General features: G+C 54.8%; 7 protein-coding genes across 17 annotated transcripts in view; 4 read left to right on the plus strand and 3 right to left on the minus strand.

Moving 5' to 3' along the window:
• Positions 1-870, plus strand: part of SOX18 (SRY-box transcription factor 18) — a 1,857-nt gene extending 987 nt beyond the window's left edge. The window contains exon 2 of the mRNA XM_042930083.1: positions 1-870. This exon is cut by the window's left edge and continues 369 nt beyond it. Coding sequence (XP_042786017.1) covers positions 1-470 — 470 coding nt within the window. The 3' untranslated portion in view covers positions 471-870.
• An 8,025-nt stretch (positions 871-8,895) lies between these two features.
• CA3H20orf204 (chromosome A3 C20orf204 homolog) lies at positions 8,896-13,004 on the minus strand. Its single transcript, XM_042930084.1, has 4 exons — positions 11,394-13,004; positions 9,670-9,930; positions 9,426-9,581; positions 8,896-9,281 (listed from the first exon to the last, which is right to left on the minus strand). The coding sequence occupies exons 1-4, from the start codon at positions 11,394-11,396 to the stop codon at positions 9,126-9,128; spliced, it is 576 nt and encodes a 191-aa protein (XP_042786018.1). The 5' UTR covers positions 11,397-13,004; the 3' UTR covers positions 8,896-9,125.
• An 891-nt stretch (positions 13,005-13,895) lies between these two features.
• PRPF6 (pre-mRNA processing factor 6) lies at positions 13,896-61,858 on the minus strand. The gene is made up of 21 exons (XM_042930368.1): positions 61,676-61,858; positions 59,353-59,521; positions 58,210-58,328; positions 53,698-53,776; positions 52,822-52,998; positions 52,435-52,590; positions 43,216-43,310; positions 42,592-42,748; positions 41,591-41,753; positions 36,957-37,075; positions 35,783-36,001; positions 28,809-28,931; positions 23,953-24,074; positions 22,142-22,280; positions 20,253-20,372; positions 19,519-19,695; positions 18,913-19,046; positions 18,092-18,183; positions 16,963-17,077; positions 14,807-14,933; positions 13,896-14,178 (listed from the first exon to the last, which is right to left on the minus strand). The coding sequence occupies exons 1-21, from the start codon at positions 61,744-61,746 to the stop codon at positions 14,026-14,028; spliced, it is 2,826 nt and encodes a 941-aa protein (XP_042786302.1). The 5' UTR covers positions 61,747-61,858; the 3' UTR covers positions 13,896-14,025.
• Positions 61,859-63,541: 1,683 nt separating this feature from the next.
• SAMD10 (sterile alpha motif domain containing 10) lies at positions 63,542-67,814 on the plus strand. The gene is made up of 5 exons (XM_042930085.1): positions 63,542-63,705; positions 65,689-65,870; positions 65,948-66,119; positions 66,500-66,640; positions 66,845-67,814. The coding sequence occupies exons 1-5, from the start codon at positions 63,615-63,617 to the stop codon at positions 66,865-66,867; spliced, it is 609 nt and encodes a 202-aa protein (XP_042786019.1). The 5' UTR covers positions 63,542-63,614; the 3' UTR covers positions 66,868-67,814.
• Positions 67,815-70,545: 2,731 nt separating this feature from the next.
• On the plus strand, positions 70,546-79,336 carry ZNF512B (zinc finger protein 512B). Of its 3 annotated transcripts, none has more exons than XM_042930371.1 (17): positions 70,546-70,585; positions 72,502-72,627; positions 72,917-73,059; positions 73,427-73,555; positions 73,675-74,369; positions 74,452-74,678; positions 74,795-74,866; positions 74,964-75,110; positions 75,274-75,398; positions 75,470-75,562; positions 75,769-75,867; positions 75,967-76,137; positions 76,367-76,561; positions 76,806-76,907; positions 77,210-77,272; positions 77,835-77,933; positions 78,287-79,336. In XM_042930371.1, exons 2-17 carry the CDS (start codon positions 72,504-72,506, stop codon positions 78,536-78,538), a joined length of 2,736 nt encoding a protein of 911 aa, XP_042786305.1. In that variant the 5' UTR covers positions 70,546-70,585; positions 72,502-72,503; the 3' UTR covers positions 78,539-79,336. The 3 variants fall into 3 exon arrangements, with proteins under 3 accessions (XP_042786305.1, XP_042786304.1, XP_042786303.1); XM_042930370.1 differs by lacking the exon at positions 70,546-70,585 and adding an exon at positions 71,090-71,369; XM_042930369.1 differs by lacking the exon at positions 70,546-70,585 and adding an exon at positions 71,090-71,207.
• Positions 79,337-82,019: 2,683 nt separating this feature from the next.
• UCKL1 (uridine-cytidine kinase 1 like 1) lies at positions 82,020-95,253 on the plus strand. Of its 7 annotated transcripts, none has more exons than XM_042930374.1 (15): positions 82,020-82,217; positions 88,447-88,637; positions 88,809-88,915; positions 89,037-89,207; positions 89,293-89,364; positions 90,492-90,681; positions 90,775-90,836; positions 92,807-92,826; positions 93,716-93,814; positions 93,886-93,979; positions 94,083-94,145; positions 94,247-94,369; positions 94,552-94,659; positions 94,728-94,884; positions 94,984-95,253. In XM_042930374.1, the coding sequence occupies exons 1-15, from the start codon at positions 82,105-82,107 to the stop codon at positions 95,085-95,087; spliced, it is 1,674 nt and encodes a 557-aa protein (XP_042786308.1). In that variant the 5' UTR covers positions 82,020-82,104; the 3' UTR covers positions 95,088-95,253. The 7 variants fall into 7 exon arrangements, with proteins under 7 accessions (XP_042786308.1, XP_042786312.1, XP_042786311.1 ...); XM_042930378.1 differs by lacking the exon at positions 92,807-92,826 and adding an exon at positions 91,573-91,589 and having other exon boundaries at positions 88,450-88,637; XM_042930377.1 differs by having other exon boundaries at positions 88,450-88,637.
• Positions 95,254-104,141: 8,888 nt separating this feature from the next.
• DNAJC5 (DnaJ heat shock protein family (Hsp40) member C5) lies at positions 104,142-115,775 on the minus strand. 3 transcript variants are annotated; one of them, XR_006200317.1, is made up of 6 exons: positions 114,782-115,775; positions 106,830-106,947; positions 105,799-106,012; positions 104,962-105,133; positions 104,805-104,878; positions 104,415-104,507 (listed from the first exon to the last, which is right to left on the minus strand). XR_006200317.1 is itself a non-coding variant. In XM_042930380.1 (5 exons), the coding sequence occupies exons 2-5, from the start codon at positions 106,934-106,936 to the stop codon at positions 104,404-104,406; spliced, it is 597 nt and encodes a 198-aa protein (XP_042786314.1). In that variant the 5' UTR covers positions 106,937-106,947; positions 114,782-115,774; the 3' UTR covers positions 104,142-104,403. The 3 variants fall into 3 exon arrangements, 2 of the variants coding, with proteins under 2 accessions (XP_042786314.1, XP_042786315.1); XM_042930380.1 differs by lacking the exon at positions 104,805-104,878 and having other exon boundaries at positions 104,142-104,507; positions 114,782-115,774; XM_042930381.1 differs by lacking the exons at positions 104,805-104,878; positions 114,782-115,775 and adding an exon at positions 112,701-113,326 and having other exon boundaries at positions 104,142-104,507.
• Between the last annotated feature and the right edge of the window lie 21,862 nt (positions 115,776-137,637).

Raw genomic sequence — 137,637 nt, forward strand, 5'->3', positions numbered from 1 at the left:
CGCCGCCCGCGGCGCCCGAGGACTGCGCGCTCCGAGCCTTCCGCGCGCCCTACGCGCCCGCCGAGCTGCCCCGGGACCCCGGCGGCGGCTACGGGGCGCCCGCGGCCGAGGCGCTCAGGACCGCGCCCGCTCCCGCCGCGCCGCTCGCCGGCCTCTACTACGGCGCCCTGGCCGCGCCCGCAGCCGGCCCGTTCCCCGGCCCGCTGTCGCCGCCCCCCGAGGCCCCCCCGCCCGAGGGCGCCGAGACGCTGGGGCCCAGCGCCGACCTGTGGGCCGACGTGGACCTCACCGAGTTCGACCAGTACCTCAACTGCGGCCGGACTCGGCCCGACGCCGCCGGGCTCCCGTACCACGTGGCGCTGGCCAAGCTGGGCCCGCGCGCCATGTCCTGCCCCGAGGAGAGCAGCCTGATCGCCGCGCTGTCCGACGCCAGCAGCGCCGTCTACTACAGCGCCTGCATCTCGGGTTGAGCGGCCGCCGCCGCCGTCGCCGCCGCCGCGCGTGCCCGCCCGGCATCTCTCCAGGGCGCGCGCGTTTCGGCTACTCCCGGGCGCCCTGCGAGGGTGCCTCCCACGTGCCCTGGGGCCTCTCCCGGAATCCCAGGCCTGGGACCTGTTGGCTGGCCCTGCTAGGGTTAACTCTTTGAAGCGTCTAATGCTTTCCTTGCAGTGTATTTTCTAGAATCAGGCTGTATTTTTCGCTTTGCCTTTTTTATACACGTAATACAACATATTTAATTTTTAATTAAACTTTTAAACTTTTTCTTCCAAGGGGTTTCACTGACCAAAAGCACCAATGTAGCAATATGAGGAATACCAGTATTTGTTTGCTTTAAAGGAGGAGCAGGATCTGCACACACACCCCCCCCCCCCCCCCCCCCCCGGACCAGGCGAGGCCACAATAAAGTGACTCGCTCTTTCCTCTGCACACCCGAGTCTGTGGTTGTTGGGGGAAGGGGGAATGGACCCTGGCCTTGCCGTTTCCCAGAGCCTCCTGGGAGACTGCCCCCCAGCTTGGCCCCCAAAACACCCACCTCTCCATCCTTCCAGGATGCTCCTCCCCGGACAGAGTTGGTGGGAGGCATGAGGTGCAGGCACTCCCCACCCCCGCTTCCATTCCCCTCCTCTCCCAACCCCCCTTTTTAATTCGAGCGTAATAGGGGTTGGCGATGCCCCCACACCTCCATCCATGTTTCATTATCCTCAGCTCTTTTAAAACTTTCTTCAAAGTAAATAAGTTAAATTAAAAATAAATACATAAATACAACTTCCTTCACACCTGGGGACTACTTCTCAGGACTGTGCTCCTCTCCAAAGGAGGCTGGCAGGGTGGACACCTGTATGCCCACCCCCCCCACCCCCGCCGCAGGGCCCTGTCATTCTTAAACCAGCGTCCCCGGAGTGGGACCCATGCTGCTTCCCGGTGACAGGTCAACGACCCGAGCAGGGAGGCTCAGGCCCCGATTCTGGAGCTCTCAGCCAGCCCTTCTCCCCTCCCAACAGAACTGGGCCTCCTCTTTGCACACTTCCTGGTCTCCTGGCCCCTTTCTCTGCCCCCCTCCCCGGCGAGCTGACATGCAAAAGTCAGTCCTAGCTCAGTCTCCCATGCATCTGGGAGCACGGGCTTCTGTGAGTCAAGCGGGGTCTGTACGATGCTGGGTGCAGCTGAGCCCGATTCTCACCGCACACGTGTGAGCCAGTGTGTGCAAGCACGGGTGTGTACGTGAGGCTCTGAGCATGGGTGTGAGCTGTGACACGGACCATCCATGCTCACTGTGTCCGTGTGCACATGGTGCAATAACCCCGGGGCTGGATGTGCATGTGTCAGTGTGTAAACCTAGGCGTCCACACACACGGGTCTGCTGCCTGAGTGTGTGTGGGGAGGCAAACAGGCGGTGGGGCTGTTTCTGCAGGTGTCCTGCTTCTCAGAGGCAGACTGACATCACCTCTATATTAAGTGGCATGGGCTACACACTTCACCTGGGTCCCCTATCCCTGCCTCGTCAGCAGCAAGGCCCCAAAAACTGAGACAGAGACAGAGATATAAAGGAACAGAGACAGACAAGCCGAAAAGGACAGGATTTGGACCCAGAGGTGGAGAGAGACACACACTGGGTGGGTAGAGGGGCAGAAATAGCCCACAGGACAACAAGGACACCATCTGCCCCCTCCAAGTGGACACAAGCATGGTGCATGGCAGGGATGCTGAGGCACAAAGGGAAAAGGGTGGTCCAGTTCAGCCACGTTTGTTACGGGTTCGGAGTGGGAGTGCTCAGAGGCCCCAGTGCTGAGTCCCAGACTCATGCCTGGAGAGGGGCACATGACCCAAGAGTGTACCTCATCAGCTGTCATGGCCCTCCAACTCCTGATCTGCTCTGGGCCTGCCCCCTGGTGGGGGGTCAGGTTGCCCACCCCCTCGAGCCCTGGGTCAGCTGGACCAAAGTGTGCCCCACTGCGGGGACCCATGGCAGCCAGAGTGCAGGAGTCTCTACCCCAGGTGTGGACCCTCCTATCTCCTCACTCCACCCACTGGCCAGGGCAGGTAGGAGGGAGGGAGGCCAGGGCAGGTAGGAGCCACCGTGAACAGCCCCACTAAGGGCCTCCCTGCCTGGGCTGAGGCACTGTCCATCGTCCCACCTGGGCCCCCGCCCCAGAGACACCCGTGGACACACAGAAGAAGATGCCGGACAAGCGGACACAGCCGGTTGTGTCTTTCTTTCCTGTTTCCTGGCACAGGCCGGGGCGATATTCTCCCACCCTCCGTTCTGGGCTCCTCACTCCACCCCCATGCCACCCAGAGGGCCCCTTGAGGTCAGTAGGATGGGGAGCCACAAGGGTGCTTCCGGGGGGCAGCACACAGCGTTGCCCCGTAGGGAGAAGGCAGAGCAGCTGGACCCCTAGAAGCCCCTCCCACGGTGGCAAGGCAGGAGGGCGGTGGGGGGCCCCAATTTGGAGCCAGTCCCCATCGCCAGGGGCTGGGGGACTCCAGGAGCAGGATCTGAACAAGGACATGAGAGGGCCTCCCACAGAGAGCAGCTGTTTCCAATAGCAGCTCCTCAGCTATTGCCCTCAGTGGTGGGCCAGCGCAGGAGGGTGGGGAGGGGTCTCTTCAAAGGACCCTCTGCCCAGGGCCCTGCCTGGGGAGCTATCCAAGGGGACTGGCTCTGCCCTGCCTGGACAGAACAGCTGTCTCAGGCAGAACCACAGCCTGTCCCCCCTCCCTGGCCTGGGCGGCTCCAGCCCTGGGTCAGGTTTCCCACCGTTCCCCCTCCTGGCTCCACCTACCTGCTTCCCCGAGGGTCCGAAAAGGGAAGTCCCCACCCCCAGCTCCCGCTGAGTCAGGCTGGCCAGGAACAGACCCTGGTGGCCTAGCTCCTGGCGGGAAGTTCTAGCAGCCCTGCCTGGCACAAGCCACAGCTCCCACGCCCAGGACTCAGCTGGGCCCTGGAGGGACCTGGGCCGGGGTGTTGAACCTTCCCCGGCAAGCAGCCCAGGGGAGGAGGGTCAGGGAGGGTGGGGCTGGGGGCAGGTTAGGGGCACCCTCTCCCTCTCAGGTCATCCCCTGGACACCCTTGGGAACACAACACACACACACACACACACACACACACAACTAGACAACTAGTCACATAGCCTACCAAGAGATACATCGGGGCCAAGGCTCTGCTCACTCATATGCCCGATCCCAACGAGGCCATGCTGGGCAGGCAAGGATGGACCTAAGTCACCCTCCACTTGGCCGGACAAACGCTCTCAACGACCCAAGGGTGTCAGCCCACATTCTACCAAACCTGCATAGGTTTTCTGGCAGCTAAGTCAGTGGTTTTAGTACATTCCCAGGACTGGGCGGCCACCACGCCTCTCATTTCAGTGTTTTCCCGCCTCTTCAAAAAGAAACCCTCACTTGTTAGCAGTGACTCCCCAGCCCCCAGGGAAACATCACCTACTTTCCGTGTCTGTGGGTCTGCCTGTTCTGGACATTTCACATAAATGGGATCGCACAAGAAGTGGGTTTGAGGCTGGCTTTGTTCACTGAGCATCAGCTTTCCCGGGTTCTCCCGTGTTGCAGCGTGTGAACCTCATTCCTTTGTAAGGCGGAGTACTATTCCACCGTCTGACCGGACCACGTTGTATCTGTTCACCCACCGGTGGACACTAAGATTGTTTCCACCCGCTGCGATTGCGAATAATGCCGCAGTGAACGCTGGTGTACCAAGGTTTTGCGTGGCGTGCATTTGCATTAAAATTACACAGGTTTATATCTCAAATGACCATCCGAGCAAGTAGGTTCAGCATGTTAGAGCCACGTATCCCAAGGCTCAGCCCTCCACCCAGCCACCCCCACTCCTGCCCCAGGCTGCGGAGGGGCCCCAGGGACCAGGTGTGTGGGAACTCCTGGCCCCGGACCTGGAGAGACGGAGAGACGGCGGTGTGAACGCCGAGGCTCCTCCTCCTCTCGGGCTCCCTCCTCACCTCCAGCCTCACGCGGAAGCCAGGCTGGGTGCAATGGGGCGGGCTCAGCATCGTAGGGGCTCCCCGTCCACCACCATGTTTCCTACGACCCCACGACCCCACTTGGCCCCCACGACCCAGTCCTGTCTCCGCGATCCTGCCTCCTGCCCGGCGACCCTGTCCCCGACCCTCATTCCCCAACCTGTGCCCCACGACCCAACCCTGTGCGCCGTGGCCCCGCCCCATACCCCATGACCCCGCCCCGTATCCCACGCTCCTGCCAGCCTGCGCACCCGAGAAAACAGGAAGGGGCGCGCAGCGGCGGCGCAGGGAGGAAATGCAGGAAGCGGCCGCCGGGTGCGGCGCTTATCTTGGGCCACAGCCGGGACCCCTGGCCTCACGCCCCGGCACAGGCCCGGCAGGGGACGCAGGGCGCGACCGGAGGATAGGGCCCGCTCACCTGGCGGGGAGCCCCGGCCACCTCACCCCCAAGATACGAAGGTCACAACTGGGCTGTGGAGGGAGGCAACGAGGCCAGTGACAGGGTTTGACTGAGCCAGGCTGTGGCCATCCACAGATGTGAGCAGAAGTCCCGTTAAGACACAGCCCACGGGCACCTGCGTGGCCCAGTGGAAAGAGCATGTGTCTCTTAATCCCAAGGCTGTGAGTTTGAGCCCCATGTTTGGGTGCAGAGATTACGAAAAAAATAAATGTAAACACACACACCGCACAGAGGTGACCCAGGGGCCAGTATCCAACCCCAGGATGGCCCTCCGCCACAATACATGCCCCTCAAGGTCCTGACCTCCCCCCCCCCCCCCCCCGCAAAAAAAGGGCTCACTTCCCCTAGCAAGTGTGGGATCCCTGCCGGTTCTTCAGGAGGGAGGCTGTGGACGTGGGGGTTAGTTGGGGTTGGGGGGATGGTGGTTGTTGTTTGCTCCTGTGTTTACGAAGCTGGGTCTTTTCCTAGGGAGGAGACAGGATGGGGACTGTCCCTGAGAGCCCCCCAGGGTCCTGCAGGCCACTGGCAGGGACAATGGGCCGCAGCACCTGGCACCGCCCCCCCACCCCCCGGAGTATGTGCTTTGCTTCCTGGACTGGGGGCCCTTGTTTGTTTCCACACCAACCACAGATGGATCAGGCAGCCTCCTTGCACACCTGCAGGTTGGGGGACCCCACACTCAGGCTCACATGCAAAGGCCAAGTGCCAGGCGGGGCCAGCGCACCCTTCAGGTCTGGGTGCAGGTGTTTCCTCCCAGGCTGAGTGTGGCCCCATGCCTTCTCAGCACCCAGCGCCAGATGCAGGGGCTGGCTAACTCACATCCTGTCCCACAGCCGTGGCTCCATGAGCACCGGAGCTGCATCTGTCCAGGGTCCGGGCATGGCAGGCACACGTCTTTCCCACTACCTCCCTTTGCTCAATCAGGCCGCACCGGTAAGGGAGGGGTCATGGAGGGCGGTGCTGGGCAGGGCACAGGCGATCCGTAGTAGCCCTCGGAAGGATCGGCACACTGGGCTGGTATGGCCCCGCCCCTGCCTGCAAAGCAGCAGAGGTGGGAAGAGGGGGTGGGGAGAGAGGAGCGTGTGGGCGGGGGGTGGGAAACACACAAGTGGCAAGGTCGGGATGAACTTTTTGGTTTTCAAATCCAGAGACCAGTTTGCCAGTCGCCCATGTTCCAGATGTTCTTTCAAAGGCTCCCAGTCTGGGAAGGCCGTGGGACACAGGCTACCCTTCAAAGTCAGCCTGCCCCCCCTTCTTCTGGTGCTGCACATGGGGGGTCTGGCTCCCTGGTTTCAGGAAGTTACACAACCCTGGCCAGTGCCCTGCGGCCCCATCTACCACCCTGGCACAGCCCCTCCTTCTGGGACCCAGCCCCCACCTCCCTGGAAGCAGTTGAGAAGGCTCGTGTATGGGACAGGACACCACTGGGTGCAGGACCCAACCCAACCATGCATGTGCCCCAGAAACAACGTTTTCTGCAGGGGAAGAACCAGGCTCAGGCGACACGCCCCAGACCTCGGCAAGGAGGGCAGTGCCTCATGCAGGACAGGCCAAAGGCTCTGTCCCTGCTTGCGCACCCCATCTTCACTGGTTCTGGTCCGTTCCAGCCAGCAGTTCCTGCGCAAGCCACAGAAGGGGTCCTGGTGCTGAACACAAAAGCGAACATCTTGGGTTCCGAGCAGCGGATCCCTAGCTCTCCCTCTGGTCTGTCTTGGCTGGTCACTGTGGCTGTACACCCGTCCCCAGACCAGGTCTGGTTGGGCTATCCCCATGCTGGACAAGTGAACTTCGTCCCAGAAGCCAGAAGCCCCACTTGCTGCCATCCTATGTGAGGAAAGACTCGACAGTGTGTCGAATGGTGGCCCCAAGAACGAGATGCCCACCTCCCAGAACCCGGGAGTGGGATTCTTATTTAGAAAAAGGGTCTTGGCAGATAGGACTGAGGATCTTGAGATGAGATCAGCCTGGGTTATCCAGGGGCCCTAAGCCCAGGGCAAAGATCCTCGTAAAAAAGAGAGAGCCACGTGAAGCAGCAGCAGGCTGGAGCAACGTGGCCCCAGAGCACCTGGAGCCTCCGGACGCTGCAAGCAGCCAGGATGGGTTTGTCCTGGAGGGAGGTCAGCCCTACAACACCTTGATTTCAAGCCCGTGATCATGATCTTGGACTTCTGATCTCCAGAACCGTGGGGAAAGAAACTTCTATTGTGTTCAGCCGCATGGCTTGTGATCATTTGTTACAGCAGTCGTAGGAAACCCATACAGATGGTGTCTGAGATATGGGGACGAGGGCCCAGGTCCCTGTGCCCAGAATGCTGGCCTGCCAGCAGCGTGTTGGCAGAGGCAGGACCCGGAAAGATGTGCAGGGCCTCCGCCCAGTGTGGAAGCCACTCATTCTGTCTGAGGTCTGAAGAGAAGGGGCAGCGGGCAGACAGGGTGCAGTGGGGTCTCATACCAAAGAACAACTTCGGTTCTGCCGGCTCAGGCCACAGGCCTCCTCCAGTCCCTGACTCAACGTGCTGAATTTGCCAGGAAGGACCAGAGTTAGACTCCAGGAGGGCCACCCGCAAGTGGGGAGCTCTTCCAGGCAGGGGGAGGGCAAGACACACATGCACAGACCCCAAGGGACCCCATGCACAGACACACCCCCCCGCACGCACAGGAGCGTACACGCACAGCTGTGTGCACATTCTCACGGGCAACCCCTCAGCACACCTGTGCGCGTGCTCACACACATGTATACACTACCAGATGGGCTCTGACAGGAGCGTCCAGGGAGGAAGAATGGGGTCAGAGTACAAGAGCACCTTGCCCATTCGCGTGGTCATGGGCCAGGACTCAGGGATTGTGTCCCTAGGACGCTGAGGCCTGTGCTCCCCCTCCTACCTGCCCCCTCCACCCAGGACAGCCTGACTGCTCTCCACTGCAGGAAGGGGGTGCTGACAGATGGGTGGAATGGCCCACCACACTGCAGGCGGTCCCCGCATCGCCACAACAGGGCCCCCAGGGCAGCTGCGCACTGTGGCCCGCGCACAGGGCACACACGGGGTGTAGCCACGCTCAAGGCCTGGGTCTCACCCCAGCCCTCACGCTTCCTGGCCGTGCCTCAGTCTCATCTACAAAACAGGGACAACAGGCCCTGCTGCACACGTACAGCGGGGTGCTGGGCCAGGGTCTGGTTCTCATTCTGTGCTAATGCTCACTGCCCCACCATGAAGGCCTTTCTGTATCCCCTCCCTGTCTGTTCCGCCAGGGTACCCCAGAGGCAAGGCCTGCTCTGGGGTCTCCTTGGTCCATCCACCTGTCAGAAAGGAGTACGTGAGGTGGAGGCCAACAGGCATCCTTGTTGGCCAGGCGCTCTGCGGACTGTACTTCCACTCCTCCACAGACTAGGATTGGGGAGGGGGTCACAGACACCTGGCTATCTCTGCAGCTGTGGGCAGGGGAGTTCAGGATCAGGACCCTCTCCCTGCCAAGCAAACATACGGTCCCAGAGCACAAGACAGCGGATCCCTGACCAGCCTGTCCAGGCCCACAGAGGGGGCCGTGGCCACCCCTCCCAGGGCCGCAGGAAATGGCCTGGCCCCACTTGCAGCCAGGGCCAGCGACTCTGGCTTCCCTTCAGGCCCGTTTCCTTTATCCGGTTGTTTTGCTCTGAGTTCACAAAGCTCAGCCTTCCCTTCCCCTCCATTTCCACCCCTTCCCCCATTCCAGAGAGGAGCAGGACGGAAACCGGACATTTCAGGGCCCGATAGAGCCCCTCCCCATCCACCCCCCAAGCCTAGGGGAGTCCCATCCAGCGTCCCCACTCGCCCCCTGCTGCCTGAGGCTGGGAGCGCAGCTGGAAGGGGGAGGGGTGGGGTGGGGGCCGGCCTCGTCCAGGTGTGGCGGGTAGTCCTGGTTCCCCTACCAAGCGGCCTGTTGCCCCCAGCGCCCGCTCCTGGCCCAGGCCCAGATCCAGGGGTGGTGGGCCCCACCCCAGCAGGCGAAGAGACCAGACCGCAGCACCAGCAGTTTATTGAGTCCTGGCTAGGTGCCTGGAGCATGTCCAGGGCCATGACAAGGAGGGACCTGGGCCCAGCAGTAAGCCAACAAGAGGGAGAGGAGGCACCAAATGAAGCTCGTTCCCAGGCCCCTCGGCCCCGATGGCTCTTCTCTGGCCTGCGCAGGACGCGCTAGGAGTCCTCGGAGGCTGCTGCACGCAGCGCGAAGAGCTTCTCCCAGCAGGTGGCGACGGCGTCCAGGACTCGCAGGAGGAGCCGCCTGCGGCTGCGGCTGCGGCTGCGGCGACTCCGAGGAGGGTGCCTCTTGGGCCACCGGCTCCTCCTCCGCTGTCAGGGGCAGAAAGGTCAGCGAGTGACCACGGTCTCTGCGCCCTCCCCTCCCCCTCCCCCTCCCAGACGGGGACACCGCGGGACGGTGGGAGGCTCAGGGGACCTGTGGAAGGGGAGGGACCCGGGTCTGGCCCCACACACCTGGCGCATCATCCAGCAGTGGCGCCGCATCACTGCTTCGGTGCGCAGGGCTACAGTCCACGCGGCTTTCTCCAGTGCCCCGCGGCGGTGGCCCCGGGCCACCACCCTGCGCAGGGTCCGACCCAGGGACGCAATGGACAGCAGGATATCGTGCTCCTGGGGAAGGAAGGGAGGAAACTGGGGGCTGGGGAGAGAGCTCAGCGGGGAGGCCCCGGAGGGGAACAGAGTGAGTCTCCCCCCATACCTTCTGGGCGCCGCAGGAAGCTCCCACCCGATCCCGATCCCGCCATCCGAGGACTGCAGCTCCAGTCAGGTTTTTCTGGATGAAATGGAGGTGTCGGGAGCCTGGCCCGACCTGCCTCACAGCAGCCTGCAGGTCCTCAAAGATGACCACGCGGTAGTGGCGGAGCACGTCAGGGATGCTGCAGGTGCGGAGCCCTGCCTGACCCGGTGCGAGCCCCAGCAGAGCCAGCAGGAGCGCCCAGAGTGCAGGCTTGGGAGGCACCTGGAAGGGACACGGGGTCAGGGTGGGGTGCCCAGGCCCGCAGAGGAGACCTTCCCTACAGCAACCCCTCAGGCGGTTTGCTTTGGACGGCCCCCTACCACAGCCACCAGGGACTCTCTGAACTACAGTAGAAAATGAAAGGTCACTGCGCCATTCATCACCCAAGCATGGGTCTAGCAGGACAAATCCCTTCCTGTTTCAAGTCTGAGGGAAGGACAGTAGGCCTGCGAACCAGACAGCTCAATGCTTGATGCATAGATTGGCGGGCTGGAGGATGGCCAGGGGTGAGGGTGAGGGTGAGGGTGGGGGGGAGGTGGGCTGGGAAGGCAGGCCCACTGAGCCCTGAGGGGCCAAGAGGGAGACAGAGGGCTCCAGAGCAGGAACACCTGGTGCTCTGTGTGCATGGGAACTAGGGGCTCACAAGACTGGAGGGCAGGGCTGACCCCTAGGTCCGGGGGTCCAGCGGGAAACACTACCTGCCGGTATGGCTACACCCCTGGCTATCCCCTAACTCAGCCCCACACCTCCCAGACATCAGTCCCCACCAGACAGCCAGGCTCTCTCCTCCTGATGAGCACCCCCTGATCCCCAGAACGTTGCTCACCTCTGGGTCCCCGGAGCAGGGGCAGAACTGACCCACCCCCACAGCCATGGGAAATGGGGTGCCCTTGCACCTCCAGCCCAACCAGGACAGGGGTGAGGGCTCAGAGCTCAAGGCCACACCCCTCTGAGGAGGCGGGGGGGGGGGAAGTCTTGGGGAATCCCCCAGAGGCAAGGGAGAAAGGGGCCACATTGTGCCCCACCAGGCATCCCTTTCACGAGCCTCCCCCTCCAGAAGGGGCTGGCTTGGGGAGAAACCCACCACCACCCTCCCCCTAGAAGCCCAAACATCAAAGAGAAAGACCGGCTAGTTCCCAAACAGTGACTGGAAAATTAATCATGTGAACCCAGCGAGACGCAGGACTCGACTCGGCTTCCCAGCCCTGGGAGGGGAGCCTGACCGAGCTGGAGACCTGGGGTGCAGCGCTGGCAGGAGGAGTGGGTGCCTTTAGCTGTGGCCCCTCCTCAAATCTGCCCCCAGGCATGCTGGGGGTGGGGTCAGAGGTCACAGCAAGAACAAGAGCTGTGGCTGTGGAGAGCCGTCCACACGGGGGAGATTGGCTGCCCAGCTCTAGGAAGGCCTGCCTGTCCCCCACCCCAGCCAGTGAGAACCGAGCAGCCCTGGCACCGCCAGGCAGACCCCCTCCCTTCTCCCCCCCACCCCACCCCCCCACCCCCACTGCCGGAAGAACAGGCAAGAGCACCCAGGGCCAGGCCTGCCAGGCCCTCCAGGCCAAGGTGACGGGAACCAAGGGAGGTTTCCCAGTAGGGGACAGACGCTCAAGCAGCCTCCCCTGGACTACGCTCGGTCCCAAACCCTCGGCCAGAGTGAGCCCCCTCCCCAGTGGCCCCACGCTGCTCACCATGGGCCTCTGAGGGTGAGGCCCTCCCTCACTCCTGCCAGTGGGCCTTGCACATGATCCTGGGTCCTCAGGTAGGGAGTGTGGCTGCCACTCCAAGTCCTGCTCCAAGCCTGGCCAACAGGGCTTCCCAGGACAGGACACAGCAGGGAAGGCTGGCGGCAGGCAGACAAGGCTTTTGAAGTTGGCTCCTCTGAGCAGAGGAGGGAGGGAGTGGGAGGGAGGCCCCACAACCCCAGCCCTACCCCCTCCCTCTCCCCACCTCCTATCCAATTGCTTCTTCAATTAACCTGACCCTGGAGCCCGGCAGCTGCGGGCTCTCTTCCCATCCAGCGGGTCTTGGATCGAGCCATTGGCCCAAGAAGGTCTGTACTGTCGAGGGGGGGGTGGGGTGTCCAGCGAGCACTGCTGGGCCCGCTGGGGTAGGGGAGCCAGAAGAGGCCAGGGGCCTGTCTGCACCCTCCACTGGGGCCTTCCTCAGCGGTCAGCAGGTGCTGCCTCTCCCAGGAACCCGGCTGCCAGCAGAACCAGGTGAGTTGGACCTAACTCGCCACAGCCACCAGCCCCCACACCCTGATGTCCCGGGGGGGGGTCCTGCCCCTGCTGGTCCTGGCGAGGGGCTTCCCAGGCTTCTCCTACTGCTCATCCCTCCTGGGCCGAGGGGGTCTTTCGCTGGGGGAGGTCACGGCCACTCGCCCAAACAGGCTCTCAACCCTGCAAGCACCACCTCAGAACAAGGGCAGTGTGCAGAACCCGACTTGCCTTGAGCTGGAGCTCAAGAAATCCCAGCTGGAGACAAGCTGAGGTACATCTGTCCCAGGGAGAAAAGTCGTTTAACCACCTCAAAGCAAACAACCCCCACGCAAAGGAGGAGATATCCACACTGGATGATCCAGGTGCTCTGGAACATTCCAAGGGCTCTGCAGAAGGCCGCACCCGACACCGAGTTCAGAAATGTGTCCAGGAGAAGCCACATCCAACTCAGAGCACAGAAGGCTGCCAGCAGCCCCTGTGACTACAGCCAAGTCACCGTTGCTCCCTGGGCCTCGGTTTCTAGGTCTGTACAGGAATAGGCTGGCTTTCAAGCTCCTAAAACTCCAGGAGTATCTCTTCGATGTGGTAAGTGTACCAGGCCGGATCCCTCCCGCCTCCTCCATGAGACAGAAGGAAACCCCAAAGACCCTGTGAACCTCCCTGCTCTGCTCCTCGGGCCTGGCCCACCTCAAGTGAGAAGCAGCATTTCCAGATTCACAGTCTGGGAGTAGGATCCAGGCCACGGGGGTGGTCCCTCCCCTGCTCTGGGATGGCAGTGTCCTTGTGGCTCCCAGAACATCAGAGGCGGACCCAGCAGGGCCTGACTCTCTAGGCACAGCTGCCCGTGCCTCAGGTGCTGACATCGAGGCACGTGTTCCCCAACCTTGGCTGCCTTGAGGGGGCTGAGCCGTGGGTCAGCGACTGATCCCCACAACAGTCTCCTCATCGGTGTCACCAGGAACCAAGAGGCACCAAGCAGCCTGTCTGGAATCTTCTCTAACATGAGCGTGTGGTGGGGCGCCTGGGTGGCTCGGTCGGTCAGGCATCCGACTTCGGCTCAGGTCATGATCTCACGGTCCGCGAGTTCGAGCCCCGCGTCGGGCTCTGTGCTGACAGGTCAGAGCCTGGAGCCTGTTTCAGATTCTGTGTCTCCCTCTCTCTCTGCCCCTCCCCTGTTCATGCTCTGTCTCTCTCTGTCTCAAAAATAAATAAATGTTAAAAAAAAAAAATTAAAAAAAACAAACCAACATGAGCGTGTGGGAACGGCTGCCAGCTACTCCCCTCGTCGCCATATGTAACAAGTAGCATCTCCTCTCCTTGGCCCACAGCCTCTGGACAACCCATGACCTCTGGCCAGATGTCTGCAGCCATGGCTGACACACCCCTCCGAAGAGAATCTGCTGGTTTCCAGTTGAACACACACACACAGGGGTCCAAAGTATGAGGAAGCCCGTTATCCTCACACAGCATAAACAGTGCAAATACGCTAAGTCTCCCAGGTTATGCATTTTTCAATCCAGAGATGAGGACTTACAGGTGCTTTAGAACAAAATTGATTATACATTATTGATTATAAAAATAACGCCATGAGCAAATATGAGAAAAGCTCTTACCGGTAACATTTCTTTCCGACACACACCCGAGGGGCCTCCCCGTGAGCCCCTAGCAACATACTTGGGAGCCACTTTAGGAAGTTGGGCCCGCTGCCTGCACTCGCGCAGGACGGTCACTCACCCTGGCAGGCAGACCTGGGAGATGCCCGGGGGAGCCCCAGCTGTTCCCAGAATGTGCACCGCCCCCCCCTTCCCACAGAATCTCAGGGGGTCCCACGGCTTCCCCCGCAGGGTTCAGGCTGTCTCCAAGAGCCCTAGTGAGCCCAGGACGCGGCCTGAGAGCACACGGGGGCAGCCAAAGCACCTACGGGAAGGCAGGGGAGAATGGCGCAGACAAAACCAGCAGGTCACCAACCCCGACGGGCTACCTGGAAAACCTTTAATTAAAGAGCAGGATGGGTGGCTCAGGGCCCCTTCCACCCCCTTGTCACTACCACACGCTCCTCTACGCGCTGTCCCGAGGGCCGCCCCCTACAGGCACCGGAGGGTCAGAAGGTGTTCTTGATGTGGGCTGCCACCAGCACTAGGATCTCCCCGATCTTCCTCTGCCAGTTGGCGATGTCCTTGGACACGGCACACCACAGCTCCCCGTGCCGTGGCTCCGCGTTCTCACAGCGCCTCCTCACCTCCTCCCGCTGCTCCTGGGCAAGGACCACAGGGCACTTGAGACGGGGCTCCTCCCAGGCTGCCCCTCACACGCGCCCCACCACGCTCGCCCGGCCCCACGGCCCTGGGCCTGGAGGGCAGGGGGGCACAAGTGGTGTCTGAGGTGCCCCGCTGCAGCGCTGATGGCACGCAGGTGCTGAGCCCAGCCGAGGCCAAGTGTGTGCCTCACACGAGTACCCCGAGCAGCTTCCCAGACCCCATGGGGCACGGCTTCCACTTCCCATGGGGTCTCCAGGACAGCTGCGACAACACTAAGCATTGTGTGTGTGGGGGGGGGGGGGGGTGCTGCTGCCCAGGCCCCCCCAGGCTCACGTCCAGTAGGACAGAACTCGCCCAGGCAGGACAATCATCAGGGCTTGAATCCCATCCCCATTTCTACTGTGACCCCACGCCCCAGTCACCAACCAACTCATCAGAGATGCTAACAGACCACTTAAAATCACCCAAACATCTACATTTCAGGTTAAGAGGCTAAAGGCTGTAACGAGAAAGCAGACGCAGAAGCAAATACCGTCAGGAGGGACCCCTGTGCCTCTCCCCTCCACCCACCCACTGCCCAGAGGTGGGGGTGGAGAGCAGCAGGCAGCCGCAGCAGCACCTCACCTCTGTGCCATGCTGCAGCTCAAACTTGTAGAAGAACGCCCAGGCGTCCCCCAGGTCCGAGTCGATCTTCACCGTGCGGTGGAACCACTCCCTGGCCTTGGTGATCTTCCGCTCACTCCAGAACAGCCTGTCCGCAAGCGTAAGTTCAGGGACCCAGCGTAAGTGGCCACGTCCGACGCTGCCTGAGGGGTGGTGGGGAGCCAGCTCTGGCAACATCAGGTCGATCCTCTCTCTGGCGAGCCCCTGAGCTCCCAACAGGAGAGCTGAGGAATGGGGCCTGGCTACCTGGGTATCGCTCCCACCACTAACCTGCAACTGTCCTTCAAGGGTCTAATCAGGCTGTTTCTTAAAAGAGTCCACACAGAGCAAGAATTTCAAACTCCTTTAAGTTATTAGTTTCCTCTGGGTAAAATACAGAAGATGAAAGGAAACTTTACAAAAAGTTCAGACTTTGATTAGGGAAAGTTCAGTGAAGTCAGCTCCTCAATAGATTCCTTCTGGAGCATCTGCCCCACGATGCAGTCCCTGGCAAGGGACCCAGCCAGCACGGACAAGCTGGGCCTCGGCTCAGCACCAGAACTGTGCTGAGCAGTGCCCACAGCAGACACAGACACCTGCAAACCAGGCCCACGCTGGAAGCTTCAAGCGAGGACACCAGAAACCCACTGAAGGACCTGTGCGCGCCCTCCCCCACACGCCAGGGAAGGCGGAAGGCAAGAGGGGGGAAGGACACTGGGGCAGCACTCTTTGACAGCTGAGACCCTGCGTGGCTTCCACCATCCGCCCAGTCCCAGTGTCCTCTGTGGCCACAGGCACAAAAGCAGACCGCCACACCACTGACACGCCATGCAGGGCGGCTGTGTGGGCTGGTCTCAGTTACAAAACGGAGTAATTTCATGCTCTGATAGCTTGATTGTTTTTTAAGCCCTGCGGTACTCTTAATTGCTGGGTGTTAGATAAACTATGACTTAAAGAGCACAAACTCAGATAGCAGGTTCACAGGACACCAACCTGGGAACAGCAAGGAGTGACTTATTTGCTTTAGCAAAGCCTTTTATGAGGTTTTACGGCCGCCCTATCAGAGCATCAAACAGAGCAGCCCTTCTGAGAGGCGGAAGCCCAGGGCAGAAGGGGGCCCCGGGCAGGCCCAAGCCGGGCCTCAGGAGCCGGAGGGAAGCCTCCACGTGCAGCGTCCTCAGCCTCAAAGCAGCTGGAGGGGAGGTGCCCGGGAGGACCTGAGGAAGTGGGGCCGACACCACCTGTGCATGCCTCAGGATGGGCCAGACTCCCGCTTGGGCAGCAACAGCACGCAGGGGCTCCTGGGCACATATGCCACCTCCGCAAGGGGAGGCCTGAGCAGCAGTCCCGGGAGTCCAGCCAAGGCTCCTTCTGATGCCCCCCACTGCAAATGCAGTCACCTCCCGGCCTCCTCTGAGCGTACACAGCCCCCACCCTGCTCGCAGGCCCCCCACGCGTCGGCCGTAACGTCACTTAATCTTGCCGAGGCCCCGAACTCCCTCCCACACCTCCCACACCGCGGGCCACCCCAGGGAGCCTCTGACCCAGCACCCAACGTATGAGCTGATGGTGCGAGGTCACTCGCTGACCTCCTGTTGCCCTTGAGACCATGCAACCCAAAGGAAAGATGGTCTGTGGCATGGCCATCTCCACACCTGCAGGCACGCTGATTGGGCCTGACTGATGGACCCTGGATTGTCCCCAAGGTCACCAAGGTGAAAGTGTCTGCTTTCTCACACTAACACGAGAAAAATAATTTCCTTGCTTATAGCCCTTTGAGCCGAAGGAGTCTTGCTTACTAAATTCCATGTGGACCAACGTCAGCAAGTTTGTCTCTGTCTTTCGACGTAGGACACGTGTATGTGTAAACCAAGAAGTGCCCAGACTGAGAGCAGTCCTGTCAGAAGGAGCCCAGGACAGAGGGAAGGAGGGCGGGGCTCAGAGGAAGCAGCCTATCTGTGGGTCAGGGGCAGTGCAGACCATTGGGACAGCACCTATCCGCATGGCCTCTGCCTGGAGATGTGCCTGCCTTGGGTCAAAGCAGAAGTGCTTCATTGTGGAATGCTGGTGGACAAGGACCCTAAGAGATCCCATCAGGTCCCAAAGGGTCAGCAACTTCACAAGGGCCCCTCACTCACTTGGCCACAGCCAGGAGCACGTGGGGGTCGTGCTCACACTTCTTCAGGGCGTCGACACTCTTGGTCTTCCTCTGGGGCCTTGCCTCAAGAAAAATGGCTTCAGACCACAGGACACCTAAAATTCAGACACAAGGATGCCACAACTCAGACCCCCACCTCTGCTTTCAGACACGGCCCATCCGTGCATAGGCTGCCCCGAGATGGGCCTGCCAACATTCTAACCCGGGGTGTCCTCAGACCACGGCTACGGCCTCCCACATGTCTGGGGGAGAGCCACAAAGGCTGCACTGACCACCTGCCCCACAGCAGCTCTGATGGCACAGGCCAGACAAAGTTCTGGCAGTGACTAGGTAGGCAGTACCCAAAACCTTCAAGGTTCACTCCCACTGACTCCATAATTTCATATCTAAGGATTTACTACAACAAAAAAATCAGAAATACTAATAAAGATTCAAATTGACCAATAGGTGCGTTGTAGATTTCTGGTATATATCTACACAGGCACTTTCAACTTTAAAACAAGTCCCGGGGTGCCCAGGCAGCTCAGTCGGTTAAGCGTCCGACTCTTGATTTCAGCTCAGGTCGTGATCTCACGATTTGTGGGTTCGAGCCCTACGTCGGGCTCTGCAATGACAGTGTGGAGCCTGCCTGAGATTCTCTCTCTCCCTCTTGCTCTCTGCCCCTCCCCCACTTGCTTGCGCGCGCTCTCTCTCTCTCTCTCTCTCTCTCTCTAAATAAAACAAGGGACAACACTAAACACACAGGACTTGGGTTTTGTGCAGGAACACAAGTTATGACAATACAAATAAGTCAAAAGTGACTTAAAGGTGAGTTTTAATATCCTTTTTTTTTTTTTTTTACCCCAAATCTGTTCACAGTGCATGTATGTTTAAATGCAAAGTAAGGTAACAGAAGTTAAGTTTCAGAAAAAAAGTAATGGTAGTGAACCAGAACACGAAGTCAAACCCACAACAACTGGGACTGGGGATTTAGTTCAAATGTCTGAAAGATCAGGTGCAGCTGAAACTCCGACAAACAAAACACTTTAATAGGGTGTCTGAACCCCGAGACCCACTCCCCCAGGAACTGCTGCCGCCTGGCAAGTCTGGGAAGCCGGGAAGTCCCTTACCGGAGTTGGGGCACTCCTGGAGCGCCTTGGCCATGAGCGTGTTGGCGATGTTCTTCAGCCCTGCGCGGTACTCCAGCCTGACAGACTCCAACCTCAGGAGAGAGGCCCAAAGGACAAGTCAGACCCCATCCACCGAAGCCCACTGGCAAGCCTAACAGTTCTCGCAGCTCCTGGGAAGCCACCGTGGCCAGAGCCACCTGCCCTGCCAAGCAGAGCTCGTCCACCAGAGACGCAAGGCACTCGTGCCCACCCCGCCATCAGGCCTGCCAGCAGCCACCCCAGCCGAGGCCCGGACCCTGACATCATGTAGGCACAAGCAGACATGGAGGGCGAGGCCATGCTGGTGCTCCCAGGATGGCTGGGCACCACAGCAGCGGCATCCAGGACCTGCCCAACTCTCTGGGGTCTCCTTTGGCAACAGCTACACTGCAGCCCTGCGACGCTGTTTCCTACAGACAGAATGCCATCCTCTCCTGACAACTTCCTGTTCACCCTTAAAACCCTGTCCAGATGCCACCTCCGCTGTGGGATGCACTTCCTCGGCCTCATCCATCCCTGATCCCCCATCGTTAGCTCCTGGCTCCCCTGGGCGCCTTCTACTAGAGCACAAATGAAACTGCACCCCACTATGTGCAGGCCTGCTTGTAAATGGAGCCCACCCGAGCTGGACCCTCCCAAGACAGGGACTGTGCTTCCTCCCAGCCAGCACCTGCCATCCTTCTCACGGAGCCTGAGCTGGAAACGCTGCACAAATGAGTCTGCACGAGCGACTGAGGGAGCACAGCCCCTCTGAGGGGCGAGCCTGGCTCGCCGGGACTCACCACAGGCCGGGGTTCTTCGGGTTCTTCAGGCGAGACTTCTCCAAAATGGCCCGAGCGCGGGTCAGCTGCCCAACCTTCTCCTCCAGCCGAGAAAGCAAAAGCCATAGAGGGGTGGAGTGGGGACATTTTTTCAACTGCAGCAACAAAGAAGAGAGGGATTGGCTGGTGTCAGGGAGGGGCTGTGACAGCTGTGGCAGGCTCCTGGGCCGGGAGTCAGGGATACCTGTGTCCACAGCCACCTGCCCATTTCAGGTCTGGGTGTGGGGTTTCACGTGCACAGCAGTGCTGTGCACAAGCGTATGTTTACTACGTGGCTGTGCACACATGCATGCGTGTGGGGCGCACACACGGCCGCCTGTACGTTAACTGTGCTATAACCCGCACTTGACTGAATGTGGTGCACACAGCTCTGTAGAAGGAAAAACACGGGTCTGAGTGAAGGGACCAGGGTCTGGCCCTGCCAGCACGCTACCAGCTGGGGCCCAAGTGAGTCACTGCCCGCTGGGCCTCCAATTCCTGAGCAAGGCGAGGCGTAAGGACACCCTGAGGCTAGGCATCCAGTCTACAAGAGTCAGCTCGTAGCTGCAGCCAGGGGCACCAGCTCACCCCCTGGCTGTAGGCTTCCCGAGCCTTCTCCACCAACTCCTCCTGCTCCTCGATCTGCCCCTTCATCATCCACAGCTTAGGGAAGTCCTCATAGTGCTTCAGGGCCTCCTCACACAGCTCCTGGGCAGCCACGATGTTCCCCAGCACCCACTCCAGCTTCACAGACTTCATGAACACCTGCAAGACAACCAGACACGCTGTTAAGCAGCCCCTGCTCCCGCCCTGACCACCTGTCTGGACGGCACGGCGACGTCTAGCACTGTGCCCTGGAAGGACGGCGCCTTCACAATACACGCTTTGCACTACGGCTCCCCTTAAATGCCACTCATCCTGCTGTGTTTTATGGACCTCTGTAAGCTGTTTCACATCCTTTGGAACAAGGTGGGCGTCGAACACCGCAAATACGGGGCGCCTGGGTGGCTCAGTCGGTTGAGCATCCGACTTTGACTCAGGTCACGATCTCACAGCTCATGGGTTCGAGCCCCGCGTTGGGCTCTGTGCTGACAGCTCGGAGCCTGGAGCCCGCTTCCGATTCTGTGCCTCCCTCTCTGTCCCAACCCACTCGCGTTCTGTCTCGGTCTCTCTCAAAAATAAATGAACATTAAAAACACAAATACACCTCGCAGTCAAGTATGAACCAATAAGCCAAGAGTACCACAGCTTTAGGTGGTACCTCGCACCCTCCGGACACCACAGGCCCCAGGGACCCAGTATGGCCCCAACGCCCCGCTCACCCGGGCGGTGGGTGCGCTGCTCCGCGCCTTGGCCAGTAGCCGCCGGGCACGCTCGTACTCATTGTTCTCGGATTCCAGCTTCACAGCGGCCAGCCAGATCTCCTCGCTGTTGGGGTTGGCCTGGAGGGAGAGATGGGATCAGAACAAAGTGGCCAGGGCTAGATTATACTTAATCAAGAGCAGCTAGCCTGGGCACCAGGCCGGGCCTCACTCTGCTGCAGGGCAGTCTGATTCCAGAGCTAACAGATGACAGAGCAGGGTCCGGCCCAAGAGTGCTGACCCACCTGAAAACAAGCCAGCCCATTTTCTAGGCACTCAGGCAACACCACCAGCAGCTGGAGAGCCGTCTTCTCCAGGACCCACCCTGAGCTGCAGCCAGGGGCACCGGCTCACCCCCCGGTTGCAGGCTTCCCTGAGTGGCCTCTCAAAGCCGGAACGGCTCGCTCACGTTCTACCCATGTGGATCTGCCATACCCAACCCTGTTCCCAAGCCTGGTGACAAGGGACTGGCCATCTCGGTGTGTCTGTGTGAGCAGGGAAGAATGATGCCCAGGGCATCGCTGATGGCGTGGAAGGCTCCCAAGGGCTAGGACCGGGCCACGTACCAGCCAGAACCCAGCAGACACACGGGTGCTACACTCGCGGCCTTCTGAAAGCACACTCGCCTGGCTGCATCACAGACCTCATCAACAGCCCCAGAGTGACCAGCAGGGAAAGGAGAGGGCACCTGGAGGGTGGTGCTGGGGACTGGCAGCGGTGCCCAGGCAGATGGCGGGAGAATGCTGTGATGGCTCAGACAGAAGGAGCGTCCTGAACATGTGACTGTCTTCCAACGGACAGGAAAAAGCAAAAGGCCAGATACCAGCCAGGCTCCTCTCATGGCATTTACTCAGGGAAGGACAAACTTAATTACGCTAGGCAGGGTTACAACACACTGATGTTTACACAGCACTCGACAGTTTATAAACATGGCTGCTACGAGCACTGAATAACATGAGAAGTGTTGAATCGCCATACTGCACACTTCCCAAAACTAACATAACACCGTGGGGGGGCACCTGGGGGGCTCAGTTGGTTACGTGTCCGACTTCGGTTCAGGTCATGGTCTCGCGGTTTGTGGGTCTGAGCCCCACGTTGGGCTCTGTGCTGACAGCTCGGAGCCTGGAGCCTGCTTTGGATCCTGTGTCTCCCCCTCTCTCTGCCCCTCCTACACTAATGCTCTGTCTCTCTCTGTCTCTCAATAATAAATAAACATTTAAAAAAACCAAAAAACCAAAAACCAAAAACACCGTGGGTTAGCTCTGCTGGAACGAAAGTTAAAACACATTAAGCATGCTAACTGCTAACCCCATGCCGCCCGGGTCATGACACCAGCCCAAAGAAGCCTGGCTAGGTGTAGCCGTCTGAATGTAATCCCAACCACCTAAGGGCCCAGCAGCACCAGGAGGCCCACGAGTGGCCTCTGTGCGCATCCTGTGTTCAGAGTACAGGGACGGAACAATCCAATTCTCACATGTGCTCTCCTGTGAGAAATGGCTGTATCTGGCTACTGCTCCACTCACCTGGGGAATGTCGCCTGCTTGCCCCGTGCTCTGTGTTCTGGAATATTTGGCCCATGGTTACACTGAATGGCCATGACCAAGAGGCAGGTCTGCCAGCTGGCCATTCTCCTACTCTTGGGCCCCCTCAGGACCCCAGCTGCCCGTAGAGCAGCCGAGTCTGGTGCGTCAGGACCAACTCACTTCTCCTCTCTTAGGTCAGCTCCCGTCGATGAGCAGGGGGAGGGCTCAAGGGCACATGCACGCTGCAGCCCTCGGGCCTCGACAGGCACTGAGGTGGGGGTTCAAGTGCACACGCCCCCTGGCAGCCCAGCGGACCCCTCAACCCACCTGGAAGGCCAGAGCCAGGATGCTCCTTGCCGCAGGCACATCCCCCGCCAGCCACTTGGACTTGGCGCCCATAAGCCACAGCACCTCCGCTTTGGGGCAATGGGCCACAGCCCTCTGCAGGAGTGCCTCCAAGGACTCCCTGAAAGACAGAGGGCCACAGTCACCACCAGAGCATGCAGGGTGCTCACAGCATCAGCCTGGGTGCTGAAAAGACAGTTACTGCTCCAAAGTTCGGTGCTATAAATGATTTACCAAATTTTACGATGGGGAGAGTGTGGGGAAATCTTTTCTCTTCATAAAGGTTCTAAAATCAACTACCGAGGAGGGTGCTACAAAGCATGCATTGTTAAACAGCTAAGCCTGATGGAGGAACTTCTCAAGGGACCCTTTCATAGCCATGGGTCCTGAGGGGAGTGACAACTTCACAGTCTGGGTGACAGGAGAGCTCTTTTCATCTTTAACCACAGATCTGCTGATAAAGATTATGACCCAGAATCTGTTCTCTGGCATCCAAAGAAACGGTCTTATTGGAAGAAACTTATTTTGGTCACTACCGAGCAAGAATACCGCCAGCCTGGGTATCAGGCGGGAAGCCCCCAACCCTCAGGCGGCCACCACCCCTGTTGCACCGCCTGGCACACAAGCTCTCTGGGCCTCGGCAGCAAGACGAAGACGAAGGACTCACTCTGTGTGGAGAGAAGCCCAAGAGAGTCTGCAGCATGCTTCCCAGATGACACCAGAGCCAGGACCCCAGACCCTGAGCCCCTCGTGCCATTCCATGCCACGAGTCAGCCGGACAGGAAGGGTGCCAGAGCCGGGGAGGGGGCTGCCCCACGCCCAGGGCCCAAGAGGAGCAGTGCCAGTGAGGCACGTCCACAGACCACACCCAGCAGGAGAGGCCCTGCTCCGGACTTGGGACTGTCATGGGTGAACTTGTACAGGGTGAGCCGGCACGGTCATCTCAAAGCAGCCTCAGATGAGTCCACTCCAGAACACTAAACCAGATGGTGAGAGTGGGGAGGAGACAAAAGCCTCAGCAACACACATGGGAAGACACCCTGACCAGACTGAGATTCAACAATGCCGGGAAAGGAAAGAGAAAGGGGCTGGATGCTCCCAGCAAAAGCCCTGTGGAATGAGCAAGGCCTGTCCCCCCGCCCCAGCACGGGAAGGAGCAGCAGAGAGCCTGGGTGGAGAGTGCACAACATGAGGCTGCTACCCTGGAGAGGCACCCCTTGAACACCCGAAATTGCAACACCTAATTCAATCAGCAGTTACAGCCAATAAGGCAGACCCAAAAGGTTTTTTCAATTAAAGAACACAATTAGAGAAAATTGTCAAGGACCTCCTCAGAGCACAAAAACTAGCCGAAACCCAAAGTCAGCAGAGCTTAAATGAAAACCATGCCTGCCTGGGCCCAGATGCCGCACCGCCCACACTGCTAAATCCAGTGCTGGCACAGACGTGGAGCTTTAGAGCCCTGCCTCGCCCCAGGCACCCTTGGGCCACCAGGCGTCTGCCAACGCAGCTGTAGGCACTTCTGCAGAAATGCCCTCAGCGTCTCAGTTTCTCAACTATAAAAGAGTGATAATCCTATCTGGTACAGAAGGAGCCATAAAGACAGATCTCAAAGTCTCAAGTGCAGTAGAAGATTCTGTCCCTCATTGCAGAGGACTGGATCTCAAGTTGAGGTCCTTGCCCACCTATGGGGAGGGGAGGTTTCAACTCAGCTCTGCCCAACCTGGAGTCAGAAGGCCAATGGGCACACGGAGTGGAGAGCGCCACCAGGCACCCGGGGCCCAAGCACATACCTGGTGCCATGGTTCTTCTCGAAGTACGCGGCTCTCAGCCACACACTCTTCTTGCTGGGGAACACTTGCAGGGCGTAGGCATAGATAGCTCGCGCACACTCCAGGGCATTGTGGGCCACACACTAGAGCAGAAAGATAAGGGTGAGAGTGGGCAGCCCAGCCCTGGCCTCAGAGCAGGAGGCACGACGGCCCGTCTGCTCAGAACCACACCGTGGGAAACACGCCCCGGGAGAGCGAAACCCCCGGAGGATGGGGAGTGAAACACACGGGGCCCGGCATGGGGCTGTCTGCCAGCCCGCATACACAGCAGGAGCTGGTGCAGGGGAACAGCAGCCGCCAGCCGCAGGGGAGAGCTGACCACACGCCACACACGCTGGTTCCTCTCTGAACTCGGGGTTAAGTGTATGTTCTCCCTTATAAAAGCCATGCTCGTTAGAAACCTGTAAAACACAGAGGAGCACAAAGAGAAAGAAAGCATCTATCCACCTGAATGGCTGTGAACGGGTGTGGGCTCTGATGCGGGGAACAGAAAAACTCTGGCATCTGAGACCGCGGCGATGGCCGCACAGCACCATGAGTGTGCTAGACACCATGGAATCACACGCTTCCAAGTGGCAAGAACGGCAAGCTTTATGATATGTGTATTTTACCACAATAAAAAATGTAGCTTACGGGGCACCTGGGTGGCTCAGTTGGTTAAGCATCCGACTCCTGAGTTTGGCTCAGATCATGATCTCACAGGTTCGTGAGATCAAGTCCCATGTTCAGGCTCCGCACTCACAGTGTGAAGCCCGCTTGGGGTTCTCTCTCTCCACCCCTCCCTCACAGAGAACACTGTCTCTCAAAGAGAAATAAACTTGAAAGAAAGAAAGAAAGAAAGAAAGAAAGAAAGAAAGAAAGAAAGAAAGAAAGAAAGAAAGAAGGAAAGGAAGGAAGGAAGAAAAGAAAAAAGAAAGAGAAACAGTTTTCCTTTTTTTTTTTTTAAATGTTTTATTTACTTTTGAGAGAGAGAGAGAGAGAGAGAGGGACAGAGAAAGCTAGGGAAGGGCACAGAGAGAGGGAGACACAGAATCTGAAGCAGGCTCCAGGCTCTGAGCTGTCAGCATAGAGCCTGACGCGGGACTTGAACTCATGAATCGTGAGATCATGACCTGAGCCAAAGTTAGACGCTGAACTGACTGAGCCACCCAGGTGCCCTAGCTTTCCTTTAAAAAAAAAAAAAGAAAAAAAATGCAGCTGAAAAAAAAGAAAGGAAGAACCCATCCACTCAAACAGAACTTCCATAAACACTTGCTGCTACTTTCTCTGGATGTTTTTTTTCCTTATTGAAGAATGACTTTAGGGGGGCCTGGGTGGCTCAGTCAGTTAGGCATCCGACTTCGGCTCAGGTCATGATCTCATGGTTCGTGGGTTTGAGCCCCGCGTCAGGCTCTGTGCTGACAGCTTGGAGCCTGGAGCCTGGAGCCTGCTTTGGAATCTGTGTCTCCCTCTCTCTCTGCCCCTTCCCCACTCATGCTCTGTCTCTGTCTCTCTCTCTCTCTCTCTCTCTCTCTCAAACATAAATAAGCATTGAAAAAAAAAAAAAAGAAAGAATGACTTTATTCGCTGGTTGGAATCAAGCAACACAAGAAAGCCAGTCGTTCTGTGAAAGCCATCTCTTGAGAAGGTCACGAGCCAGGGACGCTCATTGGAACGGGCTAACCCAGGGGAAAGGTCAGTGCCCCCCATACTCAACACCAGATGCTCGCGGACCACCTGAGAAACGAGCCGCCCTAAACACTCTGCACACGCAGGAAGCGTTCTCATACCAAGAAAGGGTTTTGTATTCTGAGGTAAGTGAAAAGCCACTAGGAACTGTGTCGGAAACAAAAGTTTTGCAGCAACGATCATCAAAATGTCACGGATGGAACCAGCTAGGCACCTCACAGAGCCAGCCAAGGCCACTTCCCAGACTGACAGCTGCATTCTCCAAGAGAACGGCTATAAGCCTCCTGTTGCACAAAGACCACCATGTGGAAATGGGTGTGGAGTTAAAAAACAGGGATGCAGCTTCGACCTCCTTGTTCAGACTGGGTTCCTTCTTGGTCACGTGGCCTCAATCTGACTCAAGCACCACAGAAACCAAGAAGGGCCCCGCCTCGGGCGTGTCCTGACCAGTAGTGACTGAAAAAGTGACAGAAGATGTCAAGTGAGGATTAGACCCCATACAAACTGGTCTGTACTCTTTGTGACTTTTGACCAAGGTCCTGGAGGCCGGTTACAAAGACTTTCGGGCATCCGTGGCCCCACTGGATCAAGTGACAGCCCACCAGGGGTCTCAGGTGTGGGTGAGCCAGGCAGGGCCCCGTGGGGTGGGAGTATTATGAAAACACTTCACTCTTCTCAGCACAGAGACTTGAGCTCTTACTCCATAATTGCACAGCTTTGTGAAAGACAGCCGTGTTGTTCTACTACACGTGCAAGAGACAATAAAAAAGAAAAAGAAAATCTGAAATGGTTCGTGGGCTTCTGCTCCCACAATCTGTCATCCATAGGGCAAGGTCTATCCCCCCTCCGCTCCTCCCCTCGCCAGGCCTCCTATGCTGTCAAAGCAATAAGGAAAATAAAATGAAGTGAAGTGTTTAACTCCATATGCAGAATAAAAAGGGGCTCAACAACAAAAAACTAGGATTCTTTGGCATATTTGGGAATTTCCTTTCGATACAGACACTGAGCATATTTGTTACTCTTTATACTTCTTTGTGTCTTAAATGTTACATAATGAAAAGCTTTTAACAACCATCACGGTTGGCCTGTGTCTCCACTCGCCTAAAGAACCAAGGTATATTCGGTGTGCACTAGACCATCGGCAGGCCACAGGCCCCTGGAAGTGCATGGCATGGCCAGCACCTGTGCCCTGGGTCATAGCACATGTGGCGCTCAAGAGGTTATGTGAGCTCCACACCGGTGATGCCATCAGGGGCTATAATCTCCCAGAATGGAGTAGGGATCCTTGGCCTCTCCTAACAGAAAGAAACAAATACCCACGTGAATAAGGGAAAGGTCATTACTGTAGAATTCCAACTAATAAACTCTAATAAAATACAGAAGAAACGGTGTTGAGAAAAGCACTATTTGGCACCTGGGGGGCTCAGTCAGTTAGGTGTCCGACTTCGGCTCAGGTCATGATCTCACAGTTCGTGAGTTCGAGCCCCACGATGGGCTCTGTGAGGACACTTCAGAGCCTGGAGCCTGCTTTGAATTCTGTCTCCTGGTCTCTCTGTCACTCTCCCGTTCATGCTCTGACTCTCTCTCTCAAAAATAGGAAGGAAGGAAGGAAGGAAGGAAGGAAGGAAGGAAGGAAGAAAGAAAGAAAGAAAGAAAGAAAGAAAGGAAGGCACTATTTGGCAAATACCATAGTAACTGATACAGGACAAAAACATCATTAATGGGCCTGCAAACTAGTAGGTCAAAGTTTGGCAAGAAACAGGATGTTTAATCTCAGAGTGCCTCCCCACAAGGCACTTATTAATTAGAAAGGAGAAAAAGAGTAACCTTCCAGTGGAGAAGCCTGATGGATGCCACTTGAGCTGCTCAGAGTTGAACGGGCACAGGCACCTACCAACACAACCTGCCAGGACACAACATCCCACAAAGATGCAGAACCCCAACCCCAATGTGGGGGCGCATCATGGAGACCCAAATCAGGGGGCCACAAAGTCACAAAGTCAATCAGGGGGCCAGAAGTCAGACTCCTGAAAAACGACGACAGACCAAAGCCCTCTCTAGACTATCAGGGCCACGGAAACCTGAGGCTGTGACCGGAGGCGGCCGCTGCACCAGAACCAGCTGTGTTTTTCCTTCCTGTGAAAGGGACACTTAGGGAGGCAACTGGTGGAATTTGGCCTGCAAATTACATAATGGCACTGTGTCAACATTATTTCCTCATTTTGATAGCTATGTTGTGACTGTGTAAGAAAACATCGTCTTTTAAAGAAACGCTGCAGTACTTGGAGGAAAGGGGCCATGACCTCTGCAATTTACTCGCAAATATTCAGAAGAAACAGTAAGGGGTGTGTGTGCATGTGTGTGCACGTGTGAGTGGAATGGGAAAGGCAAATGTGGTGAAACGGTCAAATTCGGAGGAATCTGGGTGAAGGGCATATAAGAAGCTTTCATACAGTTTGCAACATCTGTAAATCTAAAATTATTTCAAAATAAGCTGAAAAAAAAAAAAAGAGAGCCACCTTTAAGGCACTGAATACCTAAAATACATACTGATTTTGACCCCCATTCTCTCTTCTCTGGAAGCCTATTCCAAGGAAATAATTTCAAAGTAGGCAAAAGCTTCGTATACAAAATGCCTCCTGAAGTGCAAGTTATAAAAGAACCCAGGGGGTAGATGTGGGGAGGTAAAAAACAGCTGAGAGAGCTCTGTAGGCTCCCACTCTGCTGGCTCCTGGTCCACAGCACATAGTCAGCCCACACAGAGCACAGAGCACTGCAGATCAGGAGGTCTGCCAGGAGTGGCTCTCCAGGTAAACCTGGGTTAGGAGAAATCTGTACTCCTTACAGCTACAACTATGTTTAAGAAAGTCAGCAGATCAGGGGCCCCTGGGTGGCTCTGACTCTTGAAAATCTTGATCTCGGCTCAGGTCATGATCTTGCAAGTTTGTGGGTTCGAGCCCCACGTCGGGCTCTGTGATGACAGCATGGAGCCTGCCTGGGATTCTCTCTCCTCTCTCTCCGACCCTCCAGCTCACGCACGCTCTCTCTCAAAATAAATAATACATTTTAAAAAATCAGCAGATCAAGAAGACTTTCACACCTGCAGCTAGTTCCCCACAGGTGCTTCAGGCCCACGTAGCCGGACTTACACTGTCAGCATCTTCCATCCAGGTGTGCTTCCGATCTTCCTCCTCGATCCCAATGCCAATCACGGCACGCATGACGGCCTGGCAGGTGGCCACACTCCCAGCCTTGTCACACTCCTCAGCATCCTGCAAGAGGGACACAAAACTATAGTCCAGAGCTGCAGGTGCCTGACAGGGGCACGCTACGCCCACATGAAGAGGACGGACAGCCCCTGCACCGCAGGTCGGTGCGCACCCAAGGCGCTGATGCCCATCGAGCCCTCCTGCAGCCCACCCGGCGAGGTAACCCTCCTTTCCACCCAGCAGATGAATGCTTGACAAATACCTAAGGACTTCACAAGGCTGCATCTATGCACTCCCAAGCACTGCACAAGCAGCTCTGTGTGCACAGCACTGTGGGAGACAGCTCAGTGGCCACACGAGGCTCTGCATGGAACACACTTCCAAAGTAGTAAGAACCAACACAAGCTCACAAACATTTGCATCTGTTGGTCTAGAAGTCAGGATTCAAAATGGACAAAAGGAGGAAACACTCTAAGTGGATCCCAGGGCCTTGCAGGCCACAGCAAGAGCTCTGGGTTTTACTGCTGTGGGGCAGGCAGACACCAGAGGTTTTTTAAACTAGAGGAGGAGTTCCATAATCAGTCTCATTTTAAAAGGACAGCCCTAACCACTGTGTGGAGCATTAGCAGGGAAACACAACAGGACACACTGCCATGTCTGGGGGAAGCTGCGGTCTGGCCAAGGACTGCCACAACTGGGTGACAAGGTGCACCCGGACCAGGGACAGACGGCAAGACAGGCCACCCGGACCAGGGACAGACGGCAAGGCAGGCCACCCGGACCAGGGAGAGATGGGAAGGTAGGCTCAAACTGCTTGCCAGACGAGAGATATGAGAAAAAGGAGTCAGCAGTGACTCACGAGGCATAAATGGTGGTGCTTCATACTGAGGTGAGCAAGGCTGAGGACTAGCACATTTTGTGGGCAAACCAGGAGATGCATCCTGGACACATCAGGCCCTGGTACTGTCCCATGTCGCTGGGGGACGCAGGGCAGCAGGGGTGCAATCCAGGATGTGGGGAGCACCCAGAGCAGAGTCCACATTTGGGGGTTCCTGTCCTGTAAGTGCCATTCTTGCTTGGCAATGTGGTGAGACGAGACCCTCACAGAAGCACAGACAAGTCTCAGAAAGGGGCTGAGGGCCAAACCACCAAGCGATTTAGAAGAGAGGAGAGGGGCGCCTGGGTGGCTCAGTCGGTTAAGCGGCCGACTTCGGCTCAGGTCATGATCTCGCGGTCCGTGAGTTCGGGCCCCGCGTCGGGCTCTGTGCTGACAGCTCAGAGCCTGGAGCCTGTTTCAGATTCTGTGTCTCCCTCTCGCTGACCCTCCCCTGTTCATGCTCTGTCTCTCTCTGTCTCAAAAATAAATAAAACGTTAAAAAAAATTTTTTTATTTAAAATAAAAAAAAAAATAGAGGAGAGAAGGAGAACCAGCAAAGGAGGGGAAATGGCAGCAGCAGGACGAAAGGAAAAGCATGTGAGTACATGCAGACACGGTTCGAGGGCATGGCTGGTGGAGCCAGGCCTGTCGCAGAGGCTCCTGAGGTGTCCAGCAGGGCCCGGGGTCAGGGCTGGGACTGGGTTCCACAAAGAATGGGAAGTAGGAAGTAAGAAGGCAAGGAGAAAACCCGTTCGGCAGAGTCTGGTGCTCAGTAAATGGTGACTTTGCTCAGAGGGCAAAACCCCTCAGCCGTAGCACTCTTTGCAGGATACCACAAAGACATGTTTTATATGCTAGCCTTAAAAAGACCAGGCAAGACTCGTGTGCTTTCAGATCCCTTCAGATCCCTTCATCACATTCAAATAGAAGCAAATAGCAGCAAAACACAAATTTTGAGGAAAGCTTATTTTTTATTTAATTTTAAATGTTTACTTATTTTTGAGAGAGAAAGAGAGAAAAAGCATGAGCAGGGGAGGGGCAGAGGGGTGGACGGGAGAGAGAGGACCCCAAGCAGGCTCCAAGCTGCCAGCACAGAGCCCAACACGGGGCTCGAACACACAAACCGTGAGATCATGACCTGAGCTGAAATCAAGAGTCTGATGCTTAACCGACTGAGCCACCCAGGTGCCCCAAATTTTGAGGAAAATTTTAAAAACTTCTAGCTCGTGCTGTGTATTTCTATGCACAAAGCCAGTGTCTTAATGGAGGGTTTACAGGAAGCTGGTCTGAGAACCAGCAAGGAGACAGGACACCTACCACCCCCCTCCTGCAGTAACCCTTCCTGACAAGATGGAAACACAGGCTGGCAGAAGAAACGGGACTCACTGTGGCCAAGCCAGTGTGCCCCAAAAGGGGGGCTAGGAATGGTAATTGACGTGCGTGGGCATTTCCGGGGGCACAGGGCGCTCGCCTCCACTCTGTGCAAAACGGGGCTCCAGGGAGACCGAGAAGGCAGAGAGCTGGAGCAGGTAAGGCCTGCCAGGTGCACAGTCAGCCTCCAAAAAGCCCTGAGAGAACCAGAGAAGCTGCTGACTGAGCCGGAGCCCCCCTGCCCCCGCTCCTGAGACAACGAGAAGTCCAGACAACACCTGTGAAGCAGCCGTTGTCAAGACACTGGACACGGGTAACAAAGGGCTGTGAGGACTGAGACGCAGAAGCAGTCACGGGGAGCCCCATGTTAGCCCAGCTCATCGCCTGGAGAGTTCCAGGCCGCAGAAAAGGGAGGGGGACCCAGGTGGGAACGCTGGAGGAGGCGGTGCTGAGCCCTAGAAGATGAAGAAGCATACAGTACACAGGATCAAGCACAAGAGAAGAAAAGTGCAGTGGAGAGACAACCCTGGCGATGTGCTCTGCAGAGAGCCACCTGGGGGTCTTCACTGAGCACCAAACAAAGCATGAGTGTTTGAAAAGAACCATCCACAATGGTTAGAGCACTCCTCAGAGCTCACATGGGGCCAGGAACAGTGCCTCTTTCCATGGCCAGACTGGAAACCCCCAAGAGACACAGGTCACTGGGCACAGTGCACAGAGAGGTCTCACCTCCACAGGGGGATTAGCCCTGAACTGTCCCAAACCCACTACTGCTGGGGTCCAACCTAGCAAAGCACTGAAGCAAGGTCCAAAGGACCAAAGCACCAGCTGGTCCAGTAGGAAAGCCTAGAGGATGTGCAGGAATGCAAAACTGCCCAGCACCCAGCAAGGGAAATGCACGGTATCTGGCAACAAGTTGAACATTACCAGCCATGCAAAGAAATAAGAATATGCAACTTGTAACGAGAGGATTAACAAATCTATCAAAATTAATCCCAGATGGACAAAGACATCAGAGTTAGGAGACAAGGGCACTAAAACAGTCGTTATATTGAGTCTGTGTGTCCAAAATAGCAGCACAAGGGTGTCTGGGTGGCTCTGTTGGTTGACCGTCCAACTCTTGATTTCAGGTCAGATCATGATCAAGCCCTGCACTGGGCTCTGCACTGAATGTGGAGCCTGCTTGGGATTCTCTCTCTCCCTCTCTGCCCCTCCTCCACTCGTATATACACTCTCTCTTAAAAAAAAAAAAAGGTTGTACAGATGTGAAAGACATTTTTTAAAAGACCAAAATTAAATTCACAGAAATGAAAACTACAAGATCTGAAGTGGAAAATCCCCTAGATGAGATAAACAGCAGATCAGATGTTACAGAAGAACAAACTTTGAGGACAAAGCCATACAAGTGATCCAAAACGAAATGGAAAGAAAAGAAGAAAAGCTCTTTAAAATATAACTAAGGCACCAATGAGCTACAGAGCTAACACCACACTCCACAGGAAAACCTAGATACTTCCCCCTAAGATCAGGAGGAAGACAAAGATGTTGGTTCTCCCCACTTCTAGTCAACATTTCACTAGAGGTTCTAATCAGGGCAATTAGACAAGAAGTAAAAGGTATCCAGAAGGGGGAAGAAAAAAGAAGTAAAATCGTATAAGCAGATGGCATGATCTAGCATACCGAAAACCCTACAGAACCCATTAAATCTATTACAATTTAATAAATGATTTCAGCAAGGTCACACAAGTCACACAAGCTCAATATTCAGAAGTCTACTGTATTTCTATACACAAATAATGAACCACCTGAAAATGACACGAAAATTCCACTTACAATAGCATCAAAAGTAACAACATATTTGGAATAAAACGAAAGAAGTGCAATACTAGTACACTGACATTGCTGAAAAAGCTGAAGACCCAAATAAATGGAAAGACAGCCCATGTTCATGGGTCAGAAGACTTAATACTGTCAGGATGCCAACAGTCCCCAAGGCAATCTGCAGGTCCCATGACATCCCTATCAAAATCCCAGCTGGTCCAAGTTTCTTTTATTTTTTTAAAAAAAATTTTTTTAATGTTTTTATTTATTTTTGAGAGAGAGAGAGACAGAGCATGAGCAGGGGAGGGGCAGAGAGAGAGGGAGACACAGAATCCGAAGCAGGCTCCAGGCTCCGAGCTGTCAGCACAGAGCCCGACACGGGGCTCTAACTCACGGACTGCGAGATCATGATCTGAGCTGAAGTCAGACGCTTAACCGACTGAGCCACCCGGGCGCCCCCCAAGTTTCTCTTTTGCAGGAACTGACAAGCTGATCCTAAAATTCATATGGAAATACAAAGAATCAAGCACACCTAAAATAATCTTGTAGACGACAAAGGTCACTTCCTGATTTCAAAGCTTTCTACAAAGCTACAGCCATCCGAATACCACAGTGCTAGCATAAAGACATACAGTCCAAGGACTAGGACTGAGTTCAGAAATAAACTCTTACACCGATGACAACTGGCCATGCACGTGGAGAATGAAGTTAAAGCCTTCCCTCACACCACACCCAAAAACGAACTCAAATGGATCATAAATATAAACGTAAGAGCTACAACAGGGGCACCTGGATGGCTCAGTCGGTTAAGCATCCGACTTCAGCTTAGGTCACAGCTTCTAAGTGTGAGCCCCACATCAGGCTCTGTGAGGACAGTTCAGAGCCTGGAGTCTGCTTCAGATTCTGGGTCTCCCTCTCTCTCTGTCCCTCCCCCTCCCCCGCTCACGTGCGCGCGCACGCTCTCTCAAAAATAAATAAACGTTTAAAAAAATTTAAGTCATTAATTGTTTTAAAAAGAAAGAGAAGATAATATGTATGAAGAAACAAAGATAAAGATGACAAATGCCTTATGGGAAATAACACACGAGAGAAGACAGTAAAGTTGTATCTTAAAAGTACTGCGGAACAAGACTGTCAACCTAAATTCTATACCAAGGGAAAACAGCTTTCAAAAACAGATCAAATACAGTTTCCAGACACGTAAAAACTGGAAGAATTTACATAAGAAACTGTTACAGCCCTTCAGGCAGAAGGAAGAAGACACAAGTTGGAAACGTGGGTCTCCATGGGTCTCCACAAAGGAATGAGGCATCGAAAAGTAACAACGTGGCTAAAAACACCAAGGAAATAAAGGGGCTGAATCTCAACGGTTGAATTTTAGAGGGACATGTGAGACCTTGCAGCCAGGATTTAAAAAAAAAAAAAAAAGAAAGAAAGAAAAAAAAAAAATGCCCAAACACAGAGAGGCCACATGGCATGACACCCACACAGGGCAGAGGTACTGATCAAGAGGGGATCCCTGGGAACAGGGCAGCACCCCTCGAGGCCACCTCCTCAGGAGGGGAGAGGCCCCCGGGCGGACAACTGGAGCTATAAGCCGACCTGCGGCAGCAGGAACACAAGAAGGAGGCGGCGGGAGGCCTGAGGCCACCTTCCCACCTTGTAATGCCAAGGGCAGTAGGCGAAACAAGAGGGCCGCCTGCATAGGGCCCTTGGTGGGGAGCAGATGGGGGTAAAGAAGCACTCCCCGCCCCAGGCTGACTCCACTACAGGCAGGGCCCCCAGGAGACGGGGAGTCCTGGCCCAGAGAGCTCACGTGGTGAAAGTGGAAGGCAGGAGACGTCGCCCACCCTGGAAGCTGGGTCAGAAGATCTTCAGAGACTTCACCAGCCCCAGGCCTACTGTTCTCTTTAGATCGTATTATTTCTCCTCGAAAAGTGGTACTATTCACTAGTGTCCGTGTGCAGAAAGTTCTTCAGGGTATCCAACCCACAGGTGTCCTCAAGGTGTCAACTCTATAAAAACTAAGGAAAAGCCACACATGCCTGCTTTCCTGCCAGCGTCACGACCCTCAGTTAGCATCCACCAGCCCCTACCCTATGAGACTCCAACGTGTTTTTTTTTTTTTAAGTTTATTTATTTATTTTGAGAGAGAGAAAAAGCACATGCAAGCGGGAGAGGGGCAAGGTGGGGGCAGAGAGAGAGAGAGACAGAGAGACAGAGAATCCCAAACAGGCTCCACACTTTCACCACAGAGCCCGAGGCAGGGCTTGAACTCACAAACCATGAGATCATGACCTGAGCAGAAACCAAGAGTCAGACCTTGGTTTGACTGACTAAGCCACCCAGGCACCCCCCAACATGCATTTTTATTTTTTTTTTAATGTTTATTTATTTTTTAATTTTTTTTTTTTTTTAATGTTTATTTTTGAGACAGAGAGAGACAGAGCGTGAACGGGGGAGGGTCAGAGAGAGGGAGACACAGAATCTGAAACAGGCTTCAGGCTCTGAGCTGTCAGCACAGAGCCCGACGCGGGGCTCGAACTCACGGACCGTGAGATCATGACCTGAGCCGAAGTCGGCCGCTTAACCGACTGAGCCACCCAGGCGCCCCAATGTTTATTTATTTTTGAAAGAGAGAGAGAGCAGGGGAGGGGCAGAGAGAGAGGGGTTCAGAGGATCCGATACAGGCTCTAAGCTGTCAGCACAGAGCCCGACGCGGGGCTCGAACTCACAAACCATGAGATCATGACCTGAGCCACCTAGACGCCCCCCAACGTACATGTTTAAAGCAGACACCGAGACACAGCTGCTTACGGAGGAGAGTCCTACCTGCTGACCTCACCTGGATCCATTGTTCGCGGTTGATCTCCACACCGTTAGCCCGCAGCGAGGTGATGGCTCGGTCAATGATCTTCTCCACCATCTGCGTGTTGCCATTGGCTTCCTCCAGCTTGGCAGCCGTGATCCAGATGTGCCGGTCTGTAGGGATGTTCTCCCGGGCCTTATTTAAGACCTTGCGGGCATTTTCGTAGGTCTCCAGCCTTGCCAGAGCAAGCCAGAGCTGTGGGGAGACAACACCAGCAAACAAGAGGACAGCATTCAGTGCAACCCGCCAGGTCAAAGGTTGAGCCAACCTTAACAGGCCGCAGCACTTGCATAAACTTCTTTCTAACAGCTCTCAAGGATCCTTTAAACAGGGCCCATGAACGTATACAGCAACATTTTTCACCTGATCTGATTAACCGTGCAGTTCTGCTTCTGACTTATTTAGTGACTCTGGTGAACACGAGAAGTTGAGAGATTCTCAGTCAAACATTTCAAACACCAGTTAAATGTACACACTGTGCCAGACTCATTCCAGGTGTGGCACAGAAGATGAGCAGGACGTGACTGCGGACTTCACAAAGGACACCCGGGTGTTCAGCCTTCTGGGGTTCTCACATCCTGGCTGTTCATTCTGCAGCATTTCATCACGAAAGATGTGTATGGGCTCTATTTACTTTTACATAAATGAAGATTAATTTTGCTTGGAGAATTTCACAATACCCCTTAGGATAATTAAGGACATGTTGGATATCATAAAACCGACACTAAAAATCACTGCACAGAATGCTGTGAACCAGAATGTTTGAAACTAAAGAAACCCAACTAGTTTGAGGCAACGGACCTCTCATGCTGGGCTGAGAGAAAGACGCCATTAGTATTTTCTATCACCCTCCACTGTGCAGGACCCATTTACAAACTCTGAGCTGAATTAGAAGGACAGGCCCTTGCAAAAGAGTGCTCAAAACAGAATTCTCTGTAGGGGCCAGAGGCGAGCTAAGATTCCATTCTGCACTTCCACTAGGAGCACGAGTGACCACGGCCAGGCTGGCCATTCTGCCCAGCAGCCACGTTACGAGGTGGCCTCGCATGGTTTCACCCTGCCTTACGGCCCCAGAGATCACAGCCCCATGCTCAGCTGACGCCGCTTCCAGACGCCGCACTTGGACTCGGGCAGAGTCTGCCAGACTCACCTCCACGCTGGTGGGGCAGCACTCCACAGCTCGGCTGAGCATGATTCTAGCATCTTCAGGCTCTTCCAGTTCAACGGCCGCCTTCCACAAGCGAACCGAGTTTGGAACATGTTCAAGGGCTGAGAAAGGTCAGACAAGAAATCGGGTCACAGAAAAGCAGAAGCAGAAGCAGGATGCTTGTGTCACAAAGAGCGCTGCCACCAGCAGGGCCAAAAGATCCCTCCCTTGGTGGCCAGGATCGCGGAGCAGCCCTTTATGTGGGTCCTCTCGAGTCTGGGGCAGATACAGCCAAGCCCAGGGCAGAACATCTTCAATCACAAGCAAGACCAGGACACAGCAGACAACTGAGGGAGGCACAGGGAGCTGTGTGCCATCTCTGCTCCCACTCAGGCCTGAAAGCCAATGTTAAGAACCACAAGAAGGCAATCACCCACGTGTGAAGGGCTGGCCGGGAGGGTTGCACGTGAGTGAGTGTGCAGAAACCGGGGGAAAGAAAAGAGAAGTGGCCCTGGGATACACATCTCCCCAGGCTGGTGTGCATCTGAGGGCCAGCTGGGTGTGGGCTCCTTCTTGGCCCCTGAGGAGCGCTGTGCGCTGACGCAGACAGACTGGTTCTGCAGCAGGTGGGCTCCTTTGGTGGCCCACGGCAGCCAGCATATGGAGTGACATCAGAGAAGGGGGACGGACTCCCAGAAGAGGCTACAACTTCGTGCAGTCCAGAAACTTCCAAACCTCTGTTTAAGCAACAGAACCCTTTCTTCATACACAATTTACCAAGAAGTCCAAAACAGAAGGCAGACCAACACAGAGCCCTGCAGCGTGAGTACTAGGGGAGGGCGAGGCCAGGCCTTCCGGGAGGCCCCCCGCAGGGGTGGGCTGATGGAGAACAGCACGGCTCAGGTCACTGGCCAGGAAAGCACAGCACTTCTGAGGCAGCTCTCTGATTTCATCTGAAATCAGGGCACAGACTGGGGCCTTCTGGGGGCACCCGGATGAAGCCAGGTTTCATCACCAGCAGATGAATTGGCAGGCCTCCCTGCCAATGGAGCTGAGCCTCCCTCACCAGCAGAAGCAATTGGCAGGCCTCCTCTTCAGGGGACGTGCCGCCCCCACCCAATCCACGGGGCTGCGTACCAGCGCCACGGAGCAGGATCACAGAGGGCCATTCGGAGTTCACGGAATCCCTCCCAAGGGTGGCCTGACGATGCCCACCGCTGAGCTGAGTTCCCTCACCCGGAACCATTCCCTAGCCAGCCCCTGGATTGGGCCAACACCCTGGACCCATTCCATCGGGAGCGGCAGGGACTGGTTCTCTCTGGGTTGGAAGCGCCTTCCTGACTACAGAGCCCTTCCAGCACCACACATCCACCGTGTACTCAAGAAACCGATTTCACAGAGAAAAACGTGCAGCAAAGGGCTCAGACTGCGGGATCCCTTGGCCTTACCACATCCCCATCATTTGCAGCAAAGGCCTAGCAGAACAATGGGACACTGGTGAGCATTTCGAACATGGCTGGGAGAAACACCCCGAAGCCACAGGCCTCAACATCATGGGATGCAACCGCCTACACGGGTGCTTCTCACGCAGCCAAAACGCACAGGTCCAGGAAGAAGCAGTGACATCCAAGCAGCTCCCCAGACTACAGGTCACAACCCACTGGGAAAGCTTGGTTCCCACCTGTGAACTCTGCAGGAAGCCTCAGAGCCACAGCTCTACCACACTGAAAGAAGAGCCCTCTGAGGCCAGTGCACCACCAGCCCTGGCTGGAGAGGCAAACTCTCACCCCCAAGGGGAGACTGAGTGGCACTGTGTACTGCGGAAGGACAACCCATGACCAGAGCCCAGAGAGTGCTAAGGCCTGGCTTAGGGTTTCCACTTCCAAAGTCAGTTAATGGAAGTGTGGCAGCCCAAGAAAGCCAGACCGCTGAGGACCTAGCCACTTCAGGAGTTCACAGTTCGAGTCCCCGGTCCAGGAAAGGACCCTGACCAGGTAAGGTGCTAGCAGAGGGCACAGCAGTGGAGGAAGAAAGTCCTATCCTCCAGCCAAGTGACCAGCCAGAAACACGAGGACACACAAGTACACCCCTGCAGGCACACGTTAGCTACTTTGCCCCAGCTTCCCTTCTCCGCGTTACACTGCACATCAGTGGAAGTAAACTTCATCATTCAGTCTCTAGCATCTGGAACTTTCCAGTGGGACTGAACTCACAGGGTCGTTACCTTCCCCAAGAGATGGGTACGACGCCCAGGGCTGGTGTGTGTCCACTTCTTGGGAAGACAGTGGGAACTCCTCCACCGCTGTCTCGTCAGCAGCCCGGAGGACTAAAGCTAAAGCCAGCTGTTGCTGGCCGGTTCGGCTCTTGCCAGAGCTCTTCCCAGAGGCCAGCTACCATGTTGAGAGGCTGCAGCCAGCCGGTACACGAGGGGCAGCCCAGGTAGGAAAAGAGCAGTCTGGAACAGACATGCCCGCAAGCAGAAGATGGGATCCCACAGAGGCCAACATGATCTCCAGCCGTGGCCCTGCAGGGAGGACACTCAGGTGCCATCCCTCTGCTCACAGTGACCCGACAGTGACGGCCACTGGAGGCTGCCATGATTTATGCACCAAAATATACGGTTTCAGGGTAAAATAACTCCACTTTTATGACTGTATTAATCGCAGAGTAACATAGACCTTCACGTCTATCATAGTGAGCCGCGTTGACAGGAGGCAGCCGATAGCCTAGCCTCAGGCCCACATGTTGCCCTTATACAGACAAGGACACCAGCTCAAAAGTCTAATACCTCGCTCAAGGTCACTCAGGTGTCAGACTAGCATTCCAAGTTCAAATCCTTCCAACAACGGACTAAGAGGTCAGCTGCATTCAGCTGAGACCCAGAGCTCCCATGCCAGCAACTGAGGGCTGGAGAGGTGTCCTAAGTCACTGATGGAAGTAGCTGTCACCTTGATTCTCACCAAGAGCTAACTGAAGCAGCACCCAGCTCTGCCCCAGGCATCTGAAAAAAGAATGCTGTTCTTGGAAATACTCTGAGGCCGGGGGCAGGCCAGGACCAAGAGCAGGGATTAGGGGCAGAGGCCAGCTTAGGGACTCCATGTTCTTTCTACCTTAGCACAGCTCTCTGAGAGAAGCAGAGGCAGGAGAGCCGTTGCTGTAGAGATCCAGCACAGCTTGGAAAAGCCATCAGTCAACACTGCTCTGCAGGCCCCACCTCCATGCCCGCTCCCCTCTCCAAATCTGAAGCCAGATGGAAATGAATCCAGGTAATGTGGTGGTGAAAAAGGAGTGGCCACAAAGACATTCTGACCATTCATCATGAGTTGTGGCAGGCGAGATTCAGTAGAGCTTTCCTAAATAAATAATGCTAATTACCCACAGTTTAATATGTTTGTCATTAAAGAACTAATTTTCTGGCTAAAAAAAGACAAGCTAATTTCTATAAACCAAGACAGGTGCTAACTTTCTGCTCCTGGCCTCATTTTAAAAGACTGGCTGAGCACTTAACGGGTCATAGGGCTGCAATCAGGAACCAGACCCAAGAGAGGAAAACACGCATGAACACACACAGGCACAAGGGGGACTCTGCCCGGCCTCAATCAAACACAGAGAACAAACAGTCAGAAACTGTGTGAGAACACTCGCATGGCCTGAGGTCACACACCTCTTAACATCTCATTCAAACACCCACCTTAAAAACAAGGGCTGGGAACCTCTCACCGAACACTGCCCTCAATTCTACAAAACATACCTCGTTTTCCCCACACCACCAATTCAAGTAGAGTTATGCCACTGACACAGGTTTACTCCAGACCAGCCCTCTCATGCGCATCTGCTCTGGAACAGAGACCAGAAGCAGCATCCACTTCACAGGCTGTGCAGGGAGAAACGCTGCTCTTAACGCGAGCTCTGCAACAACGACAGTTCACCACACAGGCTCCATCTGGGCAGTGACTCCTGGGTGGGGACAGCCTCCTCGCCATACAAACCATTCACTGTGACAGGAGCCGATGGCACAAGCCACCCTGCTTGAAGCACCAGGCAAGAAGACAGGTGCTATCCCGTGACCCAGCAAGGGTTTCGTGAGACGGGAAGGACCCCATTAACACACAGCTCTGCTGTTACCACCCAGTTGGTCCAGCCTTAAAACCATGACACGCTACCTGCCACAGCGTCAGGCTCCTGCCAGTGGAGAAGATGGGCACCCCAAAGCCTGCTCTGGGCTGGCCCGGCTTGCCCCCCACAAACACCGCGACATCAAGCCCTAAGAAGCAGGTTCCGAATGAGCACCGTTCTTACAGATGGGAAAACCTGGGCCACAGCGTGACTGCTTACTGTGCTCGAGGTCACACAACGGGAAAAGGCAGGTGTGGGATATAAACCCGAGTGCCTCATCCAGAGTGGAAACTACCCCCCGATCCAAGAGGCTCCAAGAGCAGAGGCAACCCAGCCCAGAAAAAGGCCTGAAAACATCACCCATTCCCTAACCGCTTCCACCAAAAGCCTGAGCAAAGCAGTGAAGAGTCTGCTCTCCGAGTGAGAACACGGGCACCAGGAGTGGAGAAGGTGGCGCCTGCCTCACGTGGGTCACAGCCCCAGATGCATCTGCTGGTGACGGCAGCCCCAGGGAGGCTCACCTTTGCGAAGAACCCGCTTCTTGGCGCGAATGTCTGTTTCCAGCTCCGCTGCTCTGATGTAAATCCTGACAGACTGAGGGAGGTGACGGACAGCTTGGGCCACCACAGCTTTGGCCGTGTCCCCAGGCTGCAGCCTGGCTGCTTCTAGCCAGACATCTTCACTCTGTGAGGCAAAACAAAACAACAGAAGTGTCCGTGCAGGCAGTAAGCTGAGGCAGAGCAGCAGGCGACCCTGAAAGCCTCAGGAACAGGAGGGGCTGGGCTCATCAGACCCATGGCCCCAGGTTTTACAATCAAACCTAAGTCCGTCAGCTTGGCCTCAAACACGCCTGCACCGGGGGCCCCGTAATGCCAACGCTTGGGAATGTCGCTACAGCACCTCTGTGTCCAAGTCGGGGAAACACACAACACTACTAGAGACAGTCTGCCCTTTGGGATGATGAGTCAATCGACAGATGAAATGGAGACGTATCAGCATGTGGCTGTGGGATTGCCTGGGAAGTTCTAATTTATGCCTGATGTCCTGTGTTAAGGGTTCAGAGAGGGTATCTTTCACTGCCAAGGGCACCCCATCTGCACAATAAATGTATGGTGCATTAGAGGGTCTCAAAGGACTTTTTAAAGCTTGTCTAGTCTCCCCACCTTTCAAAAAAGTACTGGACTAGTCTCCTAAGAGTGAGAATTAATCTTTATGTCTCTTATATTAGGTGGGGTGGAAAAGCTGACCAATTTAGCTGTCTGGTTAAGGTTATCCTGCCATTAAACTAACCGTAGATGAGCCTTAAACTCTAAGTGAAAATAAGCAGGAAAAAGCCCTTTCACACTTTTTGCCTCCTCCCCCTGGCCTGTCCAGCTGTGTGGAGTCTCGACACCAAGAGGCAGGCAGGTTCATTCTACCTCAAGTCTACCTCTCACAGACGCCCCGTGTGCTACAGACACTGAGGGTCCCTCCGCGGCTGGCATCGTGCAGCCTTCCAGGAAAACCCTAACCCGAGCCTTACCTTGGGGCACATCTCCGTCCCCTTCATAATGAGGTTTCGTGCTACTTGCAGCTTCCCGGTGACTTCTTCCAGGCGGGCGGATGCAATCCAGGCTGGTGGGTGGTGAGGGTTTGTCTCCCGCACAGACTTGAGGAGCAGCCGTGCCTTCTTGATGTCACTGCAAGGGTAGGAAGGCACACGGGGTCAGGCCACCACATTGCCGAGGGGATGCCCAGGCCCAGAACGAAGACGCCAGTGCAGGAACTGTCAAATCTGATGTCCCAAGGGGCAAAACCCGCTCAAAGCTCTGACCAGCACCCTTCTGAGACGGCTGCGGAGCACCCGTGCAAACAGGCTGTAAGACCTCTCCAGGCGCCAGGCAGGCACTGAGCTCGAGGGTCCTCGTGTGGGACACAGTTAGCAAGGTGCCTTCTAGTTCAGCATGCCCACCAATTTTGAATATTATTTGTAACATATTTCATATCCACAACATACGTAACCGTACAGATAAAAATCAACCTATTTCACCACACGTTTTTTAGAATGTCCACGTCCTATTTCGGCTGCATACTTTTCAAATAAAATCCAAAACACTCTAGGCAACCTGAGTCCCACTCCTTCCCACCAGTTCCACAGAGCACTCACTTGATGTCCCCTCCGTGGGTCGGAATCATGGAGTTTAAATCCGTCAGATAGCCTTTGGGGTCAACCACAGTCTGCCCACTCACTGAGTCAGACACCTGCAAGGCAGGACAAGTCAAACAGGAACTGGAGGGGAGTCAAAGACGCCAAAACAAAGTACCCAGAAGCCCCAGGACCCCTCCCACAATCCTGACCACCAGTGAATACGGACACTATAAAGGTAGAAAAACAACACTAACTCAAAACAACAGTTTGTGATGATCACACACATATATATAAAACAGAGTTATTAAAAAAAAAAAAAAAAATCATAAAAGCCCCAGGGGGAAAAAATCTAGCTAAACATAAGGTCTACCTATGAATGAGTAAAACCTAGAAATTATAAAGTAAAAAGATTATTTCAATAACTTTCTTTAAATTAGCAAATAGCAGTTCATTATACAATTCTCTCTGTGAACCTTAAAATTACCATGATAAACAGTAACAACAACAACAACAACAACAAAAAAGAAATGTGGACAGAGGGTCCTAAGTGAATTCAGCAAGACAAGAGAAAGAGGAAAGTGGTCTAGACTGGAATGGAAAAGATAAGGCTCTGTTTGCAGATGACTGTGTATGTAGAAAATCCAAAGAATCAACATAAAAATTCCCAGACTTAATAAGCAATTATAGCAAGGGTGTAGGATACAAGGTTGCATACAAAAGTCAATCACTTTCCCATATATCAGCAGTGAACAAAAGGAATCTGAAATTAAAAACAAAGTATCGGGTGCCTGGGTGGCTCAGTCTATTAAGCTTCTGACTTTGGCTCTCATGGTTCCTGAGCTCCAGCGCTGCTTGGGGTGAGCACGAGCCTCGCTTCAGGTGAGCCCCACTTCTCTCTCTTTCTCTCTCTTTCTCTTTCTCTCTGCCCCTCACTCGCTTGTGCCCTCTCTCTCTCTCTCTCAAAAAAAAAAAAAAAAAAAAGCTAAAAATAATTTTTTTTAATTCCAAAAAAAAAAAAAACAAAAAAGTATCATCTACTCTCCATGTTCCTGAAAAAAAGACTTAATATCATTAAGATATCAGTTCTTCCCACCTTGATCTATAGATTCAATGCAATCCCAATCAAAATCCCAACCAGTTATTCCATGAGTATCAACACATTGATTCTAATGCTTATGTAGAAAGACAAAGGCCTGCAGTGGCTAACACAATATTGAAGCAGAAGAAAGAGGTCAGAGGGCTGATACTACCCAACTTTCAGACTCACTGCAAAGCCACAGTAACCAAGACAGTGTGTACTGTCGAAAAAATGGACAAATGGATCAGTGGTAGAGAACAGGGCCCAGGGGGCTAGTTCAGTCCGTAGAGCATGGCACTCTTGATCTCAGGGTTGTTGAGTTCAAGCCACATGTCGGGTGTGGAGCTTACTTTGGGGCAGGGGTGGGAGGCGAGCACAGAGCCCAGAAATACAGTCAACTGATCTTTGACAGAGGAGCAAAGGCAACATAATGGAGCAAGAACAGTCTCCTCAACAAATGGCACTAAACCCACTGGACATCCACATGCAAAGAAATGAATCTAGACACAGACTCTATACCCCTCACGAAAATTAATTCAAAATGGAATACAAACCTAAATATAAAACACGAAACTATAAAACTCTTACATGGTAGCATAGGAGAAAATGTAGATGATCTGGGGTTTGGTGTGGACTTTTTAGACACAACACCAAAGGCACCATCCATGAAAGCACTGATAAATTAGACTTCATTATATTAAAAAATTTCTGTCTGTGAAAGGCATTGTCTGGCACAAAAACAGACACTCAGATCAATGGAACAGAATAGAGAACCCAGAAATGGACCCACAAACGTATGGCCAACTGATCTTTGGCAAAGCAGGAAAGAATATCCAACGGAATAAAGACAGTCTCTTCAGCAAGTGGTGCTGGGAAAACTGGACAGCGACATGCAGAAGAATGAACCTGGACCATTTTCTTACACCAGACACAAAAATAAACTCAAAATGGATGAAAGACCCAAACGTAAGACAGGAAGCCATCAAAATCCTCGAGGAGAAAACAGGCAAAAACCTCTTTGATCTTGGCTGCAGCAACTTCTTACTCAACACGTCTCTGGAGGCAAGGGAAACAAAAGCAAAAATGAACTACTGGGACCTCATCAAAATAAAAAGCTTCTGCACAGCGAAGGAAACAATCAGTAAAACTAAACGGCAACCGAAGGAATGGGAGAAGATATTTGCAAATGACATATCAGATAAAGAGTTAGTATCCAAAATCTATAAAGAACTTATCAAACTCAACACCCAAAACACAAATAATCCAGTGGAGAAATGGGCAAAAGACATGAACAGACACTTCTCCAAAGAAGACATCCAGATGGCCAATGGACACATGAGAAGATGCTCAACGTCATTTATCATCAGGGAAATACAAATCAAAACCGCAATGAGATACCACCTCACCCCTGTCAGAATGACTAACATTAACAACTCAGGCGGCAACAACAGATGTTGGTGAGGATGCGGAGAAAGGGGATCTCTCTTGCACTGCTGGTGGGAATGCAAGCTGGTGCAGCCACTCTAGAAAACAGTGTGGCGGTTCCTCAAAAAATAAAAAACAGAACTACCCTACGACCCAGCAATTGCACTGCTAGGTATTTATCCAAGGGATGCAGCTGTGCTATTTTGAAGGGACAATGCACCCTAATGTTTATAGCAGCACTATTGACAACAGCCCAAGTATGGAAAGAGCCCAAATGTCCATCAATGGATGAATGGATAAAGCCATGGTGTATATATGCAATGGAGTATTACTCGGCAATCAAAAAGAATGAAATCTTGCCATTCGCAACTACGTGGATAGAACTGGAGGGTATTATGCTAAGCGAAATCAGTCAGAGAAAGACAAAAATCGTATGACTTCACTCACATGAGGACTTTAAGAGAAAAAACAGATGAACATAAGGGAGGAAAACAAAAATAATATAGAAACAGGGAGGGGGACAAAACAGAAGAGACTCACAAATATGGAGAACAAACTGAGGGTTACTGGAGGGGGTGTGGGAGGGGGGATGGGCTAAATGGGTCAGGGGCACTAAGGAATCTACTCCTGAAATCATTGTTGCACTAGATGCTAACTAACTTGGATGTAAATTTTAAAAATAAATTTAATAAAAAGGCATTGTCAAGGGAATAAAAAAACAAGCCGCAGACTGGGAACAAATACTCAAAAAGACAAATCTGATAAAGGACGTGTATCCAAAACATAGAAAGAGCAACTGAAACTCAATAATCTGAAAAGAATCCAATTAAAAACTGGGCCAAAGACCCTAACAGACCCTTCACCAAAGATACACAGATGACAAATATAAATATGAAAAGATGCTCCACATCATATGTCACCAGAGAAATGCAAATGAAAACAAGATACTGCTACACACCTCTTAGAACGAGCAATTTCCAGAACACTGACACCACACGCCGGTGAGGGTGTGGGGCGGCGGGAGCTCTCATTCGTTGCCGGCGGGCATGCCAAACGGTGCAGCCACTTTGGGAGACAGTTCGTTGGTCTCTTACAAAACTAAACATATTCTTACCATATAATCCAATAGTCACAGTCTTTGGTATTTACCCAGAGTTAAAAAATTACACGTGCACACACACAAAACTGCACACGAACGTTTACAGCAGCTTTATTCAAAACTGCCAAAACTGGGGCGCCTGGGTGGCTCAGTCGGTTAAGCGGCCGACTTCGGCTCAGGTCATGATCTCGCAGTCCGTGAGTTCGAGCCCCGCGTCGGGCTCTGTGCTGACAGCTCAGAGCCTGGAGCCTGCTTCAGATTCTGTGTCTCCCTCTCTCTGACCCTCCCCTGTTCATGCTGTGTCTCTCCCTGTCTCAAAAATAAACGTTGAAAAAAAATAAAACAAAAAAAACAAACAAAACAAAACAAAAAAAACTGCCAAAACTTAGACGCAATCAAGATGTCCTTCAGTAGATGATGGATAAAATAGGTCCAGAAAACGAGCAGTGCTCAGTGACAGAAAGAAATGAGCTGTGAAGCCATGAAAGGACATAAAGAAGCACACTTGAAATTAATGTAACATTGTGTGTCAGCCACACTTCAATTAAAAGCATTTTTTAAAAAGAAATAGCCACTAAGCATGCAAAAAGATGCCAAATCTCACCTGTACCCCAATGTTTATAGCGGCACTCTCAACAATAGCCAAATTATGGAAAGAGCCTAAATGTCCATCAACTGATGAATGGATAAAGAAATTGTGGTTTATATACACAATGGACTACTACGTGGCAATGAGAAAAAATTAAATACGGCCTTTTGTAGCAACATGGATGGAACTGGAGAGTGTGATGCTAAGTGAAATAAGCCATACAGAGAAAGACAGATACCATATGGTTTCACTCTTATGTGGATCCTGAGAAACATAACAGAAACCCATGGGGGAGGGGAAGGAAAAAAAAAAAAAAAAAAAAAAAAGAGGTTAGAGTGGGAGAGAGCCAAAGCATAAGAGACTGTTAAAAACTGAGAACAAACTGAGGGTTGATGGGGGGTGGGAGGGAGGGCAGGGTGGGTGATGGGTATTGAGGAGGGCACCTTTTGGGATGAGCACTGGGTGTTGTATGGAAACCAATTTGACAGTAAATTTCATATATTAAAAAATTAAAAAAAAAAAAAAAAAAAAGATGCCAAATCTTATTACAATTAAAGCTAACGTGAGGGGTGCCTGGGTCGCTTGGTGGCTCAGTCGGTGCGATGCCCGACACTGGCTCAGGTCATGACCTCACATGAGTCAAGCCCCACATCAAGCTTGCTGCTGTCAGCGTAGAGCCCGCTTCAGATCTTCTGTCCCCCTCCCTCTGCCCCTCCCCCGCTTGTACTCTCACTCCCAAAAATAAACAAAACATCAAAAAAATGTTTTTAAGCTAATGTGAATTTAAAAAAAATAACAGAAAGGACACGGAAGAAATTTAAATGCGTGTTACTAACTGAAAGAAGCCAATCTGAGAAAGCTACACACTGAATGGTTCCAACCATATGGCATTCTGGAAAAGGCAGAACTATGAAGACAATAAAAGGTTCAGTGATTGCTACAGGTGGAGAGGCAGGGAGGAATGAGCTGGCAGAGCTTATCAGGGGAATTTTTAAATCTCTTAAAAGGCAGTGAACCTCTTTTTAGTGATATAATAACTGACCCTTGAACAACATGGCTGAATTACATGGGTCTACAAGGATTTTCTTCAATACAGGATAATACTGTAAATGTATTTTCTCTTACGACTTTCTAAATAATGTTTTTTCTTGAGCTCCCTTTATCGTGAGGATACAGTTCATGATACATACAATGTAGAAAATAGGCATTAATCAACAGTTAGTGATCAGTAAGGCTTCCAGTCAACAATAGGCTTTAGCAGTTAAGTTTCTGGGGAGTAAAAAGTTACACACGGATTTCCAATTGAGCAGGGAGTCACTGCCTCTAACCCTTGCGTTGTTCAAGAGTCAACTATGCAATGGTGGATACACGTTATTATACGTTTGTCCGAATCCATAAAACGCACAACACCAAGAGTGAACCCTAATACCAACTACAGGTTTGGATGATGATTTGTAAATGCAGGTTCGTTAACTTTAAAGACTGGCCCGCTCAGATGGGAATGCTGGCAATAGAAGAGGCTACGCACGTGTGGCGGCAGAGGGCATATGGGAAATCTGTCTTTTTCTCGCAACTCCGGTGTGAAATCTAAAACTGCTCTTGAAAAAAAACGGGCAGCTCGTCCTCGGTGCTGTCGCTCCCCGGCATCGTGGCCGCCTTCAGACCTCAGGTGAAGCACAGCACCGTCAGAAAGGGAACCAAGAAGTTCATCCAGCACCAGTCAGACCCATATGTCAAATTAAACTCAACTGGCAGAAACCCAGAGGCACGGAAAATAGAGTGCACGGAAGGTTCAAGGGCCAGATCCTGATGGCCAGCACCGGTTACAGGAGCAACAAGAAAACAAAGCACACGCTCCCCAGTGGCTTCCGGAAGTTCCTCGTCCACGATGTCAAGGAGCTTGAAGCGTTGCTGATGTGCAACAGGTCTTACTATGCAGAGACCGCTCACAGGGTCCCTCCAGGACCACAAAACCACTGTGGAAAGCGCAGCCCCGCCGGCCATGAGACTCACCAATCTCAAGCCAGGCTGTGCAGCAAACAAAATGAACAGACAGGTTATGTGCACGTTGTATTTGTGTCAATAAAACCATAACACCAAAAAAATGGGTAAAGGACTTGAGTAGACTTTTCTCCAAGGAAAAGACATGAGAAGACATTTCTCCACATGGAAAGACACTCAACGTTCATCAGGGAAACACAAATGAAAACCACAGCGACGAGACAGTACTCCACACCTGTTACGACGGCTATTACCAGGATATCCGAAAATATCAAACGTCCAGGATGGGGAGAAACTGCAACCCTTAGGCAGAGCTGCTCAAAGAAGTAAACAAAGAGTCACCACATGATCCACCAACCCACTTCTGGGTTTACACCCAAAGGAACTCGGAAGCAGGGACTCAAACAGCTACCTGCACACCCGTGTCCGCAGCAGCATGAGTCACAATGGCCAAAAGGTGGAAGTGACCCACGCGTCTGTCGAAAGAACAGACAAAATGGGATCTATACATACACACGACGGAGTGTTTTTCAGCTTGAAAAAGAAAAGAGGTACCGACACACGCCACAGTTGGGATGAGCCTTGAGAACGTCACTCTAATGGAAATAAAGCCAGTCACAAAAGGACAGATGCTGTGTGAATCCACTCACGTGAGGGTACGTGCAAGAGTCAAGTCAAATTCGTAGAGACAGAAAGAAAAGAAGTTAATAGGGGCTGGAGGCGGAAACTGGGAAATTAGCATCGATGCGGACAGAGCTTCAGTTTGGGAAGATGAAGAAGTTCTGGAGTCGGGCGGCAGTGACAGTCACGTAACAACATGAACGCACTCAACACCACTGTCTGTACACTTAAGTATGGGGGCGCCTGGGAGGCTCAGTCGGTTCAGCGTCCGACTTCGGCTCGGGTCATGATCTCACAGTTTGTGAGTTCGAGCCCCGCATCGGGCTCTGTGCTGACGGCTCGGAGCCTGGAGCCTGCTTCGGATTCTGCGCCTCCCTCTCTCTCTGCCCCTCCCCTGCTCACTCTGTCTCTCTCTCCTTCAAAAATAAACATTAAGAAAAATCATTAAAATGGTAGGTTTTATCACATATATTTTACCACAAAAAAGTTACCATAAAGGATTTTTAAGAAATTACTCTGCATTCCATAAAAAACCCTAGAAGAGAAACAACTCCTGAAGACGCACACAACAGGGATGATGACTTACGTCAGAGCAGTGTCGAGACAAGAGGGAAACGGACAAAGCAGGCGCCAGAAGCAGCGCTGACGGCACTGCTGGGACAGGAGACGCGCGGGAGAAGATGCCGCCACGCCACCGGCAAGAACGGAAGCGAGACGGAGGCTGGCTGGCCGCAGGGGGTTTGCCTCTCCAGTCGGAGTCGGAGACGGAGACGGAGACGGTGACGGTGACGGTGACGGTGACCACAGAGGCGATGCGTGCCCCGCCCCCAGCCGGCGCAGCCAGCCTCTGCTCACAAAAGCTCTGCCTCTGCTGTGTGTGCCGGAGAGACGGCTTAGCACTTAGGTGAAAAAAACCCGCAAGTCCATTTTAAAGATACACACACAAGCTCACCAAAGCGTGGTTTGTAACAGCAAAAAAATAATAATAATAATGAAACCCCACAAAGTCCCTCAAAGATTCAATCACGATACCCATAAACAGTGAACTACTTCCCAATTTATGAAGTATAGAGTAGGTACACATCCAGGAACATAAAAACGTGTAATTTTTTAGATGTGTAAGCTGATTTGTATTGTAAAATACTTGCTCACCGGAAAAAGCTCAAGTACAGTAAAAGTTCCCTGAAAACCTGAAAGTTTCTCGCTGCATCAAACAGTCACGGTTGAGATGTTCACTACACTGTTTTGCCACTTCTAGCCACAGCCCACGTCATCCACTGGTGGTGTGAGGGTGTAGGCCCGGACGCCTCCCAAGAATGTGCAGGTGCATCCGTGTGAGGCTGCACCGTGGAAGGTCATACATGCAACACAGGCAGTCGAGCACGTGAGGGTTCTTCTTCCCACATCGTGCATTCTTGTGAATTGACAGTCCTTTCTATCATGCAAAAGTTTATCGTTGGTACGTCATCAAATTGGAAATATTTCTCTTCGTGGTTTCCGATGTGCATGTCGTAATTAGAAAGGTTTTTGCACCTCACCTGGGTTTTCTAGAGCACTGACAAATTTACTCAAGTGCAGGCAGAAAATATGCACATTTAACTTTTTTTATTGAAGCAGAATTACCATACGAAGTGTAACAGGTGTATAATGCTGAGTCGACAACTCCATACGTCACCCGGGGCTCACCACGATGCGGTCACCCACCGTACAACGCTGCCTCGACTTTCCTGACAATTCCCTACGCTGTACTTTTCACCACGGTGACTTGTTTTACAATAGGAGGTTTGTACCTCTTAAGCCCCATTTATCTATTTCACCTACCCTCCCTCCTCCCTCTGGCGACCACCAGTTTGTTCTCTGTATTGAAGAGTCCATTTTTTGGTTGGTTGTTTTTTCAATTCCACGTATAAATGAGATCATCTGGCATTTGTCTTTTTCTGTCTGACTTACTGCTTTTAGCACAGTATCTTCTGAGCCCACCCACGTTGCTGTAAATGACCAGCTCTCCCTCTTTAGTACGGCTGAGTGATACTCCACTGCGGATGTACACCCGCACTTAATTTCTGCATAAAGGTGGAAGGACCGAGCCGCACTGACAGAGAGCGCGCAGCTTGACATGAGTGCCTTCGTTCGGTCTGTCAGGCAGCCCTCTGTCACCTGCGACCACCCTCAGCTCCCCGAGAGGGAACAGGAGCGCCGCGCGGCCCGGCCTCTGCCGCTGACCGCACCACACCTGTGCATGCCCTGTAGGCAGACGCACAGGCCGCCTGGACGCAGGGTCCTGCCAGGACACTACATCGTCACAGGTCTGCGTATCCTGTGACAAAGCACTTCAAAATATGCACTTTTCACTAACTTATGTTAGTTTGACCATCAGAAAGCAATTTCTACATCGTAGGAAGATGCCACGCGACACAGACTCACCTGGCTCAGCCTCATGTCCATCAAAGTATTCCTCGCTTGGCCGATCTTCCTCATGTCCAGCTCACCTGTGCCAGGTGTCATCAATCCAGGTGTCATTCCACCTGGGTATGGGGTGTTCAGTCCACCTGGATAGGGTGTGTTAAGACCTCCAAATTGCTGGGGGAGGAGGCGGAGAGGACAAAAAACACTGGGTTGCATTTTCACGCACAAGAATCCCATCACCCTGAAATCTTTCCAGGGGAGCCTGATACACATGCAGCTGTACAGACTCAGCCACAGTTCAGCTTCTGAACCACAGAAGCACTTACTCTAACACCACCCATGGCTCCCACTACTGATCTCTCTAACGAGGCTAAAGACCTAGTCGCCTTCTCTTCAGATGCTCACAGTTTGTCGAGGATCCACTGAAGTATGGTTCTCTCCAGTCTGTAAATGTTTGGCGAAGAAACTGTCGGGAACGGGAGTCAGCTTCTCATAGCGCGGGTTCCGCTGGCGTTTGTTTCTGGCATCACCAACCTCGGGAATGCTCAGCCACTCTTCTTCTGTGACTTCTGCCAACTTCCTCTGGAGACATTCGACCCCCGAAAAACGTGAATCCTCTGGTAGACTTTCATGTGCGCATGAAAAACTATGTTCTCCCTGACCCCTGGTCCCCAAATCATCATGGTTTAGAAAGAATTTTGATGCAGAGATTATCTACTTCACTCAGAAAATTCAATGTCTTGGATCTACTCTATTTCACTCAAATGTAAATTGTTCTGTCAAAGCCCAGAGGACTGTGTGGAGAACCTTATGCACAAACAGAATTAAAGTTACTAAGAAAATAAGCTCACAAGTCCCATTTTTTTCAGCAGAGGGAGAAAGAACTTTTTCTTTGCACACATATACATAAAATTAAACACTAAAGCAGGGACCTTCTCCTATCACATGTATTTAATAAAGAGCAAGCTGGGGCACCTGGGTGGCTCAGTCAGTTGCACACTCAACTCTCGATTTGGGCTCAGGTCACGATCCCATGGTTATGGGATGGAGCCCCGTGTCGGACTCCTCACTGAGCACAGAGCCTGCTTAGGATTTTCTCTCCCCCTTTCTCTCCCCCTCGCCTGCTCATGCTCACTCGCACTCTTTCAAAATAAATAAGTAAATATTTAAAAAGATAAAAAATTAAAAAAGAGCAAAGTTAGTAAAGTCTCATCAATCCTACCCCATTCTCTGCTGGGTAACTTAGATGCATGAGAAAGTGCACGCCATCCATCCACTTACTTTCAGATCTGAGAATTGTTGTTGGATTTTGGGCCGTTCCATTCGGTACTTCTCAATTTCTTCTTTCTCTCTTTGCTCCCTAGGAAGTAAAATGTGTGCATCCATTAGAAATACTCGACATCAGGGCACCTGGGTGGCTCAGTTGGTTAAGCATCCTACTCTCGATTTCAGCTCAGGTCATGATCCCAGGATCATGAGATTGAGGCCTGCATAAGGCTCTGTGCTGGGTATGGAGTCTGATTAAGATTCTCTCTCTCCCTCTCCCTCTGCCCCTTCCCCCACGTTCGCACATGCACACTCTCTCTCAAAAAAAGAGAAATACTGGACGTCAATTCTGAAACGAAATCATTTTATTATTCTTCATTAAGTCACCAAAAGAATAATTCTACACACTCAGCAGCTAAATCAAATATACTTTAAAGTATCAATGGATACGTCCATAATTATATTGACTCAATTATTTACCAAATGAAAACAGGCAGAAATTCACTAAAATAAAAGTAAGTTGGGGGTGCCTGGATGATTCGGTTAAGCATCCAACTCTTGATTTCAGCTCAGGTCATGATCCCATGCGTGGCTCATGAGATCCAACCCCACATCAGGCTTTGCACTGACAGCACAAAGCCTGCTTAGGATTCTCTCTCTCTCTCTCTCTCTCTCTCACTGTCCCTCCCCCATGAGCTCAAGTGCACATGCTCTCTCCCCGCTCCCTCTCTCAAAATAAATAAACTTAAAAAAAAGGGGCAGGGGGCAGGTTATCTTACCCTGATAAAAATACTTGATTTTGGATATGAGTGCATTTACACCTTTAAAATTCTACAAAATCCCAAAGGTAGATCCATCCTATGAAAACTGAACCACTGTCCTAGTTGCTCACCTGACTCTCAGCCTGTCACTGCTTCCCTCCCTTCCAAGCAGTCAGTGCACCTCTAAAGACAGCTTTCTGCTCCATGTGCCAGAACTAATGGGCTGTCTCATCAATCCATGCAACTGGCCTTCAGGGACAGAGAGCTACCAGGTTCTGGTGGTCTAGGACCAGGTCTAGGCACTGAGAAGAAATCTATGGGTTACTGTAACAAAGCATCAACCAAGTTAAACAAGAGTTAATGGGACCCACGTAACTAATACTTCCTAACATTGAGATTTACGTTTTCTTCATAAGGTAAAGAGGAAAACACCGGGCATGGGAATGTGTTATGACAAATGACGCGCTTGGAAAAGACGAGCACCTCCCCATAAGCTGGAGACAGTTAGTCCTCATGGCTCCTAATGAGAAGCAACACACATAGGGGAGAAGCTGCCCCTATCAGCTTTTCTGGTCAAACTCGTTTTACCTGATTTTAATGCAGCCTCAGGATCCAATTCCCACTCCACAGGGAATAATACTGTGAGCAGGTTAAGGACACCGGAGGAGATGGGCAGCCACTCCATAACTCACGCCCTGCCACCAAACAACTGATCTCTTCAAAAAGCCAATGGCACAAAAACTTTAAAAAGGCAGGGTAAGGGGACAGACTTAAGAGACAGGAAATGAGGAGTGGTTTTGATTGTATCTTGGTTTGGAAAAGAGCAGTTCTACTATGTTCTGGAGACCAGCAGAAAAATATGTGGGTGCCTGGGTGGCTCAGTTAGTTAAGCGTCCGACTTCAGCTCAGCTCAAGATCTCACGGTTGTTGAGTTTGAGCCCCGTGTCAGGCTCTGTGCTTGCCGACAGCTTGGAGCCTGGAGCCTGCTTCGGATTCTGTGTCCCTCCCTCTCTCTGCCCCTCCCCTGCTCACACTCTGTCTCTATCAAAAATAAATAAACACTGGGGCGCCTGGGTGGCTCAGTCGGTTGAGCATCTGACTTTAGCTCAGGTAATGGTCTCGCAATTTGTGGGTTTGAGCCCCGCATCGGGCTCTGTGCTAACAAACAGCTCAGAGCCTGCAGCCTGCTTCAGATTCTGTCTGTCTGTCTGTCTCTCTCCCCACCCCCCCGCCGCTCCTCTGCTCATGCTCTCCCTCTGACTCTCAAAAATGAATAAATGTTAAAAATAATAAGTAAATGAATAAACATTAAAAAACTTTTTTCTTAAGAAAATACAGATATGGACTGGCTGTCAGGTAGTCATTGGAATAAAGCTTTGGGGTTCATGCTGCTGGGGCAATAAAGGTGCTGCACCAGTGCAGAGGATAAACTGACCCTGACACGACCCAGCAAAGACCACCAGCAGATGTGGGAGAAGCGAATGTACAAGCTGTGTAGCCAGGGCTGAGACTACATGAGGGCATCGGGTCGGCTGCACCGTCCCACTGGTTTGTATCGTAAAAAGTACTCCTAACAGAAGTTTTAAAAGTCAAGCATTTTTCCGAAACCACTTAATGAGATGACTTTCTACACGTATCCATGTCCCCCAGTTTTTTAAGTGAATTCTAGAAGACTGAAATTCAACCTTCTTTAATGTGCAAAACCACACATACTTAATTATTAGAGGTATACAAAATAACGCACGTCTATGTAATAACAAATAACAAGCGTTACAAAAAGCCCTGAGCAACTGTATTTCGCCCTTCCAAAATGAAAACTCTACACACATTATGGGAAGTTACTAAATTGCATGTGTAAGAAGCAAGGTTAACTACCACTTTCTGGACTTATGACTAAATATAACCCTCTTATCTATACTTGGTCTCACTGTCCCAATATTCTATAACGAAAACACATTCTTTCAGTAGTAAAAAAAATTACAGCTTTTTTTTTTTTTTTTTAACGTTTATTTATTTTTTTTGAGACAGAGAGAGACAGAGCATGAATGGGGGAGGATCAGAGAGAGGGAGACACAGAATCGGAAACAGGCTCCAGGCTCTGAGCTGTCAGCACAGAGCCCGACGCGGGGCTTGAACTCACGGACCGCGAGATCATGACCTGAGCTGAAGTTGGCCGCTTAACCGACTGAGCCACCCAGGCGCCCCACAGCTTTCTTATTTGTAACTTGTTTCATTTTTAAAATTTGTTTTAAAAAAAAATTTTTTTTTAACGTTTATTTATTTTTGAGACAGAGAGAGACAGAGCATGAACGGGGGAGGGGCAGAGAGAGAGGGAGACACAGAATCGGAAACAGGCTCCAGGCTCTGAGCCATCAGCCCAGAGCCTGACGCGGGGCTCGAACTCACGGACCGCGAGATCGTGACCTGAGCCGAAGTCGGACGCTTAACCGACTGAGCCACCCAGGCGCCCCTAAAATTTGTTTTACAAATCATAAAAAACTTATAAAACAATATAACTTATTATGGTTTAAAAGATTATGCATTCACTTTGTTTTAATTTCCCCAGAAACAAGGTCGGGGAATTCAGAAAGCTGCCATATCAAATGGAGACTGAAGTAACATCAACGAACAGATTTGCTAAACCAAAGTTCAGGGCAAGACACCCACCTGAGAACCCACAGAGAAACCACACCTTCTCTTGAACAGGCCCCCAAGGACAGAGTGCACCTGCTCCCTCCAGGCTCACCGTCACCTACCCCACCAGCCCAGCCTGACTCTCCACAGTCCCAATGCAGTCCCAGCGCTGTCGTGTGGACCAAGATTCTCAAGCCACAGCCCCTGCCTACAAGGACTTACATATTCATCTGTCATCTTCAGCTAACTTCCAAATTACTTAATAAATATCAACTAACATCACTACACCCCTCTCAAAGGCAGTAATCCTGACGTGTGATCAAAACAATCCCTCAAATTCTGTGGATTTCTGGAAAACAATAGAGTTCTTAAGCTCTCCACTCCAGTCCCCAGCCCTAAGACTACTCTCCAACAGCCTGGCACTTATCCAAGTGTGGCTGCCATAAATTAAGATCCAGGTGGCCTCAGAGCTGAGCAGACACATGCATTGCTCTTGCAACTTTTCTCCACATCTGAAGTAAGTCAAAGCAAATATCTCTTTTAAAGTTAGGTAAATACAGGAGCACCTGACTGGCTCAATCACTGAGCATATGACTCCTGATTTTGGGTGTGAGTTCAAACCCCACGGGTACAGAGATTAGTGCCTGGGTGGCTAGTCGGTTAAGCATCCAACTTCAGCTCAGGTCATGATCTCACAGTTTGTGGGCTCCAGCTGTGCTGACAGCAGGGAGCCTGGAGCCTGCTTTGGATTCTGTGTCTCCCTCTCTGCCCTTCCTCCACTTGCACTCTCTCTCTCTCAAAAATAAACAAACGTCAAAAAATAAATACAATACAATCTTAATGCAGCACCTGGGAGGCTCAGTTGGTGGAGCGTCCAACTTTGGCTCGGGTCATAATCTCACGGTTCATGGGTCCGAGCCCTGCATTGGGCTCTGCTCTTGACAGTTCAGAGCCTGCCAGGGATTCTCTCTCCCCCCTCTCTCTGTCATTCTCCCAATTCACGCATGCATATTCTATCTCTCAAAATAAATAAACTATTAAAATAAATAAATAGAATTAAAAGCAAGAGAAAGAAAAAAGGAAGGAGAAAGAGAGTTGGGTAAATAGTGTAAAGGGCAGAAATTTACATTACCTCCTTTCTTTTCTTCTCTCATCCATCCTTTTATCCAGAGCGGCATAAATAGCATCCGCTTCCTCGTCATCTTTTTCGTAGGGCCCACTGGAGAAGAGGCTCCCAGCATAACCATTAAACTAAGGACACAACAACATACTTAGAGGGTCAGCTTCACCCCCAACACAATCCCCACAAGCAGAAACAGAGAACACCTCTAGCTGTAAAACGTTTGTTAAACAATTTTTCTCAATCCGACAATCCCAAACTGAGGGAAAATAAAGTCAGTCATCTGTACTGCTCACAAGTATCATGGGCATGAAAGATAAAGGAGCTACCCAGATGGGAAGGGACCAAGAGACACAGCCAGTGCAGTGCAGAGTCCTGGACTGGGTGCACCAGAAAAAGACACCAGGGGAAAACGGATGGAACGCAAATGAGGCCTACGGGTTAGGCACACAGCCAACAGTGTTGTGTCAATGTTAGTTTCCTGGTTTCAATAACTGTACTAAGGTCACATGAGATGAGGAGAAGCTAGTGAAGGCATTTTCCACGCGGTTGAGCGTCCGACTTCAGCTCAGGTCATGATCTCGCGGTCTGTGGGTTCGAGCCCCATGTCGGGCTCTGTGCCGACAGCTCGGAGGCTGGAGCCTGCTTCGGATTCTGTGTCTCCCTCTCTCTCTGCCCCTCCCCTGCTCACGCCCTCTCTCTCTCTCTCTCTCTCTCTCAAAAATGAATAAACGTTAAAAAAAAAATTTTTTTTAATCATTTCAGAATTGAAATTTTTAAAATCTTTTCCTCTGAGTAAAAATGCCACCTGTTAGAACACACATGAAGAAAACCTCGACTGGCCAAATACTAACTAACTAAGAGAGTATGCACTGAAACAAAATAGAGAATCATCACCGATTCCACCTGGAATTTTAATTATTAAAAACAAGCCAAGACAAAACCCCAGGGCTAGTACATCTCTTCTGAAGAGACAACAGTGCACGTATCTTTGTCCTGCTCCCTTCCTGCCCTCTGCTGAAGGTACCCTGGGCACAGCAGAGGTGCTAGCTGTACTGGCCTCTCTGAGCCCGTCGCCAGAGATGCCAAGGGCACACGGGGTCAAGAAGCTGGTCAGCCCTTCTGGGGACTGGCTGGGAGCGCGCCACAAGTCACCTCATCGTAGTTGGTGTCATTCAGATCCTCATCGTCATCATCTGCAGCTTGGCTTTTCTTCATCTGGTCCCCGACGGTCCTCTTGCCCGGGGGCGCGTGGCGGTCATCCACAGGGTCATTTGCGTCCCGGGCGGGCCCAATGTCTGACCGGGTGGTGAAGCCAGTGGCACTGCAGGAGACCCCAAGACACCCATTTATCCAGGCGAACTTGTTCCTTTGTTCTCCCTCCAGAGCCCCCGCTTAATAACCCCTCTTTTTCTCACATCTCTGGGAAGGCACCAAAGCGCCAGGCAGTAAGGAACCAAGCACGCTGTGCTCGCCAACGTTACTAGTCTGTTCTCTTCGGGACAGAAAGCTTCTGACCTACCCTGAGGAGGTTACCAAGGCCCCACATTCTCCTTGAGAGACTCACCAGAGCATCAGACCTCCCTCTGCCCAGGTTCCCACCTCCCATTTCCAATAACCTGCTGATCGCGTCCCCCACACATCCAAGCAGGCCCTCAACCCCAACGTGACCCAACCAGAATTCCTTTTCTGTGCTTATCCTGCAGCCGCCCTGGGGTGTTTCCAAGTACCAGGCGGGCACCAGACCACCGGCCTCACCTCCGTGCCCTCTTCTCCATCCCATCAGTACCAAGTTCTACTGAGTCTACCTCTGAAACCCCTCCTCCCCAAACCTTGACTCCCATCACAGCCGGTAACCAACTTCGCTACCCCTGCCTCTAGCCTGCTCGTTTCAGCGCAGTCTGACCATGGCGCTCTGACGGCTCTGTCTCTCCTACAGGAACTCTGGCCCCTCCACCTCTGCACCTTCCACCCAACAGACCCCTTGAGAGTCCCTCAGCTTCCTCCACACCAGGCCTTTTTTCTTCACCACCCAACACACAGCGTCAGTCACACACATTTCTACATCCCTAAATCCCAATCTTCTACCAAATAGGGCTCAAATGCTACCACTCGATAGAGCATTCCCTGACCGCTGGGACCCAAGAGTTCCAAATCTGTTCCTTTTTAGGGGCACCTGCATGGCTCAGTGGTTAAGCATCGACTCTTTTTTTTTTAATGTTTATTTATATTTGAGAGAGAAACAGAGTGTGAGCAGGGAAGGGGCAGAGAGAGAGGGAGACACAGAATCCGAAGCAGGCTCCAGGCTCTGGGCTGTCAGCACAGAACCCGACATGGGGCTCGAACCCACGAACCGTGAGATCGTGACCTGAGCCGAAGTCGGACACTCAACTGACTGAGCCCCCCAGGCATCCCTGCGTTGACTGCTGATCACAGTCTGTGAGTTCAATCAAGCCCCACATCCAATGCCTCACTGACAGCGTGGAGACTACTTGGGACTCTCTCCCTCCCTCTCCTTCTGCCCTTCCCCTCATGTACATGCGCGCTCTCTGTCTCTCTCTCAAAACAAATAAACTTTAGGGAAAAAAAGGCTTAAAAAATGAATCTGTTCCTCTTTATATATTTAGTAATGCAAAGACCTCACCTCTCCTGGTAGGTCTTCTGAAGATGATGCCAGTGAGACTTGTGTGTTCCCCACTCCAACCTTAACCCCCCACAGGGCAACCTGATAGCTTCCCTAAACAAATGAATAACCAAACAAATAGAATGATGATGACTGCTCATTTTTTCAACCTCTTGTGACAGTAATCCGTGTGACAGGCGCGGGAGACCCAGTCACAAGCCTCACAGATGCCCTGCCTGCCTGAGCTGAGAGTTCCAACACCCAGTGTATGACGACCAACACCACGGGGAAAGAAGGGGGCACTGGGAGCCGCCACACAGAGGAATCTGGCCGGGAAAGGACCACTTATGCTTTCCACAAGGGTGTGGGGTCTGCCTGGCCTGGGGAGAGTAGCCGCGGTGTTCCTACGACCCGTCAAAGATTCCCGTGGTCCTCACTGCAGACCTGCTCACAGATCATCTTACAGATCCAAACACGGGCTCACCCCCAACGCATGGTCAAAGCCCAAGCCTCGCGTCGTCTAGGGAGCAAGCAGAAGTGGTCCTCAGCTCTGGTCCACCCCAAAGCATCATTCTTCTACATGGATTAAACCAAGCCCAGGGACGTCTTGCAAACAGTGTGGCCACAGATCCTAATCTGTCATCCCTCTCGAGAAATCTTCCCCGTCGCCAAGCTCCCCAAATCCGACTGATTCCCGAGGAGAAGCGTCGGGTAGTGAGGACGGTCTTGTCCGGGCCCGGGCCGGCCCCCAGCCCCTCTTCCCCAAGCGCGCGCGGCCCGCTCTGCTCGCCGGGCCCCGGGGCCCGCGCCGCCGGCTCCCTCCCCTCAAGCGCCGCGGCTCGCCCCCAGCCTTACCCCCGGCCCAGCCCCGGCACATAGCCGAGAGGAGCGGGCATGCCCAAGAACGGCTTCTTCTTCTTGTTCATGGCGCCGGTGACGACCACCGCCGGAGAGGAAGAGGGGACGGAGGCCGCGACCGCAGGCAAAAGACCACAGACGTCCCAGGCTCCTCAGCAGGAAGAGCTCCCGGACCCTGCGTCACCCGCGCCCCGGAAGCAAAGGTCGCCGGCCGCACGAAGCCCCGCCCACTCCCCCCCCCCTCCCATTCCTCGGGCGGAAGTTCCTGAAAACCGACTTCCGGCACCGGCGAAGGGGCGGGGATGTGGCAGGCGCACGCGCGGGGCGCCTGATAGTGGGGAGGCGTGCGAACCGCCCAGCTGGAGACCTCCTGGAGCGACATCATCCTGGAAAAAAACCTGCAGGACCTCAAAACTCAGCCTGGGGCATCTTTACTTACTGCGTGCTTTCGACGCATTTCCGAGGAGACCTGCCTGCATGAGCGGGACCCATGGTCCCCTCCCCGAGTCCGCCTGACCGCCGGGGACCGCTCATAATCAGGCCTAGCCATTCACCTTTCCCTTCAGAATCGTCCTGGCCCTGGGGCAGGCCTTAACACATCTGAGCGGGGCTGCACCTGACTAGTTGTGGACAGCTTGTGTGCGGTGTATGTGTCCTGATCGTGGGCATACCTGTCTGCTCGTGCCCCAGGGTGCAGGCTGCTGTTCTAGTTCTCAGCGCTCAGGTTCCCCGGGCTCCAGTTCAGGCACCGGTCCCTGTACAGGCTCCACTCCCACCCCCACCACACCTTGAACATGGCAGTGAGGGCAGAAGTGCAGCCCCTACAGGGCCAATTGGCGAAAATAAGTAAAGGCAGTAGATATGTTGGGAACAATTCGGTATGTGGGCATGCGTGGCCACAGCATGTGGATGAATTCGGTGCAGATCTCTACTTGCGTGTGTTGGTGGACATGGGTACCAGTCAGATCACCTGTGCTCGTGTTTCAGGTGGACATACATGACGACTCTGCATACGTTTCTGTATCTCCGCGTGTACCTTTGCTCATTCTGTGAGACATCCTCCAGCAGCCCACATACACCTGGGGAGAGTGCTCAGACTTGGCAGAGCAAGCGAAACTCAGTGGGTAGCCTCTGGACAGGGCAGCCCCCAGCCCACCCTAGCACTTCTCAGCGGGGTCCTGGAACAAACACATCCCTCCTGCCTGCTGCAGCCTCCTTGGAGCTTCTCTCTCCTCCCCATTCCCAGCCAACCCCCTTTTGGTGCCACATCCTGAGCACTGAGTCAGATTCTGGGGCTACAGAGGGAAGGGGAGAGACCCTGGCTGTCTTCCTGGAGTTCACATTGTGGTGGGGGTTAAGAGAGGGTCTAGGGAAGCAAGTGCCCATTTGAGGAGAGATCTCTGGATAGGTGTGGAGAATGCGTAAATAAAGGAGTGAGGCGGTAATCTGAGGTAGGAGAACGAAGGGAAGTGGTTGCAAGGCATCGGTCTGGCCTTTGACCTGGGCTCCGGTGGACAGAAGATCCCAGGAGCAGGTAGGATACTCCCCTCCTACCCCTTCCTTCCCCGCGCGAAAAGATCGCATCTTTATTTCCCTGCCTCAGAAGCCCCTTCAGACGTCTGGATCCCGTGATAGGTGCACAGAATCACTGTTCCTCGAAGCCATGCCCAGGTGCGTAAGGTCGTCCCTTACCCTGGCAGACACCCTTTGCATACGCAGACCTGCGCGCCGCCGACACACCTCGGAGCTCCCGGAGCGCGCCCAGCACTCAGGGCTCAGAGGCAGGTGCCTCGCCGCGCAGACTCGCCGGGCGCGGGGACCGGCTCGGGCGCGGGGCCGGCTGGGGCGGGGCAGCGGCGCGCGTTCCCCGCCGGCCACACGGGCCGCCTTGCGCCCGGCGAGGGGCGTGTGCACGGGCCCGGGATCCTTGGGCCCCATGTTCACGGAGCTAAGGACCAAGCTGAGCCCCCCGCGAGGCCGCGCCGGGGCTGTGCGCGCCGGCTTCGGGGAGCGCCGGGATGTGGACGGTGAGCAGGGCTTCGGGGATATCGCAGGTTGGGGGCTCGAGGACCGAGAGGAACGGGGGCGGGAACTGGCAGACTCCAAGTGGCGGCTTGGCGCGGACTGGGGGGCGCGTCCTGGCCCAACGGGGTCTCCGGTGTCTTTGTCCTGAGCTGGGGCGGCGGGGCGGGTAGCCTCAGGCCTCGGGGATCAGCGCACCCTTGGCTGGGAGGAGGTTATGGGCTGGGGCTCCTGTCCTCAGGCTCGCACCATCCTGCGGTCACCTTTTCCGTCGCGCGAGCTCCCCTTCCTTCCCCAGCTCTTGCAGTGGGGCCGAGAGGGAGCCGAGGCCACAGTCGGGCTTGGGCGCCCCCGCCCCATTTTATGCTGGAATTCTGACGTTGGGGCTAAGAGGGAGGGACGGAACGACGGGCAGACGGACGGAAAGATGGAGATCCCTCCTGGTGCTGGGCAGGAAATGGGCGGGGCTCGGCTGTACCCTGACAGGTGCAGCGCGTTCGGTGGCGTCCGACTGGTTCGCCCGGAGCTTAGCTCTGGGGCCCCGGCCCTGCACGGCTCCGCTCGCGAGGCCCTGAGACGCGAGGCCGAGCGGCACAGGCACCTGTGTCCTGCAAGGTTTATTAATCTTTTTCCACGATACTAGAAGCCACAACGGGGCAGCCACACCGCACCTGGACCTCAATTTTAGAGTCACCTGGTGTCATCCAATTCCAGAACGTTGTAAGAATGAAGGGGGGATGTTAAGTCGGAGGAATCTTAAGGGGTAGAAGGAGGGGAAGTAATGGGTTTTCCCCGATACCGAGACCTCTTGGGCACATCGCCAAACCCTGCCCTCAGTTGTGGCTGCGAGGTTGTGTCCATGGGAGGCAGGGTCTCTCATTCGACTGCTGAGAGCCAGTGGGGCAAGCGCCCTGGCCAAGAACCTGATTCTGCCTGCTGAGTTGGGGCCTGGATGCTGTAAAGATGAGGGGACCCCTGGGCCCTATATCTCCCTAGGGTTCTGTTGACTTGTGGATACCACACAGAGCCTTTGTCCACCCACCCACCCATCCATCCATCCATCCATTCATTAATCCACAGTATTTCTGGGCACCTCCTTTGTGCCCAGACCTGTGCAAGGTGTTGGGAGGAGCTCATCGGGGTGTCTGCCCTCCCATGACCTATGTCAGCATCAAGCCCAGAAATGAGAGTGAAACTGAAACTTCAAGAGTAAAATGAAGTCTGTGTGGGGAATAGAGGGTGCAAGGTGTCACTGGGCCCTCTGAGCATACGGCTGGACCCTGCACAACTGTGCTGAGCAGCCCATGCCCTCTGGAAGCCCACTACCCCCAGGAGCTGTCCTGAGCCAAGGGCTCTGCGGCAGGTGGAGGAGAGCAATCCTGGTTGTTGGCTGACCCAGAGTTCATTCAGGCCTCTTGTTGGTGGGTCAGCAGATGAGCAGAGCACAACAGGGCAGGAGCCAAGTCTCAGATGCTAGGTATGGCTGCAGAGACTGGGTGCCCTCACTGGTGAGGGGCAGGCAGCATACTCAGGGGGTTCCCACCATGCAGGCTCTCCCAGGACATAGGGGCCATTGCTCCCTCACAAGCAGGTCCTGTCTGTGTGCCCCACTCTGGTTCAGCACGTGTCAGCCCAAGGCAAGGGTAAGATCAGGCCTGACTCAGGATAGCCCCTCGCCAGGCTATAAGTCTTAGGCTCCCTGGTGGGCACATTTCCTCTCTAATCTAGGCACAGTCCTGTTCCCCAGAGTATGAACTGTGTACTCAGAAAAGGAAAGGTGTTTCTAGGTCGTCATCCTTGGGCCGGGTGGGTGCTCAAGACAGCTCTTGTGTACTTCCTTTCTGCCTTTGGGGGGTGGGGAACCTCTAACTGGGAAGGTGGCTCTCTGTGTTGGGAGGGAAGATGGGTTGGGCAGGGAGCTGGTTTGCAGAGAGAGGGTCTTCTGGCCCTGTCCCTGACCACTCTGACCAGGCACCCGTGCTCTACAGCCACGGCACACTTCAGCTTCTGCCGAACCCTCCTGGATCACACAGTGTCCACTGAGAGCATCCCTTGTCACCTGCCTCGGACGCCAGGCACCAGCCTCACGTGGCACGACTCCCGTAGCCAGAGGGCCGCTGGCGGCCGGCCAGTCAAGCTCCTGCAGCAGCCTGGCACAGAGGCCCCCCAGGTACCCACCCAGCGTACCCACCTCAGCCCCTGCCCTCCCCATCACCTCACTCCACCTGCCACCCATCTCCCCTGCAGGGCCGGCTATACTCCGACCACTATGGTCTGTACCACACAAGTCCCTCACTGGGTGGCCTGACGAGGCCTGTGGTTCTGTGGAGTCAGCAGGACGTCTGCAAGTGGCTCAAGAAGCACTGTCCCCACAACTACCTCGTCTACGTGGAGGCCTTCTCCCAGCACGCCATCACAGGTACCCTCAGTTGCTGGGGGTGTGAGGGGCATAAGGATCCCCTGGAGAGCCCCCCTCAGCCTGCCTCAGTTTCTTTTGCTATCATTTCTTCCTGTCTTCTGTTTCCTTCTAGTCAACCTCTCCTTCTGGGTTTGTCTCTTTGCAGAATCTGCCATTGCCTCCCCAGTGCATTTCTATCTTTTTCTGGCTTTTCTCTGCCCCGGCTCTGTCCGTCCTTGCCTTTCCTCTGCCTGTCCCCCTCTTTCCTCTCCTTATTTCTCTGTCTCTGCCTCTCTTTCTCTTTAAGTCTATGTCCCCCTCTTCTCCCCCCGCTTCTGCCTTGGCTCTTAATGCTCCTTGCGTGTTGACCTTGGCTTGACCCCTCCTCCCCTCTCTCCCAGGCCGGGCGCTGCTGAGGCTGAATGGGGAGAAACTGCAGCGGATGGGGCTGGCACAGGAGGCGCAGCGGCAGGAGGTGCTGCAGCAGGTGCTGCGCCTGCAGGTGCGCGAGGAGGGGCGGAGCCTGCAGCTGCTGAGCCAAGGTCAGTGGGAGGAGCCAGGGAGGCCTGAGAGTCTTGGGGGCGTGGGGGGGGCAGGGGGAGAGGCTGGGCCATGGGGCCAAGAGGAGGGTGGGTGAGTTGACCTCAGGGGGGCGGCTGTAGGACGCTGGTAAGGGCCATCCTGTGCCTGGCAGAGTGGAAGACGCCAGAGATCTCCACCCCTCCTCACCCCTACCCACCCCGTAGCCTCCTTTGGAAACATGTCCTAGCTGCTGCCTGAGGCTTGAACCCCAGACCCCAGCACTGTGACCGGAGCCTGTGGCAAGGATGACGCATAGCTGGCACACAGCCCCTCTCGGACCCTGCAGGAGGCCCCAGGGGCTGAGCCCAGCCCGATGGACAGGTGGGACCAGGATTGCCATCTCTGGCTGTGCATTCTGGGCCGTTGAGCAGGTGCGGGCTGCTTGGGTATGGCCCTTCCTTGCAGGACCTGAGCCCAAATGCACCCTCTGGTGCTGCTGGCAGCGTGTGGGGCAGCTACTTGGAGCCAGAGCAGGGTCTGGTTATCCCCCTAGACTCCCGGGGAGTCTGTTTATTTATATTCCCTTCACCCACACTGATGTCTGTGCCCCTGTTGCCTGCTGAATCACGCTTCCTTTGGGCATCCTGCCCTCCCCCAGGGCAAGAGTTCTGTCTGTCTGCCCATTTGTCCAGTTCTACACCCTCACCCAGCATCTAGAGGACAGGCGGAATAAGCTGTGGAAGCTCCCTCTGGCGAGTGCCCTCCCCTGCCCCACCCAGATAATCAGCAGCAGCCGCATCCCCAGGCACACCATGCCAAGTGCGTGCCCTCGTGATTTCTGAAACCCTCGCCACGCCCCCATCTGTTCCCAGGAACTGTGGCAAGAGAGGTCTGGGGGTTGCTCAGGCGCCCAAGACCTAACCCAGCACTATGAGCACCCTATGACGGGGATCAGGCCCAGCTGTCTCCTGGCCTTGGGTTTGGGTGTCCCCCCTCCTCCCACGGTTGCGGAGGCTGCCTCTGAGGGACAGTTGTGGGCATGTATTCTCACTGCTCCTCTCCCAAGAAAATCTGAATTCACACAAGAGACTGTCCTGAGGGCTGTGCCCCCAACCCCTGCCCACCAGAGATCCAGCCAGCACCTGAGCAACCACTCTGTGAGCCAGAGGGCCCAAGGTTTGTGATTGGTGCTGCCCAGCAGAGGGACAGTGAGGGCAGTCCTGGTAGCCCCCACCTTCTTGTTCCTCTGCCTGCCCACTCCCCTAGGGAGCCCTGAAAATCTCAGGGATTGAGGCTGAGCCTCCAGCCTCCTCTCTGTGCCCCAAGCCAGCCTCCAGATGGGAAGTGGCTTGTTGCAGGTCCCGAGTGGGATTTGGATAACTGGCCTGGTGCCCCCTATCCCACCGGCCCCAGTAGGAAGCCCCCTCGTCCTTTCTGGCCACCCTGATTGCCACAGCCCGCCTTGTGCCATCACAACGTTGTCTTCTCCAGGGGGCCCTTCCTATCACTGCCGCAGTCTTCTCCCTCCTTTGTCTTGCCCCCCACCCTGCCATGCTTGTCTTGTCTTCTTTGTTTTGCGCTTTTTTATATTCTGACAAAGACCAGAAATAAACCTGGTTCTCAACTGCCCCAGTGTGGTGTTTGGCTCAGGCCAACTGGGTGTTTGAGAGTGGGAAGAGTCCTGGATGGAGGGCCCCTGGCTGTGGGAGGAGGCAGTGCCCGGTGCCCAGTTCAGGTGTCTCCACAGGGCCACTAGGGGGCAGTGGTGTCGCATCTTGACAGCACACCTGTTTACCCCAGGGATGGGTGGGGAATCCTGGGCTCAGCCCTGTGGACTGCAGCCAGATGCACGGACACAGGTGAGTTACTTTCCTGGGGCCTCCATGACGAATGACAGCTGGGAAGCTTAACACAACAGAAACTGATTTCATCACAGTAATGCAGGCTACCAGTCTGAAAACCAGCAGGACCACAGTCCCTCCCGGAGCACAGGATAGAACCCTTCCTCACCTCTCCCAGCTTCTCGCGGCTGCTGCGGGGATCCCTGGGCACATCACTCCCATCTCAGCCCGTCGTGGTCAAATCACCTTCTGTGTCATATCTTCCTCTTACAAGGAAACTTGTCGCTGGATTTAAGGGCCACCTGGATAATCCCAGATGATCTTCTCACCTCAAGACCCTTAACTTAAGATCTGCAAAGACCTTTTCTCCAAATAAGGCCCCATTCGTGGGTTCCAGGGATTTGACATGGCAATCTTTGGAGGGCCCCCATTAAGCCCCTGACACAGGGTAATGCCCTAACATAGGAAACACATGGGTCACAACAACACCCTGACACATGTGCCCACACAGCAACCAGACACATGGTAATGCAGAGGCAGAAACTGACCACGGGAGTCTGGAGACACAGAGACAGTGATGCTGGTTTCCAGATGCACACTACACCGTGATACACAGTGACCCCCTAACAGAAACACAGGGGGCACAGGACACACAATGCCCTGACATCCAGACATTCTATAGCCTGGAGACACATCTGCTAAGATACAGATTTCCCTCCACACACGCACACACACACACCTTCCAACTGGTCACCTGGATACTAACATACAGATAGGCATGTTTTCCCCTAGTATGGGACACGTAGACATAACCCTGACATCAGACGTCTACACAGGAGACTGCCCGGCACACGTGGTCACTGAGGCACACACCTATCAACAGACGTGGACGTGCTCCATGCGTGGACATGCAGACTTACACGGGGAAAGATGAGAAACCTGGCTGGGTCTCACTCACTGACCCCTCCCCCAACCCTGGATGTCCTGTCCCCAGGGTGGGCACGGTCAACGAGGGAAGGACATTTCCTCTTCCTCCTGGGGCCACATGGACCTTTCTCTGGCTCTGATTTCCAAGGGAAGTTCTAACCCAATGAACGCTCCAGAGAGGGCCCCTACCCCTCTCTCTGGCGGCACTTTGTGCCAGCCATTAGAGAAGCAGGTCTCAAGAGTCCCCATGAGGAGAGGCAGACCCTAATCTGACCGTGTCTTTTGTGCCCTGCCCTGAATCTATTGCAGGGTAGACAGAAGGGTGGCGTGGGGGGAGGTGCCGGGGGTGGGAAAGGCTTCAGGGAAGGAGGTGTGTCTTGTAACTCCGTTTCCCAACTAGCACCTCTTCCCCTGCTTTATTCACTCCCAAATCCTGGTAGGGATGGTACCCCATTACCCCCGGCCCTGATACCAGTGTCCCCTGGGTTCTGGGGCAAGGCAGAGCAAGGCACTGGCCCTGGCCACCCCCACCCGAAGCAGACAGAGGCTGGTCCAGTGGTCAGTAACCCCACAGAGCCCATGGCCTCAAACTGCTCCCCCAGCACTGTTAGTAGCCAGGCGGTCCCCTGACTGTGGCCACAGGCAGAGGTGGGCACAGGGCCGGTTGGAAGAGATCCAGATCCTGCTTTGCAGGCCCCAGTCTCCCAGGGGCCAGGAGTTCAGGCTCCCAGAGGACGGTGGTCTCCATTGCTGCACCTTCCCAGGGCCAACACCTAGAGGCATCTGGTCGCTTCAATCCGCGTACATTGGGATCGGGGCAGTTCCCAGCGTCCCGATAGTGCCTCAGTTTACCCCACTGCCTGAAAAAACGCCTCTTGCCCTACGGGCGGCATAACGGGCCACTTTGCACTGGAGCCCCAGCGGATGGAGGCGACGGACCCAGGAGCCGGGAGAGGGGGCCGGGCCGATGGGCCCCCTTCCCCCCCAACCCGTTCCTCCCCGTCGCGGAGCGGCTGCAGGAATACCGCGAGAGTTCGCCCCCTCCCCCCCTACAGTAAAACTGTCAAAGGTGGGAGGGGCGGGAGCGCGCATGTGCGCAGCGCGGCGCGCAGCCTGCGCCGCCCGGACCCCGCGCCCCGCGCCCCGCGCCCCGGCCCCGGCCCCCCGCCTCGGCCGCCGTCCCGCAGGGCGCCGCAGGTAAGCACCCGGCCGCGCCCTGGGCCGGACCCCGGGGCAGCCCTCGCTCGGCCGCGTCCCCGACCCTGACCCCGCACGCAGGTCGTCGGGGGGGGGAACCGGGCCCGGAGCCCCCGCCCGCCGCCCCCCGCCGCGCCCCGACCCCCCCCACCCCGCCCCGTGCCGCGCCCCGCGCCCCGCGCCGGCGCCGCGCTCCTGTCTCCTCCTTCTCCAGAAAAAGTCGCCATTTTGGTTCACTGCCTTCGCCCCCCCCTCCCCCCCTGCACCCGCGATCGGCCCTTTCGGGGCCAGGCCGGGGCCCCGCACCCCGGCTGCAGGTGACAGGTGTGTGGCGAGGCCAGTCTCCAGGTGTACGTTTCCTGGCCGGGTTCATCCGCGCGCCCGGCCTGTGCCGAGGTCCCCCCGCCAGCGTTGCTTGTGGCGCCCCCTCCCCCCTGCGAGGGTCCCACCTTTGCCACCCTGCTGGGTCCTCGGACAGGGTGGAATCTCTTTTCCTCCTGTTGTTCTAGTCACAGGTCGTGGATGGAAGGAGGGTGTCTGCCCCCCTAGGCCAGCCCTGGCCCCAGGCCCCCCAACTCTGAGTTCTCCACCCAAGCCGGAGAGATTGCAAAGTGGGTTCTTGGTAGGCACCAACATCCCAGGCTGGTGGAATCATCATGGCGTTGGGATGACTGATGCTGGCATGTCTCCTTTGGAAGTTTTGGTGTGAAGACTTCAGAGAAGTTTGTTTAGGCCCGTGTAGACCCGAACCTCCCCCTGGGCCCTGGATATGGGCACCCCCTTGGTAATGAGCAGTGATTGTCCTTACCAGAGACCTCAGTCTCTGGACCCCCTCTAGGCCCTGCAGTCCCTCCCCGCTTCCTCTGATGTAAGTTCATTAGGAACTGCCAGAGGAGGGGCTGCCTGCCCACACAACACCCCCCCCCCCCCCCCACCACCCTTCCTGTGGCCTTAGGTGTCCCTGTAGGAGGATCCTGTAGGGCTGAGCTCAAGAGTCCCTCCCCAGAGCTCTCAGGGTCTGGAGTCCCCCAGCAGAACAGGCCCAGGATGTCCAGCCTCAGGCAGCGGGGTAATCCCTGTGGCCGATGGCCTGGCAGTTTCTGGAGTGGCACTGGTGGACCTGTAGGTGGGGGGGACAGATAGGCTTTTGAGGGTGGAGGTGGAGAGGAGGTCAGCCAGGTAGAGGGTGGCTGAGGGATTCCTGCTGGAGACAAGGCTGAGAAGAAAGTCAGGTAGAATGGTTCAGCTGGCATGGGGACTAGAAACAGGTGCTCCTGGGATCCTCAGTCCTTGATCTGCTCCCCCCCCCCCGCCCTCGCCAGGGGAATTTATTCAGTTGAGTAGGCTAGGGGCCTGCAGTGCCCATCTTGGCCATCTTCCATCTGTGTCCTGGAGAGAAGGGTCCAGGGGTGCATGTCCAGGTGGGGTGGCATTGCCTTTGGTCTGACTGGGGCTGTGGAGTAAGGTGTCCCAAGGTGCTGGGCCACAGCAGCTTGTGAGCTAGCAGCCATATTAGTGTCATAATTGGCCCCTGGGAGGGATGCTGTTGGTCTCTTTCTTCCTGAACGCTCCACCTCTTCAGGGGCTGCCCCCAGCTCAGTACCAGGTACGATCCATGGCACGTTTTAGGACTGTGTGTCTGGGGACAAAGGAAGTCTATGAGAGCTGATGAGGGTTTCAGGACAGTTAGGTGCTTCCAAGATGATTGTGTCTCCTGGATAATCTGGGGAGACCTCAGATGGGGAGCCCCTCCCCTAAACCAGAAGCCTCCATCACCTACCATACATGCACAGGTGGGCAGGCTCTCCTCCCCTGAGCCGGAGAGGGGCCTATCTGGGGGCAGGGTTTAAGAGTAGTCCGTTCAAGTCCTGAGTCGGGCCCGGTGAGCCTCACGGGTTTGTCTACTTGCTCTGCAGAAATGACCGATCCCTTCTGTGTTGGAGGAGGCCGCCGGCTCCCCGGATCCACCAAGAGTGGACCTGGGAAGGATGGAGGCCGGAACGAAGTCCGACTTCCTGTGCTGCATGACCCACCAAAATTGGGTAAGAGGGATCAGGCCAAGGTCAACTCCAGGTGACCACAGGCAGCTGCTACTGGTTGCGGGACTCCTTTTCAGCTCCCAGCTCCCCCAGTAGTCTAGTTCCTGGGTGCTCAGCTGGGCCGCCTGGGCCCCTGGATTCTTGTCCTAGGCTGACTACAGTCACAGTCTCCCACTCCCCATGCTTCGCTGTGGGGGAAGTGGGGCTTCCTCCAGGCCTGAGCAGCCCCCTGGGTGGCAGGTGAGGCTGTGGGGAATGCAGCTTCCAAGCCTTGGCATATCATGTGTTGCAGGGATGCCGGTGGTCCGGGGCGGGCAGACAGTGCCCAGCCAGGGCCCACTCTGCTTTGACCCGGGAAGTCCAGCCAGTGATAGGACGGAAGGGAAGAAAAAGGGGCGTCCGAAAGCCGAGAACCAGGCCCTCCGAGACATTCCTGTGAGCTCCCTGAAGGCTGGGGTGGGACTCATGCTGGGGTCTGCTTGTCAAGGCCACCACCCTGCCTTTGCTTCCTTTTCACACACCAGCCCCAAGCCCTCAGCTTGCGTCAGAGGTCGCTCCGTGCTTTCTGGCTTCACGGTGCGCCCTGGGACCCAGTGGGTCACGTTTGTGGGGTTCCTAGAACAGGTCAAGTACACCGTCGCTGCTTGGGGTGGCCTGAATCTTGCTGCAGTTCTGAGGTTGAAGGGCTCCTCGAGCCTGTCTGCCCTGCGGGCCTGGGGAGGAGACTGAGGCTGGGCATGGGTTGGGTTGGCAGAGACTTGGCTGGCTGAGGGGTCAGCAGCCTCACCTTTTCCATGTCCAGCTCTCCCTGATGAACCAGTGGAAAGATGAATTCAAGGCGCACTCAAGGGTGAAGTGTCCAAACTCAGGGTGCTGGCTGGAGTTCCCCAGCATCTACGGGCTCAAGTACCATTACCAGCGGTGCCAAGGGGTAAGGGGCTGTGGGGCAGGGAAATAGAGGCCTGGGGCCCGCCCTGCCCCACCTGTCTGCTCAGGGTGTGTCTGGGCAGAGGCCTGGGCTGCCATCCCATGCCTGCCCTCTCCACCCAGGGTGCCATCTCAGAAAGGCTGACCTTTCCCTGCCCCTTCTGTGAGGCTGCATTCACTTCCAAGACCCAGCTGGAGAAGCACCGGATTTGGAACCACATGGACCGACCCCTGCCTGCCCCTAAGCCTGGGCCGGTCAGCCGGCCGGTCACTATCAGCCGGCCCGTTGGGGTCAGCAAGCCCATTGGAGTGAGCAAACCCGTCACTGTTGGCAAACCCGTGGGTGTCAGCAAACCCATCGGCATCAGCAAGCCAGTGACGGTCAGCAGGCCTGTGCCGGTCACCAAGCCAGTGACGGTCAGCAGACCTGTGCCGGTCACCAAGGCTATCACGGTCAGCAGGCCTGTGCCGGTCACCAAACCCATACCGGTCACCAAGTCCGTGCCGGTCACCAAACCCGTGCCGGTCACCAAGGGAGTGAGTCTCAACAAGCCAGTGCCAGTCACCAAGTCCGTGCCGGTGACCAAACCAGTGACCATCAACAAACCGGTGCCGATGACAAAACTTGTGACAGTTACGAAACCCATGCCAGTCACGAAGCCGGTGACGGTCAGCAGGCCCATTGTGGTCAGTAAGCCAGTGACGGTCAGCAGGCCCATTGCCATCAGCAGACACACACCACCTTGCAAAATGGTGCTGCTGACCAAGTCCGAGAACAAAACTCCTCGAGCCACAGGGAGGAGCAGTGGTAAGAAAAGGTACGGGGGTTCCTTCCAGGTTGGAGGTGGTAACAGGGTCAGAAGTGGGCCCTCCTGCCCCTCACCTGCCTGCTCCCTGCAGGGCTGCGGACAGCCTGGATGCATGCCCCATCCTGCCAAAGCAGGCGAGGCCGGAGAATGGGGAGTATGGCCCATCCACCACGGGCCACACCTCGGCCTTCCAGCTGAGCACAGACCCCGGCAGCAGCCCCCTTTCTCTGGGCAGCAGGCCCTTGGGGAGCAAGGAGGCACCGAGGGCCACAGGCCCTGTGTCCCCACCTGAGGAGGGAGCGGAGCGCACAAAGCACAGTAAGACGAGAGGGGGGAGGCAGTGGCTGGGGTGGGGGTAACGGTCTGTTGGCCCAGGCCTCCCGACGGTTATTTGACCAGAAACCCTGGGCCCTGTTTTCTCTCCCCCGAGTCAGGAAGGAAACAGAAGACACCCAAGAAGTTTACAGGGGAGCAGCCGTCCATCTCAGGGACCTTCGGACTCAAAGGTGAGGCCCTAGCCAGTACAGCATCTGGGGCTCGACACATGCACAAGTGTGCCTGCACCCTTGGCTCACACCTGCCCCACCCCGTATGTGCACACAGGCCTGGCCAAGGCAGAGGACAAATCCCGCATGCACCGTGCCAAGAAGCAGGAGGGGCCGGGCCCCGAGGATGTGCGCAAGAAGGTGCTGGCTCCTGCTAGCACGGTCAGCAAGGACGTGCCGGCCCCCACGGCCCACCCAGCTCCAGGTGGGGGGGCTGCCATGTGCAGGGCCCAGGACAGATCTCAACTCTGGGGCGGATCCTGGACCACAGGGACTGGGGGCTGAGTGTGGACCGTGGGTCCTGTGCTTGGCATCCAGGGCGTCCGGGAGCCCCCACCAGCCCCTGAGGCCCTGGCCCTGCCCTACAGGTGGCCCTGAGGAGCAGTGGCAGCGGGCCATCCATGAACGGGGGGAGGCTGTCTGCCCCACCTGCAATGTGGTCACCCGAAAGACCCTCGTAGGGCTTAAGAAGCACATGGAGGTGTGTCAGAAGGTAAGGCTGCCCGGGGTCCCAGGCGGGGAAGTGCCCAGACTCAGCTTCTCACGACAGGGGCATGTCTGCAGCTACAGGATGCTCTCAAGTGCCAGCACTGCCGGAAACAGTTCAAGTCCAAGGCCGGCCTCAACTACCACACCATGGCGGAGCACAGCGCCAAGGTACTCCCTGACCCACCAGCCGCTAGCCTCCTAGTCCATCTCACCCCACCCCACCCTGCCTGCCCTGCCCACTGACCTCTCGTCCCCACGTGGCAGCAGAACTTACTGGTTCCCATGCCTGACCTTGGACACCTGTGGCCCTGACCCCTGGGCTGGGGCAGGGGCCCTGTGGTGGTGGGGATATTAAGGCTGGGCCTGCCCCCCAGCCCTCTGACGCCGAGGCCTCGGAGGGGAGTGAGCAGGAGGAGCGGGAGCGGCTGCGCAAGGTGCTGAAGCAGATGGGGAGGCTGCGCTGCCCCCAGGAGGTCAGTGGGATGGGGGGGGGGCGGGGCGCACTGCGCGGGGCGCTGGGCGTGGGGTGGGACACAGCCCCTTGCTGGCCACTTACCCGACTCTGACCCCAGGGCTGCGGGGCCGCCTTCTCCAGCCTCATGGGCTACCAGTACCACCAGCGACGCTGCGGAAAGCCTCCCTGTGAAGTGGACAGCCCCTCCTTTCCCTGCACCCACTGTGGAAAGACCTACCGCTCCAAGGCCGGACACGATTACCACATGCGCTCGGAGCACACAGCCCCAGTGAGCAGCCTGTGGCCTGGGTCCTCTTGCCCCTGGGGTACCAAGCATGTGTGTCGCGTGCCATCTGCTGCGTGTGCTCCCCCTTCCCTTTCTGGGGGCCACGTGCATGGGGCCTAGCAAGCCTGGGACCCCTGAGTGCCCGTGTTCGCTGCCTGGGGCACGTACCTCTGTCTCTCTGCGCCCCGTGCCACTTGGTCCCTGTTGCTCACCCTGTCTTCCTGCTCTGCAGCCGCCTGAGGAGCCTGAGGACAAGCCCCCCGAAACTGAGGACCTCTTGGGTGTGGAGCGGACCCCCAGCGGCCGCATCCGCCGCACGTCAGCCCAGGTTGCCGTGTTCCACCTGCAAGAGATTGCAGAGGACGAACTGGCTCGAGACTGGACCAAGCGGCGGGTGAAGGATGACTTAGTACCTGAGACTGCCCGGGTGAGCTGCCGCTGGGCCCCCGGCTCCCGTCCCCGAACAGGGTGTGACCTAGCTTGGGGTCCCCTGCAGCGGCCCCGCCCCTGCGACTTGGCCCATTTGCTGGCCTTCCAGGTTCACATCTGCCATCTGTGGGGGGCACAGTCAGGTCCTTGGAGCAGGTGGGCTCGGCTCTGGCCTGGCATTCAGTAGCCTCCCATTAACACAGGCCCCCTGGGCTCACCCTGGTGCTCACCTGCTTTTACAGCTCAACTATACTCGGCCAGGCCTCCCCACACTTAACCCCCAGTTGTTGGAGGCGTGGAAGAATGAAGTCAAGGAGAAAGGCCACGTCAACTGCCCCAATGACGTGAGTTGGGGCAGGCTGGTGGGTGGGTGTGGGGACCCTGGGGCTGAGGAATAAAGAGCCCAGGTGTGGCCCTGGGTAGGAGGTCTCCAAGTGATCAGCCAACCTGTGATCCCTGCAGGGTCCTTAGATGGAGCCCCATAATCTCAGCTTTAGAGGTCTAGCCTGCCCATATCCCAGGACCCCTGGGGTCAAGCCCCCCACTTACCCCAGAGGCCCCATAATCCCTCAGCCAGGGGTACACGTGTGTCTGTGTGGGGACATCCGCTGGGAGGCCCTCCCCCACTGTTGTCTCCTGTCCCCAGTGCTGTGAAGCCATCTACTCCAGTGTGTCCGGCCTTAAGGCCCACCTCGCCAGCTGCAGCAAGGTCAGTCCCCTGGCCCTTTCCCGTGGTGGGGTAGGTGCTCTGCACTCCCAGCCAACCCTTAGGGGCTCCGGCATGTTGGGTGTGTGACCCCACCCCGGTGGGGCAGGGACTGGCCAGTGCCCGATGGCCAGCCCAGCCCGGGACACTTCAGCATTCTCCAACCCTATCCATGAGTCCATTGGCCCAAGTTGTTCTGCCCACAGGGGCTTCTCGTCTGTGTGGGTGTAAGCGGGCACAGTGGACCTGGGCTTGGAGTGAGGGGCCTTAGGCCAAGGCTGCAGCCCTTCCCCGAGGCACCTTCCTCTTCCCATCCTCTCCTTATCCCTTACCTCCCCTGCAGCGGGGGCAGCTCAGAGGTCCTGCCACACAGAAGCCTTGATGGGTCCCTAAGCTCACCCATTGAGCACCCAACAAGATGAGCTGTAGTTGCTGCCCCGACCCTATAGCCACACAGGTGCGGGAAGAGGGCCGGGGTTCCCTGCTTAGATCTGGTGCTTCTGGTATTCCAAGGGGTGGGGGTGGGGTCCAATATCTGGGGGCTGGCCTGCCTGATGCCTTGCAGGGAGACCACCTGGTGGGAAAGTACTGCTGTCTGCTGTGTCCAAAGGAGTTCAGCTCTGAGAGTGGCGTCAAATATCACATCCTCAAGACCCATGCAGAGGTGGGATGGGCTGAGACACCTGCTGAGCCTGCAGCAGATGGGCTGGCCCCAGGCAGGGGACTGGGCCAGGGCGGGAATGGGGGGGTAATAGCTTGTGTGGCCTTTGAGCAAGCAGCCAAGGTTGAGAAATCTGGTGGTTTCAAAAAAAAAAAAAAACAACAACAAGAAAAGGAAAGAAGAAATCTGGTGGGGTTGTTTCAAAGTGGCTTCTGGCTTCCCTGGAGGCCGGGAGGAGCTTGGGCACCACTCCCCCGCACTCTGAGCAGGAGGCACCATAGCGCAGCGGCCTGCCGGGCCCCAGTGCCTAGCATCCTCCTGCCTCGGGGTCTACATTGCGGGCTTTTTCTTTCCAGAACTGGTTCCGTACTTCGGCTGACCCACTTCCCAAACACAGGAGCCAGGACTCACTGGCACCCAAGAAGGAAGAGAAGAAGAGTCTGGCAGGTGGGAAGAAGCGAGGCCGAAAGCCCAAGGAGCGGACCCCTGAGGAGCCCGCACCCAAGATGCCCCCACGTCGAGACGACTGGCCCCCAGGAGGCAGAGACAAAGGGGCCCGGGGCTCCGCTGGCCGGAAGGTGGGAGCCAGCAAAGCTCCTGAGAAGTGAGCAGAGTGGCTGGCAGGTGGGTGGGGCCTGGTCCCCACACTGGACACCAAGCCCACTCTGTTGAGGGTGGGGGTAGCTAGCTCCAGGACCTCCTGCCCTCCAGTTCTCCACCCCCCACCCCTGCCTATTCATCTGTCCAGCGGAGGCAGCCAGTCCCTCTCTCCTTCCTGACGGCCCTTCCCGTGTGCAGGCTGCACAGGGCACACCTGGGCTGGTTCTCTGGGGGGAGGCCTGTGGCAGCAATGGAAGTGCAATAGCTTGGAGGGACATTTATGGGCCTGGTGGAGTCTGGGGCCCTGGATGGGCAGGAAGAGGGTCTGTGGCTTAGGCCTCAGCGCCACGGGGTAGAGCAAGGCAGGCAGATGGCCTTCACCATGCAAGCTCCCGGCCCCGTCTGCTTTCTCAGGCCCAAGGCTTGGGGGTCCTCGGTGACCCATGGTTCTGGGCTGATGAGGGCACCTGAGCAGCCTCACCTTTCTACCCAACACTGGACCCCAGCACCCCCAGCTACCTCCCAGGACAGACCCTGAGTCTGACTGCTACCATGCTGACCAGACAGCCGCCCTACCGTGGCCTCCCTCGTCCTTCCACATTTGGCTCCTCTGCTTCTGTTCTCTACCTCTCCAGGCCCACCCTCCCCTGCCTGTGTGACCCCTGCTGTGCTCGGGCCCCTGCCCCACTGGCCCCTGTCCGTCACAGTGGGTGGAGGTGGCCCTGTTCGTGGGCTCTCCTGCCATCCTGTCTTCATGGGTGCTCCCTGCCTGGGGCAGGGGGAGGGTTCTGCTCTCACCTGCAGGGCTGCCGGAGCGGGGGGGGGGCGGGGGGGGGGCGGTGAAGGGGTCACATGGAGCATAGCTTTGCCTCCAATCTCCAGCTTTGCTAACACCACTGCTCTAGGTTGGGGCAGCCCAGTGGGTCAGGGATGGGCCAGTCTGGGCTGGGGCCCACAGGCATGTGGGGCATGGAACTGGGGCCCAGCTCTGAGGAGTAATCCCTGTGGGAATCAGCCTTCTGTCTGCTGGTCTGGGTTGGCCTGTGGCTAAGCTCCCATGGGAGTCCCCTTCCGCCCCCCCCTTTTTTTTTTACCTGCCCTTTTGTTTCTGGTTGTGTGGTCTTTCGATATGAGAGCTGAAGGCCAGGAGGGGGCTTGGCCAAGGTCACGTTGTGTTGGTGGCAGCTCTGTGCTGGCCCTTTTGGGACTCAGAGCGTGGCTGGGTCTGCAGGTTGACCAGGGTTCAGGCTGGAGTCCAGGGCACCCACAGGAGGTGGCCAAACCGCCTCTGGCCTCCTCCCTGGGCCCCACTTTCCAGCTTCGGCAGTGTAGGGAGGAGGAAGGTACTCAGAGCCACTGGGTTTGGACAGAGGTTATTTCCCACTGGGGGGTAGAGGGTGGGCTGAGGGCTCGGCCTTGCCGATCCTGGATGATGTGAATTTTGATATTTGCCCGTGTGCGTGTATCTCCTGGGTGTAGTGGATGCCAGTCTTGTTGCTGTGACAAGTAACAACCTTTTTTTTATTCTGTTTTTTATACAAAAACAACAATCCGACATTTTGGTGCTAAGGGTTTCCTGGTGCCGACGGTGGATCTAGGGGCTGAGGGGGTGTCTCTCCCCTGCTCAGGGAGGCGGTGCTGACCGGGCACCTCTCTGCCCCTCAGCTCCCGTCCTCATCTAGTCACAGGAGAGGAGGGGCCCTAAGCCAGGCTTGGCTCTCCTGGCCCTGCGGTAGGGAGACAGATTCTGGGGGGGCTTGGGGGCTGGTCGTGCTGCCCGTCTCCAGTTTCCTTCCTTTGGCCAAAAGGCTCTTGGGCAACCCCGGCCTGTGTGCTAGGGAGGGGGTGTAGAGACCTGGACTGCCCCCACTCACACACACCTTGATTTGATCGAAGACTGGAGGCATGGACGGATGGATGTGATCCAGTGTCAAACACGAAGGGAGGGCAGTGTGGGCAGAAAGACTTTTCTGTGTTCCTGGGTATCACTATGGTAATACAGCTGGTGGAGGCAGAGGTGGGGTCAGGCAGCCACTGTTGGGGGGGGGGGGGGCGCAGCCTTGGGCAGGGAGGGGATGCAGGTGCTGGCAGGAGCCCCAGGTGCATTTGTCTTTGTCACCAATGGCTGGAGGAGGTTGGACCTCAACACCTCTGCTGGGGACGGCCGCCCGCCCCAGCCTCTCAGGTACTTGGCCCTTGGGGAACGGGGGGCTGGTTTTTTGCTGGGGGGTGAGTTTCCAGGTCACCCCCTGAAGTCCACAGTTGGTCCCTGGTTTGGGAACCCTGCCTAGATGTGTGGGAAGAGGTGGGGTCCTGGATAACTTGATGTTTAGCACTTTAACCCCCTTCTTTGTCTTTAAAGTGGGTGTGGGGGGCTGCTGCCAAAAGTGACTATTGGGTCGGACCCCTCTCTCCCTTCTTCCCTTTCTGCTTCCCATGTTCTGGCGAGTGGCAGTGGCGAGCTGGTGGGCAGAGCCCTCCTCCAAAGTGGGCAGAGCCCTGGGCGGCTCAGCGGGATCCGCCCACCTCCCACTCTGGTGGGAATCCAGCCAGGTAACCGCCTGGCCTTGATTGACACCTTCAGTGAGAGGGACTGGAGTGGCAGACCCCCAGGGCATGGTGGGCGTGAACCCTGCCCAAGACCCAAGCCCAGGGCACAATGCCAGGTCCCTTTCTGAAGATCTACCTCTGGCCCAGCCCACCCACCCTTGCCCTGAGAACAGGAACGGCCCGACTGAAGGGGCTGACACTTCACACAAAAATAGGATGCACTTTATTTGCTTGTGCAAAGGCAGTTGAGGGTGTATCCTGGTGTGAGGTGATCAGTGGCCCTCCCAGCGGTAGCCCCCCTCCTGTCCCTCTGGTTCAGAAGGGAGAGAATGGGTGCACCCTGACCCACGGGGGCAGGGCTGTCCCGGTGTGTCCAGTTCGATGGGCCCCAGGTGGCTTACCCTGGAGGCCTGGGGTTCGCGGGCGGGGGCGGGGGGGGGGGGGGGGGTGGGCGCCGGCCAGTACCTCTGGCCTGGCAGCCACACATCCTGTGCTTTGGGTTTCTTGGTTTGGGTTTTTTAATGCCAGTTCTCCGTACATAAGTGCATTTCGGAAGAGAGGTTCCAGCTATCACTTGTAACCGTATATATACATATATATTCTATCTACAAAGTGTTTATTTGCAAGATGTTTTGACGGTGAGCTCGGGCCCTGCCCGCCTTGTGACCATCTGTCCCCGGTCCTCGTCCCCGCCTCCCGGCCCCATGTGGCGCGGGGGTGGGCCATCAACTGTATGTATTAAATATGACTGTATCAAATAAATGTTTATTGATTTTTTTCCAGGGGCTTTGTGCTGCTGAGTTTGTGGTAAAACTCGGGGTGGGATCTTCCCCCGCAGACGACGCCCGTCCGCCCGCTCGCAGCGGGTGAGGCCGGACTACGAGTCCCGGCACGCACAGCCGCACGGCCTTGTGGGACTTGTAGTCCGCACGGCGCGCCAGCGAGCGTGCGGCGCAAAGCCCCGAACTACGACTCCCGGCGGCCAGCCCCGGAGACGCGGCCCGCGGAGAGGCCTCAGAGTTCCATGGCGGCGCCCCCAGCTTCTGCTGACGCGCCCCGCTTGCCTCCGCCGCCCGCTGCGGCGGGAGACGGGCCCGACCGGCCGGCGGAGAGGAGGGAGGCCTCGTGCGAGGACCGGTAGGCGCGCCCCGCCGAGCACGGGCTGGGGGCCGCGCACGCCCTCTCGCGTCCGCCGTGTGAGCCGGAGCCCGCGGTGCGGTGGGGCGTCGGCCTGCGGGCAGGGCGACCTCGACGGGCTGGGTCTGGACACGCGGGGGGGCCCCGGCCGCGGTGGGAGGTTCCTCCGGGCCTGGCGGGGCCGGCGGCGCTGAGCCCGGAGGTGAGACCGTGTCCGCCCCGCCGCTCCTCGATGGCCGGCGGCACCGGGTTCATGGGCAGGGCCTGCCGGGCGCCCAGTCCGAGGTTCTGCGGATAAAGCGGATTCTGCACGTAGCTGGCGTGGACTTTGTTGTCTGTCCCGAGGGGACGGCGAGGACCCCTGGGCTGGAGCATCTGAGGTGGTCGGTGTGTTCTGGAATCCGCCGGAACTCAGGCTCTGCTCCACCTAAGAGGCCAGGGTTCGTGAGTCTGGGGTGGATCGTGGCTGCTGCCTTCCGCCTGCCCCACCTGTTGTGCCGTGCCGCCAGGCTCTGGGGAGGCTTTGCAAGAGTTGAAGTTGGAAGGGTAGAGCGGGGGCAGGGCCATTTTGTCACCCTGACTGGGGAGATGGAAGAGGCCAAGAGGAAATGGGCTCCTACTGAGCTCCTGGGGCCAGGCCCACCAGGGGGCGGTGGCTGAGCCGCGATCCGGAGCAGCCCCCTGCACTTCCGGGTCTAAACTGTCGCTTCAGGAAGGCTCTGCGAGGGCCGCAGGTTGTGGGGGTCCACGGAAACCACGGTTCCAGCCCGGGCATCTCATCTCGGGACTTGGGTGATCTCTCCAAGGCAGAAATGCTGTGTGCCTGGATTCCTCCAGAATGGTCTGGGTGCCAGGGCAACCTCTTTCTTGGAGGGAGGAGAGGGGGGGGGGGGGGGGGGGGGGGAGGGGTAAGGGATGAGGTGAGGCTGCCTGGCGATGACAGCTCTCCTTCAGGAGCCGCCAGATCGCAGGAGGCTGCCCAGGCCCTGAGGAGCATTGTGTGTCCTTCCCATCTCACACCTGCCCAGCAAAAAGTGACTATATGCCTGGCACAGGACTTGAGTCTGTGACACCTGCTTGTTCCAAAGAATCTTTGAGGTAGCCCAAGATCAGAGAGGATAAAGCTAGGTAAGCCCTTGAGAAAAGCACTCCCTGAGAACACAGATAGGTGGCAGCTGCAGTCAGGGCCCCATCCTGCGTGCAGAATCATGTAGTGGGCTTGGGTGCCCCCCCCCCCCCCCCCCCATGATGTCCAGGGAAGCGTAGGTTGTAGGAAGAGAGCCAGGACCTGGGAGCCGTAAGTGGAGACTCCAGCGCGCTTTCTCCAGAGGCCCATGGGGTCTACCCTGGAACTGCCTCTGGACTTCACGGTTGTCCCTTGATGCTGGCTGGTGTCCTGAGGGCTCTTCCTCTGTGCTGCCCCCACAGTCCCTGCACACCCCCCAAGGGCCCCGGAGCTGGGTCTGGTTGGCATTTTAGGTGTATGTGCCAGTGCCCCTGAGCTAAGGCTCTCCCCGACCACCCTTCCAGCTTCTTCCACGTCGTTGCGGACACATTGGTATGGTTTGTCCACTTTGCCCTTGTGTTTTATCTGCTTGCCCCTCTAGAGGGTTAGCTCCATGAGGACAGAGACTCCAACTCCCTTAGCACTGGACATGCTGATGGGTAAATGAGAATGGTGGTGATAACAGTGAACCCCTGGGGCTGTCTCCTGGTGCGGGCCGGGTGGAGGTGGGTTTGCAGCTATGGGAATGGAGGGAGGCTGGCTGGACCCGCCCAGAGCAGCAGGAACAAGGGACTTCTGCAGGGAGGTTTCCAGGGTAATGGGGTAGGGGCCGTGCAAGTCTCTGGAGCCCGTTTTTGGCTCCTTTAAGGCTGCAGCCCCCCAGTGTTCTACCTGCCCTGAGAATAATCCCCTGACACCTCTGTCTCTGAGCAGTCTGGGGTCCGCTGGGGCCTGGCTCCTCCCTCCTCCATCCAGCCTCATTTGACTCATCCGGCAAACTTCCTAAACCTGGACACGGTGTCAGGCACCAGTGAAGGCCCTGGTGCTGCATGCCCCGACTCTGCAGCCCTGTCCAGGACAGCTCCAGCCTCCCAAGTGTGGGCCAGCCCCTGCCTGCTTGTCCAGGCCAGGGAGCAGGAGGGGGAAGCTCTTGTGGGCAAAGTTGGACAGTTCAGTTCTGCCTCCAAGTGCCTCTGGACAGGGAGACAGACACACCCTTGTTACCTGGGCGGCCAGGAGCGGCCCCTCTTCAGGTGTGTGAGCCCCATCTGGAATCTTCTCTTCCCTGAGCCTCCGTGTTGTTAGAAGCCAGCAGGAAAGCTGGAAAGGAGGCTGAGGACCTAGGGATGCAGACCGGTTCACACACTGCAGTAAAGATCTTTTGGCTGGCCCACCCTTGCTGAGGCTGGGGCTGAACCCATTCTTTCTCCTGCTGCCAGGCTAGAGAATGACTGTTTCCCCTGGCTGAACACGCAGCACTGGGTGGCCTTGGGGGATGAACTGGAGCCTACCCCTGGAGGGGGTGGGGCAGGTGGATAGAGTTTCAGGTTTGTTTATGCCTCTAGAAGGCACCTTGGGGCCAAGAGTGTGACGCTCGGTGCAGCATTGACATTCAGCAAGACTTGGCCAGGAGAGACCTCAGATTTCCCTGTTCTGTAGGGGTGTAGGAGAGGATTGGTTTTACAGTCCCGAGCAGGCCTGGGGTCTGGAGTTTTTTCCATGGTGTTCTAGGAGGGGTGCACTGTGGTCCTCAGCAAGCACTGGGCCGGCAGCGCACCAGCCGGTGCACAGGCCAGGGCAGGCCTGAGGTCTGCCAGGGCCACAGGACACTGTTCTTTTCAGCAGGGTCAGTGCTATTAATATCGGGAAAGTGCACAGCCCCCAGCCGGGTGATCCTCTTAATGCCCGTGGCCTCAGCCTCTGAGGCCGGCAGTGAGTGCCGTTCCTTCCACACGGGAGGCTCTTCGGACCCAACCCCAGCTCCTCACCCGCAGCACTTCCTGCCCACACATGGAGGGACAGTTCAGGCGTCTCCTGAGCTGTCCGAGGGGGCCACTGTGGGTCTAAGTGGCCCTGTGGAGATGCTCCTGCAGACACCTGGGATCACCCTGCTGTCCACTGTCCCCTGTGTCCCAGCCATGAGCAGCCCCCCAGCTTACCCTGGCATCAGGATCTCGGGATGCTGGGCCCTCGGAGCAGAAGGCAGGTGAGTGGCAGGCCTGTTGTCCCCCGCGGCTGTAGTGAGGCAACTGCCTTTGCAGTGTCTTGGCCGCTGGCAGCCCCATGTAGCGTGTGTCCGATCGACGTAGGGAAACAGGCCGGGTAGGTGCTCGCGAGGGGCCAGGCAGGGCTGGCCGCCAGCAGGGTCTGGTTTTGCTTGGGGCTGCCTGTTACAGGCGAGTCTCTGTTGTGGCTCATAATCCTTTGGTTTGAGATTAGCTTTTGTCACTGCAGCCAGAAGCACCCCGACCATCTGTTGACTGAGAAATGAGATCTTTTGTGTGATGTTCCCATTTCCAAGGTCGCGTCGCTGAGAAAATGGGGTGCAGCTTGCTCTGAGGTCACAGCACGGCTTTGTCCCTGATTCCCAGAGAGAGACGGGGCTTTGGAGAAGGCAGTGCAGCTGGAGTTGGCTGCAGACCCAGCCTGATGCCTTCCCGGCCCATCACACGCCCTAGATGGGGCGGCGCCCTAGACGGGGCGGGTTTCTGGCAAAGCTCTCTCTGCCCTACTTTCAGCTCTTCCTGGCGCACGGGTACTCTTCCCTGGAATGGTCCCAGGCTGTTGGCAGCATGAGCCTCAGAAGCTGTCAGTGGTGGTGGCCGTCATTACCTCAGTAGTACAATGAACACTCACAAATAGGGACTCTGAGTTTCCTGCTGGAGAGGCCAGGCCACTGCGCTGGGGTGAGAAGCAGGGGACGGGAGCGATGCCAGCCCCAGGCCTACGCTGCCCCGAGGCGGTCCTGCGTGGGCATGCTCAGCACGAGCGCACAAGAGTGCGTTCTTTGAGATGGGGAGGACTTCCTCCACTGCAAGTCAGGTTTTCCACATTGGAGTGTGCTCGCAGAAGGCACGGGGCTGGACTTTGTTCTCTGCCCACCGTCACCCCCAGGGCCACCGCAGGGCTGGCTCCACTCTCCCGAATGGGCCATCTGTCATCTCCAGAGAGAGCGGCGGGCCGCCTGCTTGGGAGGGCAACACATTGGTGAGCCGTGGGGGCCGTGTGCTCGGTGTGGTTAGACGAATACGTCCGGGGTTAGATCACACAGCACTGCCCTCTGCCCAGGTCCTGGAGATACTGCTGCTTGGTGCATGCTTTCCCCAACCCCTCACCGTGTCCCTCTCTGGTTTGACTGAATGGGCGTGTGGACGGCACTGCTGGGGTGGCTCCATGCTGGGCAGAATCCCCCACGTGCTTGCTGTTGGGTGACAGTGCCTAGGGCTGTCCTCGCTCCAGATTGCTGTCTCCAGAGCCACAGAGGTGACACTGAGCACACAGACAGGCTAATCACCTCCAGCGGTGGCTCCTTGTGCTGTCCTGGCAAGGAGCAGCGGCAGTCCTGTGCTGTCTGTCCCCCAGGATGCGGCCACGTGTCTCCTGTCATGTGGTGGGTGGTTTCTTGCTGCTGAAGTTGTCCTCTCAACACACCAGTAGGCTCCCGAGCACTACCTGTCACGCCTTTGGCTTCAGCTAATTCCTCCCACCCCCAACACGTGTGCACCCCACCTTCCCGGCTCTTGCAGGCTGTTCCAGAGGCAGGAAGGCACTGTCACGGGCCTGGGTGAGCTGGCAGCACCCTTGCCGGGGCATGGGTCTGCGGCCCGGTTCCAGGCACCCCGCGGCCCGACACTGCTGGCTGTAGGGGTGGCAGCAGACTTCACAGACCGTAGCCCTCTCTGTGCGCCCCATTTTGTTCACGCACCCTTAAATGAAGGCGTGTGCAGGCGGGCGGTTTTATGTAAATATATAAATGGGTTCGTGTCTCATGGCACTGGACTTTCTCACCTAGCCATACTTCCACGACGCCTTCCCTGTCTCTGTTCATCCCCGGCTCTCCTGCTAGTACTGTGAGCAGCACTCATCACCAGGGTCCTGGACCAGGGGTGGACAGGCAGTGCTGCAGAAAGCGTTCTGCAGGGACCGACTTGCCCAGCACGTCACATGGTTCCCTGCCCTGTCTTCCCACCCGCCGGGGGCTCTGCCCAGATTGTCAGTAGTTGTGCTGGGCCATGACCTGCCTTGAAGCCTCGGGAGCAGGTCAGCAAGGTGATGCTTTGGCCAGCCCAGTCTCTCTCTTATGTGGTGGCCAGAAATGCCTTCTCCCTGGGCTTGTCCTGGCCTTGCAGCCATCTTTACACCAGGCTTTTGTGTCCAAGCCTCTCAGCACAGACTCTGAGCAGGCATCAGGCAGACACTGCCTCCCAGCTGGGCCACTCAGCCAAATTGAATGTCCCTGGAGCTGCCACTCTTGGGATTTGAGGCCTTGGGCCAGCAGTCACACCGTACCCCTTCTGAAATGACAGAGACATCAGCATGTCCCTTCGGCACTAGGGGTACAGCATGGGCAGGACAGAACACAGATGCCGTCCGTGCCTTCCCTGGATTGAGTTTTCCAGCTCGTAGCCCCTGGGGGCCGCTGCCTTCTGCCCGGAGTTTGCAGCGTGCTGGAGGGCAAGAAGCAAGGGCTTCCCTGTAGGCCTCCCAGTGCAGGGCCTTCCTCCTGCACCCATCCACTCTGCCGCCCTGCCCAGCTTTCCCGTCAGCGGCTTCCTTCTCCGGAGCCCCTCTCCCTGTGTACCCTACGGGGTGGCAGGGATCAGATCATATAAAACAAGAGGACTGCCCAGAGAGTGTCCTGGGAGGAAACATAGTCCTTCACGGGGTCTTGACTGCCATTGGTGTGCCCCTCTCATCTCCTGAAAGGACAGGGGCCCTATGGAGCCAGCCGGTGCCCAGCCTACGAGGAAAGAGGAGCCAGGCCCAAGGTGGCGGTCCTCATTGCCCTGTGTTTGCTGTCCCTCCGAACTTGTGTGGGCAGTGGCGGTCCGAGGCCCAGAGCCCTGTGGATGGGCTGCGGGTGGTTTTTTGTGTATGCCCCAATTGAGTCTGCCCCCCGCCCCGCGCCGTGCCCGTGTGCCTGCACGGGGGGCTGCGCCCCACGGCGGCCACGCCAGGCCCGACACAGGACGGCAGAGGCGAGCGTGTACTCCTTCTCTGCAGCAGCAATGCGGAGTCCTTGGACAGGCTCCTCCCGGCTGTGGGCACCAGGCGCTCGCCCCGGAAGCGCACCACCAGCCAGTGCAAGTCTGAGCCGCCCCTGCTGCGCACCAGCAAGCGCACCATCTACACAGCCGGGCGGCCGCCCTGGTACAACGAGCATGGCACGCAGTCCAAGGAGGCCTTCGCCATCGGTGAGCAAGGCCCGCGGCGGGAGGGGGAGGTCAGGCAGGACCTGTCATCGAGCACCTGAGCAGCAGCTCCACTGATGTCAGCAGCCTCGTGCCCCTCAGTTGTGTCAGGGAACCCATCTGGGAGGATGGCTGGGCGGCCCTTGCTCAGGGTCACTCTGCCCCTTCCCGCAGGCCTGGGAGGTGGCAGCGCCTCCGGGAAGACAACTGTGGCCAGGATGATCATCGAGGCCCTGGACGTGCCCTGGGTGGTCTTGCTGTCCATGGACTCCTTCTACAAGGTGAGGAGCACTCCCGCACATGCAGGCCATGTCCTCAGAGGGGCCTGGAGCCCCCGCCCCGGCCCCGGCCCCGGGCATGGCGGGGAGGGGTGCACAGAGCCCCTGCCTGCTCCCCCTACAGGTGCTCACCACGCAGCAGCAGGAGCAGGCTGCCCGCAACAACTTCAACTTTGACCATCCAGACGCCTTTGACTTTGACCTCATTGTGTCCACCCTCAAGAAGCTGAAGCAGGGCAAGAGTGTCAAGGTTCCCGTGTACGACTTCACCACCCACAGCCGGAAGAAAGACTGGGTAGGCCCGCCGGGCTCGGCCTGTGCCTATCCTCCTGGGAGCACGGTGGGCACAGAGGGTGAACCACTGCACGATTCCTTTGCAGAAAACGCTCTATGGTGCAAACGTCATCATCTTCGAGGGCATCATGGCCTTTGCTGACAAGACACTGCTGGAGGTGAGAGTGGGGCTCGAGGCTGACGGCCGGGGACGCCCACCCCGGCTCAGCTCTCTGCCCCCCCGTGGTTCTAACCTCAAACCTGCCTCCTCCAAGCAGGCCAAGCCACTGGCTCTGACAGGTGCATGGCCACCTGTCCCGTCCTTGTGGTGCAGTCACTGGGTGTTGGGTGAGGAATGGCTACTCTGTGGGGAGCCAGTCAGGACGTTGGGTCAAGCAGACCCGCCACTCCCACAGAGAGACTGGAAATGCCCTTGGTGGGGGAGGCAGCCTGAGGAGGGGCTCCCTTCCAGGTGGGGGTGCAAGCCCTGGGCCGGGGCCTCTACTGTGTTTTCTTTCTCTTCTGATCCTTACTCACCCTCTTCATGTCTGTGTTTCCTTTGCTGTTCTTTGGGGCTCATGCAGGCACTGAGGTCAGAGTGACCTTGGGGTGGTGGGTGCAGGTTTGCGTGTGTGCACGTGCGTGCTCTTGCCTGGGATGGAGGCGGGCCCTTGTGTCCGTGCCGTCTGCGTGGTGCACCCCTGACCCCTGGCAGGCGTGCACAGCCGCATCCATCCCGCCAGGCCATGCTGTGCGGGGCTCCCTCTCCTGCCCCTGCTGAGGCCCATCGGGGGAGGCCTGTGCTCACAGCCAGCTGTGCTGTACTCCTGGTTCCTTGTAGTTCTGAGGCCAGCGAGTTTGGGTTGAGGCTCAGGGAACTCCGTTGCCCACCGTACAGCAGTGCCCAGCCCCACATCCGCCCATTCTAGGCCAGACCTGAACTCACCAAGCCCAAGAACCATGGTGGGGGATGTGGTGGGGAGGGAACAAGTCCCCAGTCCCCTGGTGTGTGTGAGGGCATGTAGATAGCGGACGACCCACGGTCGTGGTGCCGGCTCCACCTGCCTCGGGAACCAGTACCCATCCAGTGGCCTTTGGCTGAAGCCCTTGGTGGACAGCGCCCCCGTGCAACGTGTACGTGCCCCCACAGCCACGCACACTGCCAGCCAGAGGTACCAGCCAGACCCTCAAGGTGCCCCAAGGTCGGCGCACAGCCCAGAGATCTTTGCAGGAACTGGTCCCGATGTCGCCCACACTGGCTCTGCCGGTGGCACGCCCCGCTCAGCAGCCGGCTCTCCCCATCCAGCTCCTGGACATGAAGATCTTTGTGGACACAGACTCTGACATCCGCCTTGTGCGACGGCTGCGCCGGGACATCAGCGAGCGAGGCCGAGACATTGAGGGCGTCATCAAGCAGTACAACAAGTTCGTCAAACCTGCCTTCGACCAGTACATCCAGCCCACCATGCGTGTGGCAGACATCGTGGTGCCCTGGGGTGAGCCTGCAGACCCCACCTGCCCTGGGGATGTGGGCAGAGGAGGCCTTGGTTGCCCGTGTCACCCTCCTGACCTGTCCTGTCCCATCCCAGGGAGCGGGAACACAGTGGCCATCGACTTGATCGTGCAGCACATGCACAGCCAGCTAGAGGAGGTGAGTCAGCTGGGCCAGGTTCCCAGGTACCTGCAGCCCGCCCGGCCCCACTCCCTGCCTCCCTGCAGCCACCATCCACAGCCACCTGCTCTGCAGCCCCCGTGTATTTACTGTCCCCTGCCACGTTCTGGCCCTCCAGTGTCCCAGGCCTGCTCGGTCAGCCTTGCTGCCCACCAGCCCCCGGCCCTTTGTGCTGGCCAGAGGCAGCTGGGTTCCCTGAGGAAGCGTGGAGTGTACAGGTGCCTTCTGGTGTTTCTGGCCTGAGCTGGGCCTTGAGTGGAAGGGTGCACTCCTGTTCTTCCCAAAGCTTCCAGGGACCGTTGGGTGTCAGTGCTGGGTGCTGTGTGCCGAACACTCCAGGAGGGGTGCCCCAACCTGAAGTTACATGCGCCGGGCTGGCTAAGGGCACTGCCCACCACTCTGGGCAGGCTCCGTAATGGGGTGCTGGAAGTCTGAGGAATGAGGAACAGAGCCCCAGGAGTCCTGGCTCTTACTGCCCAGTCCAGAGGGTGCCCAGGTCACAGCCGTAACAGCTGGTTCCCTCCCATGGTTGGCAGCTGCCTCGGATGATCCGTTGGTGGGGCTGTGGCAGGTCCGTTCCTGGGTGGGGGTGGCCCAGCTGGCCAGGGTGCACGGTGGCGAGGGGCTGTGCTGTCCGGTGACTGCGAGGTGAGCAGCGCTACCATCACTGACGTGCCACCCCATTCCCTTGTGTCTCCCTGTGTTGCTGCCGCAGCGTGAGCTCAGTGTCAGGTAAGACTTCCTACACCTGTCTGCACAGACGGAGGCATTTCCAACATCCACAGGCAGCTCAGAATTTGGGTTGTCACCTGGGCAGGCGGGAGGGTCCTCTCCTGTCATGCCCACCCTTGGGCAGCCCTGCCCCAGGCACGGAAGGGACAGTGTGGTGGCCCCCACACTGCTTTTGCCTGTCCTTGTTGGCAGATGAGGAAACTAAGGCACAGAGATGTTAAGGAACTCGCCCAAGGTCACACAGAGCCCTGACTCTGCCCTGGTCAGACCTCTCTGGAGGCCTCTCCCTAGCATGGGGCTGGTTGCATGGGGTCTGACGCCAGAGGGCACAGCTGTGCTGAGCCAGCCCTGTTGGGTGCCCCCCAGGTCAGTGGCTACAGGCCTGCCCCTCAGAAGCTAGAGGGAGGGCCTGGGTTTATACCTCCTTTGCCTGATCTGAGGGTCCGGTCTGGATTCCCACAGATGGTGGTGAGGCCTCAGCCCCCTGGCCCCCTGCCCATCTGGCCCTGGAGAGAGAGAGAGCCAGGAGCTCTGAATGCACCAGGGCCCCAAGGGAGCAGAGGAAGCACCTACCCCACACAGTGCTCAGCATGAATGAATGAATGAATGAATGACCTGCCTTTAGCCCAGGCTTTCTGTGGGATCGGGAAGCACCAGGAGAGCCCCCGGTTCACAACTGGGAGCCCCAGCTGCTGCGTTGGGAATGCCTCCAGGGCCAGTCACTGGCCCCTCCAGTGTCCTGCCCTCGCTTGAATCACTGCTTGGCTCTCCTCCAGACCAGGGCACCTGCAGGGATTGTCCTGTCAGGCCCTCTGGAAACCTCTGTTGTGAGAATACAGTTCCTGGGGTTTCAGACTTGAGAAAACACCCAAATGCTGCTGCCGGCCAGTTCCCCTTCTCTGGCCAGCCACGGAAGTGGTGGCTGGTGGCCGCTTGCCTCTGTCAGCCCCAGGAAGTGTTGCTGGTGGGCGGTCGGCGGGGACAGGCAGGCAGGCAGGCCTCTGGGCGGGGGCCGTGCCTCGCAGAGCAAAGCCTCCAGGGGTCCCCCAGTCGCCCGCCACCTGCCTCTCTCTCTCAGGCCAGCTAGCCGGAGGCTGCAGGGGCTGCCCGCGCTCCCTTGCTAAATGCTCTTTTTCTCTTTGTTCTTTTCCTCTTTGTAAACCCTTGGGTTTCCTGCCCTGTTCCCTCCCCGAACGTACTCTTCACCTGGCGAGCAGAGGAAGCTGCGCTGGGATATGTGAGGACAGAGTGCGCTCTGGTTGTGCTGCTGCTGTGCTGTGCGCTGCTGGGGGAGGGGGGCTGCTGTCCCCGCCCCTGCTCCGCCCTCCCCCGGCTCTGCCCCGCCCCCTCTGCTCTGCTCCGCCCTCCCCCAGCTCCGCTCTCTGCTCCGCTCTCCCCCGCCCCCTCTGCTCTGCTCCGCCCTCCCCCCGCTCTGCCCCGCCCCTGCCCTCTGCTCCGCCCACCCCCGCTCTGCCCCGCCCCCTGCCCTCTGCCCCGCCCTCCCCCAGCTCTGCCCTCTGCTCCGCCCCCTCTGCTCTGCTCCGCCCTCCCCCAGCTCTGCCCTCTGCCCCGGCCCCTCTGCTCCGTCCTGCCCCACCCCCTCTGTTCCCCCCTTCCCCCCCTCCTCTCCCCGCTCCAGGCCTGGTGCAGCAGGGGTGGCCCTGAGCTAGATTTGCTCCTGTCTTCTGAGAGGGTGGTGCATCACCTGGAGGGAAGGGTCAGGGTGAAGTTTGGCCCTGAAGCTCAGTTGTTGCCCAGAGAGACATGTTCTGGGGTTGGGGACCAGTCGCCCTTCCTGGGGGCTGAGACTCCTTCTCCCTCCCGCTGCCTGGTCCCCTTTCGCTTTCTCCCGAGCAAGGCCCGGAGGGGACTGGGGCTGGGAGGGGAGGCTGACACCGTAGCCCCTCGCTTTCCCACCTGAAGGTCAGCTGCTCTGCCTTCGCCTGGCGGGCGTATCTCGGGGGTGGGGCCCTCCCTCCAGGTCGGCCACAGGGAGGCGGCGGCCCCCACTCTGCACGCCCCACTGTCCCCCTCACATCTGCCCCACACACAGTGTCGGAGCGGGAGGATGGGGCGCCAGGAGGAGACACCCCTTCTTGAGTCCCCCAATTGGCTTGTGTTTCCAGGGCCGCACTGGCCTCGGCGCACCAGTGCCACCCTCTGCCTCAGACGCTGAGTGTCCTCGAGAGCACGCCGCAGGTGCGAGGCATGCACACCATCATCAGGTGAGAGCCCTTCTGTAGGACGAGGTGGCCCCTGGCGGCCCACCCCTTTGCTTAACGCCACCGGCCCACAGGGACAAGGAGACCAGCCGTGACGAATTCATCTTCTACTCCAAGCGGTTGATGCGGCTGCTCATTGAGCATGCGCTCTCCTTCCTGCCCTTCCAGGTGCGGGGCGGGGTGGGGACCGGCGGGGGTGGGGGGGGGGCGGGGGAGCGGGATGTGGGCGGCCCCTCGTGCTCACGAGCGCCCCCACCCCCTCTGTGCGCAGGACTGCGTCGTGCAGACCCCGCAGGGGCAGGACTACGCGGGCAAGTGCTATGCGGGGAAGCAGGTACCGGCGGGGCCGCAGCCGGGGGGGGCGAGACTGGGGCAGCCGGGGAGGCGAGGCGGGAGGTCCGGCCAGCTCAACGCCCCCCACCCCCGGGCCCCCAGATCACTGGCGTGTCCATCCTGCGGGCCGGTGAGACGATGGAGCCCGCGCTGCGGGCCGTGTGCAAAGACGTGCGCATAGGCACTATCCTCATCCAGACCAACCAGCTCACTGGGGAGCCCGAGGTGCGGGGCCGGAAGGAGCCTGGAGGGCAGGGGCCAAGGGGCGCAGGGAGCCTGGAGGGCCCGGGGCGGGGGGGGGGGGGGGGGGGGGGGGAGGCGGTGGTAATCCGGGGCGGGGAGAGTCCGGAGGGCAGCCCTGGCTTTGTGCCGGCTCCGACTCCGGCTCCGGCTCCGGCTCCTCGCAGCTCCACTACCTGCGGCTGCCCAAGGACATTAGTGACGACCATGTCATCCTGATGGACTGCACCGTGTCCACGGGCGCTGCAGCCATGATGGCCGTGCGGGTGCTCTTGGTGAGTGGGTTGGAGGGGGCCGCCGGCCGCAGGGCTGGCTTGGAATTCACCGGCCCCGTACCGTGCAGGACCACGACGTGCCGGAGGACAAGATCTTCTTGCTGTCGCTGCTCATGGCGGAGATGGGTGTTCACTCGGTGGCGTATGCTTTCCCGCAAGTGAGGATCCTCACCACAGCTGTGGACAAGCGCGTCAATGACCTCTTCCGCATCATCCCTGGCATCGGTGAGGCGGCGCAGGGCCGGTCAGCGGTGCTGGGGGGGGCGGGGGGGGGCGGGGCTGGCGGCTGGAATCCCCGCCACGAGGGCCTGCTTCCTTCCCCAGGGAACTTCGGTGACCGCTACTTCGGGACCGACGCTGTTCCTGACGGCAGTGATGAGGAAGAGTGGCCTCCGCGAGCGAGCCTGAGCGAGCCTGAGCGAGCCTGAGCCCTCCTGCCCTCGCCCCCACCCAGCCTCTTCCCGCCTCGCGTGGCCTTGCTTACGGAGATGTCGTAACTTATTTCAGTTTAAAGAAAGACGTTACCGCTGCAACTCACTCTGTACGTTTTATAAAATAAAGTTCAGGGAAACGAAGCCGTGACTGATGGGTGAGGGGCACCTGAGCGCTGCCCTGCCTGGGACCGAGGTGCAGAGAGCCACCACGGAGAGGAAGAGTCCAGGGGCCCGGCCTTCTCCACAGCACAACAGGCACCCCCGGTCTCGCGCTGGGCTTTCCCGGCGATCCGGGCTCAGTGCCGGATTTAGGAGGGCACAGCTCCTGGCTCTGCTAGACGGGCCCCTGGGTGGCCGCCTGGACCTGGGGCTCTGGGTCTCAAGAGACAGCCTCCGCAGCCGCCTCCCACCCCCACCATGTGTTCGTAGTACCGGGGAGCGGGGCGGAAATCAGCATGTGGGCGGCGGTAGGAGGGCGTGACGAGTGGATCCCAGCCCCTGACAAGAGCCCCAAGTTGCAGCAGAGATGGCGGGGCCTCAGCGGCCGGCCGTGCTGTGTGGGGCCAGAAACCCACCTCCGGCCCTGCCTTCGTTGCCGCCGGGCTCGAGGGTGTGTGGGCTTCTCTCGCTCCCCTCCAGACGGTGGGTCTGTGGCAGGCCGGCCTGGGTGTGGGTGTGTGGGACGCAGACGCTTGGGCTGCTGGGGGTGGGCTGCCAGGCACCCCCAGCCTTCCTCCCCCTCTTTCTTCCAGGGCTGGCTCTTGCCGCTTTCCTGCCTTCCTGATCTCCTTGGTTCCCCCCCCCCCCCCCCCCCCACCAAAGACCATGTCATGGAAAAGCTTGTGGGGGCGTGGACAGGAAGTCACTGGGTGGGGGCCAGGCCAAGGGCAGGCAGATAAAGGCAGGAGGCCGTCCGAGGGGTGGCCAGGCACCAGGGACAGAGCACGGGCATGGGGCCCAGAGGTCAGCAGGAGGGGCTTCTGCCCAAGCTGGTGAGTAGACCCCTCTCCCCATGTTCTGGCGCCCCCGCTCACCCATTCTAACCTCCTTGTGCTGTGTGCTGGAACCTGGCCTGGCCCTGCTTAGGAGGTACCCTGGGGCGGTGAGGCTGAGAACGTGCCATTCGGTCACACCGGGTCTTTCCAGAACAGAAATAGGGCAAACCGTTAGTGAGGGTCCAGGCAGAGGCTAGGTTATTCCTCGGAGGGCCCCCCAGAGTCCAGCCAGGGGCTGACCAGCTCCCAGAGAATAACTCAGACCCACACACGTACACCCACGTATCAACACCACGCACACACATCAGCACACAGCAAATCCACAGGCACGTGTGCGTGTGCACAACGCAGCTGGAAGGAAAGGGCCCCGTTGCCCCTGCCCAACTCAGCCAGCCCCTGGGGGAGGACGAGTTCCTCCCGCTTCTTGAGGGTCAGTGGGGGCCTAGGGCAGAATCGGGAGACGGGAAGCCTGAACCAGAGGACCTGCCCCCTCAGGCTGTGGTCCCTTCGTCCAAGGCAACTTGGGGAAGCTAGGCCATGGGCTTGGGGGGGGGGGGGTGTTCTTGAGCCCATCTCCTGCTGGGTCCTGTTGGGGGCAGGGAGTAGAAGTAGGTCACCTTGCAAATGGCGCTGGGGGAGGGTCTTCAGGCTGCCAGAGAAAGGAGGGGACAATTCCTCTGGGCCTTGGGGCCTCTTAGTCCCAGAGATAGGACCAGAATCCAAGGTCCAAGACTTTTCTGGGAACCACAATCAACACAGCTTCTGGGCACATCGGGGGGGTTCCAGTTGGGGCAGAAGGCGTGGGTGAGGCCCTCCAGGGATGGATGAGCCCATCCCCAGGACACTCTCCGGTGGCCCTCATGCTGCCTTTCCGGGCATCTGGGCTCCTCGGGGCCCAGCAGAAGCTGAGGGGTGGGGGTGGGGGGGCAGGTGCCTGGGGGAGAAGTTGAGGAGAGCTGGGAAGACGGGGCTACAGCCGGGAGCCCATCCCACGCTGGTCCAGACGCTCCCATGACATGGTGGGTGTCCTTCACCAGCTGCCCCCGGGCGGTGCCTCCAGGACTGTCCAACCTGAGAATGGTGTCTCCGGGGTCCATCTCAGGTTCGTCAGCCCGTGAGGTGCCACCCCTTTGCCAGCAGCGGCTGCCACAAGGCGAGGAGCGATGTCCCCGGGGCCTGGCCGGAAGGGAAGCTTGGGGAGCCCCAGACCGGCATTAGGCACATCTGGTGGGCACGCTCAGTCGGGCAAGTCAGCCAAGTTGTCAGCAGTGGAGTCTGGGGGCTGCTACGGGCCTGGGGCAAGACTCCACCCCTCACGGGGCCTCAGCTGCCCCCCCACCCCGCCCCGCCCCGCCCCCCACCGAACCGCAAGGTGCCCGGATTCCTGGCCGGGCTCGCTCGGGCTCCGCAGCCCGGAGCCGTGGGTTTGCTCTGAGCAGGACGGGAGGGAGCGGCAGATTCAGAGGCGCGAAGGGGCCCGGCGGGGGTTAGCGGGTGGGTTTTTAGCTGGCCTCGGGTAGAAGGGCAAGAATGGGGTGATTCGCACATGGGGTTCACGAGGACCCACCTCTGACCGCCACAGGACGGGGCCAGAGGAGGGGCTGAGCTGGGAGCGGTATCGGCCTCAGCGGCGACACGTCCGGGGTCGGCGCGCCGGTGGGCGTGGGCCTGGCTCCCGGCGCGGGTCCTCAGGCTCATCTCTCTGGTCACCGACCGGCCTCCAGGGGGCCGAGGATTGGCCCGCCGTCACGTGGCGGGGGTGGGGCTAGCGCTGGCCCCGCCCCCTCCGAGCCTCCCGCGCCCCCGCTGCGCCCCCGGGCCCCGGCGCCAGCGGAGCCGCCGAGCGAGCGTGGGGAGCCGGCCCGCGCGGCACCGCGCACCCGGACGGAGAGGGGCTGGGGTGGGGGGGCCGGTGAGCGGAGTCCGCGGAGAAACGGTAGGAGCGGGGGTCCCTCTGCGGCAGGAGAGAGCCCGGCGTCCGGGGCTGCGAGCGGCCGTGCGCTCTCCGGGTGGGGCCGCGCCGGGGACCCCTCCAGACCCGGACGCCCCGGTTCCCCCGTGTCCTGCCCGCGGCCCGTGGCCGCTCGAGCTGCTCTCGCGGAGTCGCTGCCGCGGTCTTCCTGAGCGGGAGTGAGTCCCCCCCCCCCCCTCCCCCCCGCCTGGCCCTCGGCGCCCCGGGTCCCCAGACCCCTGCCCCCGCCGCGGGGGGCCACGTCCCGCCACTTCCCGGTCGCCCCCTCCCGCTTCTTCCCCGCTTCCAGTGGTGACGGTGACCGGCGCAGTCCACGGGCTTCCGGATGGGTGCCCAGCCACGGCCCGCTGGCCGTGCGTGCACCTGCTCCCGGCAGCCCGGCTTTGGTCAGCAGCGAAAAACCGAAAAGCCACGTCCTCAGCTAGCAAGGCCGTCGACCACTTGTGGTTAGTTCTAGGATGCAGGCCATACAGCAGCTGAAGCAAACAAACCAAACCTACGTGGAGCCACGATGGAGTTTTCAAAACACCTGCACTGAAGGAAGACGCATGCTGAGTACAGCATGCTACAGTTGAGGCAAAATTTGAGAGGTCGATAAAATCATGAATGAAATAGGCTTTATGGCTGCTGACATCAGTGGGCAGGGTTAGAACCACAGGCAGAAGTAGACTGAAATTCTGGTGGCCACGGCTGGAAGGGGGACGCGGGGCTGGGGAGCCAGGTACAGGGCTTCACCGTCAGCTTTCCTTTTATGGAAAATCTAAATCAAACGGCTTCAAATTTATGTCCAGAAGGAGGGTTTGTTTCAAGGTGTTTGTTAAATTACTTTTAGCATTTCTATGCTGCTTAATTTTTTTCCTAGTATTTCTGCCTTGCTCTAAGACCAAGGGAACAGACGACCCAGTACCCTGACCCAAGGGGGGGGGGGTCCCAGGTGTGAGGGACAGTCACTGGAAGGGTATGGAAGGGGACACTTGTGGCCGGGACTGGGTGGTCACACCCACGGGCCTCCTGGCTCAGGGTGGCCTCTCCCACCTAAAGCCAAGGCCCCTGGGCCACCCGCCCCACTGTGTGGGCCGGACACGAACCCCCCAGGGACACACGTGCCCTGAGGCAGAGACCTCAATCTCCGAGATGAGGAAAGAGAGGCACAGTAGTAGTTGGAGTGGGGCCGGAAACCCCATGCTGCGACCTGCACACAGTCCAGGGGTGCCTGACGGGGCCCGGGCCACACGCCGTTCTTGTCTGTCTGCCACCAAGGCGGTGTGGTGTGTGTGGGGGTGAAACTCTGAACCCCGTGGAGCCGTGACGGCTGGAGGACCAGATGGGGGTTGGGGTGGAGGGTGGCCTTGCTGAGGAGACACCAGGATGCAGTGCCGGGTCACCACTGGCTCAGACACGACCCAGGAGGGAGGCACAGCAGCGTCCAGGCACGAGGACCCGAGTGCACTCCACGTTGATGCCCTGGGTGGACGGGCACTGGGGTGACCTGGCCGGAACCGGGGGTGGGGGGACACAGCACTGGCCCAGGGGACAGCGGGGGGTGGCCAGCCTGCCCCAGGTGCCCCCAGAGTCACCCTTTGCCTACCTTGTGCTACCCGCTGAGGGTTCGGGCCCAGGCCTGGCGTGCTGTTCCGGACTCCTGCAGCCCACCCGGTCCTGCCAGGCCGTTCTGTGATCTGCCGTCTGCGTGGGGGACAGGGGCGGTTCCAGGCTGAGGCGGTAGGAGTTACCAAGTCAGCCAGGTGGGAGTGAGGGGACAGTGGAAGCACGGGCTCTCGGCCAGCGGCTTGCTGGGACATGTCCCAGGAGGGCCGCAGAAGCCACAGTCCAAGCCGCCCTGGGCTTACGGGACCCTCTCTTCACCCTATTTGTGGTATTTAGAAAATGGAGGTGAAAAACAGAACCAAGGAGGGGCTTCTGTCCACACGTGGGCCAGGCAGGTGGGAGTGAGGTCCCTGCCCCCGGTGCAAGACCCCCCCAAAAGAGGATGCCGCAGGGGTCCTTAAATAAAACACACGCCTGCTTTGCGGTGAAAACATTTATTTTACAACAGTTATCTTTATTTTAAGGTCAACATTCAGACATACGAAATGGAGATCATCACGGGACCCATCCTAACCCTCCAGCCTGGCCCTCAAGGGTGCACGTGGGAGCCGGGGTCAGGGGCACCTGCCCACCTCTGTGGGTTCCAGCAACAGGACAAACCGGCGCATGGACGGCTGTTTCCATGCATTTGTATTTAGTATTTAAAAACAATGTATATACACACGTGTCTATTCCAGAGTGAACTGCCTTCCCTCTCTTAGCCTGAAACATTGTCCCATTTCCTAGGGAAACAAAATCCGCGAAAGGTACTGCCTGTGGACCCTGAGCCCAGCCCCTTCCTGGAGGGTGGCCCCGTGTGGCCCCTGCTCCTTCCCAGTGGACCCCTCCCAAAGCAGACCTGTGGGCAGGAGACAGCATCCCCTCTAGAATGCATTTGTCACGGGCTGTATCCTACGCTTAGAAAACTGGTTTTAATGTTTCGAGGGAGGGAAGATTTCCAGCCACCTGGAGGTCCCAAAGGGTCACTCACTGGAGTGTCAGGTGAGCACGAAGGGTGGGCCCCCAGAGATGGGGGTGGCACTGGGGGACGGTCCACCACGGTAGCCCTGGCACCCTACCTGGCCGTTCACACAAACCCTAGGGACACAAGCGGGTCGGTGTTCACTTCTGCGCACCCGGCGAAGGAGCCTACCTGCCTCCAAGACCCTGCTCTTGACCCGACTCACCAGGAAACCCAAGGCCGTTTTGGGGCCAGCTTTTATTGTACTTGTTGCCGCTGGACAGCAGCAGTCACGCCTGCCGCGGGATATATACATATTCACATATGTACACACACACACACACACACCCACTGCCCACACCTACAGCACAGCCGACGCCAGCCGTGCTCGTAAGGACAGTAAAAACGTAGCTTTCGCCAATTCCACAGGAGGGTTCACAACCAAAGTAACAAAAACAAACAGGGCGGTCCTGTGTCACACGGCCTCACAGATCAGCGTGTTGAGAAAGGAATGAGGTCGCTCCTCCCACACCCACAGCCTCACGTCCGTCCCTCTGGTGGGATCTGCCGAGAGCCGGGGGAGGCCGGGCAGGGCCCCACCCCCCCGGTGGGAGCCCGCGTGCAGGCGCCCACCCCACCTGCCGGGGGTGTCACCCCAGCGTCTCCCAGATGGCCAGCGGGCACTCCTCCAGCAGGAGCTCACCCGACGGCCCCCCCTGCCGTCAGAACTCGTGGGAACAGGCCTTTCCTGGAGCAGGAGCCTCGTGGCCACGCCTGGTGGTCAAGGGTGTGGAAACGCCACCTGCTCTAACCCCAGCACACTCTGGCTTCTCCAGTGGGTCCCCACGGGTGCCAAACCACGCCGACTGACCAGGGAACTAGGAAAGCTCACACGCCGAGCGGTCCTATCTGAAGCAGTTTGAAAACAGAACAAAGCCAGAGGAAGACAAGAGAAAGGAAAGAAGACCACATCACGGGGCAGGAACAGAACACAAACACCAGCAGCCACCATCAGACGGCCTGCGAGTCTCCTGCGTGTCTCCTGCCATCCTGAAGCGGTCGCTGCTGCCAGGCCCCTGAGGGCATCTGGGCAAGCCCTGCGCTTTGTGGAACAGGACGGGCTCCAGCCCGCACTGGCCCGGCGCGCTCTGGCCACACATGGCCTTGGCTCGAGGGGGGTGGGTGTGTGGGGGAGGGAAGCAGGGGAGGTAAGTGGAGGGGGGAAGGGGGCGGTGGGGGGGAAGGGGACGGCACGGGGGTTGTAGGGAGGGAAGAGGGAGGGGAGAGGGGGACGGGGGGGGGCCCCCCTCCACGGGAAGGGAAGCGGGGATGGGGTGGGGTGTCCTAGAGCCAGGAGCTCTCACAGCTGCGCAGCAGGCAGACCGTCGCCCCCATGTGGCCAGTGAACAGGGTGCCCCTCCAGACTCAGCAAGTGCACAGCAGGGAAACACACAGAACACTCCAGAAAAAGGGAACACGCCCAGGGCTGACAGCGAGCACAGCCCGGGGGCTCTCATTCAGAATCGCCAAGTCAGGGCCAGGCAGGGAGAATCCCAGGCCCCTGGGCAATCGTCACCGTCCCCACTGCCACGATTCACTTCAAGTACACACATTCTTCAAAGGACTGGTCGGACAAACTTCCTGCCCGGCCCCTCTTGCAACACCCACCCGCCCCCCCCGGCCCCCAGGACAGCGTCCCGTCCTGTGGCTGGAGGACACTTGGCGAGGGGCTCCCCAGACGCATGCAGTGGCCCCGGGGTTTTTTGAGCACAGAGGTGCGTGGTCCCCTGCAGGTCCCAGCAGCAGAGGGGGAGGCTTTCTACCTTAAGTCCAGGCTTTGAAGTTAGTTCTTGGCCATTCTGGGGGAAAAACAACTCCCAAAGGTATTTCCAGAACGTCACAAAGGCCGACCACAGTCTGCCTCTCAGGCTCCATCTCGCTGCCGTGTTGGGACTGGCAGAGAACAGCTCTGTGGTCTTACCTCCTCCCTGGTCCCGGAGCCGGCAATGGAGGTCAGATTTTAGCGAATTATTTCTAATTTAAAATCACAGTGCATACTTTCTCTCTCGTTGGACGTCTTCACGATCATTTTAATGGACAAAAAACAACAAAATAGGATCAAACACCTGCCCAGGGGCCTGGTACTGGCTCCGCCCTCACACGGCTGCTCTCCGCTTTCTGTCCTCACACTGCTATCCCTCCAGCCACTTCCTGGCCAACAACAAGAACCTGCTCTCCTCGAGGCCCTGGGTGGCAGACAAGCGAGGGCCCCGCGGGCGGAGGCGGCAGGCGTCAGGAGCGCGACCCGGGACGTCTGAGCCGGCTGAGCCGGCGGCGTCCTCGTCCTTCACTGCAGATCCAGGACGCATTCCGCAGCAGCCAAGCCCACGTGAGCCCCGCGGGTCTCCACCGGCCAGTGCAGGCCCAGCAGGGAGCCACGGCACCTCTGGCGCTGCTGGGGGTGTGGGGCAACTCTCAACTCTGGGCCGGCACGGGCACATCATAACCCACGTCTCCTCAGTCCCCGCGGCAGGGGCGTCACCCACAAGTTCTGGGGCACAGACAAGACTGACTTCCAGCTCCACAAAAGGTGCTGCTCAACACAGCGGTGAGAGGAGGATCCCACAGTCCGGCTGCTGCCTCACCAGCCAAGGGCACCAGGTGCACCTTCGGTCCAGGTGCTGCCTCCTCTGGGAACCTGATGTCTCTAGCGCCGCCTGACCCATCCACGGCGGCCGAAGGGATCGGGCGAAGGAAGGAGGGTAGGAGCTCTGGGAAGCGCAGAGAAGAGGGCTGCGCTCAGCACTGTGCTTCCCAGAGCCGCTCGGCCCTGCTCCGCCAGCAACCTGGGCCTGGACGGTCAGCCCCTCTGACGACAAACTGGCTCGCCACCACCACCTGTGGTTCTTCCAGGTCCAGAAAGCCCACCGGGAGGCCCGGACGGGCCTGAAGGAATGTGGAGGGTGACCCGAGGGGAGGGCAGGTGGCTGGAATGTGGCCGGGGCACAAGAGTGGGAGTGCGGAAGAACCACGTCCCACAGCCTGGCCAGGGACCGCGTGCCACGGGGTCCCGGGCCGCATCCGGGCAGAAAACGCGATCCGGGGGTCAGCAGAGCCCGCGACACGTTCCACGACAAACTCACCCAAAGGAAAACCCAGCCACGAGGCCAAGCCACCAAGGCAAACGGCCCCGCACAAACCCACAGCACGAAAAGGCCACCAGCGCTGGGCGGAGGGAGGACGTGCCCAGCTCCTCCCAGGCAACGAACGCGTCCAGGGGCTCTGGCTGTGACCACACGGCTGGCGAGCACAGGACAGGGACTGGACCTCACAGCTGCCGCCGGCCAGAACCCGCCTCTGGCCGCCACCAACACAGGGGAAGGAGCCACCCTTCCGGCCCCAGCCTGCCCGGCTGGGAGACCCTACGCAGCAGCCACGGCCGGTGCGGCCACTCGTGAGCCCCGAGACTGCTTCGGCGTCTGGTTCACGCGGCCACACCGCGGCGCGCCCACGACACAGACACACACGGAACGTGGCCCCAGACATGCTATTAAAAAAGGAGAGAACAGAAGAGGACCGTAGCTACACTGCTTTAAATACTGCATGCGACGCACTTCACGTGTTGGGGGGCGACGGGCGGGCGGGCACAGAGGTGGGAAGGGCCCCGGCGGGCTGGCGGCTGCTCCCCCTCCGTGGCCAGGGCAGCCCCCTCCCCATCTCTGCGGCTACAGTTCATGATTCTAAGGGTGAAGTGGCCGGGTGCTGGGCTATCCTCTATCACAGCGGCTCCGGAACTTAGTTGAACCCGTCGGTGTGGTAGCTGGGGTGGGAGTCGGCCGTGAGCTGGGTGGTCTCTGTGGCGGACGCTGGCTGGATGACAATCGGCGTGTCTGCGGCCTCTGAAAAGCAAGCACGTGCGTGTTCATCGTGTGAGGGCGGGGCCTCGCCGCCGGGCCTCCCGAGCGCACGTGTGACCCCCAACGACGCCGTCCTCGTGACAAAGCTCCGTCGCCTGGCCGCTCCACCAGGGTCACAGGTCGGAGGGGAGAGGCTACCTGCGCACCTCCACCCAACGCAACCTTCCTCCGTCGCCTCAGGTCACCGCCAGCCCTCGGTCCCTCCCCACCTGCCGGGTCCCGTGGAACTTCGGCCGCTTCAGATCGCGGGTGGGGACAGCCCTCTGCGTCTGCTTTTACCTCAAGTGTCCACGTTCACACCTCAACAGTCCCAGCGACCACCACAAACACTCCGGCACCGTGTCAGTGCCCTCCTGTTTGACAAGACAGGTCGACACGGCTCAGGGCCCGGCCCGGCCCGGCCCGCCCCGCTCGGCGGCCCTCGGCGGCCACTCACCCCGCTCGTCCGACTGCAGCTGTGCCTCCAGGTCCTCGGGGGACACGTAGAAGCCGGCGTCCTCGCCCGCGGGCGCCCTGGGCTTGCACCTCCCGCAGCAGCAGTTGAAGCAGCAGCAGAGGCAGCAGCAGCAGTAGCAGCAGGTGAGGAGTCCGCACACGACAAACAGCGCCTGCGCGGGTGGACGACAGGGGGCGCTGGCCACGCGGCCTCCGGGACCCCCACCCCGCGGCCAGCCGGAGGCCGCTCCGGGGGCGTGTCGGGCCCAGACGCCCTTCGCAGCCCTTCACGGCCCGGGGAGTGGGGACACTGAGAGACCGAGCTCTGTAAGCTTCTGGAAAGGGAGCCTACGGGGGGGGGGGGGGGGGGGGGGGGGGGGGGGCGCTACGGGGCTGACTGGCCAGCACCACGGCGCCTGGTGGCCGGGGCCGTCACACCCTCGGGCCTTCACGGGACACGGGTTGTGAGTCAAGTGAGGAAAAGGACAAGCGTTCAAAACAGAACCACCGGACAAAATGTCAAAAGTTTCTCAAGTCAGATTTCAAACACGTCCTCCCCGACGACGACAAAAACATGCGTCCAAAACGCGCTGGAAAAGCTCCCTTGCGAGGCCGGTCTCTGTAGGAACTTACTCGTCAGAGAACGTCCGCTCGGTGTCGGGCTCGCTCTGTGCGCTCTCGGCCCGTTGCACACAGGCAAGCGAGCCGGCCACGTCCGCACGGGACGAGGAGAAAGGCTGCCCCACACCCGGGAACCGGGGCCCCTGAGCAGAGCCCCTGGACCGAACGGTCTGACTGTGTGCGCCCGGACCCCCCGCCCCCCGCCCATTCCGCTCACCTTGGCCCACCAGCTGGAGAGCACAAAGTAGGTGTTCACGTTCTCCTCTCCAAACTGCTCGGCCACGTAGAGCCCCAGCGACCCGTACTTGTCGTAGATGTTTCTTTTTGTGGCGTCCGTCAGGATGGCGTGGGCGTTGTTGATCTCCTTGAACTTGTCTGCCGCCTCCGGGTTATCGGGGTTCTTGTCAGGGTGGTATTTCAAGGCAAGTTTTCTGCAAATCGAAACCATTTCTTTGTCCCTTATTTCACACACACCCATCACAGGGCCCCGTGGAGGACACATTCATGCATCACCGCGGCACTTTCCGCCTCTCCAGAGTACCAGACTATCAGATCCGGAGAAATCTCTGCAAACTGCCCGGCCCTGGCCCTGGCCCTGACCCTGACCCGGCCCCAGAGAAGAGGGTCCTGGGGTGAGGCTAACCCTGAGGGAGTGGCCGCAGGCACAGCCTGCGAGGGGGGTGGGGGAGGGAGGGCTCTTCCAACAGCTCCAAGGCAAACCCACTGCCGACCTCTAGTGTCCCAGCAGGCTAACTGCTCAGCTGCCCCACGAAGTGACTGCACGCGAGGGGAGCACAACATGGGCCTGCTTTCCGTGCTCACGAATCACACGCGTGAGGAACACAAGAGACAACTAGCTGAGGGTGCGGACTCGTGGGGGGTTTGCCTCCTATGGCCTACTCCGTGCAGCTGTGTGTAAGTTCCACTGGGACCGCCACAGGGAGGGGACTACTGTCACTGCGCGGAGAAGAGCAAATCATTGAGCATTCTAAAGCCCCGGCTACGGAGCAGGCTCAGTCCTGCTTCCCTCTGGACCTGGCTGCTCCAGGGCAGACCGTCTGTATCACCCACAAAGTGTTATTTTGTTGTTGCCGAGAAAATATCAGTTGAGAGCTGTAGGCTACAACGTGTGGTGGAACCATCGCCAGCTTGACACGGGGTCAGCTCAGCCAGGGACAAACACTGGTTTCAGTAAATGCAAGTCAAACCCCACGAGGTACGAGGTCCTCCCCGCGTGTGGCCTCTCACCGATAGGACTTTTTAATGTCATCTGAGGTTGCATTCTTGTCCAGCCCCAGAACATGGTAGAGTGATTCCCCAGAGGTAGAGAGTGAGCGCTGTCTCTGGTCTGCCATGGTAGGCTAATCTATAAGAAAAATGCAAAGAAAACATCAAAAAGCATAGAGATTCCAAGCACAGCACTGACACGCTTTATTCCAGATGACTGTTCTAGGCAAAACATCATAACACTGCTAGTGGGGGCCAGGAGGTCCACAGACACAACACATCCAACCATGACATAAAGGGGTGTGAGGAGTGGGGCCAGAGGCAAAGTTAAAGTTGGTGATTGTGCCTGTGAAGGCGAGAACACGGCCACACCACAGAGACTGTGCAGGATTACATGTGTTTATTGTAATCTCCAGAGCAACCTCTAAATAAAGAAATGCAAAGTATAGCTATAAAGGCTAAAAGAAAAAGGGAAATGGGGCAGCTGGGTGGCTCAGCCAGTTAAGCGTCCGATTTCGGCTCAGGTCATGATCTTGCACTTTGTGGTTCGAGCCCCGCGATGGGCTCTGTGCTGACAGCTCGGAGCCACTCTGGAGCCTGCTTCGGATTCTGTGTCTCCTCCTCTCTCTGCCCCTCCCCTGCTCATGCTCTGTCTCTCTCTCTCAATAATAAATAAACGTTAAAAAAAAAAAAAAAAAGAAAGAAAAAGGGAAATGAACTCTTTAGACTAAGAACTCCAATAAAAAGAAGAGACTGTCTCGAGGCGCCTGGGTGGCTCAGTTGCTTAAATGTCCAACTTTGGCTCAGGTCATGATCTCATGGTTCACGGGTTCAAGCCCCATGAGCTGTCAGCACAGAGCCTGGAGTCTGCTTCGGATTCTGTCTCCCTTTCTGCCCCTTCCCTACTCACACTCTGTCTGTCTCTCTCAGAAATGAATACACATTTAAAAAAATTAAAAAAAAAAAAAAAAAGATTGTCTCAATCCCTATCAAAATAACACCAGCATTCTTCACAGACCTAGAACAAACAATCCTAAAATTTGTATGGAACCTGAAAAGTCCCTGAACAGCCAAAGCAATCCTGAAAAAGAAAACCAAAGATGGAGGCATCACAATCCCAGACTTGAAGATGTGTTACAAAGCTGTAATCAACAACACGGTATGGTAGTGGCATAAAAACAGACATTCAGATCAATGGAACAGACTAGAGAACCCAGAAATGGACCCACAAACGTATGGTCAACTGATCTTTGACAAAGCAGGAAAGAATATCCAATGCAATAAAGACAGTCTCTTCAGCAAGTGGTGCTGGGAAAACTGGACAGCGACATGCAGAAGAATGAACCTGGACCACTTTCTTACACGAGACACAAAAATAAACTCAAAGTGGATGAAGGACCTAAATGTAAGACAGGAAGCCATCAAAACCCTAGAGGAGAAAGGAGGCAAAAACCTCTTTGACCTTGGCCGCAGCAACTTCTCACTCAACACGTCTCCGGAGGCAAGGGAAACAAAAGCAAAAATGAACTACTGGGACCTCATCAAGATAAAAAGCTTCTGCACAGCAAAGGAAACAATCAGCAAAACTAAATGGCAACCGACAGAATGGGAGAAGATTTTTGCAAACGACATATCAGATAAAGGGTTAGTATCCAAAATCTATAAAGAACGTATCAAACTCAACACCCAAAACACAAATAATCCAGTGAAGAAATGGGCAAAAGACATGAATAGACACTTCTCCAAAGAAGACATCCAGATGGCCGACACATGAAAAAATGCTCAACATCACTCATCATCCAGGAAATACAAATCAAAACCACACTGAGATACCCCCTCACACTGGTCAGAATGGTTAACATTAACAACTCAGACAACAACAGATGTTGGCGAGGATGTAGATAAAGAGGAACCCTCTTGCACTGCTGGTGGGAATGCAAATTGATGCAGCCATTCTGGAAAACAGTGTGTAGGTTCCTCAAAAAATTAAAAACAGAACTACCCTATGACCCAGCAACTGCACTACTAGATATTTATCTAAGGGATACAGCTATGCTGTTTTGAAGGGGCACAAGCACCCCAATGTTTATAGCAGCACTATCGACAATAGCCAAAGTATGGAAATAGCCTAAATGTCCATTGACTGATGAATGGATAAAGAAAACGTGGTATATACATACAGTGGGATATTACTCAGAGATCAAAAAGAATGAAATCTCGCCGTTTGCAACAACGTGGATGGAACTAGAGTATATTATGCTAATAAGCAAAATTAGAGAAGACAAATATCATATGACTTTACTCAAGTGGAATTTGGAATTTAAGAAACACAACAGATGAACACAAGGGAAGGAAAAATAATATAAAAACGGGGGGAGAAAAATAAGAGACTCTTAAATATGGAGAATAAACTGAGGGTTGCTGGAGGGGGTTGTGGGTGGGGGGATGGGCTAAATGGGCAAGGGGCGTTAGGGAGGACACTTGTTGGGATGAGCACTGGGTGTTATATGTAAGTGATGAATCACTAAATTCTACTCCTGAAATCATTATTACACCATATGCTACTAACTTGGAAGTAAATTTAAAAATAAAAAAAAAGGGAGAGACTGTCAGAATGGATAAAACACAATGGGACTCTTGGGTGGCTCAGTCAGTTAAGCATCTGACTTCAGCTCAGGTCATGATCTCATAGTTCATGAGACTGAGCCTCACGTCAGGCTCTGTGCTGACAGTGTGGAGTCTGCTTGGGATTCTCTCTCCCTCTCCCCAACTTGCATGCACACGTCTTCTCTCTCAAAATAAATGAATGTTAAAAACAACAGAGTGTCAAAATACATCAAACAAGTACTGACAGAATTAAAAGGAGAAAGAGACAACCCACTGCTATAAAAATCTCAGCACCCCTCTCTCAGACACAGACAGAACAAACAACAACAACAAAGTAAAAACAGATGACCTGAAGAACACTACTGACCACCATCACCTAAATGACACTTATGTGCCCCTCAACATCTATAAACACACAGAAAAGAAAAAAAAATCACCAATATACCACATGCTGGGCTCTAAAACAAATTTCAATAAATTTAAATCATGCAAAGTGTGCTCCCCGAGCTTAGCAGAATTAAGTTAGAAACTCAACACTAAGACCTCTGAGAAAACCTCAAGTATTTAACATCACCCAACACACTTCTAAACTAACATGCAGCTCAAAGAAATCATAATAACAGAACATATTTTGAACTAAATAATAAAATGTAACATGTGAGCCAAAACCTAAGATTCAGGCTTGTAACGCTGGAAGCAAGCAGAGCAGACCCAAGGGAAATGGAAGGAAGGAAATATTAAAGAGCAGAAACCAACAGAATAAAAAACAGATAAGTGATAGAAAAATTTAGCAAAGATGAAAGTTGGCTCTTTGAAAACAATAAAATTAATAAACAACTGGCCAGACAAAAAAAAACAACAGAAATCAGTAACATGAGGAAGGAAAAAAAGAGGGGTCATCACTACAGACCCTACAGGCACAAAAAAGATGATAAGATTATAGACAACTTTATGCCAATAATTAGATGAAACGGACAAGTACCTTGAAAAATACAATTTACTAAAATTAACACAGGATGAAACAGAAAAATCTGAGTAGTCCTAAAAACATTAACAAAATTGAATCGGTAATAGAAAATCTTCCCACAAACAAAATTCCAGGCCCTGATGATTTTTCTAACAAATATTCAAGGAAGAAATGACATTAATCTTAGATAAACTTTTTCAAAAACAGAGGAAGAGGGATCTGCTCTTTACGTGTCTTAACCAGCATGACCTCACAGACATTACCAAAAAATCCCTCATAAACACAGATGCAAAAATCCTTAACAGAGTATTAGCAAATAGAATCTAATCAAGTAGAAATTATCCCAAGAATGCAAGCCTGATTTAACTTTCCAAAGAAACCAATGTAATCCACTACATTATAGAATAAATGAGACAAACCACATGATCATCCCAAGAGATTCAATCAAAGCATATGGCAAAGTTCAATACCAATTTATGATTTTAAAAATTCTCAGGAGATATTGGGAATAGAAGGAAACTTCCTCAGTCTGATAAAGGACATCTGACCAAAAGCCTACAGCTGATATGCTTAGGAGTGAAATACTGAATGGTTTCCCCTTAAGACCAGAATGTGACAAGGACGCCTTCTCTCACCAATTCTATTCAACATTGTCATAGGACCCTGAACACTGCAACAGGAAAAAAAGAAAAAGACCTAAAACTGTCCCTATTCACAGATGACTTGGTTGTTTATATAGAAAATCCTAAGGAATCCACAAAAAACAAACAAAACAAACAGAAAACCAACCAACCAACCAACAACTGAGAAGTGAAGTTAGCAAGATCACAGGATACTAATATGATATTTAAAACAACCATACTTTTGAGAGCAGTAAGCAATTGGAAAATATTATTACGTTCAAGTTTCATTTACAACAGCATCCAAAACGCTAAATTTTTTTAGGAGTCAGATTTAACAGAAGACATACAGGACCCTTATGTTGAAAATCACACATTGCCTAGAGAAACCAAAGATTTTAAAAAATACAGATTTACAATGTTCATGCATCAGAAGAGTCAATACTGTTAAGATGCCAATCCTCTCCAAATTGATCTACAGATACAATACAATCTTAACTCTAATCCTAGCAGGCTCATTTGATAGAAATTGAGAAACCTATTTAAAAATTTGTATGGAAAAGCAAAGGGCATAGATTAGCCACAGCAACACTGACATACAGATGGTCAACAGCACATGAAAAGATGTTCGTCGCTGTCATTCAGAAATGCAAAATAAAATGAGATACTACTACATTTCTACTAGAACGGCTTGTATTAAAAAGATGAGCCGTATTGGGGCACCTGGGTGGCTCAGTCGGTTAGCGTCTTACTTCATCTCAGCTCCGTGATCTTACAGTTAGTTCGTGAGTTCGAGCCCCAGTCCCTCTGCTATCAGTGCAGACCCCGCTTGGGATCTTCTGTCCCCACCCCCTCTCTGCCTCTCCTCCACCTGCACTCTCTCTCTCTCTCAAAAATAAACAAACATTTAAGGGGCTCCTGGGTGGCTCAGTCGGTTAAGCGTCTGACTTCGGCTCAGGTCATGATTTCACGGTTTGTGAGTTTGAACCCCCGGTCAGGCTCTGTGCTGACAGCTCAGAGCCTGGAGCCCGCTTCGGATTCTGTGTCTCCCTCTCTTTCTGCTCCTCCCCCATTCATGCTCTGTCTCTCTCTCTCTCTCTCTCTCTCCTTCAAAAATAAATTTAAAAAAATTTTAAAAAAATTTTTTTTAAATAAATAAGCATAAAAAAAAAAAAAAAAAGATGAGCCGTATCAAGTAAGTTGGCAAGGATGTGAAGTAACATGAGCTCTGCTGAAGACGTAAAACGCCACAACCCCTTCAGAACCCTTCAGAAAACAGCTCGGTAGTGCCTTAAGAAGTCAAACACACACTTATCACACGACCCAGCCACTCCACTGCTGGGTACGGTCTTACACATGCAAGATGAAAACGCAGGTCTACACCAAGACTTACACACCAATGGTCACAGCGGCTTTATTCCTGACAGCCAACATCTGGAAACAACCCAATGTCCATCGGTAGGTGAATGGATCAACAGAAAGGGGTCTGTCCGTAGAGTGGACTACTGCTCAGCACGAAGGGAATGGGCCACAACCACCCTTAAAGCATGCTGCTGAGTGAAAGGGGTGAGACCTAACAGACAACGTAGGAGTCCCTTATATGAAACCCTGGTAAATGCAAAGTACGCGAGGTTGCGTGAACACAGAGGCAGAGCGAGAGGTCGATTACAAGGACTCCAGGAAACACTGGAAAATTACCTGGCACACACCTGCCACAGGACCCAGCAGGTCTGCTCCTGGCTGATTTATGCAAAAGAAAAGGAAACACTGTTCACATAAAAACCTACACACAACATTCAGAGCGGTTTTACTCCTAACAGCCCCAAACCAGAATTAGTCCAGATGTCCTTCAACTGAATGGTTAAAAAACTGGGATGTGAATACACCACGTAATAAATACTACTTGGCAAACGAAAACAAAATAACTGCTGTGAGAAGCTGGATGAGCCTCCCAGGAATGCCACTGAACACACAAAGCCGATCCCAAAAGGCTACACAGTGTACGACTGTACTTACAGAACATTTCTGAAATGATACGACGTCAGAAATGGAAGGCAGATGGGCGGGTGCCAAGGGGTCAAGGATGGGAGGGGTGAGTACGAAGGCCAACGCGGGGACGGCCGGTGGCACTGAGACCTCCAGTATTTTGAGTCTCGCGGTGCAAACACAAACCTATGCAGGCGAAACCACTGAACAGAGGTCACCGTGCACACAAATGAGTAAAAGTGAAGATGGGAAATCTGAGTGAGACTGGTAGATCGTATCAACATCAGTATCCTGGTGATGATCTAAAACTACAGCTTGGAGGGGCACCTGGGTGGCTCAGTTGGTTGAGTGTCCTTCGACTCGGGTCATGATCTCACAGTCTGTGGGTCTGAGCCCCATGTTGGAATCTGTGCTGACAGCTCAGAGCCCGGAGCCTGTTTCGGATTCTGTGTCTCCTCCTCTCTCTGTCCCTCCCCCACTTTCTCTCACAAAAGCAAATAAAACATTTAAAAATTAAAACAAAACAAAACACTCATATTTTGGCAAAATATCACCACTGGTAAAAACCAGGCAACGTGTTGGGGCGCCTGAGCGGCTCGGTCGGTCAAGTGTCCCGACCGGCTCAGGTCATGATCTCGCGGTTCGTGGGTTCGAGTCCTGAGTCGGGCTGTGTGCTGACAGCTCAGAGCCTGGAGGCTGCTTCGGGGTCTGTGTCTTCCTCTCTCTCTGCCCCTCCCCCACTTGCGCTCTGTCTCTGTCTCTCAAAAATAAACGTTTAAAAAAATTAAAGAAAATATCTAACATTTAAAAAAAAAAGGGGGGGGGAGCTTTCCAATCTCCCTACTCTGCCTCTGTGATAGGAGTAAGATGGGTCTAGGCAGCTCCCAGTGCCATCAAACACCTGCAACCCTGGCCTGAGATCAACCATCTGAAAAATAAAGGGATGGACATAATTTTTAAACTCAATACTGATTTAATAATCTGTACGTGTGGGGCACCTGGGTGGCTCAGTCAAACCTCCGACTCTGGGTTGCAGCTCAGGTCACGATCTCATGGTTTCTTGAGTTCGAGCCCCACATCGGGCTCTGCACTGACAGTGTGGAGCCTGCCTGGGATTCTCTCTCTCCCTCTCTCTGCCCCTCCCCACTTGTGATGTCTCTAAAAATAAGTAAACTTAAAATAAATAAATAAATAAACGTTCTCTCTCAAAAATAAACAAACATTAAAAAAATAATAAAGAATACATCAATGTAAGAGTCTGGGAAAAGTACTGCTCCTGCCTTCTACATGGAACTGTCTGGGGAGGACACACTTGAACAGAATGAGGAACCTGGGACAGGAGAGTGGGGTCATCTGGGCCTGTGGCGGGAGAAGTGACAGCAGGAGACACAAGACAGCTCCCACACCCCCCACCCTCCTGTGGGCACCTAATTACCACACCTAATGCAAAGGTTAACGCTCACAACAGACAGGAGGGGGGTGCAGGGGTGGACGGCCCCCATGTGCCAGGTTCCTCGACTCCCTCCAGTGGCCGCCGTGAGCACCCACCGGGCTGGGTTCCTGGAGCGTGGCAGCCCCCAGGGGTCAGGCTTCCCCTCCCCTCACCAGGCAGGCTCTGTGGCAGTGGTATCACAGATGTGGAGACAGAAGTATAGACGGGTGAAGTCAGGATCTGAACCCAAACCGAGGGCACCACGCCCTGGCCTATGGACACCAGTTAAACCACCTCGCCCCTAGGCCCAAGGGATGATGGGTGGTGTGCCGCTAAGGGCGGAAAAGAAAACAAGTCTCACCGCCAAGAGAGAGATCGTGGGTTCTGGAATCAGGATGTGAGGGTTCTAAGCCCAGCTCCAAAAGTTTCTAGCTGTGTGGCCTCAGGCAAATCACTGCAGTTCTCTCACCCGTAGACCTCAGCAGACCAGGTTCGCAAGGAGCCGAGAGATCCGCCAGGAGCAGGGGTCTTTACTGATGCTCATGGAGCAGCACTCTCGGCATCCGAGTCGGAGCCAGCGCTGCCTCGCCTCGTTAGGCCGCGTCGCAAGTGCCAGAGCACCGTCAAATCCAACTACTGCCCCTAAGTAACTTCTGTGCTTTTTATTCTCGGGGACCCAACGCCTATTAAGTAGTCGGCCCCTAAACCCCATTAAGTAACAGTTTCTGCCTGCTCTCTAAAAATAGCTCTGGGCATACCTCTTTCACACTGTACTTTTCTCTTAAACACATGAAGGTTTTTGGCAACCTTGTATCAAGCAAGTCTCCTTTCCAACAGCATTAGCTCATTCTGTTTCTGTCACATTTTGATAACTCGTGCAATATTTCAAACCTTTTATTGTTACTGTATTTGTTGCAGTGACCTCTGATCAGTGATTCTGACTCAAATGCTCAGATGATGGTTGGCATTTTTTGGCAATAAGGTATTTTAAAATTGAGGCTTGTACTTTTTTTTTTTTTTTTTTTACACACATAAGGCTACTGCACACTCCCCAGCCGATGGTTTAACGTAAATGGAACGTTTATAGGCACTGGGAGACCAAAACATTCATTTGACTGGCTCTATTGTGATACTTGCTTTACTGCGGTTTATCTGGAACCAAGCCCTCCACAGGAGATATGCTCGTATGCCTACAACATCTAGAAGCAGTCAGCTACTTAATCTGATGGAAGACAGTACCCTGTGAAACTTTCACATTTTAAATTATGATTGAAAACTCAGTATTATTTAAAACTCAGTATGTATGCCAGATGTCACTAATATTACTGCACTGAATGTCAAAATTTCCTAGTCTCAGACAGAACCGCCTTAAGAAAGATCAATAATCTAAAATTAATTTTCCTAATTTCAGTGGGTTGCCAGTAACTACATCCAAACTCCCCCCCCCCCCCCAACCCATGAAGGCACGTGCATATACATGAGCAAGCAGGGGAAGGGCAGAGAGAGAGAATCCCAAGCAGGCTCTGCTCTGTCAACACTGGACTCAATCCCACAGCTTGTGACATCACGATCTGAGCTGAAATCAAGAGTCAGACACCCAACTGACTGAGCCACCCACGTGCCCCTAAAAACTAAGTTATTAAGCATCCTGAGTCATTTGTGACTGGCAGCTTTCTCCCTCATAATTGGAGTAGCACAAATCTGTAATATACAGCATCAGAATGTTAGCGGGACAACTATCTGAACACTCCTGACCCAATAATGTTATGATCAGGCAAGCTCTCCACAGACAGAGGCACAGACTAATGTTCACATGGACATGAGAACTTCTGGAACAAGAAGCTTCTAGAAAAAATGATCTGTTGAAAAACCGAGCCAGTGAAAACACAAACCAAAAGGCAGCAGTCAAAAATGGAAACCAGGGGTAACGGGTCTGTGGGCAGGTGCTGAACCCACGGAAATCCTAGAACAAGACTAAAGAGCACCGGGAGCTGTGGTAACAAATCTGATGGATACAAACATCGCAAACCTGCAAGGACACAGGCGACAAGTGGGGGGAGGGGGGTGCAGACAAGGGTGGGGTTTGCCTGCACTGAGGGATGCTAATTTCATCAGCACCACCTTGATTTTTCTATGTCAAATTCAAGGAAAAGTGCAACAATGCTTTTATGTAAAAGACATGCAAACATCTTTAGAAGGTAAGCATCTGATTGTTTTTGGGAAAAACTAGGAACCAGAGGTTAACGGACATTTTCTTGGCTGTGTAACATTCATCCATATCTTTTTTTTTTTTTTTTAACACTTATTTATGTATTTTTTTTTTTACATTTTTACTTTATTTATTTTTGATAGAGAGAGAGAGAGAGAGCGAGAGAGAGAGAGCGCGCGCACAAGCGGGGGATGGGCAGAGAGAAAAGGAGACACAGAATCCGAAGCAGGCTCCAGGCTCTGAGCTGTCAGCACAGAGCCTGACGCGGGGCCCGAACTCACAAACCGTGAGATCATGACCTGAGCCGAAGTCAGACGCTCGACCGACTGAGCTACCCAGGCGCCCCTTCTTTATGTATTTTAAGAGAGCAAGCACAAGTGGGGGAGGGGCAGAGAGAGAATCCCAAGCAGGCTCCACACTGTCAACGCAGAGCCCAATGCGGGGCTCAATCCCACAAACTGTGAGATCATGACCTGAGCCAAAATCGAGTTGGGTGGACACTCAACCAACTGAGCTGCCCAGGTGCCCAACATTCATCCATTTCTATACCATGGCTTGATTTTTTTAAGTCATTATGCTCTTCTGTATTGTTTGAACTTTTAATACAGTTATAAAGTTATCACTTATAAAATCTACTAAGTTGTCCTTCTCAGAACATCAGCTGCTGCAAGACCTCTTCTAAAAGTGCATCCGGGGGCACCTGGGGGCTCAGTCAGTTGAGCGTCTGACTTTGGCTCAGGTCATGATCTCATAGCTTGTGAGTTCGAGCCCCGCGTCGGGCTCTGTGCTGACAGCTCAGGGCCTGGAGCCTGCTTCGGATTCCGTGTCCCCCCCCTCTCTCTGCCCCACCCCTGCTTATGCTCTGTCTCTCTCTGTCTTTCAAAATGAATAAACATGGGGTGCCTGGGTGGCTCAGTCGGTTGAGCATCCGACTTCGGCTCAGGTCATGATCTCACAGCTCATGAGTTCGAGTCCCGTGTTGGGCTCTGTGTTGACAGTTCAGGGCCTGGAGCCTGCTTCGGATTCTGTGTCTCCCTCTCTCTCTGCCCCTTCCCTGCTCACATTCTGTCTCTCTCTCTCACACAAATAAATACACATTACAAAATTTTTTTAAAGCGCTTCCGGATACATGACTGCCCTTCCCAGAAGGTGCTTTTTTAATGAGTCGCCTCCAGGACAGCTTTACTTAGCATGTTCGGTGTGCTGGGCTGTCAGGGGTACTGAGAAGCCCAGTCTACCCGGCCAGTGATGCCCCTGTAACCAGGGGTCTGGAGCTCATCCCCATGGGCTAAACTTCCCTCTTGCAACCAGGAAGTCTCCAACAAGCAGTACTGCAGAAAGAGAAAGCTGTTCTTTTGTGGGCAAGTCTGTCTGTTTTGGCCACAGCTGATGGAAGGCACCCAGACAAGGGGTCCAGTCACCCAGGGTCTAGCTGACCCCAGGAACCAGCAAACATCCTCACGTGGACCCCCTCCCGATACAATTTCAAGCCCCTGGCAGTTTTCTGGCATCACAAACGAGAGTTGGAAACTAACCTCCTTTATGTCATAATGGTATGGCCAGCAGCTCTGACCTAACGTAACTGTGTCGAAGCCAAGTGCCCGCATCGGCAAGGGGTGGGCTGGCTGCGGGACAGTCCGCACAGACCCTACCCTAGCTTTACTTTGGTGTTGGTCTTCCAAGGGTTACTCGCCTTGGAGCAGGCATCGGCCAGCTTTTTTTAAGGGCAGGATAGTAAACATTTTGGTCTTGTGGGCCAGACGGTCTCCATCATTGGGTCCCCAGTTTTTAGCTCTGCCTTTGAAGCCGGAAAGCACACTGTGTGAAAGAATGGGCACAGGGGTGCTCCAATAAAACCTGATTTAATTACAGAAGCAGGTGCAAGCCCTGCCTTCGAAGTCACATAATGGGTCTCTTGTGACTTATTTAAGGGAAATTAGGTCCTGCAGACGGCCCCTTATGTTTATATACTGTGGACAAGTGTAGGTTTAGTTATGGTCACACTTTTTTCAGTCCTCAAAAGTAACCGTGCACAAATACAAAACAAAGATAGAGGTACAAACTTAGGTGACTTAAAGAAGAAATGTTTTGAGGGGCGCCTGGGTGGCTCAGTCGGTTGAGTGCCCGACTTCGGCTCAGGTCATGATCTCACGGTGAGTTCGAGCCCCACGTCAGGCTCTGTGCTGACAGCTCAGAGCCTGGAGCCTGCTTCAGATTCTGTCTTCCTCTCTCTCTGCCCCTCCACTGCTCGTGCTCTCTCTCTGTCTCTCCCAAAAATAAATATTTAAAAAAAATGTTTAAAAGAAGGTGATGGACACCTGGGTGGCTCAGTCGGTTGAGCGTCCGACTTTGGCTCAGGTCATGATCTCACGGTCTGTGAGTTTGAGCCCCACGTCGGGCTCTGTGCTGACAGCTCAGCCTGGAGCCTGCTTTGGATCCTGTGTCTCTCTCTCTCTCTGCCCCTCCTCTGCTCATGCTCTGTCTCTGTCTCAGAAATAAACAAACATTAAAAAAAAAAAAAAAGAAATGTTTCGAATATGCATTTTCAATCAATATGGAAGAATTCAAAGAAGTTGGTTGCAACATAAAGCAACTGGAGGCCAGACAGCAGCAAGGGCACCCTCTTGTCCACATAAAAACGGCTGGAAAAGCCATGTGAGAGGCGAAGGCATTTTTAACAGAAACCATCCAAGAAAGATCAAAGCTGTCCCTTGTCCGTTCATTCTTCTTACTTCATTAATGATTTATTTACGGTTTTTCTCTGGCAATGAAACTGTAAAGGTACTACACAACAAATGGGAAAACTTAAACCAGAAGACAAATCCAAAAATCAGAAAACAAATGCCACTTACTGCAAAGAAATGCAGCGGCTGCTGTATCTGAGGAGGACCCGTGGGAGGACTGTGCCCTGACACTTCACAGTCGGGTCTCCCAGGCTCCCTAACACCGCCTGGCACATCCAGGGCACTCGACACGTGGGTGGCCAGAGGTTCTTCAAACAACCTTCGACTGGAGACCTCGGCAGCCCACGCATGACCCTCCAACCGCGTATCCTCAACATATTTTATGGGTTTTTTCCAACTGGAATTTTACTTAAATTTAACTTATCATGTAACATGGAACAACTACCCTTACAATACTTCATACCAAAGAACACAGAAACAAGATCCCCCACTTTGCACGTTTCTCCAACGCTAAGAGGAAGGTCTGCTGAGTGCATCAAACACACAAGTGTTCTTGAACAAGGCGCCCCACCAGCCTCCCTATGACTACGATGGCAAGGTGTGGCGGCATGAGGGCAGGGCAGCACCAGACCAGATGGATAAAGACCCTGTCGGGGCGCCTGGGTGGCGCAGTCGGTTGGGCGTCCAACTTCAGCCAGGTCACGATCTCGCGGTCCGTGAGTTCGAGCCCCGCGTCAGGCTCTGGGCTAATGGCTCAGAGCCTGGAGCCTGTTTCCGATTCTGTGTCTCCCTCTCTCTCTGCCCCTCCCCCGTTCATGCTCTGTCTCTCTCTGTCCCAAAAATAAATAAATGTTGGAAAAAAAAAAAAAAAAAAAAAACCCTGCCACGAGCCCCGCTGGGCTCCAATGCCTGTAACTTCACTCACAAAACACAGCATTCATCATTCTCCATGATCACTTATCTGAAAAATATTTACTGAGTCCTTCCACATGCCAGGCATTGGGAATACTATGATAAACAGGAAATACAATCTGAGAGTGGGGAGTGAGTTTAGTGAAGCAGGACACTCGAAATCAGTGAACACAGGTCCCCAGTAATACAGTTTACGGGAACAGGCAAAAAAACCAGCTTATGTTTTAAGATTATTCTGGCTGCAGGGTATAAAATTAATATAAAGAAGATCCTGCTGAGGCACCTTATAATCACAGTGCTGCAAGCTAAAGATCGGGAGAAAATCTTGTAAACTGAGAAAATGGACATATTACATAGGAACAATCATCTGAATTACGTGCTTCTCATCAGAAATAATGGGAACCAGAAGGCAGTGAGCACACCTTTAAAGGGCTAAAATAGAAAACCCATCCAACCAGAATTCTATCTGCAGCAAAAAACACCCCTCCAAAACAAAGGTGAAATAAAGACATTTTCAGAAACACAAAGAAGGAAAGAAACCAAGAGAAAGACTTAACTTATAATAAATGCCAAAGAGTTACTTAGGCCAAAGGGAAATGGTATCAGAAACGAGCACTTTCAGGAAGGAATGGAGCCTTTGGTAAGTATCTGGGTAAAAGATGATTTACTTTGAGACAGAGAGTGAAAGTGTGCACAGCAAGTGGAGGAGGGGCAGAGAGGGAGAGAGAGAATCCCAAGCAGGCTGTGTGCTGTTAGTGCACAGCTGAACGTGGGGCTATCACGACCTGAGCCCAAGTTGGACGCTTAGCCGACTGAGTCACCCAGGCGCCCCTCCTTTCTGTTTTTCACAAATATATATGAGGGGCGCCTGGGTGGCTGTGTCGGTTAAGCGTCCGACTTCGGCCTCAGGTTGGGATCTTGGGGTTCACGGGTTCGGGCCCCGCGTCGGGCTCTGTGCTGTCGGCTCGGAGCCTGGAGCCTGCTTCAGATTCTGTGTCTCCCTCTCTCTCTGCCCCTCCCCCGCTCGCACTCTGTCTCGCTGTCTCTCAAAAGTAAATAAAGAATTAAAAAAAATTAAAAAGTATATATATATATGAAAGGTGAAAGCGAAAAAACATCGATCCTGACTTTCAGAGTTTATAAAGTCTGACATCCTCACACACAGGGTCCATCTGGGAAAGGAGGAGGACGGAGGGTTGCACCTGCCTGACGTCAGAGTTCCTCCATCGCATGTGAACTGTTACGTTAGCTTTAAGAAGAGTGAACACAAACGGCCGGCAACAAAGGACTATTCTATAGGGACATGACTCATCAATAAAAAAGGGTAATATACTGACACAAGCAATAAAATAGATAAACCTCAGGGCGCTTGGGTGGCTCAGTTGGTTAAGCATCCAACCGGTGCAGGTCACGATCTCACAGTTGGTGAGTTCGAGCCCCCTGTCAGCCCTCTGCTGTCAGCACAGGGCCCGCCTCAGACCCTGTCTCCCTCTCTCTCTGCCCCCTCCCCAGCTCATACACTCTCTCAAAAATAAACATTAAAAAAAAAAACAAAAAACCTCACACATATTATGTAAGACAAGCTAGATACAAAATGATTCCATTTACAGAAAGATTAAGAATATGAAAAACAATCTGTTGTGATATAAACCAGGAAAGTGATTATGGACAGTAAAAGGAACCTTCTAGGATGACAGAGATACTCTATAACTTAATTGGGATAGTGATTTCACAATTGTATATATACACCAAAACTCCCTGAAATCTACTAACATCTATGCATTTCGCTGTATGTCAATTTCACCTGTGTTTAGAAAAGCAAGGCTATTTGTTCCCAAAGCACATTACATAAGAAAATCAAAACGGAACATAAAACTCTCCAATCATCTAGAACAGGCTGCCTATCTTACAAACAGACTCTCGTCTGGACACCATCACACCCCCAGCCTTTCCCCCATGTCTATCAGCTACTCTTAACACAGACTGTAACCACAAACCCTAAAAATACTGTCTGTCCCTTTAAGAAAAAAAAGGAGCTGCCACGAATATTACTCAAATTGGTATATATTTTGAGTCAGAAGATGAAATAGATGCTTTCCAAGCATAAAAACGATTAAATTTAAATTTGTACACCACTTCACACACATTTCAAAAGTTCACGTTCTGGTTAGAAAGTAAACATTGCCAGGCAACAGGCACTCTTTTTTTTTTTTTTTAATGTTTATTTTTTTTTTTTGAGAGAGAGAGAGAGAGAGAGAGAGAGAGACAGAACACGAGCAGGGGAGGGGCAGAGAGACAGGAAGACACAGAATCCGAAGCAGGCTCCAGGCCCTGAGCTGTCAGCACAGAGCCCGACACGGGGGCTCAAACTCACAAACCGCAAGATCATGACCTGAGCCGAAGTCGGATGCTTACTGACTGAGCCACCCCGGCACTCCCAGGCAACGCACACTCTTGAAAGTTCCATGCTCAACCGGAACAGTCTTATAACTAAAACACAAACTGTAAATGAAAGGACCTTATTTCACTTAGTGTCCGTGATATTGGGAAATGCATCAGGAAGGTATTGGCAAACAGAAAAGTTGTGGAAGGCCAAATATGAGAGAACAGTTAAGGGGAGAAGGAAATAATGAAGTTTTGTGGGTTCCTTTTTTTTTGTTTTTAAATATTTATTCATTTTTCAGAGACAGAGAGAGAGAGAGAGACAGAGTGTAAGCAGGGGAGGGGCAGAGGGAGAGGGAGACAGAATCTGAAGCAGGCTCCAGGCTCTGAGCTGTCAGCACAGAGCCCGACGTGGGGCTCAAACTCACGAAGCGTGGGATCATGACCTGAGCCAAAGTCGGACGCTTAACTGACTGAGCTACCCAGGTGCCCCAGTGGTTTCCTTTTTTAAAAGTGTATTTATTTATTCTGAGAGAGAGAACCTGTGGGGAGGAGGGGCAGAGAGGGGGGGGAGAGAGAGTTCCAAGCAGGTTCCACACTGTCAGCCCAGAGCCTGACTTGGGTTTCGATCCCACAAGCCACAAGTCATGAGATCACGACCTCAGCCAAAACTAAGAGTTGGACACTTAACCAACTGAACCACCCAGGAGCCCCTTGTGGCTTTTTAAATTAAATTCAGCTTTTGAAAAAAGGTATTGTCTTAATACTTCACTTTCCTTATTTTCTATAAGGAGAAGGCATACTTTAACGATTAGAAGAAACAAACACCTGGAGCGAGCAGGCAGGCAGCCCTACGCTCAAGACCACGAGCAGACCCCATGGAAGAGTCGTGGGGACCCAACCTTGAGATCCAGGGACGGCGCAGCCCCGCTGACTGGGTGAACAGTCTTCAACGGTGTCCAAGCCTTTCAGATGTCTTTCTACTTCCTGCGGGCGACGACGGCGACGACGTGGGAATTCACCGCCTGCTGTCTGGAGCAGCTTGCGCCCCGGCTGGTTTCCCCTAACCCCGTTCTAAGTAATGTCAAGGCATTCCTGAGACCCACCCTCAAGGGCGGGAGAGCAGCCCCGCCTACTGCAACTACACGGCTGTGATTCGTTAGCTGCCACCAGAGGTCTGCTCCCCGTCTTCACTCCAGGAGGGTTAAACTACCATCTTCAGGCTGGATCTTTTCCAGTAACATCATGCCTTTGAAAACAAAGGGACGTGTTTTGCAAATCCGTGGCGCACCCCGGCTTGTGCTGCTAGATGGGACACAAGGAAGGACCGGGCAGACAAGAAGGCACACTCATGTGAGCAGGAACGACGAGCTCTAAGATGGTCAGAGATCACCAGGCACAGAGGCGGGAATCCGGTAAAGAGGGAGGCTTTGCTGGAAGACACGTGCTCTGCCCTCCCCCACTGCTGCAAGGGTGTCTGTGATGCGCAGCTCTGTTCCCCGACCCCCCAAGAGCAGCAACATCAAATCCCGGCCCCCTGGCCTGCCTTTCGAGGCCCTTTTGGCCACAGCCCCGCCCACCACCAGCATCTTCCCACCACCGCGTCCACTCGGCCTCGGGGCCTGACCGGCAGACCTACCTGCTCGAAGGCAGACCCACTGACCACCGGGGCTCTCTAACCACCCTGCCCGCCCCCTTCTCTGTGGAGAGATCCTGCTGGGACCCCTGAGCCCTGTGGACACACCTCTTCCTGGCCACTGCTCCACACACACACAGCAGAGCCGTCCTGAGCCGTGGGCACGTGTCTGTGTTCACTCGTTCAGCTAAGGCTGACGGAGCATGAGTGACACGCCGTGCTCTGCTCTCAAAGCTGGGGATTTATCAGTGAAAAAATAAATGAAAGAGACAAAAATCCCTGTCCTCGTGGGCCATGTCTCTGCTTCTCAGAAGACTCAGCGGCCTTCAGGGAAAAGAGCTGAGTATCGGGACCCCTGCATTTCCGGACGCAGCTGCTGCTGAGTCCAGCCTACTGCTGGGGGGAGACTCAGCACAGGCCGGCTCTGGATGTGAAAGAACAGATGTGAAAACATCTTAAGTGGAAAGCTATTTCTGTTCTAATTATTTTTATGTAACATTTGACAAACAGAATGGGGTGTGTGTGTGTGTGTGTGTGTGTGTGTGTGTGTGTGTTATAATGCATTGTGATAAACACCATGATCCCATCCTTCAAATTAAAAATCTGAAGATTTCAAGGGCGCCTGCAGGCTCAGTCAGTTGAGTGTCTGACTAGCTCAGGTCATGATCTCACGGTTCGTGGGTTCGAGCCCTGCGTTGGGCTCTGTGCTGACAGCTTGGAGCCTGGAGCCTGCTTCGGATTCCAAGTCTCCCTCTCTGCCCCTCCCCCATTCATGCTCTGCCTCTCTCTCTCTCTCTCTCTCAAAAATAAGTAAATATGAAAAATAAATAAGAATGTGAAGATTGCCAATAACCTTGTGCTCTCCCCGTATACATTACCCTGAATTAATGTTTATTATTCCCTTGCTTTAAAATATTACCTTGCATTTCTCCCTAAACATTATTTAGTTTTAGTTTTTTGAACCTAAAAAAATAGTCGAACATTCTCTTGGTTTCAGCTCATGATCTCATGGTCCCTGAGATCAAGCTGGGCTCTACCCTGACAGTGCGGAGTCTGCTTCGGATTCTGTCTCCCTCTCTCTCTGCCCCTCCCCTGCTCATGCTCTCTCTCTGTAACAAAAATAAAAACAAAAAAAAATTTAAAAAAAACCTCAGAGAACATTAAAAAAAGGTCAGCTTTACTATGCTCATTTAAAAAATAAAAGAGGGGGCGCCTGGGTGGCTCAGTCGGTTAAGCGTCCGACTTCGGCTCAGGTCACGATCTCACGGTCCGTGAGTTCGAGCCCCGCGTCGGGCTCTGGGCTGACGGCCCAGAGCCTGGAGCCTGCTTCTGGTTCTGTGTCTCCCTCTCTCTCTGCCCCTCCCCCGTTCATGCTCTGTCTCTCTCTGTCTCAAAAATAAATAAATGTTAAAAAAAAAAATTAAAAAATAAATAAATAAATAAATAAATAAATAAATAAATAAATAAATAAATAATAAAAAATAAAAGAGAAGGGGCGCCTGGGTGGCGCAGTCGGTTAAGCGTCCGACTTCAGCCAGGTCACGATCTCGCGGTCCGTGAGTTCGAGCCCCGCGTCAGGCTCTGGGCTGATGGCTCGGAGCCTGGAGCCTGTTTCCGATTCTGTGTCTCCCTCTCTCTCTGCCCCTCCCCCGTTCATGCTCTGTCTCTCTCTGTACCAAAAAAATAAATAAAAAACGTTGAAAAAAAAATTTAAAAAATAAAAGAGAAGAAAAAAATCTGGGTTTGTATTTTACATTTTGTTTGTAATTTACTTTTCCACTTAGTCATTTTCATTGCAGTTTACAAAAGTATCATCAGTCTTTGACAGACTGGCAATTAAAGAAAATCTGGTCCTTCGCCACAAACCGTAGGAAGAGCCTGGGCGGACGCCTGGAAGGGGAGCTTCTGGCTCCGGAGAACTGGCAGCGTCTTTGTGGGGGCGCTACCTGCGACCAGGGGTCGGCAGCAATCAGCACCGCCCCCTGCCCCCGACACAGTCACGGGCACTGCCAGACTTCCCAGTTTGCACCAGGGGGCAGAAGGGCGCCTTTCTCGGTGTGGACCGCTCACAGGGCAGTGTTTGGGGTTCGGGGTCTGCCCCCTGGCAGGGCGGCTGCACAGTGCCCCAGGGGCTGCACCAGTTGTGGCCTCCAGCACACCAACCCTTTACTGGTTATAAATGCTACAAAGGTTCCTGGTTCCTAGTTCCTTTTCATTTATTACCATGTCTATTGATGAACACTAGTGCTTACATTTTTAAAAAAATTTTTTTAAGTTTACTTATTTCTTTTGGGGGAAAAGAGACAGCGAGGGAGAGAGAGAACAAGCAGGGAGGAGCAGAGAGAGAGGGAAATAGAGACTCCCAAGCAGGCTCCACGCTCCTGGCCCAGAGCCTGATGTGGGGCTCGAACTCAAGAACCGAGAGATCATGACCTGAGCTGACACCAAGAGTCGGCCACTTAACCAACTGAGCCCCCAGGAGCCCCTCTTACATTTTTCTACTGTGCTAAAAACCATGAAATTTTTTTACCAACTTACTCAACTCTATGCACACTGTTGTGCAACCAATCTCACAACTTCTTAATTATGTAACTGAATGTATCAAATCTTTGCAAAATGATGATCTCTTTGTTTCCCTTTTCTTTTTTGCTTTTGTTCGAAGTCCATCTCAACCCCAAGGCCAAAAGTAAAGTCTCCCTATATTTTCTTCTAAAGACTTCACCCACAGGTGATCTGCTTCATCTGGAGTTAACATGGGCATGAGACAAAGGCCAACTTCAAAGGTCTCAGTCACACCCAGAGTCCCAAGTCCCAGGAGCACCCCCCCCTCCCCCGCCACACCTCCTCAGTTTGTTTCCTGCACCCACCAAGCCCAGGCTCTACAGCCTGTCTCAGCAGTGTCACTCAGCACAGACATGAAGCAGCATGAAGGCCAACCAAGGGCTCTGTTCTCACTGTCTCTGGGAAGACTGCTCCAAGATACAGAGGCCTCTATGGCTGCCATGCATCTCACTGTCCAGCCTTCCTACACACTGTGGGTCAAATAAGGAATGTGGCTGGACAGGCAGTCTCAAGAGCCACTGTCTGGCCAGGGGTAGGAGGACAAAGTACCCAAAGGAAAGTTCCAGGCCACAAAGATAATACACCAAATGATGGGAACTGAAAATTTAGAATCCAAGAAAAAGTTGGGGGTGGGGGGAGCCTGTTTGCAACCTTGAGGGGAGAGGGGCCCTACTCTAGAAAGAAAATGTAATCAGAGAACAGGACCCTGGCTCTACAATAAACAGGGTTTTCACAGACAGATACAATATAACCATTCCATGGATTTCAACAATAAACTTACCCACAGCAACTTTGGTTACAAGACACAATGTAAATTTCTCTGCCTTGCCAGCAGTGAAGGTAAACTGAAGACAGAAGTTGGAGGAAAAGGAGAAGGGAAGGAACAGACCCCGACTGCCTCAAGTGAAAGAGAGGTCGCTGAAGGAGCAGGACAAAGACACAGGAGTAAGTGCACAAGGGCTACCGAGAATGGCGGTTCCACTGGGACAGGTGGACAGAGGTTCTGCTGTTCTGCCTCAGGCACTCTGCACCCAACCCCACGGAAGAGACCCTGCTAAAAACAAAAATACTAAAACATGAGATACAACTGGTGTTCCAAAGACCAGGAATTTTCATCTAGGGTCTGCGATGAACCTGGTAATAATCTAGTACCAAAGAACATTCAAGAAGCAGGTGGATCTAAAGCTCCAGCCTCGAGCCAGGGAGGGCCAGTACTCCCAGCGCTGGGACAGACTCAGAACACAGGGAGAGGCTCAGAAAACTGATCTGAAGGTTTAACTCTGAATCTGTTACCTATTCTGAAAGGAAAAAATCTGTACACTACAAAAGAAATTAGCACCAATTAACTCCACTTATATACTGGAAGAAATTCTAAGCAAGAGTCAACAAATGTGGAAAACACAAAAGAAATGATGCCAAATGTTACAGTCTTCTGTTATATTTATTCCTAACTTAAAATGAATTTCAAGGTAGGGCGAGCCACTCTTGAACTCAGGGTCGTGAGTTCGAGCCCCAGGTTAGGCATAGAGCCTACTAAAAAAATAAAATAATTTCTTTTTCCTTTCCTTTTTTTTTTTTTTTTTTAAACACTTATTCGTTTTTGAGAGACGGAGCATGAGCAGGGAAGGGGCAGAGAGTGAAGGAGACACAGAATCCGAAGCAGGCTCCAGGCTCTGAGCAAGATATCAGCACAAAATCTGGCGTGGGGCTCGAACCCACAAACCATGAGATCATGACCTGAGCCGAAGTTGGACGCTTAACCAACTGAGCCACCCAGGTGTCCCCAAAATAAAATAATTTTCAAATATAAAGAATTCTTTTAGTCACTGGAAATATAGGAACTCCACAAAAGATGTGAAGAATAAAAAGCAACAATGATGCCGAGCCTTAAAACAAAGAAAATAAAAAGTAAAATGAGTCCCTTCTTTAAAGCCAACTTCCCCACCAAGCCTCAGAGCGTAAGAGAAGGGAGGGGCCCAGCCCAATCCAAGGCACGGAAAGAACACTGTTTTCCATACAGCAAGCACTGCCCTTGGTCACAGAGAGAGTGTCTGCGTCCTCCTGCACCACAGAGCGGACATTCTGCTCTCCTGAGCTCCAACACGGGAAACAAGACTGATGGCAGCAGGTTGCAACAGACAGACACCTGAGGGAGAGCAGAGACGACTCGCCCCAGGGCCACACCCTTGAGCAGAATCCTGGGTTTCCCAAACCGGGAAACTATTCCTGCAAGAAGAGGGTGTGGTGGCCGAGAGCAAGGCTAGTGCTGAAGCCCTTCTGAGTTATGAACTGAGCAGCTGCCCCGGGTTCTGGCACAACATTCAGTAAATGCTGAATTAATTTTATCAGTAGTAACTATGTCCAGAAACCAAATAAGGATTTGCTTAGTTAGGTGATGCTTAGAACAGAACTCAAAAGGAAAAGGAGATCAGAAGTTGAGCAGAATCACAATAAATATGTTCAACTGTGAGGAGACTAAAAAATGAAAGAATGAATAGGAACTGAACGTTCTCAAAACTTTACTCATGAGAAGGAGGTTACCTGTGAATCAACCTGGAGAGAACCTGTCCTCTAACAAATGCCTACCACATCCTGCAGGCGCCTGCCCCTTCTGACCTCGCCCTCCCTCCTGCCCGCTCATCCTCTGAGGTGCAAGCAGCACAGGGAAATGGATCTGGGCAACGCAAAATGAGGCCCTGGAATAGGACACCGGTGCGGCACCAACAGCTTCCAACCCCTCTGTGTACAGGGAGCTTAAAACAAGCTAGAGCCCCTGCCCCCAGAACGTGACGGGCAAGTACGAGTGACATTTCCATTCTCAGCACTGGAGCTGATAGGCGCTCCTCTGTGCACCATGCCAGAGAAGGTTCTAGGACAGAACCATTACTATGACCAAAAGTTTCCAGAAAACCTTAATATATCCCCAAATCTGAACATAAAACTAGACACTGGAAGACAAAGTATTTCTCATGAAGTAATGAGCATCAGGGATTTTGGTAGTAGGTGTTTTAGCCTCACAACACCTAAAATCTCAGGGTACTGACGTCACAGTCAACCTACGCAGGCACCAGGCTCTCTGCAGACCAGGCCTAAGGGTCCACAGGCAGAGCAGGAGAACCCGGAGCTACTCTGTACCACGGCAGAGAGGGACCCTCATGAACGCCTACCAGGAAGAGTTTTCTAAAGCCCAGTGGGTGAGAGTTCATAAAACGCGACAGACAAGGCCCAGTATCTTCTGTGTCTCCACGAGGAACACATCCCCAAATGCACCTGCTGGAAACGGCATGACTTCCCTGCACCGATTCCCACTGCCCAACGTGAAAGTCCCCTGTGGATATGGCCAGCCTCTGATGAAGTAAGATGGACGTGGCTTCACAGTGACCCCCTCCTGCAGCCACGACCAGAAGCAAACGATCCCACTGACTCTAGAATGAAAACAAGCACACACTGCTGCTAAGTCAACGGTAAGAGATGCCTGATGTCAGAGGCAGTGTCACCTCCAAACAGGAGCTGGGTACAGTGGGGGAGAACTCGCGATCACGGCTGTAGCCGGACCAACGTGCCACTCCAGTCTAGGGAGTACTACCACGTGCAGGCATCGAGGGGCACACGTGCCTGGACACCACCAGATGCTCCTAAGAAGTCTGCTGGACAGGCACCGGGTCCACTGGGTGGCGTGAGGGCAGCTGTGAAGTCACCTGCCTGGGCTGGAACCTGCCTCAGCTACTCATGAGCTCAGTAACCCGGGCAACTTCCTAAACATCCCCACGTCCCCTCTGTCCAACGGGAATGGAAACAGTCTAGCATCGTACGTCTGTGAGCCAGCTCACGTGCTTACAGCAGTGCCTGGTACACAATAAATATCAGTTATTACTATTATGATCTCCAATCTACAGATGAGGAGACCGAGGCTCAGAAGTACCGCATCATCCACTCAGGTCACTCTGGCAGGGGCCAGTGGGGTTGTCATCCAAATGCAAGTCTGACTCCCAAGTCTCAGTAACTGTTTTCTGTTTTTAATTTTTTAAAAAGCGTATGTATTTATTTTCAGAGAGTGAGCACAAGCAGGGCAGGAGCAGAGAGAGAGAAGAGAATCCCAAGCAGGCTCTGTCAGCACAGAGCCTGATGTGGGGCTGGAACCCACAAATCGCAAGATCCTGACCTGAACGGAAGGCAGATGCTTAACTGACTGAGCCCCGGGCTTCCAACTCTCAGTAACTGTTTCACAAACAGGAGCAATCTGTTCCTACCCTAAGCACAAGCAGCTTGTTTTCTTATACATTAAGCCTCGTCTGAATAAGATACTACATTAAAACCCTTTACAGTAGTTAAACATAAACCCAAACACACACAGACGAAGTTCACAACGCGGGATGAGAGCCACGCTGCTCACAGCGTTCCAGACTCACAGCTTGTACACTAACGCGAGCTATTGTTACATGCATTGGAGACGTAAGAGGAGTTTTCTTTTTCCATCTTAAACTTAAAGAAAAATTCACACCTTATTAATCTGCCTTGTCATTTGTCTTTTAAAAACATAGCATCTAATTAGGTAAGGCTGTACACAGCTGTTTGCCGTTCACAGAAACAAATTCTGCACCCGACCACTGTCGACGGGGTGAGCTGTCCCTCAGCTGGATGGTCACTCTAGGAGAGGCCAGGACAACGACCACGGGCCCGTCCCAGGGTGCAGCATGTAGGTCTGATGAATGGACAGGCTTACCCATATCTGCCTCACAACATGCTGTGACTCTGTGACCGGTTTAAGACATGCCACAGGGGCTCCTGGGTGGCTCAGTCCGTTGGGCGTCCGACTCTTGATTCAGGCTCAGGTCATGATCTCACAGTTCATGAGACTGAGCCCCTACACGGGGACCACAGAGCCTGCTTGTGATTGTTTCTCTCCCTCCCTCTCTGCCCCTCCCCCATGCACACATGCACGCTCTCTCTCTCTCTCTCAAAAATAAATAAATAAACTTACAAGGAAGAGAGGGGCACCTCGGTGGCTCAGTCGGTTGAGTGTCCCATTCTGGCTCAGGTCGTGATCTCATGGTTCGTGGGTTCGAGCCTTACACAGAGCTCTGTGCTGACAGCTCGGAGCCTGGAGCCTGCCTCCGATTCTGTCTCCCTCTCTCTCTGCCCCTCCCCCGCTCATGCTCAGTCTCTCTCTCTCAAAAATAAACATTAAAATAAACAAACAAATGAATGAAGGAAATTTAAAAATAAGACAAAATTCCTTTTAAAAAAGAATGAACACCTAAAATGTGGCACAAGTAAACGGTGCGAATCAGACGCTACAGCACAGTCAAGAGTTACGCCCACGCCACCAATACCTGTTTGCACTGCAATCCGCTGGCCTTGGTGAGGACGAGATGAGGCTAGTAGCTGGTGGGACAGACTGACCTAGCTGGCTGTCAAGACAGGGCGCTCAGAGGATGTTACAGTTACCCTTTCCACGGATACATTTTTATGAAAGAAGCAGGGAGGAGGCAGAGGACTCCAGGGTGGGGCACACACACCAGGAAGAAGGGTGCTGCTGGCAGCACTCAGTTAGGGTCACCCCAACGGGCACGATGATGCAACAGGGAACAGCACTTTAAGAGGGGTAAATTCTGTCTGCTGTCATTCTAACACCTGGTGGCATTTCTGGTGCTTATTCTTTTCAATGCCACACCTTTACACTAGAGAAAGTATGTAACTGTCAATTTCCTCATCTCTAAAACTGGATAACAGCTACGATGCAAAGCTGTCCTGGGAATTAAGCTGATGCACATTATGTAAACTGGCCTGTTCCCAACTGCAGTTAGGACCATTTCAGAGGGTTTGCTACTGGGGGGCAGGGGGAGGGGGTCCTCTAAGTGCATTCCATGAGAAACCATACTGTTTCAAACAGGGGGTGACTGCTCGGACAAGTTAAGAAATACTTCCTAGACAACTGTCATTCTTAAACTGTAGACCTTCTGGTTTCGTCTCAAAACAAAACTGGACCATGAGATCACATTTAAAAATTCTGAACTTTAAAAAAAAAAAAAAAAATTCTGAACTTTAGATTTAGATGTGAGGAGTCTCATCATTCAAAGTATAAGATAAATTCATCCAGCAAAAATCTCTACCCACAACTTCTTTTTAAGTTAAAAAACATATGTTGGTTGGTTTCATGTACTTTTAAAAGTTTTTTCTTTTAATGTTTTATTAAACTTTAAGAGAGAGAGAATGTGAGCAGTGGAGGGGCAGAGACAGAGACAGACAGACAGACACAGAATCCGAAGCAGGCTCCAGGCTCTGAGCTGTCAGCACAAAGCCTGACATGGGGCTCGAACCCACAAACTTTGACATCATGACCTGAGCCCAAGTCAGACGCTTGACCGACCGAGCCACCCAGGTGCCCCTAAAAATTCTTTCATAACTGAAGTCATTTTATTTATAACTAAATTCTTTTTTTTTTTTTAATGTTTTTATTTATTTTTGCGACAAAGAGAGAGCATGAGCAGGGGAGGGGCAGAGAGAGAGGAGACACAGAATTGGAAGCAGGCTCCAGGCTCTGAGCTGTCAGCACAGAGCCTGATGCGGGGCTCGAACCCACAGACTGTGAGATCATGACCTGAGCTGAAGTCGGACACTTAACCGACTGAGCCACCCAGGCGCCCCTAAATTCTTTTTTTTAAATATATTTATTTATTTTGAGAGAGAGAGAACATGAGTAGAGGAGGGGCAGAGAGAGGGAGAGAGAAACCCAAGCAGGCCCTGCGCTGTCAGTGCAGAGCCCAACGGGGGGCTTGATCTCACAAACCATGATCATGACCTGAGCCGAAATCAAGAGTTGGGTGCTTAACTGACAGAATCACCCTGGAACCCCTATAACTAAATTCTTATCACACCAAAATTTATTGCAACTGGCCAAAAAACAATAACAAAAACACCAAAACACTGATTGTTATTATCAAACCCTATAGCAGTAGCTAAATGAGCACCAAAATATAAAATGTTAAAATCCCACGTGAGCGAAGAGGAAAAGACACACATTGCCACAGAGAATATAAACTTCATACTCTGTGGCAAAAATTACAGAGTCTGTACTGTTTGACCTAGAAAATTTTCATTATTTATCTAGAGAAACCCTCTCACAAAAGACTCTCCTATTTAATAAGAAAAATTCAGTGGGACTGCCTAGGTAAGAATCAAACATTTGCTATGCTGCTAATCCCTTCCAATAATAGATGGGGGGAAAAACAGTGAGACAGTGATACATGCTCGTTCTGCAGAGCCCAGCCACTCCTGCCCAGCACCTTCCTCTACATTCTACTGGGACTGTCTGAGGCAGGACCCATGATCTTGGGCCCCCAACCCCCGAACCAACGCAAGGTTACAAGACGCCAGAGATTCAGGTGCTGTTGGTTTCACTGCACCACATGTCTACTCCACCCAGCGAGGACAGGGCTGACAGTGCTCTCTAAGAAAGGGGACGGCCACCCCAGAGATAGCCAGGGTGGGGCACAGCTGACAGGGCGGCCGGTCAGCGTTCCAATCATCTGACTCCTAGGGCTGCAGTTTTATAACCAACTGGCACAGAATTCCTCAGGACGCAGCAGTGGAGACTCCACTCCATCTCGTAAACCACCGTATTTGCTGCTCATACAAGTTCAATGCAGAAAAATTAAAAGGATAATAAAATTACACACAGCCGAGGATGACAAGTGAGGTTCACTCACACTTACACATTCAAGAGACATTCACTGATCCCTCACAATATATCACACAATTTAAAAACATTAGTTGGGTTTCTGCCACAGGACTAAGTTTGGTTTTTTTTGAAGTTATTTGTTTATTTTGAGAACAAGAGTGCGGGGGAGGGGCAGAGAATGAGGGAGAGACAGACAATCTCAAGCAGGCTCTGCACTGTCAGCACAGAACCCGAAGTGGGGCTCGAGCCCACGAACCATGAGATCACTACCTGAGCTGAGCTCAAGAGTTGGACGTTTAACCGAATGAGCCACCTAGGTGCCCCCAGAACTAAGCTTTAAAAACCATTTTTAGGGGCGTCTGGGTGGCACAACGGGTTAAGTGACCAACCCTTGATCTCAGCTCAGGTCATGATCTTGCAGTTTGTGAGTTCAAGCCCTGCAATCAGGCTCTGTGCGGATGGTGCTGAGCCTGCCTGGGATTCTGTCTCTCCTCTCCGCCCCTCCCTTGCTTATGCATGCTTCCTCTCTCTCAAAATAAAGAAAGAAAACAATTTTTATTTCACCTGGATGGCTCAGTCCGTTGAGCTTCTGACTCTCGGTTTCGGCTCAGGTCATGGTCTCACAGCTCATGGGTTCGAGCCCCGCTTCAAGAGTTTCAGCCCCGCCTCACGGAGCCTGCTTGGGACTGTGTCTCCCTCTCTCTCGGCACCCCCATGCTCGAGCACACTCTCACTCTCTCCCTCAAAAATAAATAAACGTTTGAAATAAAAAATAATAAAACCATTTATGTAAGATACATGAACAACGCAGAACAGTTTTCGAATGAAGTGAACTTTTAGTATATACGGATCAGTCCTTAAAAAGAACACTGATTAAGATGGCATTTTCAGGGACATCCCACACCTGGTGCCATCAGACACTTCTCTCTTTAGAGAGTGAGGTGCTGGACCCCATCTCTGCGGTCTCAGCTCTAAGGACGTTCGCTGGCAAGCGTACAAGGCATTCAACAAAACTAGCGCAAACACCAAGCAACGACAGAGTGCGAACCACAGGCCGTTTGCCGATCTAATCCTTAAATCTTTCCAAGCTACCGATGACGGACTCGCTGCTAATCTTCTTCAGGGGATGTCATTATTTGAGGGCTGGCCCTGGTGTCAGGATGGTAAAGGCACAGCGCTGCCCTCTCTGAAATTAGGGTTAGCGTTTTCATAAAACAGGACTGTGAGCATCTTTCAGCACCTTGGTCACTTCTATTTAGGAAGCAGTTGATGAGACACCTTCCACTTATCGTCCCGCGTACTCCCCAAACAGGCAGGCAGGGCAGGCACCATCACCCCCATTTTAGGGAGGCCCCTAATCACGCGAGCCCGGTCTTGTCCTTTTCAGGAAGGAAAAGTCTAGCACGGGTTCTGCTGACCCGCAGGAGGGGTGTCTGCAGCCCGAGAATGCTCAGATCTAACTAACCAATCAGAGTGTAAGAGTAAGCCTCGTTTTAGGGGTACCGCAGTTTCAACCGCTATTCAGAGCATCTAGACACTCACGAGGGCACCACTAGAGCTAAGAGCCTCCTCTCCACTTGTGCAAAGGACTGGTCACCAAGCTGGATACCAGTCCCCAGAAGACACAGGGGTCTGTCTCTTTACTGGAAAACGGGACGCTGTTTGCTGACAGCACTGTATACTGCAAACCCCGCCCAGAGTACTTCATAGGAGAGCGAAGGAATATTCAAGGGTGATTCTGCTGGGTGTCCCACACTCATTTTGTTCTCTGACATTGGAAGCAGACTCCCATCCTAGATGAAACTCCACCTCATCACGACTGCCTAGCTCCCCTGCAATTCCGTCATTTACTCAACACCTAGTGAGCACCCGCTACCCCCCAGGACCAGCATGTGCACCTCATACTCAGGCTCTAAACAGGCACCGTCCAGTAGCCTGTTAGGGGATTCTGCGTGGTGGCGTCAGGTAGGTGGTCATTGCAGCAACTGGGACAAAAGGCCTAAATCAAGTTCTGGGAACAAGTAAGGACTGCAGGGTAGCTCACAACTGCGCACAGGGCCACCTCTGCAGGAGGACTCGAGGACAAAGTGGCCAAGACACGACCACCTTACTTAAGAGTAGCATCCTCAGAAACACACAAAAATGCGCTTACTCTGACTTAACAGGGGCCTGAGGTGAAGGGCTCCAGAGCCATTTACGCACAAAGCAGGACTCCGCCTGCTCCTCTCAGTCATACAACGAGACGAGCCCCGGGCTTAGGCCTTCAGGAACAGCTCACTGCAAGTAGCTCTCGGAACAGTTACTACCTCTCAGCCCAATTAACTAACAGATGTCACCAAGTATTAAGACCAGCATGTGCGGGGCTTGGGGGGGTGGGGAGGGGGAGTAACCAAAGACAGAGTTTCTGGAAGCATTATTATCAGTTACAGATCTTCTGACTTTAAATGCTTCCCATTTTGAAATATCTCAAGCTAGAAGTTGCAGAAAAGGTTCTCCAGTACCGACTGGCTGTCCTCTCCCAAAGGGCAGGTGGCTCGCCAGCATTCCCTCAGGACCCAGAACCTCTACGTGCTCAGTGCTAACCCACAACGACTTCCAAGCAATAGACGGTGTGCTGCACAGAACTGCTAAGCTCGTCACTATCATTCATTCAACAAGTATTTCCTGGGCACATACCGTGTGCCAGCAACAGTTCTTTGCACGGGACAGCCTCCCCGTGGACCTGCTCTTGCAGTAAAACACCGACACAATAAATCCGTTACACAGGACATTAAAATACCTAAGCGCTGAAGAAAAATTAAGGAAAGAAGGGAGACAGGAAACAGGAGGTGGCGAGTTGAAATTCTAGGCAGGGCAGTCAGGGAGGGCCGGGCCGCTCGGAGCACAAGGGGGAGGAAGTGAGTGTTCTGGGCAGACCGGAGGACACAGCAGATGACTTTCCTAAGAGACTAGCAAGAAGGCCGCTGTGGCAGGGGAAGAGTGAGTCGGAAGGCCAGAGGTAGGAGCCTGGTCACAGAGGCGCGGGAGAGGCCCGACAGGCATGCTCGCCAATAAGGGTCGCCTTCCAGCTGAGAAGCCGGTGCCTCGGCGAGCCCGAGTGTCTGTCTGCTCACCATACAACCCCTGGGTGCTGTGCTTAGACCGGGCCAAG

The sequence above is a fragment of the Panthera leo genome, chromosome A3 (assembly GCF_018350215.1).
Source record: "Panthera leo isolate Ple1 chromosome A3, P.leo_Ple1_pat1.1, whole genome shotgun sequence".
Classification (NCBI taxonomy): Eukaryota; Metazoa; Chordata; class Mammalia; order Carnivora; family Felidae; genus Panthera; species Panthera leo.

What these genes read in the sequence shown, in the direction of transcription:
- UCKL1 (XM_042930372.1), top strand. Translation starts at nt 85,125, where the DNA reads ATGCCCGTGGCCTCAGCCTCTGAGGCCGGCAGTGAGTGCCGTTCCTTC. An exon ending in ACAGCCGGAAGAAAGACTGG is followed by an intron (nt 89,208 to 89,292) that starts GTAGGCCCGCCG and finishes ATTCCTTTGCAG; the next exon opens with AAAACGCTCTATGGTGCAAA. An exon ending in TCTCCTTCCTGCCCTTCCAG is followed by an intron (nt 93,980 to 94,082) that starts GTGCGGGGCGGG and finishes CTCTGTGCGCAG; the next exon opens with GACTGCGTCGTGCAGACCCC.
- DNAJC5 (XM_042930380.1), bottom strand. Translation starts at nt 106,936, where the DNA reads ATGGCAGACCAGAGACAGCGCTCACTCTCTACCTCTGGGGAATCACTC. An exon ending in GACATTAAAAAGTCCTATCG is followed by an intron (nt 106,013 to 106,829) that starts GTGAGAGGCCAC and finishes TTCGATTTGCAG; the next exon opens with AAAACTTGCCTTGAAATACC. An exon ending in TCTCCAGCTGGTGGGCCAAG is followed by an intron (nt 105,134 to 105,798) that starts GTGAGCGGAATG and finishes CCACCCGCGCAG; the next exon opens with GCGCTGTTTGTCGTGTGCGG.
- ZNF512B (XM_042930371.1), top strand. Translation starts at nt 72,504, where the DNA reads ATGACCGATCCCTTCTGTGTTGGAGGAGGCCGCCGGCTCCCCGGATCC. An exon ending in AGGGACCTTCGGACTCAAAG is followed by an intron (nt 74,867 to 74,963) that starts GTGAGGCCCTAG and finishes ATGTGCACACAG; the next exon opens with GCCTGGCCAAGGCAGAGGAC. An exon ending in ACCTCGCCAGCTGCAGCAAG is followed by an intron (nt 77,273 to 77,834) that starts GTCAGTCCCCTG and finishes GATGCCTTGCAG; the next exon opens with GGAGACCACCTGGTGGGAAA.
- CA3H20orf204 (XM_042930084.1), bottom strand. An exon ending in CTTCCTGCGGCGCCCAGAAG is followed by an intron (nt 9,582 to 9,669) that starts GTATGGGGGGAG and finishes TTCCTTCCCCAG; the next exon opens with GAGCACGATATCCTGCTGTC. An exon ending in ACTGCTGGATGATGCGCCAG is followed by an intron (nt 9,282 to 9,425) that starts GTGTGTGGGGCC and finishes TGCCCCTGACAG; the next exon opens with CGGAGGAGGAGCCGGTGGCC.
- SAMD10 (XM_042930085.1), top strand. Translation starts at nt 63,615, where the DNA reads ATGTTCACGGAGCTAAGGACCAAGCTGAGCCCCCCGCGAGGCCGCGCC. An exon ending in CTGGCACAGAGGCCCCCCAG is followed by an intron (nt 65,871 to 65,947) that starts GTACCCACCCAG and finishes TCTCCCCTGCAG; the next exon opens with GGCCGGCTATACTCCGACCA. An exon ending in CCTGCAGCTGCTGAGCCAAG is followed by an intron (nt 66,641 to 66,844) that starts GTCAGTGGGAGG and finishes CCCACCCCGTAG; the next exon opens with CCTCCTTTGGAAACATGTCC.
- PRPF6 (XM_042930368.1), bottom strand. Translation starts at nt 61,746, where the DNA reads ATGAACAAGAAGAAGAAGCCGTTCTTGGGCATGCCCGCTCCTCTCGGC. An exon ending in CAGTGGATCCTCGACAAACT is followed by an intron (nt 52,591 to 52,821) that starts GTGAGCATCTGA and finishes CTCCTCCCCCAG; the next exon opens with CAATTTGGAGGTCTTAACAC. An exon ending in GAAGCGGGTTCTTCGCAAAG is followed by an intron (nt 37,076 to 41,590) that starts GTGAGCCTCCCT and finishes GACCTTTCTCAG; the next exon opens with CCCTTGAACATGTTCCAAAC.